This window comes from Apium graveolens, chromosome 8, assembly GCF_009905375.1.
Source record: "Apium graveolens cultivar Ventura chromosome 8, ASM990537v1, whole genome shotgun sequence".
Lineage (NCBI taxonomy): Eukaryota > Viridiplantae > Streptophyta > Magnoliopsida > Apiales > Apiaceae > Apium > Apium graveolens.
In genome coordinates, this window is record NC_133654.1 from 252,232,424 (window position 1) to 252,376,602 (window position 144,179).

General features: G+C 35.5%; 7 protein-coding genes, 1 long non-coding RNA gene and 1 other non-coding gene across 16 annotated transcripts; 4 read left to right on the top strand and 5 right to left on the bottom strand.

Moving 5' to 3' along the window:
• Positions 1-29,377: 29,377 nt before the first annotated feature.
• On the top strand, positions 29,378-35,578 carry LOC141677877 (transcription factor SRM1-like). Of its 3 annotated transcripts, none has more exons than XM_074483989.1 (4): positions 29,378-29,573; positions 30,011-30,058; positions 31,175-31,973; positions 34,622-35,578. In XM_074483989.1, the coding sequence occupies exons 3-4, from the start codon at positions 31,588-31,590 to the stop codon at positions 35,115-35,117; spliced, it is 882 nt and encodes a 293-aa protein (XP_074340090.1). In that variant the 5' UTR covers positions 29,378-29,573; positions 30,011-30,058; positions 31,175-31,587; the 3' UTR covers positions 35,118-35,578. The 3 variants fall into 3 exon arrangements, with proteins under 3 accessions (XP_074340090.1, XP_074340091.1, XP_074340092.1); XM_074483990.1 differs by lacking the exon at positions 29,378-29,573 and adding an exon at positions 29,839-29,898; XM_074483991.1 differs by lacking the exon at positions 29,378-29,573 and having other exon boundaries at positions 29,909-30,058; positions 31,175-31,352; positions 31,584-31,973.
• A 362-nt stretch (positions 35,579-35,940) lies between these two features.
• Positions 35,941-50,518, bottom strand: LOC141677256 (myosin-1-like). The gene is made up of 23 exons (XM_074483101.1): positions 49,384-50,518; positions 48,404-48,505; positions 48,185-48,328; positions 47,943-48,093; positions 47,812-47,839; positions 46,432-46,597; positions 46,233-46,296; positions 46,090-46,103; positions 45,900-45,984; positions 44,863-44,966; positions 44,530-44,668; positions 43,101-43,219; positions 42,819-42,971; positions 42,637-42,726; positions 42,245-42,322; positions 41,622-41,780; positions 40,961-41,167; positions 40,401-40,606; positions 40,169-40,304; positions 39,922-40,051; positions 39,655-39,801; positions 37,066-37,133; positions 35,941-36,865 (listed from the first exon to the last, which is right to left on the bottom strand). Exons 1-23 carry the CDS (start codon positions 49,744-49,746, stop codon positions 36,209-36,211), a joined length of 3,510 nt encoding a protein of 1,169 aa, XP_074339202.1. The 5' UTR covers positions 49,747-50,518; the 3' UTR covers positions 35,941-36,208.
• A 2,683-nt stretch (positions 50,519-53,201) lies between these two features.
• LOC141680650 (uncharacterized) lies at positions 53,202-53,987 on the top strand. Its single transcript, XM_074486820.1, has one exon. The coding sequence runs from the start codon at positions 53,202-53,204 to the stop codon at positions 53,985-53,987; it is 786 nt and encodes a 261-aa protein (XP_074342921.1).
• A 9,439-nt stretch (positions 53,988-63,426) lies between these two features.
• Positions 63,427-65,087, top strand: LOC141676679 (uncharacterized). Of its 3 annotated transcripts, XR_012557113.1 has the most exons (4): positions 63,427-63,570; positions 63,709-63,821; positions 64,058-64,142; positions 64,258-65,087. It is a non-coding gene; the product is annotated as an uncharacterized LOC141676679 (long non-coding RNA). The 3 variants fall into 3 exon arrangements; XR_012557114.1 differs by lacking the exon at positions 63,427-63,570 and having other exon boundaries at positions 63,579-63,862; XR_012557112.1 differs by lacking the exon at positions 63,427-63,570 and having other exon boundaries at positions 63,579-63,821; positions 64,258-65,086.
• A 10,691-nt stretch (positions 65,088-75,778) lies between these two features.
• LOC141677876 (dihydroorotate dehydrogenase (quinone), mitochondrial-like) lies at positions 75,779-85,174 on the bottom strand. Its single transcript, XM_074483988.1, has 11 exons — positions 84,782-85,174; positions 83,839-83,921; positions 83,182-83,505; positions 82,365-82,620; positions 82,045-82,125; positions 81,846-81,953; positions 81,739-81,768; positions 80,323-80,460; positions 76,803-76,840; positions 76,622-76,721; positions 75,779-76,199 (listed from the first exon to the last, which is right to left on the bottom strand). Exons 1-11 carry the CDS (start codon positions 84,920-84,922, stop codon positions 76,125-76,127), a joined length of 1,374 nt encoding a protein of 457 aa, XP_074340089.1. The 5' UTR covers positions 84,923-85,174; the 3' UTR covers positions 75,779-76,124.
• Positions 85,175-104,132: 18,958 nt separating this feature from the next.
• Positions 104,133-105,077, bottom strand: LOC141680651 (uncharacterized). Its single transcript, XM_074486821.1, has 2 exons — positions 104,974-105,077; positions 104,133-104,796 (listed from the first exon to the last, which is right to left on the bottom strand). The coding sequence occupies exons 1-2, from the start codon at positions 105,075-105,077 to the stop codon at positions 104,133-104,135; spliced, it is 768 nt and encodes a 255-aa protein (XP_074342922.1).
• Positions 105,078-121,622: 16,545 nt separating this feature from the next.
• On the top strand, positions 121,623-121,694 carry TRNAT-UGU (transfer RNA threonine (anticodon UGU)). The gene has a single exon. It is a non-coding gene; the product is annotated as a tRNA-Thr (tRNA).
• A 2,023-nt stretch (positions 121,695-123,717) lies between these two features.
• Positions 123,718-125,271, bottom strand: LOC141677243 (transcription factor TCP7-like). The gene has a single exon (XM_074483069.1). The coding sequence runs from the start codon at positions 125,098-125,100 to the stop codon at positions 124,381-124,383; it is 720 nt and encodes a 239-aa protein (XP_074339170.1). The 5' UTR covers positions 125,101-125,271; the 3' UTR covers positions 123,718-124,380.
• A 3,194-nt stretch (positions 125,272-128,465) lies between these two features.
• On the bottom strand, positions 128,466-134,844 carry LOC141676816 (uncharacterized). Of its 4 annotated transcripts, none has more exons than XM_074482534.1 (3): positions 134,732-134,820; positions 130,788-130,953; positions 128,466-128,872 (listed from the first exon to the last, which is right to left on the bottom strand). In XM_074482534.1, exons 1-3 carry the CDS (start codon positions 134,811-134,813, stop codon positions 128,620-128,622), a joined length of 501 nt encoding a protein of 166 aa, XP_074338635.1. In that variant the 5' UTR covers positions 134,814-134,820; the 3' UTR covers positions 128,466-128,619. The 4 variants fall into 4 exon arrangements, with proteins under 4 accessions (XP_074338635.1, XP_074338638.1, XP_074338636.1 ...); XM_074482537.1 differs by lacking the exon at positions 134,732-134,820 and adding an exon at positions 132,885-132,948; XM_074482535.1 differs by lacking the exon at positions 134,732-134,820 and adding an exon at positions 132,864-132,948.
• Positions 134,845-144,179: the final 9,335 nt, after the last annotated feature.

Below are 144,179 nucleotides of genomic sequence, written 5' to 3' on the forward strand. Positions count from 1 at the left end.
ACATGAATAAGTTGGATGTCAGCCTGCCTGAACTCCATAACATGGTGAAGACTGCGGAATCGAATTTTCCCCCTAAGAAGAGTTCTGTTCTTCTAATTGGTGAAGGTTTCAATCCTAAGAAAAGAAAGAGGAACTCTTCCAAGAAGAAGAAAGTAGGTGAGAAAACGCCGGTTCCACCAAAAGCTGAAGACCCCAAGAGCAAAGTTGTTTGCTTTCACTGTAACAAGGTGGGGCACTAGAAGAGGAACTGCAAGGTTTACCTTGCAGAATTGAAGAAGAAGAAGGGTAGTGAGACTACCGCTTCTGATTCAGGTATGTTCATGATAGAAGTGAATTTGTCATTTCTACTTGGGTATTAGATACCGCCTGTGGTTCTCAAATCTGCAATTTGTTGCAGGGACCAAGGAGAAGTAGGACTCTTGAGGAAGAGGAGGTGATTCTACTGATGGAAATGGAGCAAGAGTTGTTGCTGAAGATGTAGAATTATTTCATTTATATAGGCCTACGGGCAAGACTATTGTTTGAAATAATTGTTATTTTGTTCCCTCGATTGTGAGGAATATTATTCCCATGTTAGACTTGGCTGGATTTTCATTTATTATTGAGAATAATGAATGTTCTATTCTTAGAGATAATATTCTTTATGGACGTGGTGCTTTAAATAATGGTTTGTATGTATGTGACATAATTTATTTCAGATTAAACAAACTAATAAAAGAAAAGGGATGATGAAAATCTCACTTTATAGTGGCATTGCAGTCTCCATTTAATAGACATGGAGAGAGGACTGCAAATTTGCTAGGAATGGTATACACAGATGTATGTGGACCAATGTCTACACAAGCCATGGGTGGATTTTCATACTTCATTACTTTCATAGATGATAGATCTGGATTCGGATATGTGTTTGATGAAACACAAGTCTGAGGCCTTTGAAAAGTTCAAAAAATATAAGTATGAAGTGGAGAAACAACCAAACATAGTATAATAACTCTTCGATCAAATCGAGGTGGTGAATACTTTAATGGAGTGTTTCTAGATTATCTCAAAGTAAATGGTATAGTCTCCCAGTGGACTCCTCCAGATTGGTATCTGAAAGGAGAAATCGAACTTTTTTAGACATAGTTCGGTCCATTATGAGCTATGCAAATCTTTCAGTATTCCTATGGGGTTATGCATTGGAAACCTCAGCATATTTACTGAATAAGGTGATTTCCAAAATCTGTTCCTCAAACTTCGTATGAGATATGGAAAGAAAGGAAACCGAGTCTTAAACACGTTAAGATTTGGGGATGTCCAGCTTATGTCAAGAAAGTTGACCCAGATAAGCTGGAATATCGATCCGGAAAATGTAGTTTTGTGGGATATCCTAAAGAGACTTTAGGGCATTACTTTTGCACCGATCATCGGGTGTTTGTCTCCAGACATGCTACCTTCTTGGAAAAGGAGTTTATCCTTGAAGGAAACAGTGGGAGCAAAATTGAACTTGATGAAGTTCAAGAAGCACAAACTACTACGGATCAAGTGGAAACACCTGTTCTGACTGAACAACCTTTTGTGGAACAGCCCATTCATAGGTCAGGGAGAGTGTCTCGTCAACCTGAGAGGTAATATGGCCTTGTCATTGAGAATGACAATGAGTAGTCGATCATTGATGATGACGACCCTGTGACCTATAATGAGGCTAAGAGTAGTGTTGACTCAGAGAAATGGCATAGTGCCATGAAATCCAGAATGGAATCTATGTATACGGTATACAAAAGATAGATTATAGCAGATGGCCAGGTGGAGACCTTTAAGGCCAGGCTTGTGGCAAAAGGATTCAAACAAAGGCAATGGATTGACTTTGATGAAACCTTTTACCTGTAGCCCTGTTAAAATCAGTTCGGATTTTGCTTGCGAATGCTGCTTACTACGACTATGTGATCTGGCAATTAGCCAGATGGTTTTCTTTCCAAGGGAAATGAAAACCTAGTGTGTAAGCTGCTGCGAACCATATGTGGTTTAAAGCAAGCTTCTCGAAAGATGGAACATTCGTTTTGATGAGACAATCAAAGAGTTTGATTTTATCAAAAACGAAGATGAACCATGCGTCTACAAAAGGGTTAGTGGGAGCGCGGTAATATTTCTTGTATTGTATTGAATTAGAGTTGACACACATAACAACATAGCAGACCCACTCACAAAGCTACTTTATGAAAGTCACTTTGATCGTCATAAAGACTAGATGGGTATTAGATACCAGAGTGATTGGCTTTAGTACAAGTGGGAGATTGAAAGGAATATGTCCTAAGTCCAATCATGTATTAGGATTTAGGAATAACTTTTATGAATCTGTTTTGATTTCATTGATATTAAAATAAAGACTTGTTTTGTTTTTATTACAGGCTTTATCTATTTAAGTGTTTAAATAAGATATACCATAGTTTAGAGTAAAGCTTTTTATGGATTATGATGAGATCATAATAGTGAGACCTAAAAAGATGATAACTCTAAACTTAAATAGTTCCTGGTCATAGGATTACTAACTGGTAATTAATAATCCGCAAAGATCGGTACATACTATGCTTGCTTCATTATGAAGGATATCTGTTCTCATAGACATTTGTGTGGTGACACTATAGCTAGTATGTAGGTGCTTATTATGGAATAAGTTCACTGAACATGACTCGTCCAGCTGAACAACTGATGGAGTTCACTCACGTGTCAGCAGTTGTTCGCTTAGTGATAGTTGTACAAGTATCCTTAGACTTGAGGTCATCATAGTCATCTTGTGTACACTGAACTATGCTTTGGTTTAGTTCTTAGTCTCCAGGGATAATTATTAGGGCTCTTATGGGTATAGGAATTTGTACACGAAGATAGTGTATGATCAATAAAGGATCTACCCCTTCCAGTGAAGGAAGCGAATGTTCAAGGCTGATCCACTTATACTAGTTCAGGAATCTCTGGCCAGAGTGAATGAAATTAGAAAGGAGTTTCTAATTTGCATAGAACTACGCATAGTAAATGGTAAGCAAGTGATTGAATTAGATAGGCTTGACACGAGATCCATGTCTTATATTTAATCGGAACATTGTAGGGTAGAAGAAGTTTATTGTACGGTAACTATTCACTGACAGATTCTTGGTATTCTAAGCAGTGAATTCATATTATCCGGATAGTCGCGATATGTTGAGAAGCATCACTCACGATGTAGAATAAATGTGATTAATTAATTAATCATATTTAATAAATTAGAGAATTTATATAAATAATAATAAAATAGTTTTATTATTATTTATTTCTACTACCGGCTTAATATTGAACCTACAGGGTCACACCATAAAAAGAGAATGATTTTATGGTGGAGGAATTAATTAATAATGGCTAATAATTATTTATTTGTGAAATAAATAATTAATTGGCAAATTTAATAATTGATTAAATGAGAATTAATTGATTATAAAATAATTAAGAAAAGTTCTTAATATTATTAATTAAAGGATTTAATTTTTGGAAATTAAATCAAGAGAGAGAATTATTTCTAAAGTGTTTAGAAAAAGGATTAATGATTAAAAGGTGTTTTAATTATTAATGAGAATAATAAATGGGATAATAATAATAATATTTATGGGAAAATTTCAGCTGAAAATTTTGCCTATAAATACACTATTATAGACCCTATTTTATTCCAACCCACATCGAACCCGAAAACCCAAAAAGTTTGGAAAACCCAATTCTCTCCACCTCCTTCCTCCTTAACATCGTTTTCTTGGTGGATACCGGTGGAGTGCTTCACACTTGAGGAGCAACTGCTAAGGATCTCTGATCGTTGTCTCCGAATTATTTTAAAAGGTTAGATTCGATCCCTCGAATTTTTATTCACGATTTATATGCTTTTATTTGGATTTTGTATGTGTAAAAGTGTTTTGCCATGCCCCGCTGCGTTTAAAAATCCAACAGGAGGAACATGGAGTCGTATGTCGACGACATGATTTCCAAGTCGCTCACAATCCCGGATCATATAAAGGACCTCAAGGAGTGTTTCGACAACCTGATGAGGTACAACATGAAGTTGAACCCAGATAAATGTGCGTTCGGGGTACCTTCGGGCAAAATCCTGGGCTTCTTAGTCAGCGAAAGAGGAATAGAAGCAAACCCGGAGAAAATCAACATCATAATAGAAATGAAGATACCTCACACTCAGAAGGACATCCAGAAGTTGGCTGGATGCCTGTCGGCCCTACGCAGGTTCATCCCGAAGCTGGCGGAAAGATATCTCCCATTCTTCGAGTTACTAAAAGGTGCCCAGAACAAGAAGTTAGTGGATTGGACCCCATAATGCCACAAAGATTTTGAAGAAATCAAGAGGCACCTGATGAACCCCCCGGTGCTATCAAAAGCCAAGCCCGGCGAGCCATTATCCCTCTACATCGCCGACGGCCCCAAGGCTGTTTCTTCGGCCCTAATTCTAGAGGGAGGGGGAATGCAAAGCCCCATCTACTATGTCAGCCAAGTCCTCAAGGACACCGAGACTCGGTACCCAAACTTGGAAAAATTTGCCCTGGCCCTCGTACACTCCAGCAGAAAGCTGAGGCAATACTTCCAAGGCTGAGAGATTAGAGTGGTCACAGATCAGCAGCTCAGGAAGATCATCCACAAGCCAGACGCCTCCGGAAGGCTAGTTAACTGGGCCATTGAATTAAGCCAATTTAACATCAAGTTTATGCCACGTACGACGATAAAGGCCCAGGCCTTAGCAGAATTCGTCATGGAATGCACCTTCCCGGAGCAGCAACTACCCTCCTCCCACGAGATAACCCCGGAAGAAACCAACCCGACAACGGAATTCTGGAAGCTCTATGTGGACGGTTCATCTACGACCGAAAGGTTCGGAGTAGGCCTCATTCTAATCAGCCCGGAAGGCTTCACCATTCAACAAGCAATAACTTTTGCCTTCAAGGCAATGAACAATCAGGCTGAGTATGATGCACTCATCTCCAGGCTCAAATTGGCAAAATCTCTTGGTATTTCGAAGATGATCGTCTACAGTGACTCTCAGATTGTGTTTAAGCAAACCAGTGGAGAATATATTGCGAAAGATCCAACATTGGCACAATACCAGGCAATGGTGCGCAGTATCCTGGAAGCCACCCCTGACATCACCATACTTCAGATCAACAGAGAAGAGAACTCCAAAGCTGACGAGCTGTCCAAGCTCGTAACAAATACTTCAGACCTCGCTAGTTCAGTTTACTTCGAAGAACTCGAGGCACCCAGCACAGAGCGATCTGAGATCCTGTGCATCGGGAGCTCAGACAATTGGATGACCCCCTACATAGCTTATTTAAGGGATGGGACGCTCCTGGAAGACCAGAACAAAGCTAGCTACTTAAAGCACAAAGCTGCTCGTTTCTTCCTGGAAGATGGACAACTATATAGGAGAACCTTCTCAGCGCCCACGCTGAAGCATGTAGACCCGGATGAAGCAAACTACTGTCTCTGGGAAGTCCATGAAGGAATCTGCGGAGATTACTTAGCGGCCAAAGCTTTGGCTTACAAAGTTATCAGGCAAGGATATTACTGGCCCACTGTCCACGCCGATTCCATCGCCTACATCAAGAAATGCCCTCAATGCCAGAAGTTCAGCAATGTTCCCAGACAAAGCCCCAGCCTGCCGACATCAGTATTATCTCCAATCCCGTTTGCCGTTTGGGGCATAGATATTATGGGCCCATTTCCTCGGGCAAAAGGTGACCTCCGCTACGTCCTGATAGCCATTGATTACATGACAAAGTGGGCAGAAGCTAAGACCATGAGGATAATCAGTCAACAAGATTCCATCAAGTTTATGGATTTAATCGTCATGAGGTTCGGGATCCCGGTAATTCTTGTCTCCGACAATGGCCCACAGTTCGTCGGATCCGACTTCGAGGCATATTTGAACGAGCTCGGAATCAAGCACAAAAGGGCATCAGTTGCACATCCTCAGGGAAATGGACAGGTCGAAGTAACTAACAGAACCATACTTCGGGGCCTGGAAAAAAGACTAGAAGAGTCCAAGAAAACTTGGCCCGATGAGCTTCCGAAAGTCCTGTGGTCCTACAGAACCACCCCCAGGACGGGAACCAATGAGACCCCCTTCAAGCTTGCATACGGTACCGAAGCCCGCATACCAATCGAAATCAGGTCCCCCTCCCACAGGGTCATCAACTTTGACGAGATCTCAAATATTGAGGGACTTAAGACCAACCTGGAGCTCCTAGACGAGGTAAGAGACAAGGCAGTAAAAAGGATGGAAGGCTACAAAGAAAAGACAAAACTCTACTTCGCGAAGAAGGCAAAAATCAGAGAGTATGAAGCGGGAGACTTGGTACTCCGGCACACCGAGGCCTCGGACCCAACCAATCAAGGAAAACTGCAACCCAACTGGGAGGCCCCTATATGGTTAAAGAAGTGCTCCGACCAGGAACCTACAAGCTAAGCTATCTTGGTGGAACCGAAGTCCCAAACACTTGGCACGGAGCCCGACTAAGGAAATTCTACCAGTAAAGGTAGGGCACACATTACAGGATCTTTACTTTTAGGCTATAACACCTCGATGTAACTTTCAACATTTTCCCCGGAATGTATTTTTACTTTATTATGATTTAAATGAAAACTTTGCTTCGAGCACCCCATAGCTCTGAATAATCTCATTGTCATATGATTACTGTCGCCATATTACAAAATTTTATTCAGCTAAAATTTTAAACCCCATCCCGGGAACCATAACACAAACCATGTGTACTTACAAAATTTTATTCAGTTAAAATTTTAAACCCCATCCTGGGGACTATAACACAAACCATGTGTACTTACAAAATTTTATTCAGTAAAAATTTTAAACCCCATCCCGGGGACCATAACACAAACCATGTGTACTTACAAATTTTATTCAGTTAAAATTTTAAACCCCGCCCCGGGGACCATAACACAAATCATGTGAACTTAAAAAATTTTATTCACTTAAAATTTTAAACCCCATTCCGGGGACCATAACACAAACCATGTGTACTTACAAAATTTTATTCAGTTAAAATTTTAAACCCCACCCCGGGGACCATAACACAAACCATGTGAACTTACAAAATTTTATCTATCCAGTTAAAAATTTTAAACCCCATCCCGGGGATCGTAACACGAACCACGTGTACTTAGAAAAATTTCGACGAATAAAAGCAAAACCAAATATGAAAAGGAAATATATTTACATGCATTCCCGAGGAAAACCAAGCCCCGGGACAAATTCAAACCAAAGTCAAACGAAATCCAAATAACAAAGTCTAAAAGCCACAAGGGCTAAGTCTGAAATAACAGCAAGCTACGAAAAACAAATTACAAGGCACAAAGCCGGGGATTTCATTCCTCAGTTCTCGGGAGGAGGAGGAGTCTTCTCGCGACCCTCTTCAGAAGGCGGCGGCTGGGTTCCGGAAGTACCCGCTTCGGCGGCTTTGGCTTCTTTACAGCGAAGCTCTTCTGCGAGGTACAGCTCTATGAACCCGTCTATGTCACCAACCGGATTCTCAGCCAGATAAGCAGAAGTAATGTCCCAGCAGATGTTGACCTTCTCAAAGATCTTGTTGTTGAGTTCCTCGTAGTAAGATGGGGTACCCCGGAAAGATTCAAGCACCTCCTCTGCTCGGGGCCTGGCAGCAAGCTCTATCTTCAAATTCTCCACCTCCGCCCGGAGGGATCCAACCACCAGCTCAGCAGCCTCCCGAGCCTTCACCGCCTCAGCAACAGTCTTCTTATGCTCATGAGACTCCCTTTCCTTCACCTCCTGGTACTTGGTGAATGTTTCCTTCTCCTTAGACAGCTCCTTCACCGCGGCCTTATTCTTGGCCTCCCTTATGCGGTAATTATGAAGAATGGTGGAACAGCCGCTGATCCGAGCGTTGGCCTGAAAATAAATGACTCAGTACTAATGCAAGGGTAGGAAGGAAAATGATAAGGGAACAGTCTTACCTCCGAAACATCCCGAACAAGATGATCAAGGAAAGTATCCAGATCCTCCTTGGCATAGCAATCTAAGTCATCAGGGGTGGCATAGTTTTCAAACATCTCATTCCGGCGATCATCCAAAGTCATCCGGGCTAAGAGGTTCTTCAACACATCCTCCTCCACCAACATCTGGCTCTCCTCCTCGGTAGGGCCCGAAGCAGAAACCCTCCTATGCTGGGGGGTTCCAGAACCACCAGCAACTTCCTCCACAGCCTTCCTCTTGTGAGGATTCAAAGTTCCAACCTCCTCTTCGTCCAACTCCAGCACCTCAACCTCCTTGGGCTCTGGGAAAATAGGTGTAGTAACCACCGGGGCACTTTGCCTTACACTATTTCCCAAGGAACCAGCATCCCGGGCCTGAGAGCTACTACCCACACTAGCTTTCTTCTTTCCCGAGTCTAACTGCACAGCGCCACCGATCTTCTTGAACCTTCCGGCCAAATCCTTGAATTGTTGCGACATAGCGTGATGGAAAGGGTTAAGGAACAGAAGACCTGCACAAGGAACAACGGTTGTAAAAAAGAAGCACCAAGGCAACGATATACATCAAGAAAAAATATAATTTTTTTTATTACTAAAGTAAAGCACTTACAGCCGACATTAAACAACGTTTGGTTATCTAAAAAGGTGTCCCGGGTCCACTAAGCACCAAGAGCCACCACAAAATCGTACATCTTTACCAAGGCATCTCCACCGAGCCGCTCAGATGGGAACCTGTTATTTTTCAAAATAGTTTTGTACACAAGCATAAACTCCAGGTCCCCACCCCGGACGAAGATGAACTCTTGGTGCCAGCCCCGAAGCGAGTTCAACATAAAGACGGGCGCACTCTTGGCATCAGCAGGAAACCCGCAACCGTCTATGTTGAACGTAAACTCAAAAAGGGGAGGTAGGGTGGACTTCTTAATCTTAAAGAGATAGTGAAAAAGCTTGAAGGTAGGCAGATATTTCTTCACATGGAAATCAAAGAGGAACCAGGACACCCACTTGACAGAGTTCGGGGCCAACTGAGTAAAAGGTATCCCGTAGACATCACGGCATAATGACTTGGTGAATTGGTGAAGGTTGGGCCTCATGCTACGAAGATGCTCTAAGGGAATAGCTACCCAACCACCCACAGGACGGTGATAAACCCTCTCATGAGGCTCGGGCCACCTCTACTCCATCTCATCCCCGAAGTGGAAAATGGCTTTCATCACGTCATCTATTTGCTCAAAGGTATACTTCGAAAGGTTGGGATGACGGGGAGCAGGAACATAACCCATATTGGGAGCGTTATAGAAAAGTTGATCCATGCGAGCCCCATCGTAAGGCTCTATCTCCCCGGGCCTATAAGCATTAGAAAGGTCCCTAAAATAGTAGTCATGTGGGGGACTATTCTCCCGGGTTTGAACAAAGTAGTGATCTATGTCTACCCAAGACCCATCTCTTCTACCTAAAGTCTTCCCGTGGTTTAAAAGGAAAGTAGGTAACTCCTCAGAAGGGTTTTTAGCACATAAACGCAGCGAAAACGTAAATTTAAATTTTAAAAAAAACCGAAACCCTCCGCAGGATCCATGCGAAAAATAATATTTAATTCGTAGTTCAGTATGTTTACCTTAAGAAGCTTTACGTTAATGGAAATATGGAGGTCTTTAATGGCGATCCAAAAATGATGAACGGAGATCCTTAGCAGCTGCTCCTCAAGTGTGAAGCACTTCACCGGTATTCACCAAGAAAACGATGTAATGAAGGAGGAGGAGATGGAGAGAATTAGGGTTTTGTAAATCTTTTTGGTTGAGGCAAAAATAGGGTCTATAATAGTATATTTATAGGCAAAATTTTCAGCTGAAAATTTTTCCATAAAATATTATTATTAACAACCCTTTATTATTCTCACTAATAATTAAAACACCTTTTAATTATTAATTATTTTTCTAAACTCTTTAGAAATAGTTCTCTCACTTGATTTAATTTCCAAAAATTAAATTTTTAATTAATAATGTTAAGAACCTTTTCTTAATTAATTTATAATCAATTAAATCTCATTTAATCAATTATTAAATTTACTAATTAATTATTTATTTCATAAATAAATAATTATCAGCCATTATTAATTAATTCCTCCACCATTAAATCAATCTCTTTTATGGTGTGACCATGTAGGTTCAATATTAAGCCGGTAGTAGAAATAAATAATAATAAAACTATATTATTATTATTTATATAAATTCTCTAATTCATTAAATATAATTAATTAATTAATTAATCATATTTATTCTACATCGTGAGGGATACTTCTCAGCATATCGCGACTATCCGGATAATACGAATTCACTGCTTAGAATACCAAGAACCTATTCAGTGAATAGTTACCGTACAATTAATTCCTTCTACCCTGCAATGTCACGATTAAATATAAGGCATGGAACTTGTGTCAAGCCTATCTTATTTAATCACTTGCTTTCACATTCATTATGCTTAGTTCTATTTAATGTAAATTAGAAACTCCTTTCTAATTTCATTCACTCTGGCCAGAGATTCCTGAACTAACATAAGTGGATCAGCATTGAACATTCTCTTCCTGCACTGGAAGGGATAGATCCTTTATTGATCATACACTATCTTCGTATACAAATTCCTATACCCAGTAGAGCCCTTATAATTGTCCCTTGAGACTAAGAACTAAACCAAAGCATAGTTCAGTGTACACAAGATGACTATGATGACCTCAAGTCTAAGGATACTTGTACAACTATCACTATGTGAACAACTGCTGACACATGAGTGAACTCCATCAGTTGTTCAGCTGTATGAGTCATGTTCGGTGAACTTATTCTATAATAAACACCTACATACTAGCTATAGTGTCACCACATAAATGTCTATGAGAACAGAAATCCTTCATAATGAAGCAAGCATAGTATGTACCGATCTTTGCGGATTATTAATTACCAGTTAGTAATCCTACGACCAGGAACTATTTAAGTTCAGAGTTATCATCTTTTAGGTCTCATTATTATGATCTCATCACAATCCATATAAAGCTTTACTCTAAACTGTGGTATATCTTATTTAAACATTTAAATAGATAGAGCCCGCAATAAAAACAAAACAAGTCTTTTATTAATATCAATGAAATCAAAACAAATTACATAAAAGTTATTCCTAAATCCTCATACATGATTGGACTTAGGACATATCTCTTTCAATCTCTCACTTGTACTAAAGCCAATCACTCTGGTATCTAATACCCATCTTGTCTTTATGATGATCAAAGCGACTCTGAGAAAGTGGCTTTGTGAGTGGGTCTGCTACGTTGTTATGTGTGTCAACTCTCTCGACATTGACATCTCCTCTATTTTCAACTCAGATTCACCACCAAAAACGAAAAAAATGTCATGAGTCCTTCGCAATTACTTAAGGATGTTTTTCACTGCTTTCCAGTGGTCTTCACCTGGATTGGACTGATATCTGCTCGTCACACTAATTGAATAAGCAACATCAGGCCTTGTACACAACATCGCGTACATGATAGATCCTATTGCTGAAGCATAAGGAATCTTACTCATACGCTCTCTTTCCTCAGGTGTCTTAGGAGACATTTTTTCGGAAAGGGACACTCCATGACTCATCGGTATGAGACCTCTTTTGGAGTTTTCCATGCTAAACCTTTTAAGCACTTTCTGGATGTATGTACCCTGGGTAAGACCTATCATTCTTCTAGATCTATCTCTATAGATCTTCATACCGAGAATGTAGGATGCAAAAAATGTTACCGCGCTCCCACTAACCTTCTTGTAGACACATGGTTCATCTATGTTTTTGATAAAACCAAACTCTTTGATTGTCTCATCAAAACGGATGTTCCATCTACGAGAAGCTTGCCTTAAACCATATATGGTTCGCAGCAGCTTACACACTAGGTGTTCATTTCACTTGGAAAGAAAACCCTCTGGCTGTGTCATATACACTTCCTCCTCAAGTACCCCATTGAGGAAGGCCGTTTTCACGTCCATTTTCCAGATCTCATAGTCGTAGTAAGCAACAATCGCAAGCAAAATCCGAATTGATTTTAACAGGGCTACAGGCGAAAAAGTTTCATCAAAGTCAATCCCTTGCCTTTGTTTGAATCCTTTTTCCACGAGCTTGGCCTTATAGGTCTCCACCTGGCCATCTGCTCCAATCTTTCTTTTGTATACCCACTTGCACCCAATAGGCTTAACACCTTCAGGCGCCTCAACCAGAGTCCATACTTGGTTGGTATACATAGATTCCATTTAGGATTTCATGGCACTATGCCATTTCTCTGAGTCAACACTACTCATAGCCTCATTATAGGTCACAGGGTCGTCATCATCAATGATTGACAACTCATTGCCATTCTCAATGATAAGGCCATAATACCTCTCAGGTTGGCGAGACACTCTCCCTGTCCTATGATTAGGCTATTCCACAGAAGGTTGTTCAGTCCTGACAGGTGTTTCCATTTAATTCGTAGTAGTTTATGCTTCTTGAACTTCATCAAGTTCAATTTTGCTCCCACTGTTTCCTTCCAGGATAAACTCCTTTTTCAAGAAGGTAGCATGTCTGGAGACAAACACTCGATGATCGGTGTAAAAGTAATACCCCAAAGTCTCTTTAGGATATCCTACAAAATTACATTTTACGGATCGAGATTCCAGCTTATTTGGGTCAACTTTCTTGATATAAGCTGGACATCCCCAAAACTTAACGTGTTTAAGACTCGGTTTCCTTTCTTTTCATATCTCATATGGTGTTTGAGGAACAGATTTGGAAGACACCTTATTCAGTAAATATGCTGAGGTTTCCAATGCATAACCCCATAGGAATACTGGAAGATTCACATAGCTCATCATGGACCGAACCATGTCTAACAAAGTTTGATTTCTCCTTTCCGATACCCCATTTAACTGCGGAGTATATGGAGGAGTCCACTGAGAGACTATACCATTTTCTTTGAGATAATATAGAAACTCTCCATTCAAGTATTCACCACCTCGATCTGATCGAAGAGTTATAATACTGTGTTTGGTTTGTTTCTCCACTTCATGTTTATATTCTTTGAACTTTTCAAAGGCTTCAGACTTGTGTTTCATCAAATACACATATCCGAATCTAGATCTATCATCTATGAAAGTAATGAAGTACGAAAATCCACCCATGGCTTGCGTAGACATTGGTCCACATACATCTGTGTGTACCAATCCTAGAAAATCTGCAGCCCTCTCTCCATGTCCACTAAATGGAGATTTGGTCATTTTACCCAATAGACAAGACTCGCATGTAGGATATGATTCAAAATCAAAGGGGTCAAGTAACCCTTCCTTATGCAATGTCCGCAGTCTATTTTCACTAATATGACCTAGCCTACAGTGCCATAAATAGGTCAGATTTTCATCATCTCATTTTCTTTTATTAGTTTGTTCAATCTGAAGTAAATCATGCTCTACGTCACATACATACAAACCATTATTTAAAATGCCACGTCCAAAAAGAACATTATCTCTAAGGATAGAACATTCATTATTCTTAATAATAAATGAAAACCATCCACATCCAACATAGGAATAGAAACAATATTCCTCACAATAGAGGGAACGTAATAACAATTATTCAAAATAATAGTCTTGCCCATAGGCATATGTAAACTAAATAATTTTACAGATATGGCTGCAACCCTTGCTCCATTACCCATACTTAGAATCACCTCATTTTTTTCAAGAGTCCTACTTCCCTTTAGTCCTTGCAACGAATTGTAAATATGAGAACCACAGGCGGTATCTAATACCCAAGTAGAAATTTGACCTAGTGACATATTAACTTCGATCATGAACATGCCTGAATCAGAAGCGGTAGTCTCACTACCCTTCTTCTTCAATTCTGCAAGGTAAACCTTGCAGTTCCTCTTCCAGTGCCCCAACTTGTTACAGTGAAAACAAACAGCTAAATTAAGACCAGTCAACTTGTGAGCATCTAGTATGCTCTGGAGTGATAGTGTAGAAGACATGACGAATATAGTAAATCTGTAAATGATAAACACATAACAACACTTAGCAAATATTCAATTTCATTTCAAAACACTATATGAATCGGGTCTTTATTCATAAGTGTCTCCCACTAGTTTATCTAATTTTTTTCAACCCCCTAAGTGAAAATTAAGCATTCATAATGCTAGAGGGAATAGGGATCCTACATTCCATCACACAACCCTCGGCTGTGGCATGAAACGTCATGTGATGTTCAATAGGCAGATAAGTCTTGTCAATTACATCTTATGTTATTCCCTAATATAAGTTTAGCCTCTTGAATAATTGAGTCACGGATGTGGCACGACAAACTCAATATTCTAAGTCAAGTCTAACCCAACATTTCGTACAATTGAATCAGTCTCCAACGGCCCACGGCTGTAGCACGTACCGACCTTTAGATTCTATTTTAATGTACACATCTCTATGTAATAGACAAGTATTTCTTATTTTGAAATCAAAGCCCTCGGCTGTAGCACGAAACGACAATGATTTAAAAATAAGAACCACTTTCTACCATGTTGGAAGGCTATGACCGACACAAGCCCGTTGTGTCATTGGCCAATTACTACTTGATATTATTTAATTTTAGAGGAATTATATTACGTTACAATCATAATCATATTATAAAGAGATTCTTCCTTTTAAATTAAATATTTCAAATCAATAATCGATAATCAGATGATTCCCAGATCGGGCGGAGCATTGTCAAGAGGCGTCACTTAATAACCCTTTCTTACAGATAGAAATCTGTCGTTGACAGAATCATCCTTTCTCTCAATATTGAAAATTCATATTCAATTACGTGTTTCATAAACACAAGAATCTCATGATCGTATTCATAATATTTATTGTTAAGGCAAGAAACGATTCCTATTCTAGATTTTCTAGAGCACGCCTTATATTGATTTAAGTTCACCTAAATCTATCATCGCATGGTAAACATAGGCATATATCTCATATATATAATTAAATAATCAAGTAAATGTAAAGTTCAATAAAGTAAATGTGTTTGGTTATGGCCCCATCCTATGTGATCTTTATCAAGCTCATGATAAAGATCAAGGTCAATCTAATATGGTGATGGAAATAAATACAACTACTTATTACATAAGTCTTCTTCTTTGTTTAGACTTCTTGTATGCCTCGTCTTCTTCTTTGTATCACCTCCATTGGATAGCCTTCTAGTGTCTTCAATTACATTACATGATTGAAAGTAAAACTAATCTAATGAACTTATAAGAATAACTCGAGTTACATTCGAGATTTATGATTACAAAGATTGACGACATGCAAGTCGTATTTAAAACCAAAACCAAAACCATTACACTAAGGTCGAAAAGCCATAACCATCCACCATGCTCATACAACACATAAAAGCATGTTAAAACACATAATCTGATCTTAACATATCATATTATCCATGATCTAATCATAAAAATAAAATATGACAAAAATCAGAAAAATCAGAATCAAATCAGAAAAACAAGAATCACTATTTACGGGCAGTAAACGACGTTAAACGCCTTACAGACGAGTCACTGATAGCTTGTTCAGACGCTCGTTTACCTATGGAATAGGGTATTCGTTTGCGTAAATCGGACACCAGACCCAGATTTCAGCAAATCTGCAGCAGCCAATTCAGAATCTGTATCTAATATGATTCTCATAATTAGAACAAACATAAATCATGTATATATCAGTATATATACAGATTACATAATCATCTTATGATTATACAACTCACATAAATATCATATATTCAAAACCATACATATATAAGCATATTATATCAACATCAAATCATGGCGAATCACGTACATGCTCATATCTCGAAAACAGTTAAACACATAAACGAATTAAAAACTTTTCGCAACTAGCTCTGATGCCATTGAAGGGTTTTTAGCACATAAACGCAGCGAAAATATAAATTTAAATCTTAAAAAAAACCGAAACCCTATGCATGATCCATGCGAAAAATAATATTTAATTCGTAGTTCAGTATGTTTACCTTAAGAAGCTTTACGTTAATGGAAAGATGAAGGTCTTTAATGGAAATCCAAAAACGATGAAGGAAGATCCTTAGCAGCTGCTCCTCAAGTGTGAAGCACTCCACCGGTATCCACCAAGAAAACGATGTAATGAAGGAGGAGGAGATGGAGAGAATTAGGGTTTTGTAAATCTTTTTGGTTGAAGCAAAAATAGGGTCTATAATAGTATATTTATAGGCAAAATTTTCAGCTGAAAATTTTCCCATAAAATATTATTATTATTAACCCTTTATTATTCTCACTAATAATTAAAACACCTTTTAATTATTAATCCTTTTTCTAAACTCTTTAAGAATAATTCTTTCACTTGATTTAATTTCCAAAAATTAAATTCTTAATTAATAATATTAAGAACCTTTTCTTAATTAATTTATAATAAATTAAATCTCATTTAATCAATTATTAAATTTATGAATTAATTATTTATTTCATAAATAAATAATTATCAGCCATTATTAATTAATTCATCCACAATTAAATCATTCTCTTTTATGGTGTGACCCTGTAGGTTCAATATTAAGCCGGTAGTAGAAATAAATAATAATAAAACTATTTTATCATTATTTATAAAATTCTCTAGTTCATTAAATATGATTAATTAATTAATCATATTTATTCTACATCGTGAGGGATACTTCTCAGCATATCGCGACTATCCAGATAATACGAATTCACTACTTAGAATACCAAGAACCTATTCAGTGAGTAGTTACCGTACAATTAATTTCTTCTATCCTGCAATATCACGATTAAATACAAGGCATGAAACTTGTGTCAAGTCTATCTTATTTAATCACTTGCTTTCCCATTCACTATGCTTAGTTCTATTTAATGTAAATTAGAAACTCCATTCTAATTTCATTCACTCTGGCCAGAGATTCCTGAACTAACATAAGTGGATCAACATTGAACATTCTCTTCCTACACTGGAAGGGGTAGATCCTTTATTGATCATACACTATCTTCTTGTACAAATTCCTATACCCAGTAGAGCCCTTATAATTGTCCCTTGAGACTAAGAACTAAACCAAAGCATAGTTCAGTGTACACAAGATGACTATGATGACCTTAAGTCTAAGGATACTTGTACAACTATCACTATGTGAACAACTGCTGACAGGTGAGTGAACTCCATCAGTTGTTCAGCTGTGTGAGTCATGTTCAGTGAACTTATTTTATAATAAGCACCTACATACTAGCTATAGTGTCACCACACAAATGTCTATGAGAACAGAATTCCTTCATAATGAAGCAAGCATAGTATGTACCGATCTTTGCGGATTATTAATTACCAGTTAGTAATCCTACGACCATGAACTATTTAAGTTTAGAGTTATCATCTTTTAGGTCTCATTATTATGATCTCATCACAATCCATAAAAAGCTTTACTATAAACTGTGGTATATCTTATTTAAACATTTAAATAGATAGAGCCCGCAATAAAAACAAAACAAGTCTTTTATTAATATCAATGAAATCAAAACAGATTACATAAAAGTAATTCCTAAATCCTCATACATGATTGGACTTAGGACATATCTCTTTCATCCTCAACTACAGCTTGGCGACGGGGAGGCATATTTTCTGGTTCCGGGGAAGAGTCACTCGAAGAATGTTTGAGAAATCCAAAATGGGGACGGTCAGGTCTACGTTTAATGTTAGCCAATTATTTCCTTCTACCCCTCCTAACCATATAACCCCGGAGTCTATGCCATTTCGGGAAGAAAAGGAAAAAGAAAGAAACACAAAAGCTACTCAGAAACAGTTAACCTTAAAATCAAAACACCAAAGTACATCACACAACCTATACATACATGTATATGCCTACAACACAAGTCATGAACAGTCACAAAAACAAAGAACAAACCCAGTTTTTTTCATAAATTAAACCTCTTATTCGTACACATACAGACACCAAAACACAAACCCAGATTCACTACAAACATCAACTGTTTATATGCAAACAAAAATTACAAATCTAAACAATAAACAACAACCTGTTCGATTCATCAAAACTCGACACAACAAAAGTAAACCGATTCGGATGCTTGGACACGCATGCATTCTGAGAACTCAGACTACAAATATTCGTTACACAATCACGAGAAAGAATAGAACGAAGAAAAGTTCGAAAACTTACAAGAAAGCAGGAGAAATAAGGCGACTTCAAAGAGAAAAGCTCCCAAATTTGCCTTGGAGAAAAGTTGCAGAGAGTTTTCGTGTTTGTAATTGCGTAAAGAAAAAGAAATGGCAAATGAGGAGTATTTATAGGCACACGAGATAATAACCCACTCAACTGCCACACAATTGTGTCCGTCGGATGAGGACACGTGGCACAATCCTGAGCGTCTAGAAAATAACCGCTGCAGTTAATGATTACATCGCTGTAATTATTTAACAGGCGTGGCTTTTAAGGACAAAAGGGGGGAAAACTGCAATGTTTCGTATATATACATATACGCACACATATATTCGTACAAGAAGCTCAACCGCCTCCTGACACTCCGGGAAAAATGCTAAAGTACTACCCACCCGTCGCATCTGCACCGTCACCCAAACACAACCCCGGAGACTTGTATCCAACAACACCCCGGGCTTAGGGGCCACAAATCAAAGCAAAAATTATCAAATTTTTCCCAGTGACAAAAACCAAAATGCCTACCCAAACACAACCTCGGGGACTTGTATCCAACAACACCCCTGGGTTAGGGGCCACAAATCAAAGGAAAAATGATAAAATTTTTCCAAGTGACAAGTACCAAACAGCCTACCCAAACACAACCACGAGGACTTGTATCTAACAACACCCCGGGGTTAGGGGCCACAAATTAAAGGAGAATGATAAAAATTTTCCAAGTGACAAAACCAAAAGGCCTACCCAAACACAACCCCGGGGACTTGTACCCAACATCACCCCGGGGCTAGGGGCCACAAACCAAAGAAAAAATAAAATTTTTTATGAGTCACGTAGCTCAAAACACATGCCCCGAAAAAGAAGACTACTCCCCCATCCGGGAAAACCCGCATAAGGGAGTGGGAGGCAAATGATAGGCCAGAAATAACCAAGCCCAAATAAAGGAACAGAAGCCCAGAAAGATAAATACCCCATACCCAAACTGGGGTGGTCCCCGGCGCCACGTGGCACAGGACAAAAGAGTCAACTGTCTCATGTTACCCAAAATGGAACAATTGCATCCCAGCCGTTCATGTGCAAAGATCCCAAGACAACACTGGTGGAAGAAGAACACCTGACCCCACAGTTCATCCAAACCGTCCAATCAATCACCAACCAGGAATGATCAAGGGCTAGGATGAAGAGGTACAAACCCCAAAAACTCTAAATCTTGGGACCTATAAAAGGCCCCAAAAAGAGGGTTTTAGGGGTTGAAAAACATTTTGACTGCTACACACCTATACACACACACCACTATACATATTTTGAATAGCTCCCTCTTCCCTCTTCTTCTTCTTCTTCTTCTTCTTCTTCTTCTTCTTCTTCTTCTTCTTCTTCTTCTTCTTCTTCTTCTTCTTCTTCTTCTTCTTCTTCTTCTTCTTCTTCTTCTTCTTCTTCTTCTTCTTCTTCTTCTTCTTCTTCTTCTTCTTCTTCTTCTTCTTCTTCTTCTTCTTCTTCTTCTTCTTCTTCTTCTTCTTCTTCTTCTTCTTCTTCTTCTTCTTCTTCTTCTTCTTCTTCTTCTTCTTCTTCTTCTTCTTCTTCTTCTTCTTCTTCTTCTTCTTCTTCTTCTTCTTCTTCTTCTTCTTCTTCTTCTTCTTCTTCTTCTTCTTCTTCTTCTTCTTCTCTTCTTCTTCTTCTTCTTCTTCTTCTTCTTCTTCTTCTTCTTCTTCTTCTTCTTCTTCTTCTTCTTCTTCTTCTTCTTCTTCTTCTTCTTCTTCTTCTTCTTCTTCTTCTTCTTCTTCTTCTTCTTCTTCTTCTTCTTCTTCTTCTTCTTCTTCTTCTTCTTCTTCTTCTTCTTCTTCTCTTCTTCTTCTTCTTCAAGAAACCCCATTTTCTTACTCTCACGCCGGAATTGCCGGGGGAAACAACCGCCCTCCGGTTCTATTTTGCAGAGACCCCTACCTAGCAGGTTAATCTCACTCCAACCGTTACGGAGCTGGGCTCTAGCTCACGTGAGAAAGGAGAAGACCCGGGAAGAAACAGAGTTATCAGTGGTAATACAAGTGACAACATAAATTTGCAGGTGTTGCAACAACAATTGAATACCACCTTATTCTTGAAGTCAATTTTATTTTTTAATTTTATTTGTTTGTGTGAAGAGCTATTTGAATAAATAATCTGCTGCCTCTGTCTCAGGACTTCAAAAATGGGAAAGTTGATTCTGCTTTCATTCTGAAGCATGAAAATGAGTTAGCAGAGGCGAGGAACTGATTTGATCTCGATGCTAAGGTTGTTCCCACATCATTGCTTCTGAATCGATACTGATTCGCCAAGGGTTTTACTCATGAAAGGTGTCAACTAAAGATTTCTTCATTGAAAATACTCTTTTTTCATCTCTTGTAGCCGCTAGGAAACACATACTCTTTTTTCCGTTTGTTTAGGACATAAACTCTGTTTCTGGTTCTTGATAAAGTAGAACCATTCAGAGGGATCAAAATGGTAGCAACATACAATCCTTATGTCTACTCATACTGCAAGTGATCAAGGCATTTGTTGGATACTAAAACCCTGGCAGAAATTAGTTTTTTTGAAGTTTTCCAGAAGAACTAGCTATAACCTCTGTACATGTTCACATATTATAGACACAGACATCTACTACCAACTTTAGTAACACCTTAAATTTACTGATAACAAACAACGTCAAGTCTTGCGTTAGAAATTTTTCTCCCGGCAAAAATACATGCTATATATATTTGCAAAGGAGATGACCATTATTTGTTTCTGTGCATGCAGCCCCAGAAGAAGTCCGGCCAAAGAGCTAGCCAACGCTGCAGCCAAGAAAAAAGGGAGAAAATTTCCTAAAGCTAGGTTGAACATATAGACCTGCAATTTATAATTTACCAGACTTATATCTTCACAATTTATTATTATTATTTTTAAATCTGTGATCTTGGAATAAACTCTTCTTATATCTTCCTCGTGGCTGCCAATCGAGGCGTTATTACACAGACTTTGAATCTACATTTGCTGAAGTAAGCCTAGTCGTAGAAACTAATATTACAGACAAGCCGTTGTTTCTTACCAACTGTAAATGTCAACCATTTAGTTTAATGAAACATGGTTTGCAATCGCAGTAGCCTGCAAGTACATATTCGAAGAAATTCTGACCACCGGTCGGAATGGTTTGTGGGTTCCGAACAATAAATTTACCGCTTTACCAGCAAATCCAAGGGTTCAAGAGATGTTCTGTCATTACTCATGAACAAAGTTGAGAGATTATATAAAACAGTAAAAGTAGTTGAAAGGGAAAATGGTAAAGATTTAACCATTTCAGTATTTCACATACACATTGAACCATTTTAGACTCTCACTCAATTACTTAGTTTTCACTTTCAGTCCACCGACAAGAGGACCACAAACACACACACTGACACACATACATTATATATAGAACTCATGCATATGTCCAGAAGAGGAAACATGCCAAATTCGAACTTAGTGGAAATTTCTTCTAGTAATTAGATAAAATCAAATTTATTCAACACTAAACTTATATGAGTATAATAATTCATGAATTCACTGTCATCCTTTGATTTGCTCTTGCCATAGTCTTTTCTCTTTACTGAATCAGATTCAGATATATGGCTAAAGTTTTGGTTTACATTTATTTACAAAAATTGATAGTGTTTAACCCACCTTTCGCATAGTGTGCTCTGAAATCCTGAGAAGATAACCAAGAATCAACCTTTATGAATGACTTAAATCTCAAAGTAGTCACTGAAGTGAGGGTGACATATCAAAAATACCCTTCTAGTTATCGGGGTCTCGATGACACCACTCTAGTTGAGAGTAATGACTTCCCCGTTAGTCAAGGACATTGACTTGACGGGAAAGTGGACGTGGCAGAGATGGTTTGGACAACATGGATGTAACGGTAAAGTCTGTTGACGTGGCTAAATAGCAATATCTATATGTCGTAGTGCTTATACATATATAAACTAGGGTTCTTAGAGTTGAATGAACACAAATCAAAATCCTGTGATTTTCTCCCCAATTCCTTCAGTATAGTTGCTACTCATATGTCTAAGTATCAAAGCCCCATGGGTAGAAGTGCAGATAGTTCCTCCTCTGTGCAGTCGGTGAAGAAGGAAGAATACAAAATGTGTTTTTGTGGGAGACGAGCTAGAACATGTGTTTCATGGACTTTAAAAAATCCGGGAAGGCGTTTCTATACTTGTGCCATACCAAAGGTAATATTTTGATTCTTTTTTATGTTTTTTTATTGTTGTAAATAATGTTTAAAATTTGTTAATTATAGGAAGGTGAAGGCTGCCATTTTTTTCAATGGTTTGAGGAAGAATTCTGCCCTAGATTAATGGAAGTGATAACTCACTTGAACCACCGGAGAATTTATTTGGAGGAGAAGTTAAAAATTGTTCAAGAAGACTTAGAGGAAAGTGTTGAAAAAAGGAAGATTTTGAAGGAGGAAAGAAAGGTGTTGATTGATGCAAGAAGTTAGTTAGAGGATGAGAAGAAAAAGATGAAAAAACAACTCAAGTTCTGTGTGCTATTTGCTGTGATGGTGGTTGCATTTGTAATGAATATGAATTAGTTGGTTTATGATGGCAGTAAAGATGCATGTGTAATGGTAGTTAGGAGTAGTAAATGTAATGGTTTGAATAGATTGTATGCTTGAATGCATTTGTAATGGTTGTAATCAATGAACAGGTCATGTGGACCACCTTTTGGTATAATTTGGGACAAATTAGATAGTCATTTTCACCATGATAATAACTGAAAAATAATATAACAGATACCAAATTGCAAAATAGAAACCATTCATCATAAATAAGTCTTACAAACACAAGTTACATCAGTCTTAAGAGATACCAAATACTTAAACAAAAGTTGCAACAGTCTTAACAATAACAAGTTCAAGAGAGACTTAATAGAATTGGCTTAAATAAAACTTCCAAAAGTAACACTACTTAAAAATTCATTCCCCTAGATTAATTGGATCTTCTGCAGTATTCTTGAAGCCACTTAACCTTTTTAACTCAGTGCTGAGTCTGAAACCATAACTTCTAGGGGCTGCTGCAGCCCTTGGCCTCTGCTCTGGTTTAGGAGGTGGTGTGTTTGCAGGTGGTGTAGCCCTAGGTGGTCTGAAAGGCACCAAGCCAGGTGTTGGCATGAAAACTGCCTTTGTACCTACAGGGCCTCTAAGCTCATCACTGAACCTCACATAATCCTTGCCACTGTTAGACCACTCATCAGCATTTTGGCCTTTAACCAAAGGCATTTTCTTCCTTGGAATTTTCTTGAATGAGGCCAAGGGCTCATCATCTCCAAGCTCAACCATCTGTGCATCTTCTTGTGCTTCAACTTCTGTCACCAACTTCATCTTTTTCTGACTTCCTTCATTGCCTTGAAAGTAGTCATCCTCAAACAACTTCCAAACCTCCTCTGCAACCCTGTCACTAGCATCACTGTCATCATCCAAACTTCCTTCATCTTCTACCAGTTGCTTACCTTTGCCCTTGTATGTGTCCTTTTTTTCTTTTGGATGTTTAGAGCTTGTTTGTGAACCTTGAGTCTGTGGTTCATTTATTGTGATTCCCTTAGTAGGTCTTCTCACAGCAAGCTTCTGTCTTGCCACCTCCTTGGCCTTCTTCTTCACTGGTGCACCCTGTGTGTCTTTCTTCTTTCTTGTCTCAGTTGCAGCATCTTTCTCTTTTGTTTGTTCAGGTGTGGCATCTGTATTCTTTGTTGGACACTTGGAGACTCTATGCCCTGGCTGTCTACAATTACTACAATGCATCACTCTTCTGTTGCCATACCTCTGTAGGACAATTCCTTGAGATGGTGTAGCCTGACTTCTGGTGCCACCTTCCCACTCCTCCCTCCTTCTCATTTTCTTTGGTCTTCCTCTGAGTTTCTTGGGAATGTCAGGAGGCAGCATTGTTTCTTCTGAGTGAAAGTCCCAGTATTCCTCACCTTTCATTGCCTCAAGAGAGTGTTTGTAGCTTTCAAGATATTTCTCCCTTTTATAGTAGTCAGACACATATTCCTGTGGTTGGTGCCTCCTTGAGTGTATAGCAGCTATGGCATGTTGGCATGGTATGCCTGTTAGGTCATACATCCTACAATCACATGTGCCCCTCTCCAAATCAACTGTAACTGCCTTTGTTCCACATTTGACTTGAAATTTTCTATCTCCATCCCATGCTGCAGACCATTTTCTAGATTCAGTCACAAGAAGATCCAAAGTCTTTTTTATTTTAGGACAAAGGATCAGATCACTATTCAGCATCTCATCTCTTCTTCTTCTTATTCTTGTCAGTAGTTTGAAATGTATCTCTTGGAGCATGGTCAACAAGGGCATGAACCTGTTACATGACAATGTCAAGTAGTTAGGAAATAACATTCAATCATGGTGCATTACATATTATAGAGTGTTACATACTTATTTTACCTTTCATTTATGATCCATGAATTAAAGCTTTCAGACATATTATTGTCTGTGTTATCAACTAGGGAGTGTGTTTGGAAATGGGATTTGCACCACTGTTTAGGATCATGTTTTGACAAGAGAGCATGTGCAGCCTTTGAGTGTCTCTCAAGTTCTTTCATAGCCCTTAAATGTGCAACCTTGTGAGTTGACAATGCAATTCTCCAAGACAAATTCTTCAATATTCCAGTGTTGAACCTGCAAGCACAGTAGCAAACATGAGTCAAAATCAATATACGTGAACATTGCAGAAACTTATCAAGTAGAGAAAGAGCATTACTTTTTCTTGAAATTGGCACAAAGATGCCTTGTGCACAATCTGTGCTCAACATATGAAAGAAGCTCTTTCACAGCATTTTCCAACCCTTTTTGCTGATCACTTATGACTGTTAATCCAGCTCCATCCTCCAGATCTAAGTCATCCTTGAGCAACATAAGAAACCACCTCCAAGAATCCGTATTCTCATATTCAACCACAGCATAACAGATTGGAAACATTTGGTTATTTCCATCTCTACCTACAGCAGATAGGAGCTGACCACCACAAACAGTCTTCAAGAAACATCCATCAAGCCCAATAACTGGTCTACAGCCTGCTTTCCAACCAGCCTTGAGAGCATAATAGCACACATAGATTCTTTTAAACTTTACAGGATCCTCTGGATTCAATCTAGTTGTTGATATCTTCATAGTATTTTTAGGGTTACTTAACAACATCTCTTGGCCAAAATCCCTCACTCTAGCATAATGTTGCCTAAGACTTTCAGCAATTCCTTCAAGTGCCATTTTTCTTAGCCTCAACACTTTAATTCTAGGAACCTCAATTTCCAGTTCATTTTTAATTGTTTCAGCCATCTCCTTACATGACCATTGAGGGTTCTTCCTGATCCTATCCCCAAAAACTTCACAAAAATACTTGACATTTGCCATTTTGTTGTTGTATGGCTTAGTGCACAAGTGTGTGTCAACCAGTGTTTTTAAAGTTACAGTCTCACTATCCTTGTCCCTACTGCACCAAATGTAGAAGGGACAGTTTGCCTCACAAGACACTTGACATCTTCTACCATCATTAGTAATGAATTGGACCCTTCTTCTATCAAGCACACCATATCTCCTAACAGTATCTATGAACTCAGCCATGTTAATAAACTTCTGTCCTACTTCAAACCTAGGTACCCCTTCAGTACTACCTTTTTTTTCAAGATTCTTCTTTTCTTGGGATTAGGTGGACCAACATATCCAATTCTTGCATTCTCATCCTCACTTGAGGATGAGAGAGACCTCAAAACTTGAGAATCATAAGCAGACTCTTCACTAGGGGACTTGTTTGGTATGTTCATAGCATTATACATTTTATCTTTAAATTTCTTAGCATTTTGCCTAATGGTATGCAACTCATCATCACTGTCACATACATTATCAGGGCATACACTATCATCATCATCATCTGATTCCTCACTATCCTTAGCAAGTCTGTACTCAGGGTCATAAGAATCATCTGTATCATCCCCATTATCACTATTATCACTATTATCCCTAACTATTTCTTCTTCCATCATTCTACTCACATTGTTCTCCTCAGGCACAGTTTTAATTTTACATTGTTTAGGGGTTTGCGGAACATCAATTAGGTCATCAAGGTTAAAATGATCTACATATAAATCAATCATACCATACGGCTTAGACAAATCAACTAAATCCCTCACAGAACCATCATCATATATTACCCTGATACCTTCACTAAAACTAAACCCATCACATTTAAAATAAACAAGAGAATTCACATCATAATCATATTTCTGGGCAAAATCTTCTAGGTCACGAAAGGACATCAAATCACTATCAAACTCTGTAATGACCTCGGTTTTACCCCCAACATAAGTAATAGTAGGAGGAGGGGTAAAATCACCATGGTGGTGAAGATATAGAGTAGTAAACATGCTGAAAAAAACAAAAAATAACATATAAATGTATATATGTGCACATATCAACATACTTACAGATACATACAAGTCAATACATCTAGGATTCGTCAATTAAGGGAATCGAACATACCTTCGATTGCAGTATTAGATCTTCAAGTGACGGTATTCGCACTCCCCCCCACAATGTTCTTCCAATTCGCCCCTCAATTACACTCTCTCAGACGAGTTCTTCACTTAGGGTTTTTCCCCCAATTTTCCAATCACACTCTTTTATCTCAAATTTGTTTTTAATCGATTATGACTGTTTATTTTTCTTGTTTTTTTGTTATAAACGTAGCTTTGCTTATTTGGAAGCCACGTAACCTAACAGTTGTTGCCATGTAGGTGCCATCTGGATTTGCCGTTAAGTAAGTAACGTCTCCCGTCAAGTCAACGTCCTTGACTAACGGGGAAGTCATTACTCTCAACTAGAGTGGTGTCATCGAGACCCCGATAACTAGAAGGGTATTTTTGATATGTCACCCTCACTTCAGTGACTACTTTGAGATTTAAGCCCTTTATGAATATGCATTCTTTAAAATAATATCTTCTGGATAAGAATTTAAACAAAAGAAAGTGTAATCAGCACCATTATATACAATGCAGAATCTTGATAAATATATAGTTTTAATAAAGTAATATTTTTTTCAGATCATGCTATTATAAAAATAGTGAATAATGCACGGTATTCAAAAATCTTTTCAGTTTTTTCCAAAATGACATACGATAAATTTTAATTCGTGAACATATTTATACATATTACGATCTGGCAAGTTATCATTATACGTTTAACACACCGGTGTTTTGAGAAAATTTTAAGATATCTGGTTTCAATTTTCAATTAATTAAGTTATCTCGATTAATAAATACTCCCTCCGTCCTGTTATGCCCAAAAATTGGTATAAATAATATTCAGATTAAGACGAATAAAATGAGCAGAATTAAAGGGGAAGCGCCTGAAGTCTAGGGAAAAAATGAGATTGACTTTCCATAAATAGAAGGCGCGCCCAAAGATTGCGCCCCGTTGACTAAGTAGCTGATTAACGGTTGTGATTATCATGTATTAAAGGCGCGCCCACAAACATGTGAAGGAGGCGCGCCCAGTTATCGAGAAGGAGGAGAGAATTTTCTCAATTGAAACCTGTAGTAAGCCTTAGGGCGCGCCTTGGGCAAGGGAGTCTCCTTGGACGGATTGTTAGGACATGATTGCTTTGACAGACTTGCTCATTGGCTTGGACAGAATTGGAGCGAGCCCTAACGATGAATAGTTTAGGGCGCGCCCTATGATATAGAATGATAAAATAAGAGACCAAAGGCTGGTGACACAGGGCGGCGCCAACATACAGAAATGTTAGGGCGCGCCCTCAACTTTTACTTGACATATAAATGCAACTTTTATGTGCTGCTTGGATGGATTCTCTGGAAGACTCAAGGAAGATGGAGAATATTGTTACTAACCTATTTGATGCAGGTATTCTATTGAAGAACTCTTTCCTGTAGCATATCTACAAGAAAGGCGGTGTCCGTGGTCAGAGACCTCCAGGGGTATGCCTGGACTGAAGGCCTCCTCCTATAGTCAATGGGTGTCCTCATTGGGGATGTGGGGTGAAATCTGGTGTGTGCTTTGGGAGCTCTGTCTCTGTAGTCAACGGGTGTCCTCGTTGGGAGACTTTGGAGTATCCTGCACTTTGCACCCAAAAGCTTGGGATCACTTGTCCTGAAATCTGGTAGGGGCTCCTTATCGGGGGACAAGGATGCGTCTAACATTTGGGGTGAACCACGACTATACCTGCGTCCACGGACTAGAGAAACAGCTGGTAGCGGAGGGTTATCCTTGGCCAGGGAGATGCCTCATCCGTGAAGTCTCGAAGCCGCGGACGAGCCTTGGGCCTTTGTGGTTGGGCCTCATCGGCGAACATTCCTAAAGCTAGTAGAAGACGGTTTCCAGTGGGTTTCCCATTGGGCCTCGGGATAAGAAATCTAAGCCCATTAGGTTTCTTGTTCCCCAAGAACTACGTGGGCTTGATCCCCTATAAATAGGGGTACGTAGGCAAATTGTAAGGGGTCAGAAGCGAGAGCGCAAAGGAGCCACCACTAACCCTAAGCAATCTCAGCCCCCAATAATCACCACCACCAAACACTGTTCATCGAATACTATTCATCGAATCCATCGATTACTGTTCACGTTTCCGACAAAGAACCACTGTCACAGATCTTGTTTCCGGCTACGAACCTCAAATTTTGTTGTTACCAAATTCCTCCGTCAACACGTCCCTCCCAATTGTTATCGTTTCTGGGAGAGTGTCCGATACGTATCTTAAGATGAATAAAAAATATAGTTCTATAACTTTTTTAATTTTTTTTTTCTGAATAAAAATAGAATGTTTAAATTTTTATTCAGAAAAATAAAAATTTTAAAAAAAGTTATAGAACTATAATTTTTCTTCATCTTAAAATGTGTGTCGAACACTCTTCCAGAAACGATAACAATTGGGAGGGACGGATGAGTACAATTCTTAAAATCCAAACATATCAAATGGAAAAGAATCTACAAAATTGCATTATTCATTTGACTGATCAGTGATTGAGCCAAAACAACAAATAATAGTAGTAGTATAAAACTTTGTTTTTAGCACCCCTTTATTTTAATATTATAAAAAGTTTTGGCCAAGAATTTTCCAAGTCCTGCAACTTCTGACCTTGTTATCTCAATATCATAATCCTGACATGTTTTTGTCATTCATCCCCACTAAATTGGGTCGAAATCTCTTTTTTGTATGTATAATTATATGTACACTCAATGTCCTACTAATGATGTGTGTAGTGTCAGGATATTAATGGGGTTTTAGCAGCAGATTCCAGATTTCATTAGCAACTTGAAGGTGGGCCTGTCTTTTGCAATCATACTTTTGCCTTTGGTTGTGTCCTAACCTTTACTCATTGCAACTGTTCTTGGCCTACTTGCTCTGTTCTTGGGTCCCAGCCCAACCCATCTCTCTCTCTCCCTCCCTCCCCCTCCTCTCTCTCTCTCGCTCTCTATCTCTCTCCCACTCTCTCTCTCTCACACACACCTTATTGGTTTTGTCCAATCTTGTAATTTTACCTCTTTTGTAAGCTATTTTGGTCATTCCACTTGTCATTTTATTATATTAGGGTTTGGTTTATATAATTAAATAATATTGGGTTTAGCTAATCATAATCATAGTGGTAATCATTTTCTGATTTTTTTTGGTAATTTATATGAACTTTCAAAAATGTTAAAAGTTATGTAGCTTTTCATTTTAAGCTAATTTTTGTGCTTTCTAATGGAGTTCTACAGATGGTATAAGGAAAATAAGGATTCAAGAAGGTTAGTGCCAGAACAAAGGTGTGTTCTTTACTTATCTGCTGATGCAATTTTAGTCATTTCTTAAGGGAATTGAAGCTTTAATTATGTTCTGACAAGTGGGTAAACTGTCAGAATCTTGGTAGTTGTTACATTTGTACTAGGTAATTTTTCATTGTTATGGTGTTTACTCTTTTGTATGGTTATTGAAGTTTGTAATAATTGCTACTTAATGTTGTTATGAATTAAATTAATAAGTTCTATCTTACAATTATTCACTTAAAAAGGTGCGTTCAAGTTGATGCATGATGAACCCTTAAGGAGTTGGGCTAGTGGATGTCAACTGTGAAGTGTATGGTTAAATTCCATGGCCTACAAAAAATATTCTAGGGGGAATGGTAAATGGTTCGGACTGCAAGCACTCATTTACCTGGTGTCGGGTTTAGTTGAGGTCCACGCATTGGGTTTACTCGTAAAAATTTTGTATAAAAAATGTTGATGGATACCGAATCAAACCAAAGATACCTGATGTATGTAGCTCGCACAGCGAGTTATGGTATGGTAGAGTAAAGTGTGAAGGGCCCTCGACAGAAATAAATAAAATCGGAAATGATGGTTCTAAATTTAATACCTTCCCCTCTCCGACTCCTAGATTTATCAAAGCGTTCAAAAGTTTCAAGTTTTAGGTCAGGTCACTACCTTGTTGGCTGTTGCTTACCTTATTGACTGATTGAGATTGGTACTTTTACTGTATGTATTGATCTGAGAATACAAAATAAGCTACAGTATTGATATTATAATCTGTAAAAGGGAAAATTTTGAAATGTAGAATTGTAGGTGTTATATAATGGGCCTTTGCTGTGAGAACTGTTGTTATCAACTAGTAGGTCTTTTGGTTATTATTGTTTTGTTGGGACCAGTAGAAGAATGAATACCTTTAAAAAAATTGTTTTACAGCTCTATGTTTACTTCTTTGTTTGGTTGCATTTTGGTATCTTTAAAATCTCACAACCCAAAACCCTAGTTACCATTGTATTGAATTTACCATCACCATTAATATTACATGTTCTCTCTACCTTCCTCTTATTTGGATGTGTATGTATATTATGTCCTTGTCCTAAACTGCCATTAATCAGCTTAATATTTTATGTCTTCCAGATTTTGCTCGTGCTCCCAATGAACTGCATCTCTTCATCAATAACTCAACATTTTACAAATGTTCTGGGTTTTTTTACAAGAAATTGCAGTTGAGTTTATCAGCTCTTCATTTTCCTGTGGCTCTATGTGATATTAATTAGAGGTGGCCTCGCAGTCTGAACCAGTTGGCAATTATTGGGTCCGTTTGTTTACCTCTGTGTTCTGACAAGTCGACTTCCCATTATATTACATTACTTCAAGTTGTCCCTCATACTTCTTTATGAATTCAGATCCCATTTTTATTTATTGTTAGTCAAAATTCCATAGTTGAGATTGGATACTAGGAAAAGGAAATAGTATATACAGTACATCCGTGTATCTCTTTTACTTTTCTATCTATTTCGGGGTGAGACATATAAATTTAGTGCAGATAGATGAGTAGTGATGAATCTGGTGATAGCTCCACATGGAGCAGGGAGCAGGATATGAAGTTTGAGAAAGCTTTGGCAATTTATTCTGAAGATTTATTAGATCGATGGCAGAAAATTGCAGCCGATGTTCCTGGGAAAACAATAGAAGAGGTGAGACACCACTATGAGCTCCTAGTTGATGATGTTTATCAGATTGAGGCTGGCTGTGTGCCACTTCCTCGCTACAATTCCACTTCAAATGGCTCAATGGGGCAATCTGGCAATGAAGGAACCGGTAAGAAAGGTGGAAACTTGGGGCACATAAACAGTGACTCAAATCATAATGGTAAAGCTTCAAAATCCGAACAGGAGCGCCGCAAAGGGATTGCCTGGACAGAGGAGGAGCACAGGTACATTATCATTATTCAATTCTAAAATTCTTTACTGTAATTCAATAGTAGTTACTGCCCTATTTTCAGAAATGTGGGTCTAATTGTCCTGGTCTACCTAACATAGAGTTTAATGCATCGGTTTGTTGTGCCAAAGAAAATGTGTGAGCTTCTGTGCAGGCTAGTTTAAGCTATTAAAGGACCAAAATTTTTCATATTTATCAGTACTTCAACTAATTATGCTTAATGTGTTCCAAATTAGTGGCTCATCTATTGACTAATGTTGTCAGAAATTCGCTTTGATGCACAAAGTTTGTTTTCTAATCTTGGAGAGTGAGAGCTGTTCCATAACTTTGTTTTAAGGAGTAACTTCTAAAAGCTGTCATTTCTTACTATTGGAGTTTACTTTTTAATATGAGGAAACAGCCTAGAATATTGAGTATGTATATAGTTTGCTACATGTTATATCTATTGCACTTGCTTGTGTACTTTCTGGTGATGCTACTCAGATTGATGCTACTAAAATATATAGTTTGGGTGATCTTACTTTTCATCATGCTTCTGTAGTCATATACAACTATTCTTGCATTTAAATCACGGGGTTGCTAGTCTTTAAAATTTAGAAGAATATTATTTCTTTCTGTTCTATGTACATGTATATTTAAGTGTGGCTTCTTGTTAGAAACTTAGAATTGTAGTATCACATTGCATCCTATATTAATGCACACCGTATCTGATTACTTGCACCACACAAATAGGGTTCTGTTTCACTACTATCTTACCACATTTCATCCTATTTTGATGCACATTATATTTGATTATGTGTATTGCACTAAAAGTGTTCTGTTTACTAATGTCTTACTGGGGGAACTAAACTATGGACTGGGAAATAGAAATTACATCATAAACAATGCTTTTGAGTCTGGCCAATATGTCCTTTTTTTGGATAACTTGCTTCAGGGGTATTATTTTCATTTTATTAAATCCTAAATATTATTTTTAAGTGAAGTGTCTAAGATTCAGTATCCCGTAAAAACGAAATTTAATATAATAGATTTGTTAGAAAAAATAAAATAAATCTCAGTATAAATTAAATGAATATCTATTATAAAATTTATAAATGACCGAGACATTAGGTTCCTTTTTTAGCCTAGGCACTAGATGACTCCCACACCTGGGATTAGTTGTCTTGAGGCCTTTCAGGACTAGCTTAAATACTCCCCCCTCCGGAAAGTAGGAAACTACCTTTTCGTTCATCCAGGTAGCTCATCGTGTAGCTAAATTAAGTCCTCCGTCCACAAGGACAAGCTTTATGGTCCGTAAAAGGAGGGACTTGCTGAGATGGTACCGGGGAGGAGGGGAACTGGTTGGAAGAGCTTTCAGGGTTCTCAAGGATTTCCGCCAGACCACCGGGGCTGGGGGCCTTACATATGATCTGGCTAGGATCCATCCAAGTCAGGGTTCCCAAGATCTGAAATTCTTAGAATACATAACTAATATAGATATTAACAAGATATATTAAAAATCCTTGCGATAATGATTTTTATAAATCAGTTTGTAGTTTAAGGTATTGTCTTCAGAAATTGATAGACCGAAATTTGAATTGTGACACTTCATTTTAAGGTTCTTTTTCCATCAGACCTACCAATACAGTTGCCTGATATTTTTGAATAGTATATGATCCAGTTGGAGAATTGGTTACTTGAGCATATTACTAAGCTTTGAAAAGTTAGCCGCTCCTTCCTTCAACTTTAAACATAGATACGAACCTATAAAATGTACGGCGAACGCCAGGTCTTTATTGTCTTTCAATAGATTATCAGTCTATAAGAAGCGCAGTATGCTTGCAATTACATTTAAATATCAAATTTTGTATATGAAGTCGTTTGCGTCTTATGTGTTGGGTACTTGGCCCATTAAAAACAAGAGGTGCTTCCGAGGGAAAGTTAAAATATTCTAATATGTCTGAAGCATTGATGTATATATATTAAAGACATGCATAAATTGTTTTCGCCGGGCTGTAAGCTCTCTTTCAGTTGACCAAATGTTGCGTGCTTGTGTTACTTAGGTTACCATTGGTTTCAACTGACAAAATGTAAGCCTAATGGAATAACATCTTATAAAATTAAATATTAGTTGACCAAATGTTGCGTGCTTGTGTTACTTAGGTTACCATTGGTTTCAACTGACAAAATGTAAGCCTAATGGAATAACATCTTATAAAATTAAATATTTTGAGAAGGCTAGCGGTGCTTTACAAACGCTAGTTGATATTCAAGTTCTATTATGTTGGAGATGGTAAATAGCCATCCATTCTTGTCATTCTTCATGAATTAAAGAAGGGTATGTATGGATGGAATATTTCAGTTTTACCCCCAGCTGATACAAGTGCCCATTTCCTTACTACTAGAAGCTCCTGCTTCTCTCTGAACTACTTTACATGTTATCAAATCTAGATAGTAGTGTAACTGTACATCCATCCAAGCTCAATCTTCACCATTATAATTACATTTACAAGAAATTTTCTGGCAGTCTTTAAGAATGTTCTGTCCTCCAGTGCTGTCATAGTGCAGAAGAATTTGTTAGCATACATAAGCCACGTTTTACACCTTATGAAAAGTGAACCACTAACTTCAATTCTATTTTTTTTCCTGCTTTATGCCAAGCAGGTTATTTCTTCTGGGTTTGGAGAAATATGGTAAAGGTGACTGGAGAAGTATATCCCGAAACTTCGTTGTAACAAGAACGCCTACGCAAGTTGCAAGCCATGCACAGAAGTACTTTATTCGTTTAAGCTCCATTAACAAAGATAGGAGACGATCAAGCATTCATGATATTACTAATGTCAATAATGGTGAAATGTCAGTTCCCCTAGCACCGATCACTGGTCAAACAAATGGTTCTTCTGCAGGAGGTTCATCTGGAAAGCCGAGCAAACAAACTCCTCACTCTCCATTAGTTCCCTCTGGAGTTGGCATATATGGTGGAACAACTATGGGGCAGCCAGTAGGAGGATCTATCGTCTCAGGGACGCCAGTAAATCTTCCCCAGCCAGCACATATGACATTTGGTATGAGAGCTCCATCAGGACAAGTTGTTCCTGGGGCCCCAGTGAACATGGGTTCCATGGCATATTCGATGCCACAAACTTCAGCTCACAGGTGACTGAATTTTTCTTGAGAAAAAAATGTACAGAAGATGGACAATATAGCTCAGTGCTCAATTTGTAGTAATTGGATTCCTCTCAACTTAAGCAGGACGATATGATGCTTATTTTTTTTATACAGATGAGTGTTTATCGTCTGTTATCTTCAGTTGCATCAAATTTTAGTAAGCCCTAGGCGGCTAAACTGCATGTTGAACAGCGAGCTGCTGGTAATGTGACAGGCAGCATTTAGGGTAGGACTACATTCTAGTTTGTCACTGGTTTCTAAAAATATTTGTGATGGTTATTGGTAATTGTATTTGGTTGGCGCGAGAAGCAGCAGAGAAGAAAAATAAAACATTTCTAGGGTGAACATTGAACACCACAAAAGATTATCGATATTTTTTGCATATTATACATTTGTTAATGTCTTCCGTGGTTACATTTGTTAATGTCTTCCGTGGTATGCTGCGTTCCTTTAGATCTCCTGTGGTATGTCTGTCATATGCAATTAAAAATATGAGCTGCTTTTGAATGTTGATCACTTGAGGTAAAAAGGTGAGAGTTAGAATTGTTCTTTATGATTCAATGTTCATGCCCTGGTGCTACCTTATTCACAAGCACCTAAAATGGTTTTAAACAGCTGAGGCAACAAATGGAAAAACATGTCCTTTTATGAGCTATCTTATATCTGACACCCTTACTTGTGACTTTGTAAAAGCATGGAGTTGCATAACTTGAATAGTATCAATAGTATTACATGCCCATAAAATTTATTTCCAGGTTTCACATCCTTTATTACTCTGATGATGACAACAGCAGTACACAGCAAAAACACATATATACAAATGATATTGAACATTTTTTTGCCAACATATGATCATTAATAAATGGTTCAGGGGTTTCAACCATCTGCTAATACAAACTGCCTTGAACATCTCCAAATTTGACAACAGATCTCAGCCATCTATCTATATGGAAAAGAAATACACTTTACATGCTACATTTCGGTTACTAGCTAGCGTAATATTGCTACTTCGCAAGAGTCCTGCAAATTTACGAGAATATACCCGTGGGCACTTGCCGCGATTTGTATATGTGGATATATAAGTTAAGTAATCTTTGAGCTGTTCAACCTTCCCCACCATTTCTTCTTCATCTTGTCACCAGAACCTTCGTCATTTCCTAGCTTGTTTAAAATTAGCTTTGTTTCTCTTAATCTTTCCCCGTAGTCCTTTTTCCAACCTTCAAAAATTTGTTTTAACCTCCTAAGTTCTCGATCAGGGTCCAGACTACTTGCATCAACCTGACCTGATTTTACCTCAACTAAAAATTTTGCATCATCACTGAAAACTTGGCTCCTCTGATCAAACTCCTCAGCTAATTTACTTATGACACTAAGACCGGTACTCATTGGCCTCACTCCATTGCTATCTCGACTCCTGAAATTACTCCCAGTATCCCAGCTGGAGTCTCTGTCATCATTGACCGATGCGTCCGAATTTCTTGCCGATTCATCAAGGGCCAGACTCTTCTTTGCAATGGAGAGACTAGACTGTAATGATCTCATTTGTTTCTGCCAAACTTCTTCCATTGACTTCATTTTTCCTTCATATTCAGACCAGCGGTTTTCGTACTGTTGCAATCGTTGGTGGAGAATGTCATTTTCTTCTTCCTTTACTCTTAAAGCAGACTCGGCTTTAAGTATTCGTCGTTGTAGCTCTGCAAGGAATGACGACTTCACCAGCACCTCATCGGACTCCTGGCTCTGTTCAGAAAATCAAAATTGTCATTGTAAGTGCAAAGAAAATAAAAAACATGGAGAAAGCATCAAAGATAAGCTAAAATGTTTTACTAATAGACAGCAAGTTTAATTGTTTACCATATATTGTGCCATTTTACTTTTTATTCTAAGAGTGGTCTGCCCATGATGGCTAGAGTCATCAGCAGAGTTAAATTAGAGAGTACCTTTTTAGCATCCAATTGTAGTAATCCTATGTTCCCTGAACATCTTCTGACCAACCAGCCACGAATTCCTGAGAAATAAAAAAGCTTCATTTATCTCGCAAACAACAGCAATTAATGGATGAAAGACATAGGGCTCGTTTGGGGTTTGTTAAAAAATTTAACTTATGACTTAAAATTGAGAAGTGTCATATAAGTGCTATGAACAACATAACTTATAAGTTATATAGGTTATAAATTTCGAAAGAGAAGGAAAATAGCTTAGAGCTGCTATGTTTGTAGAGGAAAGAGATATAGTAGTAGAAATGAAAGAGTTGTGGAACGTACTGAAAACATGAATGTAGGGCGGGACCAACTTTCTAATTTTTGTCATATATGGGTATATATGGTCATTTGCTTAAGTGTCTGCACAAACTTAAAATAAAGGCCCATTTATGATAAAATGAAATGCAGCCAAACAGGCACATAATATCCTCATCCGCTTATCTCATAATTACTAATTGACATTCTTAGAAACCTAAACTTTGGGAAAGTCCAGAGGAGCTGTCAGAATCAGAAGAGTTTCTTTCTACAAAAGTTGAGAGCAAACTAGCTCACATCAACAGTAGTTCATACTGAAGATCATGCACGTACCAGTGGTATATAATGACAATAAAAGTTTATTAATAGAATCCAAGAAGGCTGCTATTTATTAAATTTAACTCCTAATTCAGGTGTGATGAAATATAATGAGATCTAAAGTCCACAAGGAATATGTTAGAATCTAAAGAATTTCTTTAAACTAGGTTGCAGGGTAATTAGCGCAAATCAATCACAGTTCAATTTACGATGATGTAGCTTCTGTTGCATACATTCTTACTAACTTATACTCCAATACACAAGAGTAAAGTGCACTTCGTGTACCTACAATTAAGGTGTCAGACCACTTGCACACTGCAATATTTCACTTAAAAAAGTATCACTTCCTGAGCTTTATTTTTTGTTACACTTTGCAAGATTACGTTGAAACACCTTAACATCATTTGTACATAAAAGTCGGTGGTAAAACAGTCTTTTGCCTATCATTTTCTTCTTCAAACCATATCCAACATTGGTAAAGAAACTTGAAATCTCATTCATTTTTTTAATTAAATCAAATCAATAAAATTGCAACAAGATCGTCTCTTTTTCCTTAACAAAATGATATTAATTTTCATTATCAAAGATTTACATTAGTATTATTGTATTATTATCAAAATATGAACTACAAATAAATTTTTACTAGAAGTTATTATATAGTGTAAAATACATACTTATATCTATATAGAAACATTTAAATGAATCTTAAGCCACCAGAACTCAATTCCCCATTCAAATGGCTTCTCTAATATTATGACAAATCATACAATTTTCACAAATATATGGCATCTCTTGGATCTCCTACCAAGATTTTCACCATACCAACAGACTCTTTCAATACTTATTCAATCGAATCATAACAGTTGTCAAAAATTTCATTAGCATTGGTCATATTGATTGTATTGGGTTTCTTCTCTCTGATTTGGGAGCTCTGATATATGATTCAGGGTTTATAAGAAATTTGAGAAATAGATCGGGGAGAGTTTGTAATGCTAAACAAACCGTTGAAATAATGTATTCCATAATATTATGTGACTTCAAATTGAGTTAACAAAAATAAAAATAGTGTAACAGAAAATGAAATCTAGCATAGCGACTGCTATATATTTTAAAATTGATTATTGCTATTGGTTTCACACCATAAGTGCAGGTATGCGCACGTCATTTAAATCACATAGGGCAAACTGACAAGAAACAATTACACAGGAAGTTGATACCACATGACATTAAATTAATTTGATGAAATACACATATTGTAACAAGAAATGAAATTTAACATAGCAACTGGTATATTTTTAAAATTGAGTATTGCGGGTGGTTTGACACCATAAGTCCAGGAACATGCACTTCTCTCTATATAAACGTACTTCACTATTCTAACGAGGTGCAGAACACAATGAAATCACATAGGACAAAAACAAACTGACAAGAAAAATCATACAGGACGTTGATACGTTCCCCCCCCCCCCCCCAACAGATAGTAAGAAAATTTTTGTAATAAATAGTGACCAGGTGCAGAAGACAATAAAATAATGTAGGAACCCCCACACACCCAAGATAAAGTAAGTATAATTTTGTTCATAAAAAGTGATGATGATCAAAGGCCAATCTAATAATGGACATCGCATTGCAGTTTAAAAAGAATGTTGACCATTAAATACTAAGCACAGCTCACAATCCGCGTAATTTAGGGTCCAGAATAGTATAGCTTCTGGTCTCATTAAATCAAGTAAAAACTTTGTAAAGAAGCACATGAACCATTACTGAATTCTCATGGAATGTGATTCAGAGAACAGAGATGCGCAGTGATTATTCCTATGCAACTTAGTGATATAGGGTTGACAATGGGAATTTGGTCTCTGACGCCTATTTTTAAGAAGCGTACTGTCTTTATCTGATCCACACAGAAAATTTTCGCAAACAGAATAGGGAAAAAATCACAACGGACTAGTAACAATTAATGCTAAATTTTACCTGATTGTAACAAAACGGATGCATAAATGATATCTTTAAAATCCTTCCTACCAGTCCTTCCTTTGAACTTCTTTTGAATAATCACCGCCGCTCGATGTTGTTTTAGTAAGCTAGAAAAGTTGTTTCTAGTTTTCTCACCTCGAACAACTGCAGTAATAATAATTTTTCAGATTATTTTCCTAGCCCTCAAAGATAACAGATATCTCATCAATAGAGCGTGGTGCCTGTGAAATTATAAAAGAATGAAATAAAATCTGAAAAACACACATGACTGCAGATTGGTTACCGCCCTCCTCATCTCCCTAAATTCACGGCGAGCTTGATAACCTTTAAAGCAGCTTTGAACATGTAAGATACCACGGAGAGTACGATTTCTTGTGTCCTCGAGCACCCCAATCTGAATGGATCAAGATATGTGTTTTTTTGGTTTTGAGCAGCCGAAAGCACCGACAAAAATACCATATATTGAACCATATATAAATAAAAGTTTCAAGTACCACAATACTTATTTTACCTGTCCAGTTCTAAAAAACAATTTTGTGTAGCCAACTTGGTACATCTCAGGCGGAATACTAAATTGATGAAGAATAGAAACCGAAACACCAAGTGGATCTTGTGATGCCATGCTGTCTAGTAGGAGGAAACCGTATCTGATCCAAAGAAACGATTAGAAGCGAGAAAAAACATATAAAAACATGAGTAATTGTTCAAAAAGCATACAGGGAATGGAACTAGAATGCCTCTACCTTCGGGCAAATTTCTGATGAGTTATTCTAGTGGGAAATCCAGATCTTGATATCCGAACAACTTCTAGGACCCCACAACATCTTAATTGTTGCAAAACAAGTCCTTGCTCATATAATCCAGGAGACTGAAAGTTGTTAGGCTTGATACAACGTATAAAATGTGGTGTTGTATTCTCCAAACGTTGCATAAGTTGAAAGAGTTGGCCCTAATACCCAAAAGAATTTAAAAGTCAGGTGCAGACAAATGAAACACAAATTTCAGAAAAAAGGTACAACATTTCATGCCCAGTGGAATACACTGGGATATAAAACATCTGGTAGAAACAATTATTTAACTTTGACTTGAATTACAGGTGACCATAATTAATTGCATATGATGCCACCTAACCGAGAATTGTCAGTCTTGATAATTCATCTTGCAATGCGATAACCCGGATTACATTGATATGCTTATTAAGTATTTTTGAAAAAGGTAAGATCAAGACAAAAGCATAATATCATCAATAATTCCTACCTCACATATCATATTCGGAACATTACATCATTCAAAATTTAGGTACCTTAAATTTTGACACAACACTCAGCTTTTGGAAATCTGCTCCACCTGATTTATACAATGGACCAACTACAGGCTTCTCATATTGAGTGCACAAATTGGAAGCAAATGTCTTAGGTAGATGGCATGAACAAGAGGACAGAAGTTGGATAGAGTCCAAGTGCAGTAGATCTCTATTTTTCTCTAGGAACCCTGTTGTATCATACATGACCTAGATAACCAAGCAGAAACAATGAACTATCAGGAGAAAGAACAAAAAAGGATAATGGGTTTATCCACCGATTTCCAGTCGAGTGAAGTCCAGGAAATTTGACCGGAAACAATATAAAATGTGACTAATGGTACATAAGGATCAACGAATGGGCCACAGTACTACAGTTGTACAACTTTAATCTCCAGTTTGTAGGATACACCAATATATTAAAAAAATAAAACGCAAAATACTTAATTATGTGGGTACTATTGTTTGGTGCAGCTTCAGTTAATACAACTTCTATACGACAGTGGAGGCATTGTGTCAGTGCAAATTTCAATTCCTTTAAATAAACATATTTTTTATAAAAAATGAACTCAGTATACTTGGGAAGAATTGTGGGAAACGATAAAAGCTGTAGTACATATGTCAGAAAAAAGAGAGCAGGGAATCTCAGTATTGATGTACATACTTCGCCTGCATAGTGGCCTACAGTAAAGGCATTTTCTCGTTCTCCTTTGAAACAAGAATTAGGATTCAGGTGCTGCTTAAGCTTATTAGCAAATGACAGATCTGTACCATTCGGAAAGGTGGACTCCTCATCTAATAGAGACAATAACCCCAATGGTTTCTGCAGGAAAGAGAAAAAAAATATTGTAGAATTCAGTTAGACAAAGTCTGTAGAAAGCAGCAGGTGAAGACATAGCCAGTTTTCTTCGCAATAATTACCCACTTACTAAAGCGGAGATGAGTTGGACCAAAATCATTTTGCGGTGAAAATAGTAATAACTAACAGTGCAGGCAGTAGACGTGCTTCAATCATTATAACGTACATAAAAAATCCTCGCGTTGTAATGTAAGAGAAGCTGTCATCAATCTTTGACAGAGTTTAATGAGTCATCCAAGAACTTATGAGCCTATCGCCCCAGTATTAATTAAGTTTGGAAAACCAGGAACATTTAACAGGGTTCTAGAGTAGTCATCTTGTGTTACATTAAAATTGCAGAAGTATCTCGTAGTCATTTTCCTACTCATGCAGATATTTACAACTAAGAGATGGATATGTAACATTAAGAAGAATTAATCAGCGTGCACCTTCTCGAAAAGATTTAGACAATCTTGGTTGTCTTCAAAATCCACATTGGCCCAGTCAATACCATCTTGAATATACTCCTGAAACATAATTTCATATTTTCCTTTCAATTCAGGTTCATGCAATTGTAAAGGTCCGATGAATTTAATCACCGTGCAGACCAGTATCATCCATAACATAAAGTGGCAATCTAGCAAAAGATATTAAGCACTGCTAATATATGATAAATTGATTGCAAATAAAATATGATGCATCAATTTGATCTTCACTGTCAGAAATATATAATGAGTTTTTACAGTTGCTGCAAGGGTAATAATGATTAACTAGTAAAAAAAGAGAGGTTAATAATCTGAAACATAAAATGTTTATAAGATACTGAGAAAAGGATAGTCACCTCCTGCTCCAACTTAAATAAATGACGATTGAAGTGTTGCTGCAGCCTCTCATTAGCGTAATTAATGCAAAACTGTTCAAAACTATTTCTCTGGGGAAAAAGGAAAACAGTTTACCCTAGAATATTCAACGTAAAATAAGAAAAGAAATATACAGATAACAAAATAAATTAAAAGAGCATACCTCAAATGATTCAAAGCCATAAATATCAAGGATGCTGATAGATCTTCCAGTGCAATGCTTGCCTACTGCGAGTGACTTGTTTATTTGTTCTACTAGCCAGTCAAACAGACAAGAATACACCGATTTTGCCAGTGCATCTCGTGTATCAATGGCCTGAAATGTGCAAAAAATTTAGCATAAAGATTAGTACCTTGTTAGATTTATATCTACATGAACAGAGATGATCTTTAATAATCATTGCCTACAAGACCAAATTATATACAGTTACTCTTCCATTCTTACCTGAGAAAGAGTCAATTTCTGAACAATATTATCATTTCGTACTTTCATATGCCGAGTCGATAAAGCTAGCTTTAGGTCCACAATATTACACTCCATCAGTTTAGCAACATTCAGTAGACCTATAAATTCAACATGTAAACCGTAATAAACATCCAAGAGACCTAAAATTCAATATTCAACCTTGAATAATACCAAAAAAGTTCAAATATAACGTTAACTGAAGCGTCAAAAGTAAGTATAAAGTATAACTAAGCCCAGACAAAACACTAGATAAACCTATTACTGTGTCGCTGAAGTGTAACAGAACAATGATGGATATGCTTTAAAACTGTCAGGTAGCCCGGGCCTTTATATTTCCAGTTACTACTCCATCTTTTGTGTTGGACATTGAAAACCGACTCAGAATTAAAAATAATAATTACCATAGGAACTAATGCATTAACCTTACTTTTTGGCATGATTGCTGTAACTGGTATTACCTGCAATACAAATAACCGTGAAAACTGAAAAACTAGTAATAGCGTGGATAACTTTCCTGGTTGTTAATTTAGACTTCCTGGAATTCGCCAAAGTAAAAACTACTTAACAGTGTTAATATTGCTTAGTTACTATGAGTTATTTGCTTTGCAGATTTATGTTCACCTAAGAAACCAAAGGGCTAAAACGCTTTACCTAGTCCACTATATAAACAAGTCATAGGATATAATTCTACAACATTACTCTCTAGATATTATAGTAGACTCCCGCCATCACGTATTATAGCATAAAACTTCCAAGGTGGTAGAATTCGTTGACCTATGATGATTATTGAATTTAATAGGCCTCAATATACAGATAGAAAAATTGTTTTACTAGAGTAGGAAACAACGTAAAATATTGCCTCTCGTTTTTTAGTTGAATAACTTGTGCAGTTGAACCACTCAGCTCAAACACATGGACTCAGTATGAACTATGAAGTTAAATGCCCTTTTGACATTAAAATTTTATTATAATCTTTCTGTAGGACATTTAATTGAGGAGATTAATATCCTTGACCTCATTCTTTTAATGTCAATATAGAGTTGCCGGATAGACTTGTTTTACCGAATGAATAGAATTCCTCTTAATATTGGGGAACTTGCATCTCTAAATTAGCAATTCAGATATAATATGCTAATCTGTCTATGCCTCTAAGTTACTGACCTGCTATTCTAATGTAACTAATAGGGTATCGTTTGTGCTGACAAAACCACATAATTTTTTAATAATAGGATCTAATATGGCGTATATTTAATTTGATAATGGAAAAGCCAAGTCATATAAATCCTGTGAGCAGCTCATTATAGGATAGGCAAAAGAAATATCTAGCAAAATATGATTTGAAATCGAAGAAGCAAAATTTGTAAAACAAAATGTATAATGTCAAATAGTTCTTCCAGAATAATGTTACCTTCATCAGATATGGGTTCAACATGGTTTTCATTATCAACAGCAGTAAATGACACATTCCCTAGCCATAGCACCGCAGTAAGCATCGCAAAGACTCTCTCTTGGTCCTCTTTGCTGACATGAACAACATCAAGAGCTTCCTGAAAAATTGAAACATCTTTGTAACTTTCACACAATAATACTGCAATTTGATGAATTCGCTTAAATATAATCAGTTATAAAGCTGCTCCTGGAGCTCACACAACTTCACTTGCACGCGGTTGCCATAGAAAAAGTCTATATTATAGTTCTTCAAAATGTAGAAATCATAAAACAAGAATGAATTCTGCAGTACCACTACAACACGAAATTCTTCTGCATCATCCACCCCGTAAATCGAATAGCAGTTACTTTGGTTCAAATATTTATACTCGTTTGCACTCTTGAGATTCAACTTTTCTGCATTAGAAAACAACAGGCAGAATTATATAAATAAATTAGTTGCATTTGGACATACAAAAACACGTTGAACTATTTGAAATTCTGAATTAAACGGCTAAATTGAGGTCAACGTAATCCATTTCTCTGGTAAAACTCTTTACAAACAATTTTTGGTACCTCTATTTTGACAGTTATAATGGCAACATAGTTTTGCAATTAAAATATTTTCCATCACACTTGCAAAGATGAAACTTATTCGGTAGTAGATACTAACACCAATTTCAGGATATGCAAAAAATGATTATGCTTATGGTTTACTGTAATTAAGGACAACTATGATGAATTTTATGTATGAGCTCTGCTCCTTCAATCAATGAGTTAGTATCTATCTTACAGAGAAAGACATCAAAGTCATTTAGCAGAACATCATTACAAGCTATAGAGACTATGCATGTCTACGGCTTCCCTTAGCTGGGTAATTAATTTTTGAATAACCACCCTCTTATTTTGGTTCATAAGTCCCCACAACCACTTGCAAATGGCTTCCACCAACAGTGAAATATTAAAGACTGCCTCTCGTGCATATAAACATAAAAGCTAGCAACTGGTCTAGCTTCTGAATTGCATAAGCTTATTAGAACATAAACTTTCCGAGGATATTATTTTGGAACATTAAATATTGAGCTTAAATGTAAAATATGAACTAACCTAAATTTCAGGGACAGGGATACTCATTCTTATCACTTCATTTGGTTAATTGATGATAAAATAGAGTGATGATGAACAATCATTTTCAAAAGTAAAGTTAAGAGGACCACAGGATACAGTATTCTACTACAAAATTTTATTCATAAGCATTGAATAGGAGGCGAGTGCCCTCAGTTGGCAAAGTCTATAAGCTTTTAATAGGTAACAGAAAGATCAAAACACTGAACTTGAGGCAAGATATACCTCTAAGAGCAGGTGGGGCCCCGGCACAGAGCTGATAAAATGAGTGATATGACCTTTCTCCTTCAGTGCATTGAACCACCCTAGACTGTTTAATAAACAGGTAGAAGGAAAAATGAAATGTGTTTTGTATATATATTTTAGTAAGGAAAATTGATGGACCAATATACCATGCATGAGATATAAGAAATACCTTCTCGAGTAAAACTGTAACCAGTCATAAGGACATTGATTGAGAAAAAGACAAAATAAAATTATTGGTCAGCCTCGGATTAGGATAACAGGTAGAAGGATCAGAAAATTCATTGTAGGATAGCACTGAATATGCAAGCTTACAGGTCTGAATCTTGGCACCCGATATTTTACCGCTTCCACTGAAGTGAATTTCAATCAGTTTTCCCTGAGACAAGTTTACTTTAAAATAAGTACCCGCAAGGCATAAATTCACTTCTAACATTCAGTGGGCAATTTCAGTTTCAAGTACCCAATATCACATCCAAAAAAAACTATGCTACCTGTGTAAGATGTTACTTACAAAACGACTTGAATTATCATTCCTAGACGTCTTCGCGTTACCAAAGGCCTCCAAAATTGGGTTACTTTTCAATATTTCGTATTCTATTCCACTACCACCTCCAAGTGCAGCCAAATATTGCATCGCTATCTTTGCTGTTTCAGTTTTTCCTGCTCCACTTTCTCCACTGAATGCAGAGAAACAAAATTTAGTCAACCAGTGTCCATTTTTGTAACATCATGAGCTTCATTGGATATATCTTAACTATAGGTGCTTCTGATCAGAGATTTAATTCAAAAACAAAATCATCCAGCGAACAAATTGATGTCATTGCATGTACTAGTGAGGTGTCAACCTTGTGATATGCAATAACCTACCAATTAAGGTCAAATTTCCAGTACTCATTCTACTACTTAGTTGAAGGTTTAATTATGTGACATGCACCTCATTGAAAAAAATTACTGCGATGTCAGAGGATTATGGCAGCGGATTTCCTGTAAGGATTAGGAGCCACGGCATTTAGAGGGGTTTAGGGCTGGGTGAAATTAGAGTGAAGGAACTATCATTTCTTAGGGCAATGTGCATTTCGTGGGTTTAGTACTTTTTGCCAACCTACTTTTTTGTATGGTATCTTTTAGGAGAGTATCTTCTATTTATTACACAGATAAATTGCCTCTCTACTATCGGGGGTAGGAAGATCTGCATACATCTTACCCTCCCCAAACCCTTCTTTTGAATGAAAAATACTGAGTAGATTTAATTTGGATTAATAGTAAAGTTAGTGGAGTGTTTTCCACGGATGAAAGCTGGATTGATTAATTTAGGATAATAGCTTACACATATATCATTGTTCCTGAATCCTGACTACTAAAATATAACTATCGGAAACAACAAAATTGGCTAGACAGGAAACAACAAAATTGGCTAGACATGCTGCCACAGGTGACAGGTGATTGAACAAAAAGAAACACAGTGCAGTAGATCCACGGTAGTAAATCATGCTTCAAGTTAAATTTTGATACCCCATTGCCGCCGAAGATATGAAACCTATTACACGAATGCCGCATCCCTATATCAAATTAAGTATTTCTTGATTTGAATGTTGTCCCTATAATGTGGTATTTCTTTAGATTGAAAAGTCATCAAGCATGTTGGTGATTTCATTTTAGTTCTATGACTACTATATATTTCATGCAATTAAATGAAAAGACATTATGCCTATGAACACAAATATATGGTCAAACTCTGCATAAACAGTGCTGAAAAAATGATATTTGAACACAACAGAATTAAAAGAAACAAAAACAACCTTTTAACAGAAACCTTAAGTCACTGGACAATTACATACATACCTGACCCCACATGTTAAAATATTGAACAATTAAGAATTGTGCAACTAACCTTATAACAATAGATTGATTGACTTCATCTGGAGGATAACACATAATTAGAATGGTATTTTAATTTTTAGTTTTAAGAATAGTTATAGATAGTGAAATGTATATATGAAGCTGCATTCAAAATAAACATACCTCGTATCATTTCACGTATGGCAGTATCCGTAATGGCATAGACATGTGGGGTATCATTGGATTTAGACCTATATGCTTCAATGTAATCATTTCCATACAAAGGGACCTTCTTAAAGGGATTAACGGCAACCAACACTGGACCTGCTTTCGTCTAGAAACACAGCAAATCCATAGGATTTTAAATAAACTACAACATCTCAGGAATACATAATACATATAGTGAGCATGAAAGTAGAGCTTACATAAATCATATCTCGACCATATCGATATTGGAGATTATATAAAACAGCCGGTTCATTCAAATAACTTAGTTGCAACAGATCATCTACGCCATCAAGGATATCAGGATTTGCAGAAGTCAGACTATCAGAATTCACCTTTAAGACCTATTTGATTGAAAACAGAAATTAACTGGAGTGCAGCAGAAGTATATTTCCCAAGAGCGTCAGAATTGTGCTTACTTTTTCATCTGACAATGATATAACTGATTCTCTCCCTGAACTTGACAGGATCCTTGCCAGTTCCCACTTCCCATCAGGAAGTTGAAACCATGACTGAAGCTTCTGGAAGAATGAATTTAACAGATCATAAGATCGTAATTAATGACTGATGATCCCTAAGTGAGCCACTAATCAATTCAAGTAACCTTATCCTATATATATCATATTATTTTAGGTATACGTTAATGATGTATACAGTATACTCTTTTTAGCATGATAAAATGAAGACTGACCGCCGAAATACTTGCAAAATAGTACCGGGAAAGGAAATACTTCCCCAAGAAAAAACAGTTCCTAATGAATTAGCTTAGAAAGAATAACAAATGGCCGCCACTAATTAATATTTTGATCATTTTTTTTCTAATCCTTTCTGATCTAACATCCTTTAGTTAGATACTTGTATTTCTTATGAATTATTTTTTGACAATATAATCAGTGTTTATATTGCAACAATGACAAACAAAATGGTACTATTTAAAGAGAAAATTAGATGGAGAACACAACAACTTACAGCGAAAACCTTAAGGCTGGAAATAACACTACTTTCCTAAATTACTTTTTAGAGGTTAGCTTTATATTAGCCCTTTCACATGACACAGATCTAAAATAACCCGATTACAATATGTAACCGGAAAATTCAAACACAAAAAACTTGTACCAGATGCACATGTCTTCGTCCAGTCTATATCAGACAAGTGCCACATATAAAGTCCAAGAAATAATGATCATATATATATTAACCCCTTGATAATAATTATATCTAGGTTTACATGTACACTATTGAGAGTGATTTACATTTATATGTAAACCATGATTCTTGCTTAAAATTTTAGAAAAAATATAATAGGAACAAATTACAACTAATTTCGGATTTCAGAAGTTAAGAGAGCAAGAGTTTCTACATGTATTTCAGTAGAAACCTACACAAAGCTACTAATTACCTTCTTTCCGACATAATAGGTGGTGTCATTCCATTTTGATTCATTCCGGGATGGTATCAATGAACGTACATGAGCAGCTACAGAATTCGAGCTTTGATCACAGGCAGAAGCTTCTTCTTCAAGTAACATGTTCACACTACTATAAGGTGACTCATCATCGTTCAGAGAAATCTTGTCACCAATATTGCAACCGCCTAACTCACCATTCTCGGGAATAAGGTCAGAGATCATTTCTGTTTTTCCAATATTTACACCCTCAACCTTCCCCCAAGAATGAAGTTCTGGTGAACCCACTAACCTAAAATCGACAGGCAGAGATTTGACTGATTGCAAATATGGCATAACATAAGGTTTCTGCGACATTATCTCCAAAGGGTTGCTCAATCTTGTATCTTGCAACAAACCAAGATAGGTTTATCCTAAAATGCAAAAAGCTAACTTTTTGTCCCCGAAAAAGCAAATATCAAACTTTAACAAGGCCCATGACTGAACTCCCTAACTTTAATTGAGGGGACCATGATACACAATAATCTACCTTAGTGCTGGTCACTAATACATCAACATTGTCGACGCAAGATGTCTACGTGCAAATACCACCAATTACACCTAAATATACACTAACAACTTCCTTACACAATACCAATCTTCCAAAAAATCTCGAAAAGGAAAAGAACTTTATACCAAACACATTACACAAACAGATCAAATAGGTTCAAGAACCCAACCTGCCAATGTGAATTCACCAAAAAGATCCTAACTTTCGAGAAAACAGCTTATATAATCTCCAAGAAATCACCTCATTTAGCATTCAACTTAAATCTTCTTGAAACAGCAATTGCATTCATCAAACAGATCTCAATCTCAAATCAAACAAAAACCCATGAATTATACATACATATAATGATGTATAGAGTTGATAGTTAACACAATGTAAGTTGAAAATGAGAATGAACAAGAGCTGAAGAAAACAAGAACCCTAAAAAAATATAATAAGAAAGTGAAATGAAAGAGGAATATAAAGATTAATGAAGTTGAAACTGAAGCAGCTTTAGCTTTGTTTTTACTCTCTCTTTGTCTGTCTGAAACACAAAAGCATTATGCTGTTCTGTCACACTCTATACAATCTCTTCAAATGTATCTATCTTCACTTTCCTTTTTAAATTTGAATTCATTTCATTCCTATGTTTCTCCCAGACATCTTTACCCTTATATAAAACTTAAATCTGGATAAATTAACCTGACAAAAAAATAAAAAAATCTAGATAAGTTAATAAACTTGAAATCATAAAATTTATTCGCTTAAGAAAATTAATCATTTATTTAAGATATGTTTTTATTATGTTATAGACCAAAAAATTATTTATTTTAACGAAATTATTCATTTACGAAGGTTATAATTTGATATAAAAAATAAAATTTTCTTATTAAGGTACTAGGAATTTATTTAATTGAGTGCTAAACATCATTTTATTTTTCCACACTATTATAGTTGGGGCTATGCATAAAGATGGTAAATTATTGGTTATTGTAAACACGTTTTTTAATTTTGAAAATAATAATTAAATTTATAAGAGAAAATACATATAACTAAGTATTTAGCTGAGTTATTTGAGTATGTAATGTATTTTTTATGTTGAGTTAATGTTTTTTTTCTAAGTATATATAATGTATTTTTAATCTGGAACATCAAACTCATTTTATAATTGCATTAAAAACTGATGTAATTTTAACACCAAAAATTACTCCTTAACATTAAAATAAAGAGTAATGTTAGAGATACAAAAATTTGATACAAAATGAAGCAGTCATGGTATAATATAAAATAATTTTATTGGTGTTTTTATTTAAATACAAAGGGAATCCATTTTCATATAGTCAATAAAACCTCTACACTTACTATTTTGAAAATTTTTTTAGAATCAACTTAATAGCCTAGCATTTTCCTAAAATATAAGGAAAAACTTTTAGAAAGTAAATGAACATAAAGATCCTCATATTTGTGTCAATTTCAGATGTATTTTCATTTTCCCATCTGTAGCTTACAAGTTTGGCAACACCATCTTCTGATTGTCAGCTTTTTTTACACATAAAGGGTGTATTCATTTCAGATTTTAAAGAATTGTTAATAATTTATGAATTTTAAAAGATTTTCGTTGATTTCAATTTTTCATGGATTTTGATTTAGTTGATCCAAAATTGCAGATTTTGTGAAATTTTTTAGAAATCCATCAAAATCTCGTGTATTTTGAATAGATTTCAACATATTAAAAATGTACTAGCAAATCCATCAAAATCCACAACTTTTTTAAATAAAAGAAAATACATGGACTTTTGAATACCATCAGATTTTGATGGATTTTTTAAAATTAAAATTGAATATCACCAAATTTTGATTGACTTTTTAAAATCTAAATTGAATACACTCAGATTTTAAAAGACTTTTTACAATCTTTGTTGAATACCTTTAGATTTTAAAGGATTATTTAAAATCCAAATTGAATACCCGTGATTTCTAAAATCCATGAAAATTCTTCAAAATCTCAATTGAATACACCCCTAAAATTGGCAAAAAATGGGATATTTAAAAAACTTATGCACAAAAAAGGGGAGGAGACAGTAATCCACACCAAATATAGACTCATGTGAGCTATCTTGAACCTCACTTGTGCTGTATACTCAGATGATGATGTTAACTCATGAGAGCATGCATGTGATTCTCTTTTCAAAACAATGTTGTACCCTAATCTTAAACTAGGCTCCATTTGGATTGTCATGTTCATTTTACATTATTCATCATCACAGATGCAATCTTGTTTGGCTTCCCTCAATATTTCATTACACATTCCATGTTTACATATACAAAGTCAATAGACTGTCCAATTTAAATATTGATTTTGTGTGTTTAACCTTAAAGTACACCGCACAATCTGATCAACTGGAAACATGTTATTGTAAAGTTTTAAAAAGTGTATTCGAAAGTAGTATGGGTTGTGGGTCGTCTCCACCAACGAGCACATGCATCAGAAAGCTAATTCTCCATATACAGCCCCATTCGTAATGACTTTGAGATAGTTGATGTACAAAAAAGACTACAATAATGGGTTGGAGGTGGACTTGGGCCACGCCCATCGGCCATAACCCCAATAATATGGTATTGCGGAGAAGTTGAAGTCAATATCTTGCCACATTGTGTTTGCTAGATTTACGTAGTTTTATTCATGCAAAACCGCTTCTAGCTAGTACTCGAAAATGTCTAGAATTCGATTACCTCAAAGCCGCTTCTAGTCCTAAAAGACTTCTACAATTGGATTTTCTCATTTCTCTATCTCTTAATACACAACTCTATTTAATGTTGGAATAATCTTAAATTTAGTTATTAATTATTTGTTTTTTATTTTAGTTCGGTATTTATGTTTTAAATTTGAATAACTCAGTTGTCATCCTATGTAAACAACAAAGACTTAGTCGTAGAAGTATTTTCAGTATTTGCAGGATCGTGGAGGTAGTGTAGTGCTGTTTGGTAAGTAGTTGCTGGTTTTTAGGAGTCCATATCTCCTAGTTATCTTATATATATGTGTAATCTTATTAAGTAAAATATAGCAGTACAAATTCTCTGCAAAATGTAGGTGTCTTCTTTTTTCTATGAGTTTTTTTTCAACATTGGCATCAGAGCCATATGATCCAGGGCTTATAAAACTCTTATAAAAATACACATATACATATATATATTATCCTTAATATTTTCCATGGCATCAAACAATTTCTCCGTCTCAATTCCATTATTCAAATGAGATCATTATAATTCATGGGCTATCAAAATGAAATCATATTTGAAAGCTATGAGTTTGTGGGAAGCAATCGAGAGTGATGTTGAGCCAACCCTTCTTCCACAAAATCCAACAGTAGCCCAAATCAAAAAACGTGATGAAGAAGTGGCTAGAGAAGCAAAGGCACTTTCATGTCTACATTCGGCTGTGTCGGAAGAGATCTTTACAACTATTATGGGTTGTGATACTCCTAAAGAAGCATGGACAAAAATTAAGGAAGAATTTGAAGGCAATCAACAAACCAAACTGATGCAAATTCTGAACCTCAAGAGAGAGTTTGAGATGATGAGAATGAAAAATAATGAAGGCGTCAAGGAATATGGGAGTAGGTTGATGTCCATTGTTAACCAAATCAAACTACTTGGTGGAGATTTCTCAAGTCAAAGAGTTGTGGACAAACTTTTAGTAACTCTTCCTGAGAGGTATGAAACTAAAATTTCCTCACTTGAAGATACTAAAGATCTTTCGAAATTAACTATTTCAGAATTGATCAATTCACTTCACGTCGTGGACCAAAGGAGATCAATGAGGGAGGAAGAAATTGGAGGAAAAAATGAGGGACTGCTATTAGCTAAAGCTTCATCCTCAAAAGGCACAGGTAACAAAGTTCAATGCAACCATTGTCATAAGATGGGACATGAAGAAAAAGACTGCTGGTACAAAGGAAAGCCACAATGCTACAAATGCAAAAAATATGGGCATCTGGCAAAGAATTGTAGATTTCAGAATGATGAAGAAAGGATGGCACAATTGATCGAGGGAGAACCACTCCTTTAGAGTTGTGGAGAGAAAGTACTCCAAAGTGTTTTTGATGAGAAAGTGCATCAAAATTGATGGTGGTGAGAAGTGCATCACAGGCAAAGAGAAAGTGCTTCGTAAATTTAAGATTATGGGGGTGAATGTTGGAATAATCTTAAATTTAGTTATTAATTATTTGTTTTTTATTTTAGTTCAGTATTTATGTTTTAAATTTGAATAACTTAGTTGTCATCCCATGTAAACAGCAAAGACTTAGTCGTAGAAGTAGTTTCAGTATTTGCAGGATCGTGGAGGTAGTGTAGTGCTGTTTGGTAAGTAGTTGCTGGTTTTTAGGAGTCCATATCTCCTAGTTACCTTATTTATATGTGTGTAATCTTATTAAGTAAAATATAGCAGTACAAGTTCTCTGCAAAATATAGGTGTCTTCTTTTTTCTCTAAGTTTTTTTCAACATTTACTACCCCTCCATCCCACTAGATTCACACGTATTTTAAAACTACTATAAAATATAGTTCTATAATTTATTTTTAAAATTTCTTTTTTTGTATAAAAATTTAAACATTATATTTTTATTTAAAAGAAAAAATATTTAAAATTATTTAGGAAACCATATTTTACGAGAGTCTTAAAATGCGTGTCGATCTCCTGTCTCTCGGTATAAATAATCTAGTGGGACGGAGGGAATAATAATATTAGCTATTGTTACCTTTTAATACTTAAACAAGCATGAAGAAGCATTTAATACTTAAACAAGCATGAAGAAAAGAGCAGCTCAAGAAATGTTATAGATTTGGAAAACAAAGTTGCAAAATGCTAAGAATGAAAGTATGTCTCGGCCTCGTTATATCAGTACAATGACACTACTACTGCGTATTTCTAACAAACTACTATATAAAATTATCACACTATCCCTAAACTTGATGAGTACACTATTGGCTGTAGGTGGTCCAGACTAGCAACAGAGGAATGTTGAAAACTAGTAAGGGAACCACAGTATTACACACATGTGCTAGAATGCACTGAAACATACGTGACATCTCACTTTATTGTGCAAAATTAATAACAGGATAGAATTGGTTGTTGCTCTTTGATTAGGTGCATCATTATTCCACCATAAGCGGCAAGTCAGGTGGAGTAGAGGTGTAAAGCTTGCCTATAAGATAGTTGTGTTGTTTGACTATCAAAGGCTTGGTCAAAATGTCTGTCAACTGAGCATAGAACGGGACATGTTGAGTTACTATGGAGCCTGACTTGATTTTGTGCTGAATAAAGTGACAATCCACTTCAATATGCTTAGTACATTCGTGAAGTACTGGATTTGCAGCAATGGAGAGTGCAACTTGGTTATCACATTTCAAAACAGTAGGAGGGAGGTGATGCAAACCAAGATTATTAAGGAGAGTAGAGAGCCAAGTTATTTCACATGTTGTGATAGCCATAGCACGGTATTCTGCTTCTGCTGTGGAACAAGCTACTATTCACTGCTTTTTAGATTTCCATAAAATTGGTGACTCTCCTAAGAGAATACAGAAGTCAGAAGTCGATTTCCTGGAAGCAGCACAACTTGCCCGGTCACTGTCACAGTAGGCAGTGACTTGAGCTACAGAAGAAGATGCCAATAGAATGCCTTGATTGAGATTGTCTGCATGATACCGCAGAACACGTTTGGCAGCTAGCATATGTACTGAGGTAGAAGACTGCAAAGTTTGAGCAAGTACATGTACTGAAAAAGTGATATCAGGCCTTGTAGTAGTAAGGTAGATGAGTCTTCTTCATAACCTCTGATAAGGCTGAGGATTCACAAGGGGTGTGCCTTTTTTAGGTGCAAGTCAAGAGGAAGTTTGAGGGGCTTAATGTTGAGAAGGTTGTAGTCATTGAGCAAGTCTATAGTATACTTTCTTTGCGAGACAAAGAAACCAGATGTTGATCTGCTGATTTCCAACCCCAAAAAATAAGTCACATCCCCAAATCTTTCATATGGAACACTTGAGAAAGTATGGCTTTAAGAGAGATTATAGAATTGTTGTAGTTGCCAGAGATTAGTAAATCATCGACATAAACCAGTATAAGAGTAACATAATGATCTTTAGTGTGAATAAACAAACTGTAATCTGCTCTAGACTGGATGAAATTCATGGAGATGAGAGTGACAAATAACTTACTAAACTAATTCTTGGGGGCTTGTTTCAAGCCGTACATGGATTTTTTCAATTTGCATACCAGTGTGCTTTCTGATGATTTGACAGAACTGGAACCAACAGTAATTCGGCAACCAATCTCTGTATAGCCTTGGGGAATGCACATATAAATTGTTCCACCCAAATTTCCATAAAGAAACGCATTGCTAACGTCCATTTGCACTGCAGTCCAGTTTTTGATAGCAGCAACAACAAGGAGAGCCCTAATGGTAGTCATTTTTGCCACAAGGATTTCTCCGTCATCGATGCCATTAATTTGTCTGCAGCCTAGGATCACCAATCTTGATTTATATTTTTCCATTGTGCCATCAAATAAGTACTTCATTTTAAACAACCATTTAGACCCAGTGGCCCGTTTTCCTGGTGGTAGAGGCACCACTTCCCAAGTCTGATTTTGTTTTAAGGCATCCAATTCACAATTCATTGCATTAAACCAGTGTTGGCGAGGTACAACTTGCTTGATGGACAAAGGATTAGAGTTCATGACAAGCTGGGACAGAAAGCAGTTGAATTTTAGTGTGATGAATTGGGTTGTGACTTGATTTACTGAAGGCACATAATCCTGAAGATACTATGGTTTTTGAATTTGTCGTGTAGATCTCCTAGGGGGTATAATGGATGAGGTAGTGTTTATGGGAATGGTGGTGTGAATATTTTCAAATTCAGGTGTAAAGGAGGCTTCAAACTCATCATCACAATAAGGATTATTAGAGGCAAATGGCAATGAAATAGAAAGTGGTTGCATATACGATTTTGCAGTGTTTGGATTCAAAGGTATAATGTGTTCAAGAAATTTAACATGTTGAGACACAAAGCTTTCATTGGTGATAAGATTTAAAAGTTTGAAACCTTTTTGGGAAGGAGGGTAACCCAAGAAAGCACAAGGAACACCTTTTGGCTTGAACTTGTCTTTCATATGCTCATTATTTGAGGCAAAGGCCCACCCGAAGACTTTGAGATGATCATATGTATGAGGATCACTGAACAACATTTCATCTGGTGTTTTATTTCCAATAGCCGAGCTAGGTATTCTGTTGAGAAGATGTGCTGCTGTGAGCACACAATCACCCCATTGCTTAAGATCAAGACCAGAATGAAAACGCAGAACACGAGCAATTTCAAGGACAGTCCTATGTTTTCTCTCAACTCTAGCATTTTGCTGGAGCGTATATGGGCATAAGTTTGGTGATTATACCGGTAGCAACAAAGAAAGACTTGCTCGCTGTATCACATAGCTCTAATGCATTATCTGATCGAATGATCTCTACAGACTTCTGAAACTTGTTATTGACATAGTTACAAAAAAATTTCAAACTGTCTAAGGCATCACTCTTATGTTACAATAGATATATCCAAGTCATACATGAATAATCATCGATTATTATCGTAAAGTACTTATACTTGTCCTTGGTATAGACCTTGTAAGGTCCCCGAATATCAATATGTATGAGTTGAAATACATAAGAGGCATGTGAAGTACTTACATGGAATGGTTTCTTGGTGAATTTAGCCAAAGGATAGGTGACACATATGCTCTTTGATTCATCAATACACTACTTTAATTCAGGGATGTATTTAAGCTTTGAGCCTGGAGAATGTCTCATTTCGTGATGCCACAAGGTGTATAAATCTGAGGAGGTGGCAGAAGCATTTGAAGATCCTACACCATGACATTGAGAAAATGAGTTGATGTTATTATCCAGATAGTATAGCCCACTTGGGCATAGCCAACGGCCTTTGTCTCAAATGACTTTGAGTCTGAGATGATGCATGTAGCAGGATGAAATTGAACTGAGAATTGATTATCCTTCACTAGATTCTAGATTGACAACAAGTTATGCTAAAACTTTGGAACAAGCAAAATACTTGTCAAGGTAAGTCCTTTCAAGACAGCATCTCATATGTGAGAGATTGTTACAATAGCTCCAGTTGGAAGATGAATGGTATAATTTGGAGGTGCCACTTTCACATTCTGCAGATTTTTCAATGAATTTGTCACATGATCCGTGGCTCTAGAGTCCAGGATCCAATCTTTTTTCTTGGCATTGATCAAGCAACAAGTAACCATTCCAGAAAAACAATCCTCAAGCTCATCATCTGTGTCTTCCCCTCTTGCAGATTGTAATATGCTACTAGCATCTTGAGTGTTTGGTATCAATTTCAAGAGATGCTCTAGATGTTGAGAAGTGAATGTGACTGGGTTTGATTTAGTTCTATCAGTGCTACCCTGAGCCACATTGACATGTCTTACAGCTCCTTGTTTATTCCATTTTGTAGGCTGATTCCCTTTCCGAGCATTGGGTTTATACTTTGGGTTCCATCGAGGAAACCCAATAACACTCCAACACCTATCACTAGTGTGATATTTTCCCCCACAAACAGTACATGAGAGATTTTTAGCCGTATTGGTTTTGACAACCATAGAAGAGGCCTCAAAACCAAGAACATCAGGTGTATTCAAGACATCCACTGTGATTCTTCTTGTTAAATCATGGAGCAAGCCATTTCAATAGTAGGAAGCAGACATAACATTAACAATTGGCTTCTTTGAGCACCATATTTCTCATCCAATCCATTGAGAAATTAAAACAATTTACCCTCCTCTTTAAAGGTAGGAGTAATTATAACATGTAAATAATTCATAGAATCTAGCTCTTCCCAAAGACTACTCAACTTAATGTAATACTCTGCTACAGATGATTTAATTTATTTCATAACATACAGATCTCTACTTAGCTTATATTTACAAGACACATTAGTTAAAGAGAAACATTTCTCTAACTGAGACCAGATTTCACTAGCAATGTTTATAAACAAGATGGAATTTTTAATGTTTTCAGATACATTATTGTGCAACCAGGAGATTACTAGGTTGTTGCATTGATCCCATGAAGAGCATTGATATCATCTATGGTGCTCTGAGGAATAGATTCATCTACAAAGCCCAATTTTCTTATCGAGGAGAGTTGTATTTCAAACGATCTTTTCCAAGACCTGTAGTTTGGTGCACTTTCCAACTTTGGCACACTCACAGAAAGATGACTATTAGAGGGATGCAAAATAACGGATTCTGCATGTCCTCAAAAGTAAACCGAGCTCCAGTAGCCATAAAAACTAGCCTAAACAACAATATTAAAAGCCTGCAAATAAAACACAAGCAATAAACGAGCAAGTTGTAATACCAGAAAACAGCTACTCTTGTTCAAGAAAGGAAAACAGCATCATGCAGCTCTGATACCATGTTACCTTTTAATATTTAAACAAGCATGAAGAAAAGAGCAAAAAGCATCTCAAGAAATGTTATAGATCTGGAAAATAAAGTTACAAAATGCTAAGAATGAAAGTGTGTCTCAGGCCCCTTATATCAGTACAATGACACTGCATATTTATAACAAACTACCTTCTGAAATTACCACACTATCCCTAAACTTGATGAGCCCACTATTAGCTGTAGGTGGTCATTAACAAGAGAGGAATGTTGAGAAATAGTAAGGGGACCACAGTATCACACACATGTGCGAGAATACACTGAAACATATGTGACACATCACTTTATTGTGCAAAATAAATAATAGGATATGATTGGCTGCTGCTCTTCGATTAGGTGAATCATTAGCTATCAAAAAAATTTCTTCAGAGTAAATACTACTATACTAGTAGCAGTAGTGACGAGGGTGTTCTAGTAGTTATTCACAGTTACACTAGTATTGGGATCAACTCACTGTTTAGAAGTATAATTCCATAGAATAGGACTTTTTTACCATTCATCTAAGATCAGAGTACAAATTACTATACTATAGTATTTTATTGAAGCAACATAATTCATTTGAATACTAGATTGTAAACCAAATTCATACATTTAACTTTTGGTTTTCTGCCAAAGCAGTGGTGTGGTCCAGACTCCAGCACTCGTGTACGCGGAACACGGATAATGAAATCTTCTGGGCACCGGATTTAGAAGAATAAAATCTTCTGGACATCTATTTTTCAGAATGAAAACTAATTGCACTAACAAAGAGGGGGGGTCTAACTATCGCGATAAAAAAAGAGAACATAATACAGCCTAAAGACATATATACACAGACAATCAACAGTGTCATCACGACAATCCGGATGCCAAATATGTAATATATAACCATAATAGTAGTAACCCGCGTTTCTAGAAAATACTTATATATATAGAAAAACAACCTTAACCAACAAAAATATTTCTTCATCTTGTGTCATTTCTTTTTTCTCATTACTATCATTATACAAAGGTTTTAGGTATAGTTAGAATATAATCCTATAAAAATTAGACTAACTCTAAGCGCTTTTACATTTTGGTGGCCGAAATTTTAAATTTACAGTATGGTGTTCAAATGTTGCTTTAAGGGTTCTAAAAGTTGGCTAAGAGCCACTTATTAAATAACAAACAGTGATTTTTTTCAAAAAAATGGCACATAGCCAACTCTTTTTGAAATATAAAATTAATATTTGGCTGCTATTTTTTAAATTTAAAATTTTGGCTCCAAAAGTACAAAAGTGGGAAAAGTTCAGCAACAACTCAATAGTTTACTCAAAATTTAGTTGGACATTTATTTAAAAAATTCATCAGAGCTTTTGTATAAGCTGATTATTTAATGTGGTATCAAAAGTACGTGTAAATTCTCTTGATACGACATTTCTTTAGCCGTGTAAATTCTTACTGGAATTTGTCTTCCGTTTTATGTCATTCATCTTTCGTTTTATGTTCGATACTTTAATGTAAGTAACAATTTATGGATGGACCTCAAGTCAACATCTTTTTAATATTTAAGGGTTGAATTTTCTCCATTATGGTTTTAGAAATATCAAAACAAATCAACAGTTTTTAATATTTGAAATTTAACAGTGCGCCATTTGGGTTTTATAAATATAATAAAAAAGAATTAAATACATGGAGATATAAGATTTAGGGTCAAGGTCCTAAAACCCAGAATCTAAACACTTATTTTAGTGTGAACCCTAATTTAGTATAACACTTTTAGGTTGAACCCTGTTTGGGTTTTCGTAATATTTAAAAAATGAGTAAAAGATACAAAGATTTAGGGTTTAGCGCAAACATAATATAACTTGGACTCTAATTCAATATTTTTTAATATTTTTTACTTTAAAGTATTTTAATTTTTTATTAATAGTTTATGATTAATACATACTAATATAATGTCACAATCAGTTGATCAACTCGACATTTCGCTTAGTGTGTCCAACAAATACGATGTACGTTTACTTCACTTGGAGTAACGCATAATGCCTAATGTTGCACCCAAAATGGTGTATCAATTGGGTATTTACGGACATATTTTGGAGTGAAATATTTTATACATTAGTCTTTGAAATGAGTTATGTACTTTCAGCCATTATCCAATATAAACTAATTACTCAACCATTTGACCTCAGTATTTTGAGATTAGACATGTCTTGCCATCTTAAATTTTTATTCAAGTTTGAGCGAATATCTTCTTAAATTTTAAAATATTTGGAAAGGGGTTGAGGAGATTATTAGAGCCCAATTTTAACACTTTAAAAAAGATCTACGAACTTGTAAGGTCGCGTTCAGAGTTCCTTTAAGAGATAATATTTTTTATACACTATTTTCATTTAATTTTTTGTATGCATTAATGTGTTAAAATTCATGTGTATAAAGTGGTTGAAATATTAACTTAGCGAAAAAAAGAGTGACAAAATATACAGTTTTTTAGTTATTTAAGAGGATGAAAAATATGTGATATATAACCAAAATTAAAGAAGGCCGATTTTTAAGAAAATACCTATATATAATGAAGAACAACCTTAACCATCAAATTTGAAACAAAAATAATCACTTCTTCTTGTATCTTTTTTTTTCTCATTATACAAGCTTTTAGGTATAGTTAGAATATAATACTATAATAATTAGACTAAATAAAAAGGGGATGAAATTTATCCAGTTTTACATTCCGGTGGCCGAAATTTCAAATTTCTAACATAATGGCCAAATATTGCTTTACCTTCTAAAAGGTGGGTAAGAGCAACTTTTTTAAAGAACAAACTATAATTTTTTTCTCAAAAAATGGCCCATAACCACCTTTTTTTATTATAAAAGTAAAGTTTGACACTATATTGCAAATTTGTAATTTTGACTACCAAAATACAAAAATGGGTAAATTTTAGTCACACCTATGTAATTTAGTCTAACTATTGAGCTGGACCTTTATCAAAAAAATTAATTATAAGATTTTTTATGAGCCAACTATTTAATGTGGTATCAAATGCATGTCCATGATCCAGCTTTTGACCTAAAATTGAGTTTTCAAGCGAATGAGTGTGTTGAATAAAAATATATAAACTCTTCGTGTCCTTTATTTAACATATTAAGGTTTTAAACAACTCCAAAAATGCTCCATTACAAGGTATCTGGCCGAGTACCGCATTCCAGATTTAAGGCCCGCCCTACCCCTAGATACGATATTTCGTTAGCTGTGTACATCCACAAGTTACTAGAATTTGTCTTCTGTTTTATGTAAGTAATAATTTATGGGTAAATCTGAAGTCAACAACTTTTTGATATTTAAGGGTTGAATCTTCCCAATTGGGATTTTAGAAATATCAAAAGAAATTCAACAATTTTATATATTTTAGGCTTCAACAATCGTCATTTGGGTTTTTTTTAAAATTTAATAAAAGGTATAACAATTTAAGATTAGGACCTAGGTAGTAAAAAACGGAATCTAAACAGTAGTTTAAGTGTGGACCCTATTTTAATACTTTTTAAAAATTTTGGGTTGAACAACCCTATTTGGGTTTCTAAAATATTTTAAAAAACGAGTGAAAGGAATAAAAATTTAGGGTTGAATGCAAAACCCTAATTTAACTTGGATTCTCATTCGACGATGTTAAATATTTTAAAAAATTCATTTTAGAACATATCAATTTATAATAATCATTTTATTATTAATATATATTTAAATAGTGTCACAATCCGTCGACCAACTCGACATTCGTTTAGTGTGTTAGGCCAACTCGACATTTTGTTTAGTGTGTCCGGCATATGCAGTGTCATACACCATTTTCGTGGTATCACTACTAGAAATACCGGATACGACATTGGTGTTTTAACATCGATTTTAAATAGCCCCAATGTTAAAAATATTTTTAACAACGATTATTTTTAAAGCTATGATAAACTATTTTTTGACATCGGTTTGTAACCTAATTGTCGCCTATGCTCATATTTTAAAACTAGAAAATGACCGGGTACACTCTCCCCCGTTCTTTGTACAAATATTTTTCACTTTAAACAAAATTTTCATTTCCCACCTAACAAAATATCCTTTCCCCCTTAAATTGGTCAAACCCCATATTTGTCTTCTTCGATTCGTTTGAGTTTAATTTGATGTTCTTGTATGTTTGCTATATATCCCCCCTCTCAATCTTTCTCTCATCCTCTCTCTGTCTTTCTATCTCTATCACCCTCTCCCTCCTTCTATTTATCTATGTTTCTCTCCATCTCTCACTCCACCTCTTGGTTTTACTTTACAGCTTTTCCTCTCCGTATTATAAATGGTGGTTATTGATAAGCTGTTACATGGATCTCTCTTCATCCATCTGGAAATGAAAAGCTGTATTAAGCTGGCAAGGATAAGTCTATGCGGGTCAGATATGTTTTCTTTTTATGTAAATTGGATATTAAGAGGTACATATGCATGATTTATTCCAATTGATATTCATAAAATATAAAAGGTTGTATGTTCCTTTTGATAGTTTGTGCATCTCGATTATTTTGCTTATTTGATAGCTTATGTTGGTTACATAATATATATTTTTCATCGATGCTTTTGCTACATCGGTTTAATGGGTTGAATCTCTCCAATGGGAGTTTGACACATAGGTAGAAGCCGCTGAAGATGGAGGAGAACTTGGAATTGTCGATGATAAATAGTTTGCGTGTTTCCCGAAAATCCTTCTAAATAAAAGTAGTGCATTTTATCGGAGTTTTATATGTGTTACCCTTTTTCGTTACATTAAACTTGTATATTGTTTTATGACTTATGAAAGATGTATTGATGTCAAATTTTTTTTCCTTTGCAGCGCTTGTTGCAGGGATCCCACTGATCTCTTAATTGGATTGAAACATGAGGGTGATTATTGTTCCCGTTAGGTTCTCATTTTTTTTTAATATATGTGCAGTCTAATTATTTGCTCTTTTATTTTTCAATAGTATTATGTATCCCTGTCATCATTGATATATTGTTTCCCTTCTCAGTTGATCTTTAAAGTTCATCTTATTATAATTATAGGGTTTTCTTTATTGTGTTTTCTTCTGGTTGTCCTTTTATTGTGAAAGGAAGAAAAACTACCGTATCCTACAAAGATCCTAAACTTCAAGCACTTGATAGTGAGGTAGCTTAATGGATGTTTGCTAGAAATTATCTTGGAGTTGATTTGGAGGAAGTATGAAGGATGAAAAAGGAGTTTAACTTGCTCAAATCTCAATCAGCAAACACTAAAGCTATATGTATGATTGTTGATGCTCTGAAGAAGAAGAAGAGAACTCAAAGGCTGTTAGGAAATGAATAACACACAGAGGGGGGTGAATGTGTTTTACTATTTTTGGGCTTTTCTTGAATGTTTATGGTTGAACAAAGTAAATTAAGTCTTGTAGTAAAATGTGTTCATGCAGAAATTAAGCTTGCAGAAAATAAAGAACACAAATCTTCAAAACTTAATTTTATATTAAAATTAAGAATGTTTTGCTACAAAATTTCTAGGCTCTTTGTTGATAAAGAGTTTAGCTTCTCCTTGAGAGTGTTACAAGAAATTTGATCTAAATTGTTACTTCTGACTGAAGGACCAGTGTTAATTTTATAATAAAGTTAACTGCTGGTTTATACAATGTGCAATAAGACATGCTATTAGTTTTTCTAAACTGTCACTTGTCATTTCTATTTATAGAAAAGTAGATCTTCCATTTCTGGCTTAGCATATCTTTAGCATCGTGTGATAATTTTAATCTTCCTCTATCAGTTAATCTTCACCATTGATCTTGCACATTCTTCAAGCTGCTTTTTGTAGACTTGTCAATCCAGCTGTTTGGATTGTTTGTTGATTGTTGATCTTAAATATTGAACTGGTCTGTGATTTTGTACTTTAAGAATTTTACTCGAGATCTCCAATTAGACATATAGAGATCTTGACATCTCAATAAGTATAATGACTTATCGAGATCTCTAATGCTCTAGTGAATTTGAATTATAGAGGTCTCTGAGTTCTCGAATGAAACTTTAGCTTGTCGAGATCTCTCAGCATCATGTCTTCACTTTGTCATTGTCGACAACTTAGAGTTCTCTAGTGAATTTTGACTTATCGATATCTCTGAGTTCTCTAGTGGACTTTGACTTATCGATAATTCAGAGTTCTCTAATGAATGTAGACTTGTCGATAACTCTGAGTTCTCTAGTGCAGAAATGACTTGTCGATATCTCCAACCTTCATGTCTTCTTGACTTGTCGATATCTCTCTGAGTTCTCTAGTAGCTTTCCTGACTTCTCGAATGACTTCTCTATAACACTAAATCTGTGACTTGTAGAGATCTTGACTTAGAGTATTTTTATCCAAACAGATTTATTCAACTCCAAGCTTCTTCAAAATTCTTCTGAGGTATGATCTTCTTCCAGATAGAATCCTTAGGCTTGATACTATTTCAGGAAAAAGACTCCAGTTTGCTCCTTTGCATTTTTACAGACTTTAAAGTGTTACAAGTACACATACAAACTAAGATAACAATACAACTTACTTAGGGTTGACAAATTATCTTAGTCTTGTTAAAGTACAAGCATGTCTTATACAACAATCTTCCCCAATTTGTGAGAAGATTGTTTAACACAAATTCATGCCTGTTAACAAGATTAACCCCAAGTTTAAAATGATGGAAAATAACATTTATTCACAAAGCTTGATGAAATTACAACTTTTGTTCAACATAAGATTTACAAGATTCAGTGGTTACAAGTATCAGGTAAAGACAGTTTTTGTGTTTGCTTCTTCTCTAAGTTGATCCTTTAAGTGGTCAAGAAGTTCAAGTTCTTCTATAATAGGTTTTCCACTTAGAGCTTCCATAAGTTTTTGTCTTGCTGCTTTAGGATAACCACTGTCTAGAAATTCTATGCAGAATCTTGAGAATCCACCAGTTTTGATGTTTAAAAATCTTCCATCTTTGGAGATTCTGCTCATTCCTTTTGCGCCTTTCAACTCTTCAGATCTTTTTATGTGCATCTCAATCTCTTCATCATACCTTCTTCTTCTTTCTTCAGCTTCAGCCTCATTTTTTTTCTTTGTTTCCTCCCTTTCAATCAACCATTCAGCTAGAACTGATCTCCATGCCCTTATAGCAGTATCCTTGTCCTTCAACAAACTTATCACTCTCTTAATTTCTGTTGGAGATAAAGAATCCATTAAGCCATTGCCAAGAAAATTTAAGGTCCCATCTTCAAAATAAATTTAACTTCTCTCAGGGATACAACCCAGACTCTAACAATTTCCTCATCCAGAAGTTGGGAATAGTCTTCATCTGAGGAGCACCAATTTAGAGGTAGAAAGTCAGACTCTTTAAAGCAATTCCAGATGGCCCTTTCAGTGACTTCTTCTTTCTTTGTAGACTTCGCTTTCTTAGGTTTTCTCCCAACAGATTTGTGCTTGAATTTTAGTGAAGGTTTGGCTAAAGGTAGGGTTGTCATTTTCTTGAGATTAGTTTGGCTTGAGGTGATTGGAATTTTTAGGAAGGAGTTGGTTGTTTGTTTGTACAGAAACTTTAGCTTTGAGGTGGTTTGATGTTTGAGATAGTTGATGTTTTAGGTTGAGTTGAGGTTTGAGCTAGTTGTGTTTGGATTTTTAGGGTTTGATGTGGTTCTGAGCCATCATGAAGCTTTTTGCTTCTCCTCTCACTTATTTTCTTCTTTTCTTCATCTTTCTTGTCATCATCCTTCTTCTTCTCTCCACTCTTGCTGCCAGATGGCTTACTGGATTGACTTGGATTTGAGCTAGAAGGATTTTGATCATCTTTCTTCTGCTCATCATCATCCAAATCATCCTTGTTGATCTGTGTTTTGGGCAAGTTGGCTTCTGCATTATCCGGATATCTCCTCAGTAGCTTTATCATTTCCATATCATCATTGTTCTTGTTCTTCTTGGTTTTTAAACCAGTTCCCAGGATCATGATAAGCTTCTTGTTACTCATGACACATTTTTTGGGGATATTAAAATGTTTGAATTGTTTGGTATTTGGACAGATGTATGCTATACCCTTACTTGGCTGTAGATATACTTCAGGAAAGGCAGCCACTTGAGCATCTCTCAAATCAGTTAATAGCATGGTATCTTCACGAGTTATAACTTTAACTTTGCTGATGAAGATATCTAACTCAGATGCCCTCCTTGAGACAAGGTAATTGAGGGACACCTGCATACATCTGTCTTTCTCTGAGTCATTTACATTGATCACTATTCTCTTGTGCAAAATTTGTCCTGATTGATCATGATCACTCTTATGAATTTAATTATCTTGTCCAGGGCCTTTTTGTATGTGAAGTGATTGTTGTTGAGAGAAGCTTTTAAGGCTTTGGATAGTTCATCAAACTCCTGCTTATACTAGGTCCTTCAGCAACCCTAATAAGTCTTTCCATGTCAATATCAACTTCTTTAAACAATTTCTTTTCAGCACCCTGGACTTGTTGTTGAGATGACCTTGATTGTGCCAATCTAGCCTCTATCTCCCCCTTAGTCTTGTTGACAGGCATGAGGAGGGGAGTAGGAATTCCAGGCCTTACTTGTTCAGGTAGAGAATGTAGTGGTATGTTGAGTTTGGCCATGATGGCTTCCAAAGCTATAGAATTTTGCATTTGAAGATGATTATGAGAGTCCACCAGGGTTTGGATATCTGTTTATTGGCTCTTAACAAGAGATGTCAAAGCCTGAACTTGTGCAGTGAGAGAAGAGTTAGAGACTTGCAATGCAGTGACTTGACCTTGTAGAGAATGAATCTGTAGATTTATTGATGTAGATGCAGGTTGATGGGAGATTGATGTAGAGACAGCAGTAGAGAACCCAAATGTAGCTTGCACAAATTTCTGAATTTCATCCATGACAAGGGAGAAGGAGTGTATCTTGCAGTGTGCATCTGATCTAGCTTCAACCTTGTGTCATTAGAGTTCATGATATAATTTTGAACTTGCTTGTGCAAGGTAACAAAGGAGTCCTTGAGTTGTGTCATGCTTGTATCTACCCCACTGAGATCATATCTGGACATTTGGTCTGAGAAGTGTTTGAATTGATTCTTGATCTCAGTTTGAGAGGGAATGATTTCATCCATCTTTTTCCTTACCATCTTCCTGATCCCGTCTTCATGACCAGTCAATTTGACTTCAAGAGCTTTACCAAAGAGGTAAAAAGCCTTGAGTTGAGCTTTGTGCACTTCTGTGACTGCATCATACACTTCTTGTGGAGTCAAGGCCTTTACATTGCTTCCAAGGATAGTAACATATTCTTTCCTGAATCTGGACAAGACTTGATCCATTTCCAACACAAAGTCATCAGATAGCCATGCATTCACATTTCCATCTTGCTCTGCATCATTTATAATTTTCTCTTTCTGCTTCTCAACTTCTTCATTGTATGTAAGCATTAGAGCTTGATAATCTTGATTGCTCATGTTGGAAGTCAGAAGATGCTGAGAGATGTTGGCCAGTCCAGAAATCTGCTCCACTATTAGATCATTTACAGAAGTTGGTTGAGAGCCAGATTCTTGCATCCACTGAGAGAGAATGTGAGGTTGTGAGGAGGATGGTTCAGAAACACCTGTGACTGAAGTCACAGTTTGACTCACAGGTTGCTCTGTGGTTTTAACAGTGTGTTGTCCTCCACTTGTAGTGGGAACCTCCAATTGAATTGGAGGGAATTTGACTGGGTTGCTGTCATGTACACCAGCCTCAAACCCTTGTGTGTCTTGCAACACACTGGTACTTGAATGTGCTATACTTGCCTTTCCTATGACATGATCATGGGCAATTGTACTCCTAGTTTCAACTGCCAAGGCAATTTCTGCTAGAGTTGTGAGGGGAGTTGTCCCTTCATGAGGAACCTCCAATTGAATTGGAGAGGATTTAGATAGATCCCCCTCAGGAGTACTACCCTCAAACCTTTCAGTCTGTGAAGACTGTTTTGTATTTTATACATCCCTCTTCATCTTTCTATCCGATAAAATACAAGATGAATCAATTGAATAAAAATGTAGAATAAGGATAAGTCTTAAACCTTTCAAGTGATAACTTGAGACTTAAATTCTAGTGTCCTGATACGTGCTATTATGTATCATTCAGGTCTGAAGGCATACATTGGAGCAAACCCCGCAAAAAATAGCAACACTTTGTAAAAATAGTAGAATGCTAGTACAAGACTGATGCATCATTTCGTAGTCGGATATTTATGATTTTTAAATGTAGTAGTTCTCACATTTGTACTAGTAATAAGGTGTTTAACGAACATTTTATGTTAGATGAATGTTTGTTATATGTTTTATTGATGTAACAGTTGTTTGATATTGATGAAACTGAAAAAACATGTATCTTATTTTTGGAAACTATGGAAATAAATCAAATAGGTTCCTATCAATTTTTGATTATAAAAGTGTTGCCGGGGGACCCACCAGTGGGTCATTGCATATGGGACCCCCCAGTGGGGCCCACACTATTTCCACAATATTCTACTAATTGTCAAACACCTATTGTAACACCGGTCTAACAACTATTGCAACCACAGTGACGTTACAGTAGCATATAAGCGGGGGTTGCAATAGGCTATGCCGGGGTTGTAATAAAATTATTTCCCAACGGTTAAAATTGCAACCCCAAAAAGTGTTGTGATAGCGTTTTTTCACCTGTAGCAACGGTTTTTTCACCTTTAGTAACGGCTTCTTGGGGTTGCAGAATCCAATTTATGGCGTAGTGATATTTGCTAGTAATCATTTGCTAGCCTTGAATAGGATCTGAAAGAACATAAGCATCCCTTGACGAGCTAGAGAATGAACTCATCTCAATGCTCCTCCTCTTCGGATCATCCTCAACTGAATGTGCAGTCTGAATAGTATCTTTTAAAAATAAACATTTACTATCAGCTACCTTACCTGAAATATCAATATACAAGCCTCGACGATACATAGATATAAGGACATCTTCATCCCAAGAAAATTGAGCAGCCAAACTATAAAACTATCGAGTGTAATTTGCAACAGGCTTACCTCCCCAGCTCCGTAAACTGAAGTGAAGCACGTTGTTTATAGTGTGCAGACTTAAATTGACGCACCAAAGCAGCTCTCATGTTTTCCTATCTTGCCACTTTTATAATAAATCTAAAGATTGTATTATATGTCGATGATGCAGTTACGAAACAATACGATATTCATAGGTAATTATTGAGTGATTTCCTCAGTTCGGTGCAACTATTGCAATCAAAATAGAAATTTTTATACAGTTAACAATTCTTCTGACACTTTTTTCCCCTTTATTTCCTCCATTTAGCTTCGTTCTTGGCGCACACTTTGTAAATATACCAGAAAAATAAGAACAGATGAAAATAAGTGTACTTGTTTTCTCAATGATAAAACTGAACTGAAAGCATACAAAATAATTTTAAATGAAAATAGAACTACTGCTTCTAAAAACTAGCTTCATTACTATAACTCCACTACATCTATCCATTCAAAACCCTCCTACAATAACCGAAACAAAACAACCAGTGATTCATATGATGTGGATAGAAATGCATGCATGTCCTGCAATAATAAACTAAAGTTTAGATTATACTCCAGCAACATTAAGCATGTCCCTAATAACCAAAATAAGTTTTTGTAATAAATATGCATGTTGAAATTTATTGTAATAAGAAATATGTTTATTTTAATATTTACATATTTAAAAATATTAATTGAAATAATATTTAAGAAAATTATTAAATTTCCCAATCTAATTAATGTAGTGCAAAAATTCAATGATTCTTTATGGTAATATTTAATATTTATTTGAATATTTGAGTGATAAATTCAGGTATTTACTCTCACATGTAACAATTACACATTATTTTAAATATATTTCATACATTTGAAATGTATATATTGATATAATTTATAATTTATGCATAATCCATTGATGTTAGTAAACTCATTGATAATTCAAAAAACTTATCTATTACTATTATATAAAAGAAGAAGCATTGAAAGTTTTGGTACGGTACCTATGTTTTGGTACACGCTCAATTTACTAAATTATCATTCTTTTATTTAAAAATTTTATTAGCCTTATTAATCGAATTATAATAGAAAAAGAAATATAAATCGTTTTCAACTATAACACGTTACCTTTTTTATTTCTCTCAATTATGACAACTTCTCTAAATATCACGGATAAACTTATTTAATAAAATAGATTAAAAATATTATAACCACTAATAATTAATAAATTACCTTTTTCAGCTACTTAATTGTTTATTTTATTTAATTATTATTTTACTTAAAGATTTTGTTAAGTTATCTAAAAGGGTAATCTATTAGAGAAGGTGTATGCCGTAAATTTAATCTATTATAAAGGACAATCTATTTATGGTGCACACATGTATGCCATAAATTACCCATAAATCTATTTTACAATTATTCAACGATAAAATAAAATTAAAATTAAAAAAATATTTAGACCAACTAAAATCTATTACTATTATACAAAAGATGAAACATTAAAAATTTTGGTACGATACCTGTTTTTTGGTACACGCTGAATTTACTAAATTACCCTTATTTTACTTAAAAGTTTTACTAGCCTTAATAATCGAATTATAATAGAAAAAGAAATAACAATCGTTTTCAATTATAACACGTTACCTTTTTATTTCTCTCAATTATAACAACTTCTCTAAATATCACGGATAAACTTATTTAATAAAATAGAATAAAAATATTATAACCACTAATAACTAATAAATTACCTTTTTCAGCTACCTAATTATTTATTTTAATTTAATTATTTTTTTACTTAAAGATTTTGTTAAGTTATCTGAAAGGCAATCTATTAGAGATGGTGTATACCGTAAATTTAATCTATTATAAAGGGCAACCTATTTATGGTGCACACATGTATGCCATAAGTTACCCATACATTTATTTTACAATTATTCAACGATAAAATAAAATTAAAATCAAAAAATATTTAGATCAACTAAAATCTATTACTATTATATAAAAGACGAAACATTAAAAATTTTGGTACGGTACCTGTTTTCTGGTACACGCTGAATTTACTAAATTACCCTTCTTTTACTTAAAAGTTTTATTAGCCTTAGTAATCGAATTATAATAGAAAAAAAAATAAAAATCGTTTTCAATTATAACAAGTTATCTTTTTTTATTTCTCTCAATTATAACAACTTATGTAGATATCACGGACAAGCTTATTTAATAAAATAGAATAATAATATTATAAGCACTAATAACTAATAAATTACCTTTTACAGCTACTTAATTATTTTTTTATTTTATTATTGTTTTACTTAAAGATTTTGTAAGTTATCCGAAAGGGCAATTTATTAAAGATGGTGTATGCCGTAAATTTAATATATTATCAAGGGAAATCTATTTATGATGTACACATGTATGCCATAAATTACCCATAAATTTATTTTACAATTATTCAACGATAAAATCAAATTAAAATTAAAAAATATTTAGAACAACTAAAGCTAAATAATTTATACTTTTTCGGGCTAAAAGAAATTATGACATATATTCGAGTTCAAAAAAATAATTAGTTTGTTTGGTCAGTATAATTGGTCTTAAACTAAATAATAATTAGTTTGATTTATACATAACGCATAATATATATCGAAATAAGTTATTATAATATAATAACGAAATATATCCAGTTATACTTATTCAGACATATTTATTCTTTTAAAAAATATATATAAAAAAATATTATAAAAAAAATTATAAAATAATATTTTTTTTAAAATAACCGCGTATCGCACGTAGGCTATTACTCTTAAGTTATGGAATATGTAAAAAGTGGTTTAAATGTAGGTTTAAAAAGGACAAAAATATCCAATTTTTAGTACGTCGGGAGGATGGAAAATGTAAAATATATTAACAAAAGGCGGGTATATATATAAAGAATAATAAACCCAGCCAGGGTAATATTTGAAACAAAAATAATCACCTAGGGCAGACTCTTTTCTTTCTTGATCTTCGTCTTGTATCCTTTCTCTCTCCTATCACATTATACACACAGCTAGGTTAGGTAGTACGAGGAAAAGCAATGATGATCGAATGCCCTGGCTTTGGCTTTAGGTTCGCTCCTTCTGATGAGATTTTGTTAAAGTATTATCTGTTCGCTAAAGTTCGCGGTGAAAAGCTCCCGTGCAACATGGTCCAGGAGAAGGAAATTTATGGTCCTCACGCCAACCCATGGCATCTCTTCGATTCTTCTTCGACGTCGTGGACAGATTTTGTTAAGTGTGAAAAAACTGTTTATATATTCACTCGTTTAACAAAGAAGGCAGCATCGCCTACGGATAAGAAGACAACAGAGCATTACGTTAGAAAAGCTGGATGTGGGACTTGGCACGATGAGACAGGTCGGAAGCAGATCATGGTTCGTGACGGTGAGAACGTCATTAGGGGGAATAAGAAGTTGTTGGTCTACCAGATCAATGATACTAGTGGTCTAGGTGATGGGATTAAGAATTCAGATGATGTTGGTTATTGGAAGATGCATGAGTATTGTTTGAATGGGTTCGAGGATTATGTGCTTTGTGCGATTACGTGGGATACATCCAAGAAGGCCAAGGTTGTCAGTTCCAAGATGAAGGCCAAGGTTGTCTGTTCCAAGAAGACTGAAGTTAGTTTGTGTACCAATACTCTTTCAAGAAGCCAAAGTGACCCTCCTTTTACCAGTAATGATGATAGTGCTAAAGTCGGGAACGTTGATCCAAGATTATTATCAGAAAAGAATAGCCGGTTTCCAGATTTAGGGTTGCTTCAAGATAATTACGTTGTTCAAGATGGAAGCGTGAATTGGATGGATCATACAGATTGCACTCCGCTGGCATCAACAAGCTGTTCCAATAATGTTTCTAGTGATGATATCTTCCGGGACTTGGATCAATTTTTATCAGATTTTTCCCAGGAAGAGTTGGAGATTTTGGACTTGTTACCAGATTTATCAGTTGAAGAATTTTTATCTGCAGTGCCATCTTCTACTCCTAATGACAACAACAACGAGCAGCATCCCTTGCAAAAATGCAGCAGTCAAGTGTTGGGAAAAAGGAAATTAACTGAAGCTGAACATTCGGGTAAAAAGTTATGCATCTGAGTTTGTGGCTGTGGATCAACCTGAATATTGAAGCAGTGATGGATTTCAGAAGCCAGCTGGAGCATGCTTTGGCCAAATCTCGTTAGATTTTTTGTTTGTTCCTGAGGGGTTTCGTATCCCCTAGTTGTAAAAACATTTGATGTATTGTATATACATAAACTTAAGGCGTGGGGATGAGCCTCCTAGCATTGCACTTGGCTAGGTTCCAAACCCCTTAAAAGCTTCAATTTTTTTACGCTTTCAATTGTACAGAATCATTAAACGGTAAGGAAGCAGACTGTCTTGACATTTCCCCTGTTGTGGGAATTTCGAGGATATCTCTGCCACTCCACAAAGTTTTCACCATCTTCCTGGGACAGAACGAGCTTTCACTTCAAAATATGAAGGCATAAAAATCTATATATATGAAGTGCATGGGTCAAGGAATGACCAAGATTAAATGATTTGGCCAAGATACTTATGTGAATCAAGTTTTACTTCTGGAAGTTCACCATCTCTGATGATTTAGGACATATTTGTAAGCATTTTGTGCGTGTTATTTTCTTAGATTATATGGTGCTGGTCACTGTTAACTTGATGAATGTGGATACATCATTTGGATTATAAGAATTCTCCTCTTGATAACACCAGTAACATGGAACTTCACATGGGTGTCTTGCACCGTCTCCTCTGATGGTTTAGGACAAATTTTAAATAGAAATTCAACATTGTACTTTGCACAGCTTCATTAGTGCTCTTTCGTCGGTCTCAAGAGTTTGTTTTCAAGAACCCGAAATTAAATAACGGTTCATAATAACTGGAAAGTTGACAAAAATAACGGATAATAAAGTAATGACCTTCAATTGTTATTAATAAAAAAACGAACCACTTAAAACCTACAAATGTTACTTTTCGGAATAAGAAAATAGAAATGGCTTTAATAATCATAGCATAAATTAAAATGAAACCGCGTAAAGTAAAAGTAGTTAAAGGCGCATGTGTCTGAGAAAATAGTTCAAATGCTACATTTCACTTACATTGCTGGAAATCACAGAAGAATGTGTAATAGAGGGTTTCTAAAATTCTACTTTTGTGTAATTAAAAAAAAAGGTCAAAAGCTCCTCCTGGTTCTCTGGCTAGTTTGATATTGGTAAAGCTTTTAGGTTACATATATATATGAAACAAGATTACAAAGCTGCATGTACATACTCCAATTACTAACTATAAAACACCAGAAGTGAAATCTTTTCCATTACACTGTTTTCATTACCGCTTACAAGTTACAATATATGTCTTGCTCATCAAGAAGTTGTCGACAAATGATAAAAGAAAAAACAAAAACCATCTATAATATTGCAAAGAAATCTAAGTAGCACCCCCACTAGGCACTTGTACCTATTCTAGTTTCTTTTGGATAAAACTTATCTTCTATAGTACATTTATCGCAAACTCCAGAGCAAAATAACACATCGATAAGGCAAAGATCAGCATATAAGCTATCGTAAGGGAGTATGTGCGGCCGTTCCTTTGTGTTTGAACTTGTCAAATACCAAAACTATCTGCAATCTGCAACTATCTGCAATCTGCACCTACTGCTTCATAAATTGACTTGAAGCCGTCCTTTTCTAAGCACTCAGCAAGCTCTGCCTAAAATTGGTTAAAAATATAATCATTTTAAAAAACAAATTTCACAAAACAAAATGAACTTATCAAAGAAAACCTCTACATAAAGTATATAATGACTTGTACATCCAATTCTAAAATCTGACATTCATGAATTAAATCCAGTCACGTTTAGATCTGCTGGCCTACTGCACTAATTGGATGCACGTATGCATGTGATTCCTCAGATAACACATTATACAATAAATCCCGACTATGGAACCTACAAGCCGATTATTATTTGCTCAAGTAGAACGTGGATACAATGGAAAACTACAAACTGTAACTGGAAGGGATCTTTTTTCAAAATTTTATAGCACGAGAGAAACAAATACATTCAAAAGACGCGGAAATGGACAGGGAGAGATTATGTCGAACAATTTTCAGTGTCATTATTTAGTAAATACCTTTATCTGAGGTATAAGAGCAGGTCCTCCATATGCAAATGCAGTATAAAGCTGAACAAGACTTGCACCTGCTCTTATCTTCTTGTATGCATCCGCACCACTGGACAATGCAAAATTTCACCAGGATATTAGTTCTTCATTGAATTAAAGAATCTACACTTAAATTCCGTTGAAAAATTACCTGCTAATTCCTCCGCAACCTATCAAAGGAACCCTTCCCTGAAAAAAACATAGCCACAATCTCAGGCCTCATATGTAGTAGTTATACAGAAGGTTAGAGAGAGTATAGTGGCTACAAAATAAAAACAATCATAAAATTATAGGTGAAACTGCAAAATGAAATTTTTTAGAAAATGGCATGTAAGAATGACGGTCTTATTTCTACATTGCATATTATGTTATATACTATATACTATATACTATATCCCAAATATAATAAGCATAAGAGGGATCTTGAATCGATGATGTACTACCAAAAACTCCATAGGTCTACTACTTATAAATGGTCCACAATTCCACATGCCCATGGGTTAGAACTTAGAAACTTGCAGGATTAAGATTTGCAGCAGGACTAATATATAGATGCGCACAGGCGAAATTCCTCGTACACAAAAAGTATCATTGATGTATACCATATTTATCACTTAATTTCTTCTCACTTTTTTCTCCGCGCGAGAGAAAACCATTAAAAAGGGGTAATGATCACATGTAAACACGAACTTGGATTTGGGAGTAAAGTCATTAGACCCACAAATCCTGGTCGAAATTATACACTAAACCATACATAATTAAACATATAAACAATTGTGGGCTATTTTTGATAGGAAGTCCCGGAAGCTTTTTCTATTGATTGAGTTTGCAGGATCGTGGAAAATTGTGGTTCATACATGGAATGAATTCATCTGTTGGGGATGTTGTCAACATCACATTATTTCAATTCAAGTGGCTCCTCCTTTTAATGCGGTGAAATAGACATGGATGCATCTTTATGTAAAGATGGGTGGGTTGGTCTCAGGATGGCACTAAACTCAAGCAATAGTGATATGCTCTTCGCAGGTGTTCATCGTGTCCAAGCTAGGACCTCCCCTTCTGCCAGAGTAGAACGCCCTATATGGATTGAAGAAGGCTAGGGAACAGGCATGTAATAAGGTGATCATCGACTCAGCGTGTCACTCTCATAAAAAATTATCAAAGGTGATTTTATGCTTGCAGAGGTTGATTCTAAGTTTATTTTAAAAAAAAACTCTGATTTTAAACCAAGAAAGAGTACATTTACAAATCCAATACGAGATGCAAAACTGAAACTCCCGTATGTTTTACTTGCATGAAATTAACGGCGTACTTAAATCATCCAGAGCCGAAATTTGCGTCAAAGAAATCATTGGAGAATAATAGTCTTGAAAAGTATGGTTGTCATGGTGAGATGGTGTTGGTAAAGAGCAGTTTTATTGAAAGCAAGATGCGCATCAATGCGCAGTTGTCACGCTTCATAGAAGCGAGCGCTTTCGGCGCATAAGCTCAGTGCACGAAGCGAGGCAGAACCGCGCTTTTAAATCAGCCTATGACTAGCTGTTTGACCAGTCTTTTTAAATGAAACATGTTTCATAAAACCCCATATGCTAAAATCAGCCGTCAAAACAGATATATACACACCAATACATATACAGGATCGATACATACAGGAACAACTACAGAGTGGGGCATCAAATGCCGTGTTTCTTATCTTCTCACCGGTAGTTTCTCATACTCTCATCTTCTTATAAATCGTACATGTAAATCTTATATAAAATAAAATAAGTTGTTCAAAAAAGTACCTTCTACCAAATTATGACTTAGCTAAGGCTGGAAAATTCCGGTTTCAAGTTCAAGTCGGGTTGACAGACTCGAGTCAAAATTTTGACCCAACCCAACTGATCCAAACTTTAATTATCCATGGGTAACCCAACCGACCCAAATTATCCATGGGTAACCCAAATCCGACCAGAAATAATAATTAACTAATAGTTTGGATCAACCTGAAACTGACCCATATTCATACTTTTCAGGTCCAACCTGTGCGGGGTTGTAAGGGGTTTGATTTTGCCACCCCTACATTAAGCTGTTTTTTCAACTTAAGGTTTCTTTTTAACTTATTACTCAAACACACATTTTTTAACTTAGGCTCCGTCTGAGATTGCTGTTTAAAACTGTTCTGTTGTGAGAAAGAGTGTGGTTATGAAAATCAGATTATTCATTGGTAATAATTTTGATATATGCATGTTTTGAGGTATATTATAAAAAAATATTGTTTTTGGTGGGGTTTAATACTGAAATCTACAACTGCTTCTCACAAAAACTGGAAAAAAGATGAACATAGACCAAATAATACAATGCAAGCAAAAGTTCCTAGATTCATGGAGATATAGAACAGCATATAAGTTATCATGATCTATGTTACTCAGACTCGGGTACGGAGAGTCGGACACGACACATATCCGAGTGTCGGACTCGATTTTCTGAAAATCTTAGGACACGGGGACACCGTCCGAATTTTGGACACGGATACGGGGATACGGCATTTTTAATTCAAATTAATATTATATATATATATATGTTATTATTAAGTTATTTTTCGCAAACATATATTAGTATTAAGTAAAATATTCGAAGTATCGTAATTGTCAAAATTAGTTTCAACAGTTGTATAAATAATTTTTTATGAATTTAATAAAATTAAATATCCCTTATTTATGAAAATATTGCATGGCGGACATATCTTACTGTGTGTATTATTGCTTTTAAGATATGTGTGCATTCCAGCTGGTCTACTACTACTTTTAAAAAGTATGTTAAATGAACCTAGAAGATGGACGGTCGAGATTCATTCCACAAATATAATATATTATATCTCTACATATGTGCATCTGTATCCACAAACAAGACGTGTTGACTTCATCTCCCTGAACAACTCTCTTCCCCTTCATCTACACCCACCCACCCCATCTTTTTCGGTTCCATTTTCATCAAATCTCATAAAATTGATTCGTGTAGATTACAACTATTGACCTTCCAACAAGTTTATAGTTAACTTCATTTCATTGATAAGCAAGCAATTTCTCCGGCAACATGCAAAAATTTTCCGGTCGCTTGCAAAAAATTTCCGGCCAGCGGAAAAAAATTTGTGGCGAGTCCGATTTTCCACACACGAATCCGGCATGTATCCCGTGTCGTGTCGTGTCGACACGGGTACGGTCGCCTATTCCGGCGAGTCGGAGTAACATAGATCATGCTTGCGCATCCATCATTTGAGTCTCCAACAATTATTCCAATAATTACATATCCGATTTGACCTATGAAAGAATAAGCGAGCATACGTTTCATGCTTGTTTGAGTCAGCAAAGAGATTCCCCAATTGAGGTTTAATACTGAAATCTACAACTGTTTTTCACAAAAGCTGGAAAAAAGATTGTTTCAGCTTTTTCTAAAAGGTATGGGAGGCCAACTTTCTCTAAAAACGGTTTTTAGACCAAAAGCACTTTTCAGAAAAATTATTTTTAAGTTATATCAAACAGGCCCTAAATGTCAAAAATCGCTTCAGGTCCACGAGACAAACGGGATCTACACTACTACTCTTACTAGTGTGAATTTTATATGTAAGCATCTAGAAATATGAGATTATAAAAGTATATCAAAGACATACAGGTGGAATTTAGGCAACAAACCTTGGTTAGAGTATATGTTTCCTTCAAGATATCAGTGGAAAGATTGAAGAGCGGCTTCCCACTTAAGCCACCAGATTCGCTGGCTAAAGGGTCTTTAATTACAAAATCTGGTCTTGATATAGTTGTATTTGATATGATCTATAAGCATCAACAAAATACAAGGACATGAAACCAGTAAATGTACATTATAGAGAGAACAGAGAAACTTATCTACCAAATTTTGTCTATGGTAACGTTAATATCGGATCACATATATATGGATTTTATTTTGAATTTAATATCAAAACAGCATTTTACAGCTGAGCCAACAATCAGGATACAAAAATTCAGCTTCCTTCATCTGGCATAAACAAAGCATACTTGAAGTTACCTTATCTTGTAAGGCCGCGACATAAAAAAAGAATTTGTACACATTCTTGAATATAGATATATCATCATTTGTTTATATATATAACATAATATAATACTAGCCTAAAACCCGTGCGATGCACTGTTGTTTTTAATAATTGTTATTTAATTATTTTTATTTTAATATTTTAATAATTATATTTTTTGAAAGAGTAATTATGTCTAAATAAATATAGCCGAATATTTCTTACATTATATTATATTAGTTATGTTTAATAATTACGTTTTAGAATAAATAAGCTCATAAACTGACCCAGTAGATATGTTCTAGTTTGAAAACATAGGTGTTCTAGTTGGAAAAATATGAAATTTATAATTTGTTTTTTAGTTAAAAATGGTCTTTGTTTTTTAAAGTAAATAGGTGTTACAAAAATATTTAGTAAAAATAACATAAATAATTAGTAAATACTCGGAGTTCAAACTTAAGCGTGCAGGAGCTATTCAATGTCAAATTGTATAAGTCGTCGATTGTTTAAATTAACTGCAAAGGGTTTAGGCTGATCGGAGAAGACGGTAAATTGTAATGGTGTATTGAGATTGTGTATGTGTGTATTAAGATTGATAGTCAGTATAAATTAGAAGTAAGACTTTATATAATTTAACTTAAATTAAAATATAATTTAAACTAAGGGCAACATACATTCTACCAAACTTTCAATGTTTTGTCTATTATAGTATAGTATAGATTTACCCAAGATAAAATTCTCAGAAAATATTTTGTTAGAAAATTGGCAATCCTTGAGAACACAAAGGACAAGTCTTTCTAGTAAAAAATTTCATACTAATATTGTCATTTCATAATTGCGATTGGTTTGATAACGTAAATTTATTAGAATACTAGAGTGATGAACTAATCTATCAGTTACTTATCACACCACAAACAATATTTTTGGGACTTGGTGACGTAAACTAATTTTGGTATGGTACGAGCATAGATGCTTTAAGTTTAGGCAATGAATACTTAATAAAAACAAGTTTATTTCTTAAAATTAGAGTTAGATTGCTAACCAGTCCATCCAAGCGAAGAGCAAGAGCAACCTACAACCAGGAAGAAGAAACATTAAAAACATCAACTGGGAAAGGGCGAAAATCATGCAAACAAAATACATCCATACAGCTGCAATATCTTCCAAGTCCTGCTTCGACAAGTCGGGCGCAATTTTTACAAGTAATGGAGGTGGCCCCTCCTCACCCCATTGCATTTCATCACGAGCTGCTTGAACCTTCACAAGAAATAAAAGTAAGGAATTACTAGCAAGTTATCATTTAATTTCTACAAAACCTATAGCCATATTCTAACATATATTTTAACACCTTCTTCACGAGGTCCTTCAGCTGCTTTCTTCCTTGAAGCTGCCGCAATCCAGGAGTATTTGGTGAAGAAACATTAATTACCTATAACGGTTTGATGTATACAAAACAACATTAGTGAACTTTTCAGACTTGCAAAAAACATAAAGATCTAGAAAAGAGCAGATTTCACAGTATATGAAGCAAGTGGTTCAATTAATAAGCAGTCCACTCATTATTACTTGCATGCAATTACTTAACATTTAGTCCTTGCAAAGGCTTTTAAAAAGGTACTTTGGACAAACACAGCAAGAAAAGAAATCTATGCATAACCGGAAAGCTACCAAGTAGTCAGCATACTGCGACAATGTATGAACCCCTTGTACGTAATCTGCATCCGGATCTTCGCTAGTTTTGTTCTTTCCAAGATTAACTCCAAGAATTCCAGGTCCAGCTTTTCCTCCCTGTTTGACTTCGTCACTAGAAGAAGATGAAGTATTTGATGTTTCGTCTAACTTCCTCTTGCCATGCTGAGCACCCAATCGTTTTGCTACAGCAACAATTCCTTCACTGTTGAAACCACACCTGTTTATAATGGCACTGTAGATAGACATAGAAAAGGAATACTTATCGATTAGAATATAATACAGAACTCTCCACATATCTGACCAACTTTGTAAAAGAGTAAAGCGCAAAATAACTTACAGAACATAGATATGGTATTGTCAAATGAAACAATTTCACCGCAAAAGGTAAGAGAAGCTCTCTTCCTTTTTAATAAACAACAGATAGTTGGCTATTTAAGCATGTTATATACTATATTTAAGGATCAATTTCGTGATCAAAAAACCATTTCCATTTGAAAACAGAATAATATCTATGGAAATGAATGATATGCACATTCACATTACAAGATCATCTAATGAGTAATTATCAGATTAGTGGTCTCATAATAGAATTAGAATTAGTTGATTTGGGTACCATATTCATTCCATCACAGAAAGGGCAAACTCAGAAGTTGCTTTAATTTAATTTTTTTGCAAAATAGTGCATCTTCAGCTTTCTCTGATAATGCCAATAGCACCAGGATATCCCATATTCCTAGGAATTTGGCACAGCATGAATGCAAGTGAAGTTACTTGGGAAGAAGAAAATCCTTACCCTTCACCTTTTAATCTGAAGATACGAGGTTTTGGATTACCATCCTGTGGTACAGGGGTTACTGACCCAACCTCCACAAAGCCAAAACCTATCCCAAGCAAGCCGTCAACAGCTTCTGCATTTTTATCAAAACCAGCAGAAAGACCTATAGGGTTGGAGAACCTCCTTCCCCAAACTTCTAGTCCTAATATTGATGGATCTGGTCTCTTCTCCCTTGGAACCCAACCACGAGATGCAGCTGACACGGCTAACCGATGAGCAACTTCTGGATCTAGCAAAGCAAAGAATGGATTGACAACTTTTGTTGCCGAGAATAGCCATCCACTGCCAAAAAGATGCAAAATAAGTCTTTACACCAAATTTAATGATGCAAATATGTAGTTTCATCTTTGCAAACTTTTAATTTTCATTCAGTTCTGTAGATATAACTCTTAGGATGTATTCAAGTATAATTTACTTGAAACATTGATAATCTGGAAGAATTCTATTTATGTGATGCAATTAATCATGTAGCCCACACAGACATCACCCACAACATTTTAGCAAGTTTTTATAGACTAAATATATAGGGTGGAGAAATCTATATATTTTGCTAAATATATGGAGCATATATTAATGTACAATCAATTCAAAAGCAAATGCTTCAAAAAGACACACCAAAATGTAGCTTCATCAACCGTACTCGCATAAGCTCCCCCACCTATAAGCAAGCTAATAGTAGCTCCTGTCAACAATCTTCCCTGCAATCAAGTATTACCAGCTACTTCAAGTCATACAAACAATTAAATATTTATCAGATCCTCTTAACCTAGAGTTCTTTGACTTCTTTCGGTTAACATAGTTTAAAGGCACATTTAAGGCCTTTAATAATGCAATAATTATCATATGAAAACACAAAAAAACACTGAGCCACGCATACACTACATTGTCTTATTTTGTGTTTAACATCTGAATACTTATTTTAGAGAGGTTATAGCCCATTCTCGTATAAAATGTAAGAGTACAACAATAGAAAAGTGTATCCCAAAAAAACCTTGTGGGTATCATGCATGCTCAAAGAGACTCGGAATTCACCTAGTTGAGGCCAACTTCTCGATAACCGACAGGTTACGGGCGCGGGGGACACTAATAGAACGCAGGTCAATGGCCCTCACATTACCTTAGTGGCACGTGTAAGAAGCACCAATGTGTTATTCTACAATTCTAATATCTAGACGAGCTATCCCCACATCTCCTTCATGCAAAAACACATTATTACTTTTCACTCGTTTAACTATATTTTCCTCCCTACTCTTAGTAGGCAATCAATCATTCTCAAGTCATGTTACTTTTTTTCTCAATATTCTCGGGTTTTCCTGTTGTTACCAAATTCTTCCGTCAATGTACTATATAAAACAAAAATCCAAACTTTACCATTCTAAAAATGTCAAAAAAAATGTTTCTTCTCATTTTCAGCAAATACATCATCATTTCCAAAAATCTTCGATCTTTCTCAGAATACCCTTATAATTCTCAATGCCATTAACTAATTAACATCACTGATAACCATAAAAACATCAATAGACATACAAAAAAATACACATAATCACAAAAAAGGTACCTTTTTCGAAGACTGAGGAAGCTTAGGCCTACCAACAGGATTAACAACTGAAGAACTAGCAGAATTATAAAATCTTGAAACTAAATTTATCTTTTTTAAGACATTTTGTCTCATAAATTGGGACCCAACTCTTGCCCACATCTTAAAAATCCAAACTTTTCACCCTTAAAAACCCAAACTTTATGAAATCAAGAAGGGTGAAAAATCAAATAATTAAAAACCCAGGTTCAAGAAGATGAAAAGAAGATATAGATACAGAAGATTGGTGTGTATAGGAAAGAGTTGGGTATGGCGGTAAAGAGGGGTATGAAAGAATCAAGAAAAGGAGAGGTTTTGGTTGAATTGAAAGGTTTATAAATAGAGAGGATGGGAGGGGTTTTAGCTATTTTTCATTTTATATTTTTAATTTTTTGAATATGTGATTTTAATAAAATATTTAGGGCTTCTAATTGTTTCCAACTTTTCTTTCTTGATTTCTTTTTCTCCAAGTTTCTTTATTATTAAAAGTCTAAGCTTTTTTCTGGAAAAAAAAAGTCTAAGCTTTTTCTTTCAGACCTGAGTTCGATTTTTTCCCAATCTGAAAATTTACTAGATTGTAACAGTGTAAGTCATATTTCAATAAAAAAATGTTCTTGATTTAGGGGTTTTATTTTTTTTGAGTTAAAAGTATATCATCTATCATCTTAGGTCTTGTATTCAATTCTCGTTAATTTCAAGAATTTAATGTGAATAGATATTTTTTTATAAGTTTTTAAGTTATATTTGTCAAATAAAAAAGTTTTAACTTAAAATTTTTGATTGTCTATGTGAGTATTTTGATTCAAACGGTTTTAATTATTTGATTTTAAAAATTCAACGATTGTGATAAAGATAAATAACTGAAAATAGAGATTAATCAAAACAAAAATTTATGTTCGATTATTATAACTTATTATTATAGATATTGATTATTTGATTCTTGAAAAAAATTATCATGTATTTTTTATTTTATTAATTAATAGGAATTGACTTGTCTATAAAGTTTTAATATGTTTGAGTTTGGCTTTGAGGATAAACTGTGAATATTCTCTTCCTTCTTAGGAATTAAAAATTCGTACTCAAAAATTTGTGTTGAAGATTTTATAAGTAATAGTTGATTAATAATTTATATATTTTGTATAAACATACAAGAAGGCAATTTAGCATATATTATTTTGTGCAATATATAGATTGATCTGAATTGATTTTTCAGTTAAAAATGACAAATTTACACTTATACAAAGAATAATTTTACTACTTGAAAATGACATAAGTGAGAAAAAGTGGAAAAGAAAGACCTATGCATTTTAGAGCTGGGCCTCGGTGTATTGACGGCAATGCATCAACCATCGTTGGCCCAATAGAAAAGAGCTATTTATGAGAAAATTTATAACACAGTTATGAAGAGTCCAAGCCTATAGTTTTGCCAATTGCCAAGAGGTTATGTTCTGGGCCTAACTTTTGGGGAATTAGAAATATCGGAAATTTTTTTGAAAAAAATAATTTTGATATTAGAAAATAAATTATAACTTGTTAATGGAGGAATTTGGTAGTAATAAAATTCGAGATTCGTAACCGGAAATAGATCTATGACGGTGGTTTTTTGTCGGAAAACATGAACAGTGTTCGATGGTTGTGGTTATTGGTGGCTGAGATTGCTTAGGCATAATGGTGGCTCCTTTGCGCTATCGCTTCTGACCCCTTGCAATTTGTCTACGTATCCCTATTTACAGAGAATCAAACCAACGTAGTTCTTGGAAAATAAGAAACCTAATGGGCTTAGATCTCTTGCTCTGAGGTCCAGCAGGAAACCTCCTGGAAACCGTCTTATACTAGCTTTGGGAATGTCCGCCGATGAGGTCTAAACACAAAGGCCCAAGGCTCGTCCGCGGCTTCGAGACTTCACAGATAAGGCATCTCCTTGATCAAGGATAACCCTCTGTGATCAGCTGTTTCTCTAATCTGTGGACACAGGTATAGCCGAGGTTCACCCCAAATGTTGGACGCATCCTTTTCCCCCAGATAAGGAGCCTCTACCAGATTACAGCACAAGTGATCTCAAGCTTTGGGATGCAAAGTGCAGGATACTCCAAAGTCTTCCAACAAGGACACTCGTTGACTACAGAGACAGAGCTCTCAAAGTATACACCAAAGATTACCCCACATCCCCAATGAGTACACTCATTGACTACAGGAGGAGGCCTCCCGTCCAGGAAAAACCCTGGATGTCTTTGACCCCGGACATCGCCTTTCTGTGATTGCATTACAGAAAAGGAGTTCTTCAATAAAATACCTGCAAAATATAGGTTAGTGATAATAATCTCCTCCTTCCTTGAATCATCCAAATAATTTATCCAAGTAACCATGTTGAAGTCTCATCCAAGTCATCTTTCCTACTTAGGGCGCGCCCTAACACCTTCCACAGGTGAGGGGCTAGCTCAGAGAATTATTCAAATTTCACAGCAGAAAGGACTTGTTTTATCTTTTTCTTAATTTTACGCATAAATGTCCCAATTTTTCCCAATTGACCCGATTTTGACTCGAACATTCCTTGTACCAAATTTAGGGCATAACAACTATCACCCGAATTCTATATGCTATTGAAAATGGGATTATAATTTTTAACTTCTATCAATACTTATAAAATTTGTGCAGAAAAGCAAAGCACAGGGCGCGCCTTTTATCGGTAGTAATGGGGACATGATTGACGTGACATGACAGCTGTCCCACATCATTTTCACCTATAAATACAACTTTTCACTTTCTTTTTCACTTTACTCTTTTACTTTTTCTCTTTCTAGAAATTATCTCTGGCGGCAATTAAGAGCTTTATTTTCTCGGAAACAGCCAGTCCTTCATCACTTTCAACCTTCTCTCCGGTTAATCTTCTCACCGGTTAAAAAGGTACACAAAACTTTTCGCATTTTTTAAGTTTCGTCAAGTAAATTATAGTGCATATTATATTGATTGTTAATCTTTTTTTTCCTGCTCTATGTGTTCTTCACAGTTAATGTATGTATATGCGTATATATCATGTGTATGTCAATTTAAATCCATAATTTTAGGATTTCAAATTCAAATTCGTGTTTGTGGAATTGCAACCGTTATCATAGAGTAATTAGCGCATGATTAAACATAGAGCGCGTCCTAAAGGGGTTCAATGGGGGGATGAGATTTTATCCTTGCGAAATCGTAGATAATAATATCTAGGGCGCACCATTTTTCATAGGGCGCGCCATTTTTGTTATAATATCTTTGAGAAATCGATTTCCATAGGACCTCTTTTAGCCTAGGTCGAGTACATATGATTCTTTGCCTTAAATAAATCATGCCATCTCATTTAGACGCGCCATCTGACCACGTTTCTCTTTATTTTTGACCTTTACTATGCTGATTAGGACGCGTCTTTACTTTGTATGGCGCGCCTTTATCACCTGTTTCCTGTTATTTGCTCTTTCTTATTTTTCCCTTTGGACGCGCCCTCAACAAATTTTTCCTTTTATTTTGACAGCTGGAATACGAGGGCGCGTCTTCTCCTTTTCACCCATTCAAAAAATTTCTTACTAAGCTTGGGATATATTCTCCTCCGAATATCTACTTCAACCTATTATTCACAGACGCCCATCATACTCCCGAATTATTAAAATAAGTGGCGTGCCTTCTTCAAGAATCCAAAGAAGGCAAACTTATGGCAGGATCTCCAAGTGACTCTTTAGGAAAATCTCCCTTTAGCTCAAAGAAAGGGAAAGCAAAAATTAATTCGAAAGGAAATGTCACTAGCTCCTATGGATACATACCTAGATGATTGCCTTGAAGAATTGAACGCAGGTAGGTACAGAGGCACCGAGATAAGAGTCAACGTAGGCGCAGGACCATCAAAAGTTTCTTACAAGTCAATTTCCCCAAGTCTATCTCCCCAACACTCTTAGGACGTGCCTACGTCCCCTAATTCTGAGGGCGTGCCTGATGAAGAATCTTTTATCCTTGGAGAAGAAATTAACTTTTTTTACAATGACACCTATCAATTTTCAAACTCTCCTGAACCCTCACATGTTCCATTCGTTCAATGGGAGGTTTTCGATAGCGAATTTTACTTTGATGGAGCAAGTATGAGAAGTGCACTGAAGCTGTGAAAAAGCGCTTTAGGAAAGAGTAGGGAAAGTTTTTTTGTATAGGGCTTTCATCCAGCTGCTAAGATGAACAGTTAGAGTGGTTAATAGAGTTCTATGACATGGAGGGAATTTGGGCGCGCCCATTAAGCATGATGCATCCTCGCCTATTTAATTATGGCGGAAACTTTAGGATTCCCAGGATGGTAACAAGTCCAAAATTGATTTCTCTGGGAGTGGGTGCGCCCTTACATCCCATCCTTAGGGATATAATCGAATTATATGACCTGGCGCCCCTATAGTTATCTCTAAACAACTACAAATTTGTTCTGGATTTGTATATCTTATACATGGATTTGGGGAAGTTAGTCATGAGAAGGGCTGAAAAGAGAATTTTTTCTACTTGTATGATGTGAAAGGAATATATCCTAAGTCCAATCATGTATTAGGATTTAGGAATAACTTTTTTGTAATCTGTTTTGATTTCATTGATATTAATAAAAGACTTGTTTTGTTTTTATTACGGGCTCTATCTATTTAAGTGTTTAAATAAGATATACCATAGTTTAGAGTAAAGCTTTTTATGGATTATGATGAGATCATAATAGTGAGACCTAAAAAGATGACAACTCTAAACTTAAATAGTTCCTGGTCATAGGATTACTAACTGGTAATTAATAATCCGCAAAGATCGGTAAATACTATGCTTGCTTCATTATGAAGGATGTCTGTTCTCATAGACATTTGTGTGGTGACACTATAGCTAGTACGTAGGTGCTTATTATAGAATAAGTTCACTGAACATGACTCGCACAGCTAAACAACTGATCGAGTTCACTCACGTGTCAGCAGTTGTTCACATAGTGATAGTTGTACAAGTATCCTTAGACTTGAGGTCATCATAGTCATCTTGTGTACACTGAACTATGCTTTGGTTTAGTTCTTAGTCTCCGGGGATAATTATTAGGGCTCTTCTGGGTATAGGAATTTGTACACGAAGATAGTGTATGATCAATAAAGGATCTACCCCTTCCAGTGAAGGAAGCGAATGTTCAAGGCTGATCCACTTATGCTAGTTCAGGAATCTCTGGCCAGAGTAAATGAAATTAGAAAGGAGTTTCTAATTTGCATAGAACTATGCATAGTAAATGGTAAGCAAGTGATTAAATTAGATAGGCTTGACACGAGATCCATGCCTTGTATTTAATCGGGACATTGTAGGGTAGAAGGAGTTTATTGTACGGTAACTATTCACTGAATAGGTTCTTGGTATTCTAAGCAGTGAATTCATATTATCCGGATAGTCGCGATATGCTGAGAAGTATCCCTCACGATGTAGAATAAATGTGATTAATTAATTAATCATATTTAATAAATTAGAGAATTTATATAAATAATGATAAAATAGTTTTATTATTATTTATTTCTACTACCGGCTTAATATTGAACCTACAGGGTCACACCATAAAAAGAGAATGATTTAATGGTGGAGGAATTAATTAATAATGGCTAATAATTATTTATTTATGAAATAAATAATTAATTGGCAAATTTAATAATTGATTAAATGAGATTTAATTGATTATAAATTAATTAAGAAAAGTTCTTAATATTATTAATTAAAGGATTTAATTTTTGGAAATTAAATCAAGAGAGAGAATTATTTCTAAAGTGTTTAGAAAAATGATTAATGATTAAAAGGTGTATTAATTATTAATGAGAATAATAAATGGGATAATAATAATAATATTTATGGGAAAATTTCAGCTGAAAATTTTGCCTATAAATACACTATTATAGACCCTATTTTATTCCAACCCACATCAAACCTGAAAACCCAAAAAAGTTTGGAAAACCCAATTCTCTCCACCTCCTTCCTCCTCCTTAACATCGTTTTCTTGGTGGATACCGGTGGAGTGCTTCACACTTGAGGAGCAACTGCTAAGGATCTCTGATCGTTGTCTCCAAATTATTTTTAAAGGTTAGATTCGATCCCTCGAATTTTTATTCATGATCTGTATGCTTTTATTTGGATTTTATATGTGTAAAAGTGTTTTGTCATGCCCCTGCTGCGTTTAAAATCCAACATTGGTATCAGAGTATAGGTTGTATGCATATAGATCTGTGGTAAAAATTTCAGAATTTTATGTGCTTGTATGAATTAATTATGATTTTTACAAGTTATATTATGGATTAATTTTGTCTGATGAGAAATCGTTTCTCAGAATAATTTTGAATGTTGATCTGGTATCTACAAGTGTTGTAGATCGTCTGGGTATTTTTTTCATAATTTTATGATGTATAGATTTTTTATTATGAATTTTTGAAGTTGTTTCAATTAAAATTCGTATTAAATAATCATATATATATATAATTGTAAGTATGTATATATATCTGTACTCCATCTGCTGTGTCTGTGTTGTCTGCTGTTGATGCTGCACGGAGAAGGACAGAGAATGTCAGGCGGCTCGTTTTCCGAGAAGAAAAAGCGGCGGCTGCTGAAAGAAAAAAAATAGGGGTGTAACGCATTCCGGGAATGCGGTGAATGCTTACACCCTTTAATGGCTTAAAAGGGGTGTAACGCATCACCGGAATGCGTTACAGGGCTTGTAACGCGTTCCTGTAATGCGTTACAGCCCGTCTGTTGATTTTAAAATTGATTTTCTGGGAGTTTCGTAACTCCGTTTTGGGCATGCAATATACCGTTGGATTCGTTTTTCCGAGACGGATCTAATGGAGTGATAAATTTTAGTTTAAATAAAAGTTTTGAACTGTTTATATTCCATGAAGTGTTTTAAAGCTGTTTTTGATCGTTTGAATTGATTTTAAATGCTTCTTGTGATACATAGAGATGTATATTGCTTGTTCTAATGTACTAGATGATGTAACATGCCTACCTTGATGTTTATTCATGTTGATATATGTGATATATGCTTAGTTTATCATGCGATGATAGATTTAGGTGAACTTAAATGAACATAAGGCGTTTGTTAGACAACCTAGTATAGTGAAATTGTTTCATAACCTTAATAATAATATTATGAATACAATCATGAGATTCTTGTGTTTATGAAACACATAATTGAATATGAATTTTCGATATGAGAGAAAGGATGATTCTGTCAACAACAGATTTCTATCTGTTAGAAAGGGTTATTAAGTGACGCCCCTTGACAATGCTCCACCCGATCTGGGAATCATCTGATTATTGATTATTGATTTGAAATATTTAATTTAAAAGGAAGAATCTCTTTATAATATGATTATGATTGTAACGAAATATAATCCCTCTAAAATTAAATAATATCAAGTAGTAATTGGCCAATGACACAACGGGCTTGTGTCGGTCATAGCCTTCTAACATGGTAGAAAGTAGTTCTTATTTTTGAATCATTGTCGTTTCGTGCCACAGCCGAGGGCTTTGATTTCAAAATAAGAAATACTTGTCTATTACATAGAGATGTGTACATTGAATAAGAATCTAAAGGTCGTTACGTCCCACAGCCGTGGGCCTTTGGGGACTGATTCAATTGTATGGAATGTTGGGTTAGACTTGACTTAGAATATTGAGTTTGTCGTGCCACAGCCGTGACTCAATTATTCAAGAGGCTAAAGTTTGATTAGGGAATAACATAAGATGTAATTGACAAGAGTTGTCTGCCTATTGAACATTACATGGCGTTTCGTGCCACAGCCGGGGTTGTGTAATGGAATGTAGGATCCCTATTCCCACTAGCATTATGAATGCTTAATTTTTCACGTAGGGGGTTGAATAAATTAGATAAACTAGTGGGAGCCACTTATGAATAAAGACCCGATTCATATAGTGTTTTAAAATGAAATCGAACATTTGCTAAGTGTTGTTATGTGTTTATCATTTACAGATTTACTTTGTACGTTATGTCTTCTGCACTATCACTCAGGAGCATACTGGATGCTCACAAATTGACTGGTCCTAATTATGCTGACTAGCTTCGAAACTTGAGAATTGTTCTCAGGATTGAGAAGCTGGAATACGTGATTGACTCACCTAAGCCTACTGAACCTGCTAGTGATGCACATAATGATGAACATGTTGTGTATCGTAAGTGGATAGATGATGCAAATGTTGCTTAATGCATCATGCTAGCTTCCATGAACATTAAGCTACAGAAGCAACATGAGCATATGGATGCTCACACTATCCTCATGCATCTACAAGAGTTGTATGATGTGGCAGGGAGGACAGCTCGATATGAGATATCGAAGGAGCTGTTCGGTTGTAGGATGTCTGAGGGATCATCTGTGAATGACCATGTACTTAAGATGATCAATTTGATTGAACGTCTTGGACAACTTGGTTTTGCCATGGATGGGGAGCTGAGCCAAGACTTGGTCTTGCAATCGCTTCCGAGTTCGTTCTCGCAGTTTGTTGTGAACTTTCACATGAATAAGTTGGATGTCAGCCTGCCTGAACTCCACAACATGTTGAAGACTGCGGAATCGAATTTCCCCCCTAAGAAGAGTTCTGTTCTTCTAATTGGTGAAGGTTCCAATCCTAAGAAAAGAAAGAGGAACTCTTCCAAGAAGAAGAAAGTAGGTGAATAAAAGCCGGTTCCACCAAAAGCTGAAGACCCCAAGAGCAAAGTTGTTTGCTTTCACTGTAACAAGGTGGGGCACTGGAAGAGGAACTGCAAGGTTTACCTTGTAGAAATGAAGAAGAAGAAGGGTAGTGAGACTACCGCTTCTGATTCAGGTATGTTCATGAAAAAAGTGAATATGTCATTAAATCAAATTTCTACTTGGGTATTAGATACCGCCTGTGGTTCTCAAATCTGCAATTTGTTGCAGGGACCAAGGAGAAGTAGGACTCTTGAGGAAGAGGAGGTGATTCTACTGATGGAAATGGAGCAAGAGTTGCTGCTGAAAATGTAGAATCATTTCATTTACATATGCCTATGGGCAAGACTATTGTTTTAAATAATTGTTATTTTGTTCCCTCGATTGTGAGGAATATTATTCCCATGTTAGACTTGGCTGGATTTTCATTTATTATTGAGAATAATGAATGTTCTATTCTTAGAGATAATATTCTTTACGGACGTGGTGCTTTAAATAATGGTCTGTATATATGTGACATAATTTACTTCAGATTGAACAAACTAATAAAAGAAAAGGGATGATGAAAATCTCACTTCATAGTGGCACTGCAGTCTCCATTTAGTGGACATGGAGAGAGGGCTGCAGATTTGCTAGGAATGGTACACACAGTTGTATGTGGACCAATGTTTATGCAAGCCATGGGTGGATTTTCATACTTCATTACTTTCATAGATGATAGATCTGGATTCGGATATGTGTTTGATGAAACACAAGTCTGAGGCCTTTGAAAAGTTCAAAGAATATAAGTATGAAGTGGAGAAACAACAAACATAGTATTATAACTCTTCGATCAGATCGAGGTGGTGAATACTTTAATGGAGTGTTTCTAGATTATCTTTAAGTAAATGGTATAGTCTCCTACTGGACTCCTCCAGATTGGTATCTGAAAGGAGAAATCGAACTTTGTTAGACATAGTTCGGTCCATGATGAGCTATGCAAATCTTCCAGTATTCCTATGGGGTTATGCATTGGAAACCTCAGCATATTTACTGAATAAGGTGCCTTCCAAATCTGTTCCTCAAACTCCGTATGAGATATGGAAAGTAATGAAACTGAGTCTTAAACACGTTAAGATTTGGGGATGTCCAGCTTATGTCAAGTAAGTTGACCCAGATAAGCTGGAATATCGATCCGTAAAATGTAGTTTTGTGGGATATCCTAAAGAGACTTTAGGGTATTACTATTACACCGATCATCGGGTGTTTGTCTCCAGACATGCTACCTTCTTGGAAAAGGAGTTTATCCTTGAAGGAAACAGTGGGAGCAAAATTGAACTTGATGAAGTTCAAGAAGCACAAACTACTACGGATCAAGTGGAAACACCTGTTCTGACTGAACAACCTTTTATGGAACAGCCCATTCATAGGTCAGGGAGAGTGTCTCGCCAACCTGAGAGGTAATATGGCTTTGTCATTGAGAATGACAATGAGTTTTCGATCATTAATGATGACGACCCTGTGACCTATAATGAGGCTATGAGTAGTGTTGACTCAGAGAAATGGTATAGTGCCATGAAATCCAGAATGGAATCTATGTATACGGTATACAAAAGATAGATTATAGCAGATGGCCAGGTGGAGACCTTTAAGGCCAGGCTTTTGGGAAAAGGATTCAAACAAAGGCAATGGATTGACTTTGATGAAACCTTTTACCTGTAGCCCTGTTAAAATCAGTTCGGATTTTGCTTGCGAATGCTGCTTACTACGACTATGTGATCTGGCAAATAGCCAGATGGTTTTCTTTCCAAGGGAAATGAAAACCTAGTGTGTAAGCTGTTGCGAACCATAAGTGGTTTAAAGCAAGCTTCTCGAAAGATGGAACATTCGTTTTGATGAGACAATCAAAGAGTTTGATTTTATCAAAAAAATGTAGATGAACCATGCCTCTACAAAAGGGTTAGTGGGAGCGCGGTAACATTTCTTGTATTATATTGAATTAGAGTTGACACACATAACAACATAGCAGACCCACTCACAAAGCTACTTTATGAAAGTCACTTTGATCGTCATGAAGACAAGATGGGTATTAGATACCAGAGTGATTGGCTTTAGTACAAGTTGGAGATTGAAAGGAATATATCCTAAGTCCAATCATGTATTAGGATTTAGGAATAACTTTTGTGTAATCTGTTTTGATTTCATTGATATTAATAAAAGACTTGTTTTGTTTTTATTACGGGCTCTATCTATTTAAGTGTTTAAATAAGATATACCATAGTTTAGAGTAAAGCTTTTTATGGATTATGCTGAGATCATAATAGTGAGACCTAAAAAGATGACAACTCTAAACTTAAATAGTTCCTGGTCATAGGATTACTAACTGGTAATTAATAATCCGCAAAGATCGGTACATATTATGCTTGCTTCATTATGAAGGATGTCTGTTCTCATAGACATTTGTGTGGTGACACTATAGCTAGTACGTAGGTGCTTATTATAGAATAAGTTCACTAAACATGACTCGCACAGCTGAACAACTGATCGAGTTCACTCATGTGTCAGCAGTTGTTCACATAGTGATAGTTGTACAAGTATCCTTAGACTTGAGGTCATCATAGTCATCTTGTATACACGGAACTATGCTTTGGTTTAGTTCTTAGTCTCCGGGGATAATTATTAGGGTTCTTTTGGGTATAGGAATTTGTACACGAAGATAGTGTATGATCAATAAAGGATCTACCCCTTCCAGTGAAGGAAGCGAATGTTCAAGGCTGATCCACTTATGCTAGTTCAGGAATCTCTGGCCAGAGTAAATGAAATTAGAAAGGAGTTTCTAATTTGCATAGAACTACGCATAGTAAATGGTAAGCAAGTGATTAAATTAGATAGGCTTGACACGAGATCCATGCCTTGTATTTAATCGGGACATTGTAGGGTAGAAGGAGTTTATTGTACGGTAACTATTCACTGAATAGGTTCTTGGTATTCTAAGCAGTGAATTCATATTATCCGGATAGTCGCGATATGCTGAGAAGTATCCCTCACGATGTAGAATAAATGTGATTAATTAATTAATCATATTTAATAAATTAGAGAATTTATATAAATAATGATAAAATAGTTTTATTATTATTTATTTCTACTACCGGCTTAATATTGAACCTACAGGGTCACACCATAAAAAGAGAATGATTTAATGGTGGAGGAATTAATTAATAATGGCTAATAATTATTTATTTATGAAATAAATAATTAATTGGAAAATTTAATAATTGATTAAATGAGATTTAATTGATTATAAATTAATTAAGAAAAGTTCTTAATATTATTAATTAAAGGATTTAATTTTTGGAAATTAAATCAAGAGAGAGAATTATTTCTAAAGTGTTTAGAAAAAGGATTAATGATTAAAAGGTGTTTTAATTATTAATGAGAATAATAAATGGGATAATAATAATAATATTTATGGGAAAATTTCAGCTGAAAATTTTGCCTATAAATACACTATTATAGACCCTATTTTATTCCAACCCATATCAAACCCGAAAACCCAAAAAAGTTTGGAAAACCCAATTCTCTCCACCTCCTTCCTCCTCCTTAACATCGTTTTCTTGGTGGATACCGGTGGAGAGCTTCACATTTGAGGAGCAACTGCTAAGAATCTCTGATCGTTGTCTCCGAATTATTTTTAAAGGTTAAATTCGATCCCTCGAATTTTTATTCATGATCTGTATGCTTTTATTTGGATTTTATATGTGTAAAAGTGTTTTGCCATGCCCCCGCTGCGTTTAAAATCCAACATGATGTCCCAAGGATAAGAATTAGATTCAACACTTCTCCAAGTAAGGGCGCACCTTATATAACTCTTTCCCCTTCTTTTTTCTATTCTTTGCATACATTCTTATTTTGCATATCTGTATTTTGTTAGACAAACCAATAGTAAAAGAGCTTGAGGGCGCGCCCAAATCTCGAGCTGAAGCCATTCTTAGGATTGCAGCCGAAAGATGGAACTTGAAAACACTGGTCACAAGGTCCAATCTGATACGAGTGGGAATCCTATCTGATTTGGCGGGACCAAGCGTTCTTATGTGAAATTTAGGAAGGGTAATCTTGTTTCTTGTGTCATTGATGTAGATAGTGACGAAGAGGTTTTAGAAGAAGATGAATAAGAAGATGAAGAGTTGGAAGATAGTGCTCTTCAAGGCGAAACTCCCACAGGTTTAATTTAGTGTAATTAATTGGGCGCGTCCTCTTTATTTTTATTCCTTAACATAATATAGTTATGTCCGGTATTCTCGAATACTTTCAGGCAAAGTATTTTTATTACGGCGCGCCTCCTTGTTTGGATGCGCCTTTCAACTATTCATGAGTTGTAATGTTTTTCCTTCATTTGCATATATATCATCTCATATTTAAAATTATATCAAGTTATCTTTGTAGATTATGCAACGAGGGCGCGCTTTATCAAGGCATCCCTTTGTTTTTTACTATACTAATAATTTTTCTTGATTTTTTGCACAGTTATGGCTCCACCAAGGATTCCCAAGTCATTTGGGATGCGTCCTAGCGACAAGCCCAAGTCGCGGGTGCAGAAAAAAGATGCTTCAAAGACATAAACCCCCACTCAAACCCCCATTCCAGTACCTGAACCAGTCCCTATCCCAAAAAGATCCATTGTGGATCTAATAAAGGGACAAGGCGTGCCAAAGAGGGTCAGGAAGGATGGCGCACCTTCTAGCTCAGAATCTCTTGCACTTAACCATCTTGGTCCAATGGATTCTCTCTATGTGACAGATGAGAAAGTCAAAGAGTGTTAAGCAATGAGTTTAGAGGAATCTGTTAAAGCTTCAGTCAAAGCATCTTGCCAACTGTTCTATCACTCCACCCAATCTGTGAATAGGCAGCTTGAGAAGAGGACACGCCTGGAACGCCTTCAGGGAGATAACAACATTTTACAAAACAACCTTAAAGACAAAGATCTTCTCCACTCAAAAGATATAAAAAAAGACTCTCAAATCTCCTTCCTCAAAGGTGAGTTGGAAAATCAGGGCTCACAACTCAAGATTGTTACTGAAACAGTGGATAATCTTCACAATGAAGTTGAAGTTAAGGGTGGAATATCTTGAAGAGCAACAGAAGAATGGCTGGTTGGAGGAAAAAAGTGAAGTAATAGATGATGCCTTTGCTCGCAATTTCCACTTCTATAGAGTTGGGTTCATGGCAAACGACCTAGATTACTCCTTCGAGAAATTTGGGGAAGAAACTTTCACGGAGATGGCAGAATTCAAAAAAAAAATGCTACAGAGTTAAAGGAAATGAGGATAGAGCTTGGGCTGGAAGAAGAAGCTCAATGCGCGCCCACAGATGAAAATGCTCAAGGCGTGCCAGAAGCGGATCCTTTAGTTCCCATTCAGGTCATTCCTCCTGGCGACCATACTCAAGACGCTCCCTGAATGTGCTCTTTTCTTAATTTTATCCAGTCAACTTATCTTAATATTCGAGGCGCCAGCCCTCTTTTGATGTTGTAAAAAGTTGTAAGACTAATCTTTTGCTGCTACTTTCATTTCCTTTAATTTTCATGACAATTATTTTCCCCCAGTTTCTTCTTATCTTATAAAATTTCTAAGTCAAATATGTCAGGCACTTCTGTTTTTAGGGCGCGCAAAAAACGTGGGGCGCCATTGATTCTTCTATTTTTTCTGTAAGTAGAATTTTCTAAGTTATAATTAGATAGGGCGCTTCCACCATCAGGGCATGCCTTATGGTTTGATATCTTATTTATGAAAGATGAATTATAGGTAAACATAAAATTTAGAACATATCAGTTATTTTTAGTTGTCTTTGCATAAAATTTCAGCAGAAATTTAAAGTACTCCCTTGATTGGGGGGTGCCCTAATATATGATTATGAGGTTTTACCATCATGCTAGAACTTCATAATATTTTCTAAGGTAGTTTTTGCAGGGTGCACCTTTAAAAGTAAATGCCCTCTTAAAATACTAAAATTTTTGAAGATGGAAATATTTTCCAAGTCGTAATGTTGAAGACGTGCATGTTGATCCATGATATATCTAAGGACTTTTGCTTTGTTCGAACCCAAATGCTTCGTTTGGTTTTTTTGTCACGGATTTAGAACATGTCTCTTAATTTATATATGAATCATTTTTTAAACTTTATAAGTTAAGCACTATCTGGGCATTCTTTGTCACAGGGCGTGCCCTTAAAACCTTAATTTATGAGCTTGCTGTATGAATTTGCTCAAATAAATCTTACAAGTAAATTTTGTTGAGGTGCTTTCTCCCTTAGGGCGCGCCTAATTTATCATTTCAATATAATGCTCTTTTGGGCTCACAATAAGCTCAGGACGCGTTATGAAAAACATGTAATTGAATACTTTTTTTCCTTTTATTGATAATGCGCTCTAGTGCAAATATTACACCAGTCCCATGGCTACTATGCTTTATGGGGAAATTATTTGAAAATTTTATCCTTCAACTAATTCTAAGATTCGTAGTCATACATACTACCTCTAGACGAGGAGGAATTTATTTGCTACTAGTTTATTACATAAAATCGATCATAGAAATGAGGGGGTCATAGTCGCACCCTACTAATAATACTTTCGCAAGTGTTCCGCATTTCAAGTCTGAGGAATGAGTTTTCCATCCAAATCCTCCAATCGATAAGTCCCTTTTCAAAGTATAGCTTTGACTCTGTATGGTCCTTCCCAGTTAGCTCCAAGCATACCATGCTGATCTATTTTGGTATTTGGCATGACCTTTCATACAACGATATCTCCCACCTTATAAGACACATACTTCACCTTCTTGTTGAAAAATCTCGCAATCCTCTACTGATCTGCAGCAAGCTTTAACTGAGAATTCATTCTGGCTTCATCCAACAAATCTAAGTGGAGCCTCTGATTAACCTCCACATCTTCTTCCACAAACAAGTCTCTTTGTAATGACCCAACCCCCACTTCCACGAGAATCATAGCCTCATACACATAAGCTAGCATGAAAAGGGATTCACCAGTAGTTGACCTTGGAGTTGTGTTATAAGACCAAAGAACCATTGGCAGCTGCTCTAGGCAATCTCCTTTCTTTTCTTCCAACTTGGCCTTTAGAGTATGCTTAATGATCTTGTTTATGGCTTCAGTCTAGCCATTACTTTGTGGATGATAAACTGCAGCGAAGTCCTTCTTGATGTGCAAATCGTCGTAAAGCTTCTTTAATTCTTTGCTGTCAAATTATTTCATATTGTCATATATGAGCTTATACGGAATGCCAAATCTGCAGACTATGAAATTGAAAACGAAATCTTTGATTTTCTTAGTGGTGATCGTGGTCAATGGCATAGCTTCCACCCACTTTATAAAGTAATCAACAACTACCACAACATATTTCACACTCCCCTTGGCCTTGGGAAGTTCCCCAATAAGGTCAATTCTCCACATAGAGAAAGGCCAGGGGACTTTCCAACAAAGTTAGTTGTTGGGGCGTTCGAATAATTAGCAAATCGTTGGCAACGATCACACGCCCTAACAAACTTGAAAGCATCTTCTTTTCTGGTTGACCAATAGTATCCCTGTCTAAGGACTTTTAATACCAACGAACCACCCCCTGAGTGATTTTCACAGATACCTTCATGTACCTCCCTGAGAATATAATGTCCTTCTTCTAGATCTACACATCGTAAAAGCGGTTGATTAAACCCTCTCTTATATAATGCCCTGTCATACTCAACATATTTTGCAGCCTGATAGCGAAGGCGTCGAGCCTGTAGCTTGTCTTTCGGCAAAGTTTCCGTGCGAATATAGTTGTGAATTGGGGTCATCCAAGCCTCCTGCAGGATCTCTTGTGTCTGAAACACGCTTATCTCTGGAATAATTGGAATATCCTGGATCCCCAAGGGAATTTGTCCTAGAAACACGTTGTCCATCTGCGAGTCCATTTTTGCCAAGGCATCTGCATTGCCATTATCCTCTCTTGGCACACCCTCCAGCCTGGCGCTACCAAATTTTTGGAGCAAGCGCTGCACACACCTCATGTACAGTTCAGTTCGAGGGCCTCGGGCTTGGAACCCTCCATTAACTTGATTTACCACCAACTACGGATCGCTCCAAGCTATCAAATTCATAACTCCCACTTCAAAGCTATTTTTAAACCATTAATTAGGGCTTCATATGCAACATCATTGTTTGTGACATAAAACTCAAAGTGAGTGGCACTCATCAGATGTTGCCCCTCTAGGGTAATCAGAACAATCCCTGCTCCCGCTCCATTATTATTTACAGCCCCATCAACGTGTAGAATCCACCAAGGGTGTGGGAACTCTTCTCTCACTTTTCCAGGGTTATTCCACTGTGAGGAAGGTTCTGCCAACACTATATCCTTCTCATCTATCTCAGAATCAAACTCAAGTATGAAGTCAGCCAATATTTGTCCCTTAATTTCCGTGCGGGGGCAATATTCCAGATCAAACTGTCCAACTCGACTTCCCATTTCAGCATTCTGTCTTACGACTCTGGCTTGTGCAAAATATATCTCAGAGGATAAGCAGTGCGAACCTATATGATGAGCTTGGAAGTATGGCCTCAACTTTCGTGCCGCAAGGAAAAGGGCATATACTAACTTTTCCATGCTGGTGTATCTAGTCTCTGCATCCAACAATCTCTTATTTACGTAGTACACCAGTGACTAGCGGCCTTCTTCCTCTCTTACCAACGTCGCACTGATGGAATGCTCTGAAACCGCCAAATAGATAATCAACATTTTCCCATTCTCTGGCTTTGCCAACATAGGAGGATTTCTGAAATGTTATTTTGATCTTTTAAAAAGCTTCCTCACTGTCTGAGGTCCATATGAAATTGTTTCCTATCCCTTTAATAGCCTTAAATAATTCATTGCATCTGTCTGTATATTTTGAAATAAATCAATTCAGTGCTGCAATCTTTCCCATTAAACTTTGTACCTACTTAACGCTGTTGAGAGATTTCATATCTAGCTGAGCTTTGATTTTTGCGGGATTTGCCTCGATGCCTCGGTGGTTTACCATGAATCCCAGGAACTTCCCTGTTCTACGCAAAATACACATTTTTGAGGATTCAACTTCATTCTAAACCTTCTTAGAATGTGGAACATCTCAACCAGGTCTGTTATATAATCTTCAGCCTCCTTAGATTTCACCAACATATCGTCCACATATACCTCCATCATCTTCCCAATATGGTTCTTAAACATCTTGTTCACCAGCCTTTGATAAGTTACCCCAACATTGATTAGACCAAACGACATCTGTATATAACAATAGAGACCTCTGTTTGTGATGATTGATGTTTGCTCTTGGTCAGGCTCATACATGGGGATTTGATTGTAACCAGAGTATGCATCTATAAAACTCAGCAAAGCATGCCCCGCCGTATCATCAACCAACTGATCCATTCTTGGCAAAGGGATGCTATCCTTTGGGCAGACTTTATTTAGATATGTGAAGTTCACACAAGCTCTCCACTTCCCATTGGGTTTTTTTCACTAACACCAGATTTGCCAACCATTTCGGGTAAAAAGATTCTTTGATCAATCCAACATCCAAGAGTCTATCCACTTCTTTTGCCAAGGCTACAACCCTTTCTCCACTCATGGCCCTGCACTTTTTGTCGAACCCTTTTATGTTTGGGATCGTTATTCAATCTATGAAACATGATTTTCGGATCGATCCCGACCATATCAGAGTGGCTTCATGCAAATACATCAAGATTTGCCAAGAGAAATTTTGAAAGTCTTTCTTTTAGCCTTAGATTTAACTGAGAACCAATCTTCAGAACTTTGTTTGGATTCTTCTCGTCGATTCGAATTTCAATCGTATCCTCAGCTAGCCACATTTTCTCCATGGGCATCGGAATCCATGGATCCAAATCAAACTGATTGTGATCTTCGTTACTTTGTTTAGAGGCGTGTCCTCTAGAGGTGGAGCATCAACTTCTTTTCTGAAAGAAGGCGCGCCCTTCGTGACAGGGGCGTCAACTTCTTTAGAGTCCTTAATGAGAGAAGGCGCGTCCTGTGATAGGGGCATCAACTTCTTCTAAAAATTTTGGTGATAGCTCTCAGGAGGAGGGGCGTCCACCTTATTCACAACCTGTTCAAGATTTTAGAAAACATCAGCTCTTCCTTCGAGTCGTTCTCCATTGAAGTTTCCTTGGATTATGTTGTTGTTTGGGGGCTCTTCATCTTCTAACATTTCGATACTGAGAGTATCTTTGAAAAACAACGTTCCTGAAGACAACTTAGCGGAGTATTCATTCTCTTGCTCAATATAATAATGGACACAAATCTCCTTGATTGGTTGCTCGATTGTTCCTTCTGGTTCGTCATTAGATACATCTCCGAGTTGGATATCCTTTCTTCGAAAGCCCCTCTTAGCTCATCATTAACATTCCCGGGAGTCATATTGGGAACCCTTTATACCGTCAACCCCATTTGGGGTGGGGAACTTGATTGTCAGGAGGTGAATTGAAGTGTTGACCCTCATTTCCCTGATAAAATATTATCCTAGCAACACATTGTGTGATGATTCCTGATTTAGGACTTTAAACACGAGCATCTTCATTACAAAAAGGGGGCTTTCACCTAGAATACATGGCAATCAAATTGAACCCATGACCCTAACTCCTTCGCCATAAAAGCCATATACCCAAGAATCCTCTCCTGAAATATCCCGATCAGGCAAACCCATTTTTTTATAAGTATTGTAGTAAAGGATATTAGCCGAGCTTCCATTATCCACGAAGGCTCTGTAGACATTCTTAGTACATATTTGGAGAGAAATGACCAGAGCGTCATTGTGAGGGTGATGTACCCACCTAGCATCTTCCTCTCTGAAGGTAATATCCATTGATTCTCCCTTGCATACTTTAGGTGGCCGAGTCTCCACACTATGGATATCAGTCAATGTCCGAAACCGAGCTTCTCTTGCGTATCTTGCCAAGGCTCGATTAGTGCATTCCATTCTGGGATCTCCTCCGTATATTGCTCGGATGCTTCCATCCCTGGTAAATTTATTTTCCTTCAAAATTTCAATATTGGATCCTCGAGGAGCACGACCCCCTTCCTCTTTTGCTTTATCAGAATCATTTTTGTGCCTCCTTACTTCCTTTACCACCCATGCGCCAAGATAACCTTCTTTGATCAGAGCCTCAATTTCATCTTTTAGCTTTCGACATTCATGAGTGTTGTGTCCGGACGATTCATGAAATTCGCAATATTTCTTTTTGGCTTTACTTTGCAAAGACGACAAAGCCTCTGGCTTCCTGAAAAATCCTTTATTCTTATTTACTTCAAAGATATGCTCAATCGAAGCGGCCAGAGGGGTATATCCCCTGGTTCTGCTGTCATAACTTGAGGGATGACTTCATTCCCTTTCCACGGTTGCCGTATTCACCCGATTTGGGCTTCGACTATCTCTTCGATATCTAGGGCTCGGGGACCTGTCCCTTTTTCTTGCTCTTCCCCTCTCGCTTGTTTGCGAGGTCGGGCGAACCTCCGCCAAAGATTGTTCTACAGCCTTAAACGATTCTGCTAAGGCAAACATATCTGCCAGATTAGCCGGATCCTTCCCTTACAAGTGTTTTCAGGAATCTGAACTAACTCTTAATCCTGCTATCAAAAAACTTTTCAGAGCTTCGTCTGAAGCCCCTCTTACAATGGTAGACTTGGTGTTGAACCTTTTGAAGTAAGATGTCGGACTTTCATTCTCCCTCTGTTTGACATTAGCCAGAGTAGTGACCGACGTAGCATACCTCACAGTTGCTTGTAACTTAGTCAAGAATAAGGTTTTCATCTGATCCCAGGAAATGATTACCCCTGGTCCAAGCTTTGGAAACCACTGTTGAGTGTTTTCCTTGAAAGTTGTTGCCAAGAGTCTACATATGGCCAAGTCTGGAACTTGGTATACATCTATCTCTATGTTGAATCATCACATAAATTCCACAGGATCTGAACATCTATGGAACCGGAGATCACTAGTTGTGTTATGATATTCGTCCGACAGCTGAGCCTCTCTTACAGCAGCAGAGAATGGCGACGGAATCTCAGCTGTTGTTGTTACCCTTCCTTCCAGGTGATTGAGCAACTTCTTCAAATCATCCACATTAAAGGTCTCCACGCCGGGGATAGTCTGCATATTGGGTTGTGGATCCTGAGGTTGAGGTGGCACTACCTGATTTTCACCAGGATGAGCCGATTGTTGATTAGTATTTTGAGCATTGGTTTTTCCTCCTCTTGGTATCACCAGTATCTCTTGATTTCACCCTTAATTTCCTTCCAGATTTTGTCCTTGCCCTCGCTGAAAAATCTCACGATCATATGTCTGAATATCCCTGCGACCGTCATCTTCAACATAATTATCTCTTTCAGCTCGATCATACATGCGAGTATCCCTATAGCCACGATAGTTGTTGCGGTGATTATCGTCCAAGTATCTACCTCGGCCTCCGCCTCTTCCGCTCCACTGAGGTCTTCTCCAGCAATCACTTTCATAGTCATGACCATACCTATCCATCGATCCACGTAGAGGAGTTCTCTCATGGTCGCGATGCCGCTCCTGATTCTCAGTAGGATTCATGGGCACACACATTGAACCACGAGGCGTCGCATCTTCTTGGTCGGCATCTCTCTGTCATTTCAAAAGCAACATCCTTAGATCATCATCTCCCAAACGAATCCCCAAACGAACTTTTAGGGCAGGAAAACCTCTTTGCTCATTCATCGTCATAGATTCCGCTTGCCTCCGTTCCTTCAGAACCCGCCTAGATCGGTGCGGGTGAGTAATTACTCGGTTATCATCCCGTGACACCTCTCGCCCATCAGTATCTTCATCGACAAGCTCAACGATCGGGGATGTTTCGTTGGAGTAATTCAAACGTCGCGCGTTATTGCCATACGCTTGCCTCTGGACTGGCCGCGGCCAATCGAAGCATCCTTCTCAGCCATGGGAGCCTTTCTAGATGCATAAGCAGAGCGATTATGACGAACGTCTCTCCTTGTTTTACGTCGCTCCACCGTGCTTAGCCATGAGTCGAAACTGTTCAAGGCATCACCCATGTGAGAAATTTGTTCCAACAAATCCGCGTTACTAATCAGGACTGGGGGTTGGACCCCGACATTCGGGGTAGGACGATCCACCAGAGTAGGAACGTAGGGTTCATCATAGCCCTGCTCAGAGCCTTCTTCACAACTTTCTCTATCATAAGAACTTCCATCATGATATTGATGAAGGGTTTCGAGCACATAAACGCAACGGAAACAATAATTAAAAATGTGAAAAACCTGAATTTTTGAAACCCACCGCAGGATCCATGCGAAAAAACAGATATTTAATTCGTAGATCAGATTGTTTACCTTAAGAAGCTTTACAAATTGGTTGAATAATGGAGATCCAAAGATTGTTCAATCACCACGCATCCCGCTCACGCGATCTACGCTCTATCGGTATCCACATGAATGCTTGAACTCAAGGATTGGATGTGTACTAGCACAAACTCGTTTCTTCTTGCTCTCTCAATCTTCTCTCTTGGTGGCTAGGGTTTTAGTAAAAGTCTTGCCCCCAAAATCAGTCACACAAGAGATATTATATAGAGAGAAAAAAAAATTATAACTCTTAACTAATTAGGAGTTATTATTAATTTGAAATTCCTATTTGTATAATAATTACATCACACTTAATTATTTAACAACTAAATTTCATAATTGATATTAATAAATTTGAATATCATTATTTATCTAATTAATCAAGTCATACTTAATTAATATTATAAATAATTTGAATTACTTTAATTTAATTTAAATCCAATTTAAATTAAATAATCCTTCAAGCATTCTTTGTATCTGACCCTATAGGTTATTATTACGTTGGCAACGAATTTTAAATCTAATCTAAAATCGTAAACAATGAGCGGCATCTAGTAATACATCATTGCTACCCAAGTAATAATAATTGAATCGGTGATCGATTAAACCTTTCGTGAATAATGTACAATATAATATAATCCCTTTAACCAAATATTATAAATTAAACTAGAGGCATGTAATGTGTCATCATCATCATAGTGTAATTCAAGTTTCCTTGATCAATGAGTAGACTAACATATCAAATCAATATTTGAGCGTGACCACACATTTCATAGTCTAGCTCACACAAGATGCCAATAATATCACTCCTAAAATTAGGAGGGTTAAATCCTTTCTAGATCATTCATACTTCTCATACGATTCATAATATACCCAAAATACACTTTTATCATTACTCGGTCAAAGGTAACTTTAATGTAATCAAAGTACATTAATTTTTGTATAAAAATATAATGATTTCAAGTCTAAGGACCATTACATCATTATCACAGTGAGAATTACTAATGACACAACATACATGTAGAATCTCAAATCGGGTCTGTCTAGCACCATGTACATATACATCTGCCTATGTTTTTGACTTCAGTATCACTATACCTATGATCAATGAGATGTGATCATCAGTCAACAAACACACCAGTCTTAATGCATTATTATTTTCCTTAATAATAATAATTGACTAGGGACCTTTAAGAATATTGATATCATTCTCATAATCTCATTTCTAAGTCACATACTTGAAGGTATAGAATTCATATCATATTTAAAGGACATTTATTAATATAACATTTATATCGCAGTAAGTTAAGAATTAATAAATTATAAAAAGAATAATAGATAGAACATAAATATTTATAATTCAAACGTCTTAAACTAAAACATCACAGTGTTGTCTCTAGGGCACAAACACTAACAATCTCCCACTTGCACTAGAGCTAATCACCCATGTATCTAATACTCATGGAACTAGTATGAGCATCGTGCTTCTGCTGCGACAAAGCCTTAGTCAGTGGGTATGCAACATTATCATTACTATGAACTTTACATTTATATCTCCTTGATCATTAATCTCATTAATAAGGTGATATCGCCTAAGGACATGCCTAAACAGTCTCCTTGGCTGTTTCAAAAATATCAATATATTCGGATTCCATTATAGAATTGTCAATGTTATTGATGTGAACTATTCCAGCTAACATCACTTATATTTAGACAAAACATAAAACAGACATAAACACGTAATCATCCTTATCTGTCCAAAAATTAGGTTCAGAAACTAGCATCAGTGTAACCATTTACAACTAGTTCCCTATCTTCTCCATACACCAAAAATAAATCTTTAGTCCGCTTTAAGTACTTAAGAATATTTTTGAAAATTATCCAGTGACCCTTACCTGGATTAGACTGGTATCTTCTTGTCATGCTCAAAGTATACGAAACAGCAGGATAAATACATATCATTGTACATATTATAGAACCAATTGCTGACGCAACTAGAACTTTCTCAAACGGCCCTTATTATCTAATGATTTAAAGGGCAATTATCTTTTGAGATCACCATCCCATGAGACATCGAAACATATCCATTCTTTATCTCTTGCATCATAAAATGATGCAATATTTTAACAATGTATGTACTCCGACTAGGTCAATTAATCTCTTCAATCTATCTCTATAGATCTTGATCCCTAATATATAGGTAGCATCGCCTAAGTCTTTCATCGAGAAACTAATTCTCAACCAAGTATTAACAGCCTGTAGAGAAGGTATGGCATTCCATATCTGTTAAATGTCATCTACATATAATACTAGGAATGTCACGTGGCTCCCAATAACCTTCTTGAAAACACATGGTTCATCTTTGTTTTGAATAAAGCCAAACTCTTTGACCATTTTATCAAAATGAATATTCATTCTCCTTGAGGATTGCTTCAATCTATAAATAGATAGAAGCAACTTACAAACTATCTTAGCAAACTTTGGATCGACAAAACCCTTAGGTTGTATTATATATACATCCTCTTCAAGGCTCCCATATAAGAAAGCAGTTTTGACATCCATTTGCCAAATCTCATAGTCAAAGTAAGCAACTATTGCTAACAAAATCCTGATGGACTTGACCATAGCAACTAGTGAAAAAGTCTCATCATAGTCCATACCATGAATTTGTTTGAAACCTTTTGCCACTAGTCGCACCTTATAGGTCTGTACTTTACCATCCATGTTACTTTTCTTCTTGAAAACCCAATTTCACCCTATAGGTTTTACCCCTTCGAGTGGATTAACTAAATTCAACACTTTATTTTGATACATGGATTCCATCTCGGATTTCATGGCCTCCAGCCATCTCTCGGAGTCTAGACTGTTCATAGCATCTTGGTAGGTGAGAGGCTTTATCATTATCCGTAAGCATCACATCACCATTTTGAGTCAAAAGAAATCCATAATTTCTCACGGACTCATGGTGAATCCTACTAGATCTACAAATAACCTGTGTTTCCTGAACATGATTACTTTCAACATTTTGATGTACATCCTGATCTTATTCCAACTCTGGTTCACTGTTATCATGTGGTTCTCGATCTTAATCGAGATGTATTATCCTTCCACTGATTTTCTTAGAAAGTAGTTCTCCCTCAAGAAATATAGCGGACCGAGCAACAAACACTTTATTCTCGGAAGGATTATAAAAACTATACCCTAGTTTCACTTGGATATCCCACAAAATAGCATCTATTTAATTTTGGTCCAAGCTTGTCAGAGGCTAAACGTTTTACAAACGCTTCACGTCCCCAAATTTTCATAAATGACATGCGATGACATTTATCACTCTATATCTCATGTAGAGTATTTTTGAACCGCTTTATTCAGAACTTGGTTAAGTGTATATGCAGCTAGAGCATAACCCCAGAAACTGAATGGAAGATCCTGTTGACTCATTATCGATCACTCTATGTCCAACAAGGTGCAATTTCTCCTCTCAGAATCTCTTTTCCATTGAGGTGATCCAGAAGGAGTAAGTTATGATACACTATCACACTCCTTCAAGAAACTTTTGAAATTGAGGCTTAAGTATTCTCCTCCACGATCTGATCGTAGAACTTTTATACTTTCCTCTGTTTGCTTTTCTACTTCAGCCTTATATTCTTTGAACATTTCAAGAGAATCAGATTTGTTCTTCATAAGATATACATTTCCATACCTACTGAAGTCAACAGTAAATGTTATGAAGTAGTAAAAGCCCCTTGTCATCATACGCATTCGACCACATACATCATTATGTATAAGTCCTAATGGTGCGGTGGCCCTTTCACCTGATCAGGTAAAAGAAGCTTTAGTCATTTTGCCAATGAGACAAAGTTCGCATCTTCCGTATGATTCAAAATCAAACTTATCAAAGTATTCATCTATATATAACTCAGAAATGTGTTTCTCATTAATATGGCTTAACGACAATGTTAGAGGTAATGTTTGACTTGAGTCATCTTAGAACATATAAATTGTTAACTAATTGTGCAACATTATAAGCCTTATCATTAAAATAGAATGAAACAACTATTATTTATTTAATTAAAATGAAAACCTTTCTTGTCCTGACAATAAATTGATTTAATGTATCCACTAAAGGCAGGCATGTAATAACAATTTATCAAGTTCTCAATCTCGCCTTATGGGTAAAATTCGGTATCGAGTTCCTTCAACTAGAGCAACAACTTTTGCTCTAATTCTAACCCTATACCTGAAGCTTGACCATTGCTGGTCTTCTTCTTTAGATCTTCCAAACAAGCTCGACAATTTAAATTCCAATCATCCAGTTATTTCCACAGAAGTGGTAATCATCTCATTTAGCAACACCATTATCAGGCTTCAAAAGCCCTTTGAGATTGGACTTTGGTTTAGCACCGAATAAGATCAAATCTTCACCTTGCATGTCCACTTTCCTTTCCCATTTGAATACTGTGTGTAACGCCCTCCAGACTCGGGGTATAAGTCTGGGGGTTACTAGCTAATCACCAAACCTGTACTATCTGATTAACAATTAATAAAGAAATAAAATTAAACCCCTTTAATACTAACCAGGATCTTTTTTTTAGGTTGAAGTATGAAAACAAGAACCACTATCTATTTTACTACAAACCATTTTCAAATTCTCACAAACTCCCTTTATTACAAACCATTGTCTATTTCATTTTAAACTAAGTTCAACTTTTATTCAAACACACACACTAACTATCAACACTCCACCTGCTCGGGAAACTCAAAGCTTTCTTCCTGGATTGGGATCAACACCTTGGGTATGAGAGGATCCCGGTGCTTGACCCGCTTCTTTACCACTCGAGTCCTGATGGGTTTCATATTCCTTCTTAACTGAAAACAATAAGGTGAATAACAATAAAAAGGGTGAGCCAAAAATTGCACAACAAGTCCACAAAATATTAGCGGTGTTAAAGCATTTTAATTGAACCCGTAATCCCGGGTATATCTACAAAGTTATAACCCCACGAGAATAAAAAGAAGGCCATTACTGGCGAGTACAAATGAACTAAACTGGACACAAGTTCGCATATATATTCTGCTGATCAGTCAGAATATAATGTAGATCTATATCTCACTATATAGATCCGGTCGGGTACCCAGACACTACGGCCCGTGTCGAGGCACCAGTCAAATCCCGGTCCTCAGGATTAAGACACACTCAATCCCAAAAATATCATTATCCAGTCCATCGCTTAGCAACCGGAACAATCGGTATGCTTTGATATATTCTAAACACCAGAACATATCAATCTCAATGCATCATCAACGGGATATGAATCAGAAATCCAAAGAAACGGAGAAATCAAGGATCGATATGAAATATGAACAAAGAAATAGCAAATGTATATCAGTGATTAAGAACAAGAATCAAAAGAGTGCAAAGGTAATAAGCATTTGAATAAATATCACTATTCTAAAAGTAGAATAGGGGAAAAACTTGCCTTCTGCGCGACTCACTGCAATTAGATCACTTTCGTCTATCACCTTAGACTAATATCGACTCAACTTGCCTGGCTGGCTTAGCTTCTGTTAGCAAAATAGACTGATTAAGTCATTTCGTACTTCAATTGCATCTTGAATCGATTTCACACCGTTCCTAACATCTACCCATGCGCTTATGACTGACTCATGTATTATTTATTAGCAAATAAGACTCAATTAACCATGTAATACACATAAGCACATAAGCACATAACCATTTTTTTATAGTTAAAATAATTTTTAAAACCAAAATCGACTCGCTGATCGCTCAACTGATCGTTATCTGACTCGTTTCCCATTTTCCATTTTTCCGGAATTTTTCGGACTCGTCTCGGCACGCATTTCGATTGATAATCAAACAAGTAACAAAATCAACTAATTTCTAGAAGAAATTAAGCTTTGATATTATTTTTAATGAAAAAAAATTCATTTTTCTGAGTCAACAGGCTTTCGTTTCACTCGAATCGGACTAACGGCTGAATTATTATAAATTAAACACTGATAATTCCAATTTTTATTCACTATAAATAATTATTACTAATTTTTAAAACTCAAAAATAATTTTTAAATCATTATTTAAGAAAAATAAGAATTAAAAATGATTTTTCTATAATTTTTGGAATTAAAATGAATTTATTATGATTTATTGAAAATTATTTGATTAATTATCAAAATAATTAATCATTTTTAAATAATTAATAAATAGTTAATAAATAATAAATAAATAATAAATAATTAAGAAAATAATTCAATCTGATTTTTAGAAAATAATTCAGAATTATTTATAATATAAATCAATTAATTAAATAATTAATTAATCATTTTATAAAATAAATAAATCTGATTTTCAAAATAAAAATAAAATAAAAAAATAAAAATTCAGAAACATATGTCAGAAAACAATCCCCGACAAAATCAGATCAAACCCGAGTTGCAAATCGGGTTGCAACTGGTTCACCAAGAACATCCCAGGTCGGGGATGAACTCACCGGAAAATTTCCAGATTCCGGTGGGTTTCCCGGACTCCGGCGTCTCAATTCCTGGCCAAACGGACACCGTTTGGTACCGTTTTTTATCCCAAAACATTCCAAATTACTCCCCCAATCTGTTTCAGGCCAAAATCGACCAGAAACATCCCTGCAACAATTTCTCCGATCAAAACCGACTTCAATTCCGGCCAAAAACCCATCTTTTGATTATGTAAACCAAACTCAACGTTCTATAGTGGAAATTAAAGCTATGAACACACACAATCAAAGCCCTAAACTTTCAGGAACCAAAAATTCACAGAAATCATCGAGTTGTGTTTTGAAAATCTGACATAAACCCTAGAAATCGTGAATCACTATATAGACATCGTTCGTTCGATTAAACACCATGAATCAACTGTAAATCATCTAACAAAGCTATATCAATCATCAAAATAACCCTAGAATCAAAAAGTCCTAATTTGAGCATAAACCCTAGAAATCGAAAATCAAAATCAAGGCATTAAAACATGAAATTGATGCAAGAAACAGAAAGAACGGATCAAAACCTTCGATTTGAGTACTTGAATCACACGATTTGATGCAGAAATCAGCTGGAAATCAAGGTTTGATTCTCGACCCGATTCTGGAAATCCCGACCCGGTTTCAAAGAAATTTCTGATTTTTAATTTTTAATTATGATTAATTAAATAAAAATTAGGCTATTTATAGTAGTAAAATTAATACTCCTAATTAAAATTAAGGCCCTAATTCTACACTTTTTTAAATTAATAAGCCCCTATTTTGTAATTTTTGGGTATTAAAATTTAATTTATAAATATTTTATATATACAATATATATGCCAAAATTTCCCAAAAATTGTGAATATTACAAAAATGCAAAGAAATAATATAAATGAAAGTCCTATAATTTTATAAAAATAAAAATGTGATTTTTGTGGGGTTTTTAACACCCAATGGGACCCGAAAAAATCATTTTTCGTAAAATGAGAAAATTTATAAAATATCGAGATGTTCAGAATATTGCTATTGTAAAAGCCGTTTGATGAAAAAGAAGGCCCATTATTTTATTTGAAATACTTGCTTTAAAATCATTGTTTGGATCGTAAAACGTTTGAAATGAAAGCGATGAATGCAAAATAAAACATCTGAAAAATACCTTAAAAATACAGAAATGACACGAAATGCACGTAATAAGTAACAATTAGATTTCAACAGATAATCACACGTAATGACATATTAATACACATATTTTATTATCAATATGATATAATACAACGTAAATTTCCCGGTCGTTACACTGTGTGTACACCATCAATATGGTCATAATTCATGCCTTTACCGTGTTATTTTCAGCAGTTCTAAACATGCCCAACAACTCAGTAAGTGTTCTATCTATCTCATTCCTTTTATTTTTAACAAACTGAGAGTAGAAGTTGTTCAAATATTGTTTGATCAAATCAAGATGAGTCTCTAGAATATTCTTGAAATCCAAAATATCAAGGTACATATACCTATTATCTTTAGAACATGTGGTCCAACCGGATATCATTCTCCCATTAATGCAAAAGTATGGTGCCTTATTATTGTCAAATCTTTTTGACGAGTCTATCCTTCAAACATCCTTTGAAGGTGATCAATCATATCATGAGCATCATTATGCTCTTCTAAAGCTCAGCACTCATAATTACAAGCATGAGAGATGAGACATCAGTTGCATAATCAATTTGCTTCTGGTAAGCATTTTGTTCAGCACATGTTTCATTCTCAGCTAGAAGAAATAAGGGAGGAGTTTGAGTGACATCCTTGAACCCGAGGACAATCCTCAAGTTCGCATGTCAATTGAGGAAATTATTTCATGTCAGTTTGTCCTTCTCAAGAACTATTACATAGAGAAGTTGTTTGTGTTATTTGTCATTTGATATCTACAATATTAAAGTGCATAAAATGACTTAGTCTACAGATGATCATTAAATTATGTTCAAGTGATTATTCATATATATATATTCATAATATATATCTCCCACTATTTTTATCAAATCAATAGCCCTAACTCTTTTTCGAAAAGAATATCTTCTATATCCTTTCTAGTGAGCCAAGATCCATATTTCACCATGCGTTAGGTCAGCTTTGGCTTTTCTCCTAAAACGTGATTATTTAGGTAGACAACATTTATCAATTATATCAACTATATAACTCTTGGATAGCTTGGTGGAACAATATTTGTTCATATTTATCTAATAAATCTCGCCAAACTCTATGCCTCTAAGTTCACAATCCTATTGTGGTAACTTAGTTAAGTCAAACCCAATAGTCAAAAAGTATCAATATACTTCAACACATCTCCCACGATAGATGGGAGTACTTCACTTTGACGAACCCACTCTTTATCGATTTAGGGGTTAACACATTGGACTCATTGGAAGACATCTAATCAACTTAATATTTTAATTTTAAAAATGATCATGATCCCATCATAAAGAGATTCCCAATTTTTTCTTGAATAAAATACTTCAAACTAATATTCTTCAATGGTTTGATTTCCAGGTAGTGAGGGAGTCACAACGGTCTCGCTTAAAACCCACAACCTTACAAGTTCAATGAACTCGCTTTTGACAAAATCATCCCATGTCAGAAATAAAGAAAATTTATATTTTATTCCGTGCTTCATAAATACGAGAATCTCATAATCGTTTGTTCATTTTAAAATCTTGAGTCATTACAGATTTTATCTTGTTTAGCAAGCATGACATGGGTGTCATATCTAATACATACATCCTTAATCCAATTAAACATGCATATTTATAAACTACTCTACACATACATTCATCATATGAGCATATATATGCAAAGTGCGATAAATTAAATGTGGTTGGTTATGGCTTCATCCTATATGATCTTTATCAAGCTAATGACAAAGATCTAGGTCAATCTAAGGTGGAAAATAAATACAGGCTAACTATTACATGTTTTCTTTCTTGTATTGTTTCCTTGGATGGCCTCCATGTGGGATTACCCTTCATTGATCTTCAAATCTTCATGTCTTCGTGTACATTATGAGAATGAAATATAAAAACTAATCTAATGTACTTACAAGAAGAACTCGAGTTACATTCGAGATTTAATAATTACAAGATCAAACGACATGCAAGTCGTATTTAAAAAACCAAAACCATTAACTTAAGTTCATAAGCCATAACCATCCACCATGCTCAATTAACACATAAGAACATGTTAGAACACATTTTCTTATCTTAACATATCATACCCATCATGATCTAATCATAAAAACCAAATATGGAAAAAATCAGAAAATTTGAAATTAAATCTGATAACATTAAATCACAGATTACAGGGTCTAAACAACGTCAAACGCCTTATAGATCAGTTGTTGATAGCTAAAGCTATCAGTTTCGTTCATACGCTCTATTCCATATGAAATAGCATATTCGTTTGTCAAAATCGAACACCAGACACAGATTTTAGCAAATCTGTTGCATCCGATTCAGAATCGTATCAAATACGATTCTTATAATAAGAACAAACACAAAATATGTATATATCAGTATATATACAGATTATATAATCATCATATGATTATACAACTCTTATGAATATCATATATTCAAAACATATACATACATACGCATATATAAACATAACAACATGTAAAACATACAAAATCGCATACATAACAATAACAGTCATGAAATATTGTATACATGTTATCATCATAAAACTAGTAAACACATAAACGAATTAAACACTTTTCGCAAGTAGCTATGATGTCATTGAATGGTTTCGAGCACATAAACGCAACGGAAATAGTAATTAAAAATGTGAAAAATCAGAATTTTTGAAACCCACCGCAGGATTCATGCGAAAATAAGATATTTAATTCATAGATCAGATTATTTACCTTAAGAAACTTTACAAATTGGTTGAATAATGAAGATCCAAAGATTGTTCAATCACCACGCATCCCGCTCTCGCGATCTACGCTCTATCGGTATCCACACGAATGCTTGAACTCAAGGATTGGATGTGTACTAGCACAAACTTGTTTTTTTTGCTCTCTCCATCTACTTTCTTGGTGGCTAGGGTTTTAGTAAAAGTTTTGCCCCCAAAATCAGTCACACAAGAGATATTATATGGAGAGAAAAAGAATTATAACTCTTAACTAATTAGTAGTTATTATTAATTCGAAATTCCAATTTGTATAATAATTAAGTCACACTTAATTATTTAACAACTGAATTTCATAATTGATATTAGTAAATTCGAATAATATTATTTATCTAATTAATTAAGTCATACTTAATTAATATTATAAATTATTCGAACTACTTTAATTTAATTTAAATCCAATTTAAATTAAATAATCCTTCAAGCATTTTTTGTGTGTGACCCTATAGGTTATTATTACGTTGGCAACGAATTTTAAATCTAATATAAAATCGTAAAAAATGAGCGGCATCTAGTAATACATCCTTGTCTCTCGAATAAAGAGTCCCTGCCAGATTACAAGACAAGTGATCCCAAGTTTTTGGGTGCAAAGTGCAGGATACTCTAAAGTCTCCCAACGAGGACACCCGTTGACTACAGAGACAGAGCTCCCAAAGCACACACCAAAGTTTACTCCACATCCCCAATAAGGACACTCATTGACTGCAATAGGAGACCTTCCATCTAGGCATACCCTTGGAGGTTTCTGACCACGGACCCCGCCTTTCTGTGGTTGCATTACAGAAAAATAGTTCTTCAATAAAATACCTGTAAAAAATAGGTTAGTGATAATAATCCCCTCTTTCCTTGAATCATCCAAAGAATCCGTCCAAGTAACCATGTTGAAGTCCCATCCAAGCCATTTTTCCTACTTAGTACGCGCCCTAACACCTTCCACATGTGAGGGGCGGGCTCAGAGAATTATTCAAATTCCCTTCTTCATATAACAATAGGGCGCCTCCTGCATTCATGAGGGTGCGCCTTGATTCTTTAAACTTTCTTTTCTTTCCATTAATTTGAGGATTCTTTTTCCTTACGAAGGCATTATCTGGGCACACGCCCGCAGGTCTTGGGGTCTTCCCTGCTCATACCATCGTGAGGGCGTGCCTACCATCTTCACAAGAGAAAGTATTTACCTTATCTTATCCTTAATTTTAGGCATAAATATCCCAATTTTGCCTGATTGACCCGAATATTTATTGTACCAAATTTTAGATATAACATAATTTTTTTCCGGGATTTGATAATTTTTCTAAACTATCTTAAACAAATGATGTTGCGTGGTGTGTTTAAGTTCCGAAGCTCCTTTAAGGGGACAAAAACTCAACCTATGCACCAAGTCTTTATTGTCGATTTTGAATGTAAATCTTTGAACTGGTGTATAATCTTTGGTTTGTAGATTCTGTCCTACAAGGACAGGGGCACACGAGAAACACCTTGTAGTGGTCAACTTAATACAACCAAGGCATTATACTTTCGCACCATTCTCCGCAGCTGGCTAAGTCGGGTATTTGCAGGTAGCATCTTCATTATATTCCTCCTAGTCATCCTAGTCATGTATACTTGAATCTGATATAAAATGAATTCATGTACTTTCGTATTTTGGTGTGGTGAACCATTTGATGCATGTACCAAAATATCATTAAGGCAGCAATAGACAGACGGGACAACATATCAATAGTGAAGATCAACAGTGAATATATTAAATAGTAGCATTACTGGTACAAAGAGAAAGAGGAGAAGAATAAATTGCAGAAGTATGAAGCAGAGAGACTAGTCCAAAATTAAAACAAGAGAGAAAATGACTACACGAATGTAATTGCTCCCCTGCCTTAAAATTCATATGTTAATCAGCGGGTTCTTCGCTCGAGGTCGGACATAATCTCATAAGTCTCTGCTGCATGTGTAATTTGTGAATTTATTTCACCCATGCACACTCACTCACCTAAATTTATTATACGGAATTTTAGCTGTTCAAGGCGGTAATTTCTATTCATTTCAACACAAGCAGACCCCTTGAGGCCAACCTACCTAACATCGTCTGTGTACCTCTTTTTGTCATCCTCCGATATGATATTCGACTTTCATATTTTTCAATATTCTGGCTTTCTAATTAATTATACACCCACAAATTATGGGTCGAATTCTTGACCTCCTGCAAGGGGGATAAGAGCTCAACCACGACATCAACCTTTTGTTGGTTAACTTCAACTTTTGATTGGTGAAATATTCGCAAGCATTCTCGTTGATAACGAAGCGGTGTTCAAATATTAGACTATTTTATTTGCCCGTGTTGTAAAGCTTCGAATGAGACTTCATATCCGAAACGCAGGAACGATTGTTTCTTAATCATAATTATTCATCAATTTACAAAATTAGCAAATGTAAACACTTATTATTCAAAAGAATCTAGGAAAAACATGGGGTTGCAGAATATGATATTGATTGACTGAAGATGATAGTAAAGCATGCAAGCTCCTTTTTAATCCTCAACAAAGCTGCATTTGCTGCTGTGTGCTGTGACTAACAAGTACTTCTGCACAAAAATACACTTTATTCACCAAAATGTACATTTCTTCATCTTGTACAAATCTCTCCATTTGACCTTTTCCCACTTTCACTTTTATCAATAGTTTAATACCATCCTCTACATCTTTATTAAATTATCACTATTACAAAAAAAACTGCAGAACTACTCTATTTAACACCTTTCATTCCTTTCATTCTCTTTCACACTCAGTGTACAAGTATATAATTTTTATCTTTCTTGTAAGATGGAGGTTGTAATTGGAGTGTATTGTGAGCCATATGTTCTGATAAGGTATGGTAAAAAGAAGCTAAGGAGCCTGTTTTGGAGAGCTAGAGGTCATGTTCAGAGGCAAATGATGTGGAAGAAGAAGGAGAAGCAAAGATTCAGCTTCCATTATGATTATTTCAGTTACTCTCTCAACTTTGACAATGGTGATTTTGGTTTTCTCTGCTAGTACTTGTTTAGTGCCCTACTCATTGTATCTTGCAGTCCAAATGAAATGTAGTGAAGATTATGATAAATATGTAAACTTTTCCTTGGTTCTACTGTTTATGTGTGATATTATTATTATTATTATGAGTCTTGCCTAGTTCCTAAACATGCATATAGCTTGCAATTGTTATATAAGCATTTAGGATTACTTGTGTAACTCTCCTTTAAAAATAAAATTAAAAAAGGGAGGGGGGGGGATGGAAATACTAGACATAACATTGTTTAGGGTGAAAGAAGCAAAGAAGTAAAATTCAGACTAAGTAGAGGACATGGAATGTAAAATCAGAAATCTCGAAACAAGCTCATATGACTGCATGTTATATTCTCAACTCCTATACTGTAAATTTACAAGAAATGGCATTGCCTGGAATCTCCTACTGCAGTTGAACATTCGAGCTCAATCCTAGCATGATTTACAGTTTTTCATTCAGTTTAGCTAGTGATAGCATTAATCTATCTTTATTTGATTTACATTTCTTCATAGCAGCCACCTGCATTTAATTTCACAATTTGTCATGATAACAAACCATTAATCTAGTGGAGAAAGTATCCATATGGCTTGTGCAAGATCATAAATTCTGCTTTACAATAAGAGAAATAATAGATTGATTCTCGGAATTTTGACACACTTGTATATAAACATATCGAATGCTCTAAGATACCGGACTGTAAATCCAACACTATGTATAATAGAGCAAAGAGAGTATTTTCAAGCTAAGATCATTATTCTCAGATATAGTGCAGAGGTGAAATATGCAAGTCATCTTCATTTGTTATGGAGGTGAAACTCTGCCACTGAAAGGAATGGGCTGTGAGACCTTATACCAGCTGTGAATTCGACATGCAAATTTCAAATTTATGACCAAACAACATCCACCCTCACAATAAGCTTATCATAAGCTTTCCACGCTTGACACAAACTAGTTGTCCCTATGAACTGTAACAGGGTCAGTCATGCTAGACCTTCAACTGAATTGGTAACTGACTTTCGAAACGATAAAAATGTAAGATTTGTAAAAATATTCATGCATGCTTCCCCATTCTTAAGCAATAGCAAGTAATTATTTAGGAAAAAAGAACTGATCCAAGTCAGTGTAATGAAATCATGTAAAGGAATGCTGGAGAACTGATCAGTGGTAGAAAAACTAATATGGATAATTTTAAATTTTTGTTTTGAAAATTTGTAGCAGTTGCCCTTATAGCTCAGTGGTAGAGCGCCAGTCTTGTAAACTGGAGGTCCGTAGTTCGATCCTGCGTGAGGGCACTTTTCTTTGTTGTTAATTATATTTTTCTTTTTAGTTTATTTTAATAAATTTTTAGGAAAGGAGAAAAAAAAAATTGTAGTCCTATTCTGTTTGATATAATAATAAACCCCATTTTTCATCTGGTTTCGAAATATAATATATTTTTGTTATGTTGAATTAATTTAATCGTGTAAAAGGTTATCTTATCGTATCTTGTTTAAGATTATTGTTAGGGTAAAACATGAAACAGCTCCGTCTAAAAACTGTATGTTTCGGTCTCACCGGTCTCATTTAACACCATGCTTCCTCCAAAGATTCAAAATTAAACCCACGGGAACAACCAGTAAAAAAAGGGTATTGGGGAAAAAAATTGTCATCTATGAGCCAAACTATGTTTCAAATTATAATATCTTTTGAAACTGACACGTGCACACCCTAATTTATAAATACACACCCAATTATAACATAAAAGTAGATTTAAGTTAAATACAAACGAATTTTATAAGGGTAGGATATGTTGTTCTTAATATTAATAAAGGGTGTGCACATGTAGCTCTCTCTCTTTTTTATTATGTTTGACAATACAGGGCGGAATGTGTAAATCGAATTTTGTACCTCTTCTAATACCCCTAACTAATTTTGTCATTGTTTCGGCATTGGTTGATTTCTTGATTTTTGTTGAAGATATTATAATTCGTAACATTGTTTTGCATGACAAATGATTAACTACTGCAATTTCTGTTCGTACATTTGAATTGGCTTATTCGAGAAATAGGAAACTATCTCCTGGAAACGGAAAAAAATAACACCTTCCCCAAAAATCAACTAATCCGAACACTACACCTACATAAGAAAGTGGTTCAAGGACACTGGTACATTATTTATGTATTATTTTAAGCAATTTTTTATAAGACCTAAAAAAAATTAATTTAATTATGCTATATATTAGTATGGAAAATATGAGATATCTGCTGACTTCTGAAAAAATCTACCCCGAAGAATGAATGTAGAATTGAGGAAGAGGTGAGGAACATAGATCATAAATCTGCAAGTGGCCAAATTCTTAACAACCACAACAACTCATGTTATACTTTTGGGAAACCTGGTGGGTCAGTCGCTTTAATAATTTTATGCCTTTAATTTCCACACTACAGTTGTATATTCCCAGCTGATAAGATAACTAATTTCTCCTGTTGTGAGCAACCAGATTATACTTGCCTAATAGTTCACATGTTTCTTCAACTACTACAAAACCAAATCCTTCTTCTCATTGCCAGCATTGTTAACATGGAAAATGCAAAGCTAAGTAGACCCATGATCATGTACTTGTGTATTTGCAATGATATGGAATTGTAAATGATTGGCAAATCCAGCCAAACTCACCCAATATGCCCTACTCCGAAGGAGAGTAAGTACACATATTTTTCCGCACAAAAAAAAAACCTTTTGAATTAAGGCGTGGAGAGTGTAAAAGATGGATCCAAGAACTTTCGGGAAAGTACATTTTTTGACAATGATGAAAAACGTACCAAGGTGTGAAGACCTCATGAAACCAAGACGCCTGAAGTGTAAGCAATGGATCCAAAAACTTAGGAAAGGTAACTACTATTGACAAGGATGAAAAATGTACCAGGAGTGAAGGGCTCCTTTGGTTACATCCTGTAACTTGCTACCAATGTAGCCTTACAAAAGATACAAAGGAAGGCTGCAACGGATAAAAATGTTGAAATAAGTAGGAAGTGAAATTCTTGCAAGATAATCTTGAAATCTACAAGCTTACTAACCAAATACAGGGTTTATAGAATACGAATAGCAATTTATCATCATCACTTCACAAGCATTTAACTAAATGTATGTTTGAAGTAATGCAAATAAAAATCAAGCTCATTTGTATCGAAATTAATAGTACTGAAGCATTAAATTAGGGATTAGCAAAAGGGCGATGAGAAATGAAGGAAACAAATGGGCGTTTTTATTCACACCATAGGCACCTCCCAAAAACAATCCACAAGCACAAGAGACTACATTATTGCACACGGATAATTCTAAGAAATGGGTAGAATTAACTTCAAAAGAGAACTTATACATCAGAACCATTGCTTTTCCATAATAACAATGGTGCATCAGAGGTCAATTTAATCGACATACAAAGTAAATATGGAGGAAAAGAGCAAGAAACAACCTGCCAATGCTAGAATCCATGCCATTGCACCCAATAAGACTGCAGCAAAATTATATAGAACAAAACATAACACAGGCCAAATCTCCCTAAATAAGCAACACCGAGTTACCATGGCCGCAGCAGTCCTCATTAACCAACATATAAAGCTACCATGACAGCAACATTCTTCAATAACCATATAATCATCTTCCAGGAAATGTTCCAAACATTCCAAAAAACCGAATTCCACCGGAAACCTCCATCGCTTCCGTATACATATATGGTAAACAGAACTTCTAATGTCCATTTCCCACAAAAACATTAGACTTAGCTACGATCCTATATTATCACAAACAACCATAATTTTACCTCAATCTCGATGCTTAGGCTAAAACTACAGCGAGAAATTCAACAAATTGTGCACAGTCTCATTACCTCCATTTTAGAAAACACTCACTAAAACCTAAAACCCTAAATTACTTATCTCACACAACTTCATAAATAACAAATTCATATACATAAACATCAATCAAATTATCGAAAATTCACCGAGAATCATCATCCCTCCTGCCACCGGATAACGAAGCAAGCAAATTCAAATGCCCTTGAGAAATCGGAAGATAATTCCCAACCCTAGCAGCCGAAGCTTCTCCAACCGCCTGTTGTTGCATAAACCTCGACGCCATCGCATTAGCCGAACCCATACTCATACTCACTTGCGAAGGCACAACCATCTCATGAGGCGGTGCAGCAAAGCTCCACACCTGCCCAAAATCGGGTCGGGTCGGTAACGCCCAAAACCCGCCTCCACCGGGTCGGGTCGGGTCATGCCCGATATTTTCGCTCTTCTCGCCGTTCTCATCGTCTTCTTCACGCGCACGTTTACCGAGGAGAAACGCCGTCGGATACGCCGCCGGTTTCTGGTCAAGCGCCGCCGATAACGACGGCGTAGTATTGGAGTTCCGTACGGAGACGGAGAGAGTGGAGAAGCTCGCCGGAGTTGTGCCGGTGCCGGTGGCGGCGATAATCGACGGCTCAGCTTGCCGGAGAAGCCACTCAATAGTCTGGCCGTCGGACTTGTGACCTAGCTCGCGCGTGAGCTGAAACACACGCGCCGCGCAGATGATCGGCATGCGAATGCGCCGGCCACGGCCGTCGACCTTGCTGTGGCGGTCCTTCGCCGGCGGTTTCTTCACCGGCGCAACGACGACGGCTCGCTGTTGTGTGTCGATAATTGCGCCTGTGAATCCATCGGAGTTTGACATGGTGAGTTAGTTTTAGAGAGAGAGGGTGGGGGTTTCACAGAGAGAGGTGGGAGAGAAATGAGAGAGAGAGAGAGGAGAGATGTAATGATTGAGGAGAGTGGTGGAGACAGGAGAGGGAGAGCACATGGTTAAGTGGGGTACATTTTATGACACTCACTCACTCACTTTGGAGTTACAGTTGTTGAACACAGCTCATGAGGATGTGAAGGTTAAGTTTTATGTACTGTTTGGGTATGGTTTTGACTAGTTCAAGGGTGATGTTTGCATGAGTTGGTGTAAAAGGTGTTTATCATCTCCCGTTTTTTCAAACTCATCAAACTTACCGTGCTCTGTTCCTGTATTTTAAAAATCGGTCTATTCGCACAAGCACTTTTCATGGTGTTCGGAAATTAGTAGTTAATTGATTCGAAATCGGAAATAGATTGATTCAAATTTAAGCGAGTAACAGGTAAAGTTTACGGAAATTAAAAATAGGTACTCGGAACAAAATTAATTGATTCCTTGAATTTTCAAAACATAATTAAGTAATCCGATTTTCAAGTTTTACAAGCTTGAGTACAATTATAAAATTATCGATTCTGCTCCGTTGGATTATAATAATCTATTCATGATAAAAGTTTACGTATTTACGCGGAAAATGATGTCAAATTAAGCACTTTTCAGATTTGTTTTGAAATATTTGCACTTCTCGTTTGTGATTATTTTTTCGATCAAAAATCGAATAATAATAGAATAGTGTTACAGATATCAAAATAACTTATAAAAGACTCATGACATTTGATTAAAAAAAAGACTCTTGACATTTTTAAATTAGTGGAATTTATATTAACACACGTGAGATCATTTACGTTTGTAAAAGTATAAGTATGGTTTCCAAAACTGTTATCAAATAATTACGTATAAGTATGATATATATTTAATAATTATTTTAATAATAAAATCTGACCTCACATACATACATATATGTATATAAATACATATGTGAGTATATAAATTAAATCATGTCAAATATTATGCCACATTATCCGAAAAATATTTTGAAAATAGATCCGGAATATCTACACTACTATTTATAGAAAAGAACCGATCCAAAATCGACACTTCATGTTATAGAAAACTTTTGAAATTTTTTTATGTATCTAGAAATAATAATAATAATAATAATAAATAATAATAATAATAATAATAATAATAATAATAATAATAATAATAAGCAGCCTAGAGAAAAGGCCATACGGAGTATTATTAAACGTGTTACACGCCCAATGGAACAAATGTGGTCTAGAATTGATTCACTACCCAAACCAACACAAAAATTACAAGTTTACAACCTTCATAGCAAGTCAAGTAATACATCCAAACAGATAAGAGTAGCGCGTAAAAATAATGGCTTTCTACTTTGGGGACTATTAAATGCTCATGTCAGAAAATTGGACCCAATTCAATCCGTACTACACTACAACAGCAGTAGAAAGTGAAACTGGGATGTACCTACTCTTGGCTTACTCAAATACTTACTGCAACTCCAGCTGGGCTCCCTGCTTGTCTGGCCCACTAATTTTCTTGCTTTACTCACTCTCTCACTTTATGTAATGTAGTAAGTCCCACTTTTTTACAGTCTCTGTGAGTTTTTCTTACCTAAAGGGGTGGCAAAAAGGTTGTGATTGAATAATTAATATATAACTGTTTAAATTTATTTATTACTACTTGAGTTGAAATAATATAAAATGTACCATATAGAGAAAAGTCAAAAAAGTGGAGCCAGAGGAGACTAATATTTCAACTTGCAAGAGCTAACGATAGAGACGTCATTTGCAAAAATAATTGTATACCTCAAGTGCCAACTTGGTTTCTGCTGCAGCAAACCATTACATAGTACATTATATTTGTCTTCTAAAACTCGATTAACTCAGATGATTGATTACTCAAAAATCGGATCCGAGATCAATCAATTCGTATCTAAACAACTATTGGGATTCTGAAAATAAGTATTCACGTAATCGATCAATTACTCATATTTTGAAGATGCAACGGAGGAGTAGAAACGACTTTTGAGTTTTATAATATTGCATGATACATTTAATCGACAATCCTTCCTCCCATCCCTATTTATTTCTTGCATGCTAAATTCAAAATTCTACTTGTACTAAGAATTACGAAAATTACGTAATATAACTATATAAGTGTTCTGATGAATTTTATTTATTTATTTATGTCCATTGAAAAGGTTCTAGATGAACGGAAGGAATATGCGAGCTTCAATCTTTCAAAAGTACCAGCAACTTAAAAACAAGAAAAAATAAAAAGATATGCTTAGCAATACACTCCTACAATGACAATATTCAATCGAGACCTGATTGCTATGTTATGCTTAATGACACACATACTAATTAGTTTACTAATTATAACTTGACCCCTTAACCCTTATGCTTAACAACATCTTTAATCATTAGGAAACAGCAAATGTTTCCCTATAACGCGGTGTATACCTATATAAAAATCTTATCTTTAAAGACACGAGGATGTGTTAATTATTCTAATTACATGATTTATGGCGGCTCTAAACATCTTATTCATAGATTAAAGGGCATAATTATATCACATCCTTTCATCTTTTCCTCTAACCACTACTAGAATTCACTAATGGAAACAAGAAGTTGAATTATTTGACAAAGAAAATCTTGAGCACCTCATCATATCTTTTAATCTTTTGCAGTTTAGTGATGAGACTGTCACCTATAGCTTTCTATATTAAAGTACTAATCCTTACTTCACTTATATATACCCCAAATAGTGAAACAGAATTATTGGGGCTCACTAATGGCCCCAAATGGATTTCTTTGGTCACACATTCCTCCATTGCTGGGGGGGGGGGGTGTTTGTTTATGGACCTTTCAAGTTTATACTTTTCTGGGTCCATTATCCAAAACACACTTTTTATAAGCATGCTCCTATTCTTAATATATACTGCAAGTGTGAGAGATGAGTACCGAACACGCCGTCAGAGTAAAACCGGGGACGGGGACACTATTTACCAAGAACACACAAAATAAACAGAATCGTCGACATCGAGAGCCGACTAATAGCTCTAGTATTTAAGTAGCGAGTGACGAGAACAATTTAGCAAAAAGTATCATTTTACACTTGTCGGTAGAGTGAAGGTATAACATGGAATCATGGATGGCTAAATCAACTCTAGTGATAATATCGGTAGTATTCAGTAATTTGGCTCCGCCACTAACGAGGAACCATAACTGTCCCGATAATGGCAGACTAGAATATCCCATAAATAGCTTAAATGAAAGTGGAGAATTCTAAGTGCTTGTGTCAAATTATTGGCACAGTGGGGCATATAAACATTTGTACAAGTAGAAAACAAACGTGCTTGGAATCTGAAAAATTATATCTATAATTAAGAAGTAAGAACATTAAGAATTATGATTCATATTAATATGTTTTGAAAAGCATCAGACAAGATTTAAAGATCTAAAATATTGAACATTGTATGTACTCGAGTGTTCAAGACTCACTTGGAAGAACATTAAAGAAATGATACACCTCTTCTTCATCAATCACTCCGACCTCAGTGGAACAAGTTGAGCAACAAACTGGCTTAAATGTCTCTCCAGTAATAGAACCTGCATCAGTCTCTAAACCACCTTTTCCTCTTTTACCTCTTTTCCTCTTGATACCCGGTTGGGAAACTTGGTCATTTTTTATCTTACAGTTGTTAACAAACACTGCTCTGTACTGTGTCACATATTTTTCATGTCTGCGAGATCCAGAGCAACAGTCAGCTTTCTAAAGATACGCAAATCTGAGAAAAAAAAGCAGAACACTTGAAGCAGCAATGTAGCTGGCATTGAAAAGATTCATGAGATTAAGTATAAACCTCTATCAGGCATTAAATTGTAAAAGATATGAAACTTATTAATGTTACCATGATGGCATGCAGATAAGAAAAGCAGGATGCAATATTTTAAAAACCTCCTCCATCTGAGATAGTTCTTTAAATACCAAAAAGTGGTATACTGTATATACTATTTCCTGGGAACTATAGAAAGACATTGCAACTGTTTATACAAAAGATAGAAGCCGGGGAGTACAAAAGATAATTCATTCATAATGACCCCTCAAACCCTACTTCTCTCTCCCCTCACGCACACCTGTTACGCTGCTAAACAGACTAGAGATATAATTTTCTCTTTCAAACGTCTAACTAAATATTTTCATAAAACGTGGAGCTTAAAGCCAGACATAGCAGCTACCAGCTTGATAAAAGGTAAAAAGGATGCCATGAAAACACGACAAAATCATTTCAACCATCCTCCCAATCCCAGGACAGAGAAATAACAATGGGTATTAGATAGTGCTAAACAAAATTGGAAGGACAAAATCCAGCTACAATTAACTCTTATTACAAAATCTGACCCATATCTAACACCCATCTCCACTTAAAAGCAGATATAATAAGCAGAGCTCTTCTTGATCCCCTTCTGTAAACATTTGGGAGACCTGTTCATACTTTGTGCAATTGATTTCTTATTAATAAACAAGTTCAATAACATAGTGGTAAATCCTACTAAGAACCATGTTAAGGCTTCGGGCCATATGCGAGGAGAAAACGTTGGAACCCTAAGAACAAAATATGGAAGAACATATTTATGACTCCTATTGTTTTTCAGGACCAAAGAGAGTCTGTTTTCTAATGATCAGCTGAGTACCAAAATCGACACAGGGAGTCACTGTGTCAATGTAGCACACCTGTGAAGGTGCAGAAAAAATAGATTTCTGAATTTAAATATAAACACATGCACAAAATAGATATAACAATAATAATAATATAAAAAACAGATGCACACCCATATATCATCTATTATGCATTTATTGTCATAATATATCACATCTACATTTATAACAATAATAATACATAAAACAGATGCAGATACCCATGTCACATGTGTAGATGCATTTATTGCATACAATAAATCCCATACATTTATATTTGTTATTCTGAACATTGGCACAAGTAATATAATATTATATGGTATCAAAATATGTCAATGTATTGTAGATGTCCACCAATTAGAAATCCCAGCATTTTAAAAAAGATAGGGAAAAGGTTTAATGTATCATACTATGCAGCTATCATTCTTCTTTTGTTTGTCTACTGTTCATAAATTTACCCAGAAGTTCCAAAATTCTAAATATGGGCAACTGATTGTGCGAGTATTATCTAGAAACTAGATGACAGTTCATCTAAAATGATAAAATGGATAGTCTAGACACAGAATTTCATAATTTTCAACTAAAATACAAAATTTTGGAAAAGGATAGTGAAAGTTAGGTTATGTAAGTATGAAGGAAAATATTTAAATCCAGTAAATTAACTTTCTACCAAGTCCTTGACCCCATGACTACTAAACATCATATGTAATAATAATGATGATCAACTTCCCTTTACTCTTCTAAGCCTAATTATCTCTTACTCCGTATTACGCGTCACAAGATACAGTTATGTAAACTCGGCCTAACTATTATCATCCCAAATTTCCAAATATATTTACATTAAGTACATTTACTTAATACAATAACAAGTTATAGAAAGTTGCAAGGCACCCCATTGACAAATAACATGAAATATTATGTATTACGTTCTAGCTAACATATGGAACTAATACACATACCTTTGACACTCTAAGCAAAGGGTGCTAAAACAGGCTGGACAGCTAAGCACAGCATCAGAGAATTGACCTTTCCTTCTCTTCTGAACCCATAGTTGATCTTTGTCGTCGAGCTCAGGATCATAAAATTCAGGTTTGATAGAATAGTCTATTTCGTCATCAGAAGAAACTGATAGTAGATCAGAAAAGAATCTCGTTAACATTCTAATCTAGTAAAGGTAGATGTAGAAATATAATTCCAGCTCATAAGAGATCAAAATTACTAAACCATATCTTCATGAATGTAAATCCCAAAAGTTCAGACCTATACATATAAGACAAAATAAAAAACATGCGCTTATTGCAATGCCAAAATATGATATGCATTAGTGCACGAATCTTAATATAGTTAGTACTTGGATAATGTTTTATTTATAACACTTCAGAATTATGGCTATAAGTACCAATACTTTTCTATATAGTTTATTACAAAAGATCTATTCAAGAGTTTCTAAATATATGAGTTCTGAATTATTAGAACGTATATAGATATCGAATAGATGAGATTTGAAGGTGAAAGCATGAGAACTTGAAAAAATTAAAATTCATGATACAATAATCTTGATAAATATACGTACAAAGAAAAGAAAGCAGCGGGAATCCTCAAATTTTTAAATTCAAAGTTCAAAATCTCTAAATCATAAGACAACACACAATCACAAACATGTGCTATGGGAAGGTACAAGTAAATGAATTAAGTGCATATGAACATCAAATATATAAGCAAAAGATAAGAAGCGCTACGTATATGCGACTAACCCATTGGTCCACAGGCTGCGCAAAAGACACAAGTATAATGATAGGAATATTTTTCTGCATCTTTCCACTTCCAAACACTAAAACTATTTCACACATTTTTGTAGATATTCATGGCTATGAAATAAATATAAAAAAAATATCAGAAAGGCCTCAGGTGTCCATGGCCTTTCTATTTCTGATAATACAAAATACAGTACTTCGATTGCTTTCTCATCCAAATAAAAAGGACTGAATAGCCAAAAAAATATATGTGTATTCAAACATTTAAATGTTTTATAAGAGCTAGCTATATAATGACCCAAAAAGGAACACGAACTTGATAATATACTCAACCAAATTTCAGTTGAGTCCTAGTTATTAATGTTGACACAGAATCATATAGAGTGTAGTTCAACTTACGATCCCCATCCCCTTAAAAATATTGTAGTCTGCACTACATCTAAGTGTGACAAATAACGTGAGCAACGGCCTAAGGCACTAAGTGCATCAAGTTTGCAACCAAGGATAAGAGATAGTAGATTCTAGATACGGTAAACTCGTCCTTAGCCTGAACATATCATATGCTTAAACACCATTCCTCTCAAACCTAATCATTGATACTTAATTCATCAACCAAAATCCAAAACATTAATCATCATATCAACATATTGATGTTACAAATAATAACAACTTATTAGAATCAAAACTTGATATTAACTTTCCAAGCTGCGATAAACACTTGGTTATATACATTGGCCGTATTTGGAAGTTAGAGGTTTGAAAAAAAAATAGCGAAGTGAACAAATCAAAGGTTTTACCATATAAATCCTCTAATATTGGTGTGTGGTAATTCGCAGATTGAAAAAGCAGTTTAGCCCAAATCCACTAATTCTGAATAAAAAAGCTACTACTGACATGTGTCTACTTATAAGTTATAATACAAGCAGCTAATACAAACATTTAAATTCAATCCGTTAGCCAAAACAGCTTACTCAACCTATAAATCAAAACAACTAATTCAATCCGCTAATGGTTACAACTAACCGCTAATTGCCAAACACGGCCATTGATTCATTATACGATTTTACGTTCCAATACAACGAAACCCCACATCATAAAAAAGTAAACCCTGAACTGGGTTGCTTAATCATAAGTAGCCCACATGATTTTTCATTCATATCTATTAAAATTTAATTTAGTGATTCAATAAAATAAACAAGCCCTTAACATAAATAAACATTAACACCAAGCACAAAAACAAATATTCAAGATATGCATACATATACACACATGTATACATACAAAGGGGAAGATGAAGATTACTAGTTTTCTGTGAATCAGTCGGTGACTCCACGTTTTCTTGTTGGTTTTTCTCAGTGTTCATGTTTAGCTCTCTTTGTTTTTTTAATTTCCCTTTTATTTTTAAATTAACCCTTTTTTTATATTTGTTTTGGCCCAAAAGGGACAAAATAAAAAAACATGTGCTTATAGCAATGCCAAATTATGATATGCTTAGTGCACGAATCTTAATATAGTTAGTACTTGGTAAATGTTTTAGTTATAATACTTCAGAATTATGGCTATAAGTACCAATACTTTTCTATATAGTTTATTACAAAAGATCTATTCAAGAGTTTCTAAATATATGAGTTATAAATTATTAGAATGTATATAGATATCGAATAGATAAGATTTGAAGGTGAAAGCATGAGAACTTGAAAAAATTAAAATTCATGATACAATAATCTTGATAAATATACTACAAAGAAAAGAAAGCAGCGGGAATCCTCAAATTTTTAAATTCAAAGTTCAAAATCTCTAAATCATAAGAAAACACATAATCACAAACATGTGTTGTGGGAAGGTACAAGTAAATGAATTAATTACATATGAACGTCAAATATATAAACAAAAGATAAGAAGCGCTACGTATATGCGACTAAGCCATTGGTCCACAGGCTGCGCAAAAGACATAAGTATAATGATAAGAATATTTTTCTGCATCTTTCCACTTCCAAACACTAAAACTATTTCACACATTTTTGTAAATATTCAGGGCTATGAAATAATTATAAAAAAAAATTCAGAAAGGCCACAGGTATTTGATTGCTCTCTCATCCAAATAAGGACTGAATAGCCAAACAACATATATGTGTATTCAAACATTTAAATGTTTTATAAGAGCTAGCTATATAATGACCCAAAAAGGAACACGAACTTGATAATATTCTCAACCAAATTTCAGTTGAGTCCTAGTTATTAATGTTGACGCAAAATCATATAGAATGTAGTGTAACTTACGATCCCTGCCCCCTAAAAAATATTGCAGTCTGCACTACATCTATGTGTGACAAATAACGTGAGCAAAGGCCTAAGGCACTAAGTGCATCAAGTTTGCAACCGAGGATAAGATATAGTAGATTCTAGATACGGTAAACTCGTCCTTAACCTAAACATATCATATGCTTAAACACCATTCCTCTCAAACCTAATTATTGATACTTAATTCATCAACCAAAATCCAAAACATTAATCAGCATATCAACATATTGTATTGATGTTACAAATAATAACAACTTACTAGAATCAAAACTTAATATTAACTTTCCAAGCTGCGATAATATTGGCCGTATGTGGAAGTTAGAGGTTTGTGAAAAATTTAGCGAAGTGAACAAATCAAAGGTTTTACCATATGAATCCTCTAATATTGGTGTGTGGTAATTCGCAGATTGAAAACGCAGTTTGGCCCCAATCCACTAATTCTGAATAAAAAAGCTACTACAGACATGTGTCTACTTATAATACAAGCAGCTAATACAAACATTTAAATTCAACCCGTTAGCCAAAACAGCTTACTCAACCCGCTAAACAAAACAACTAATTCAATCCGCTACAGCTTACAACTAACCGCTAATTGCCAAACACGGCCATTGATTCATTACACAATTTTATGTTCCAATACAACAAAACCCCACATTAAAAAAAAAAAGTAAACCCTGAACTGGGTTGCTTAATCATAAGTAGCCCACATGATTTTTCATTACTATCCATTAAAATTCAATTTAGTGATTCAATAAAACAAACAAGCCCTTAACATTAATAAACATGAACACCAAAGCACAAAAACAAATATTCAACATATGCATACATATACACACATGTATACATACAAAGGGGAAGATGAAGATTACTAGTTTTCTGTGAATTCGTTGGGGACTCCACGTTTTCTTCTTGGTTTTTCTCAGTGTTCATGTTTAGCTCCCTTTGTTTTTTTTAATTTCCCTTTTATTTTTAAATTAACCCTTTTTATATATTTTTTTTGGCCCAAAAGGGCAAAAAAGTGAAGTTAAACTGGGCCTCAAAACAAATGGATTGGATAATGTGTTTAGAATGGATCGAGAATTTTTGAAGTATGTCCATTAACAGACTATTTCTAGCTTCACATTAAGCGTAATTTTTTTAATTTAGAGATTGTGAATCAATATTAAAAAACGTATTACAATTATAATCAATGTACTGCCAATTTCGTATGGACCGTTAGATCTTTTGCAAATATATATACATATGTATAATTATTAGCAAATTATATCGTATAAAAAATTTTGAATAAACAAATTCCGCTTCTTAAAAATTGAAATTCAATTTATTTTTACTAAAAATTTATATAATATAAAAAAATCCGTGCATCGCACGGGTTCTAAACTAATAAAAAAAACTAACAAGTTTTGTTTAATTGTATTTCATCCATATCTTGAGTTCCATAAATCAGATTTTGATAATTTTATAGATGCGAACCTCACGAAGTAACGTTTAATTCATGGATGGTTTAAATTTTTTGTCCAACAAATATTATCCAGAAATTGAAGAAAAAAAACAATTATGAATTTTATATTATTATTTTATTCAGTTTAGGATGCCTACTTTTTTGGTTTAAATCATTGAAAAGGTACGATATTCTATTCAATTTAGAATACCTACTTATTGTTGGTTATAGAATATTCTTTTGTTTTAGATCCAAGAACTATAATCAATTTATTTAAAGATCTAACAATCATTATTAATTGGATAATACAAGAACCATAACTACCAAAATTTTAGATAAGATTCGCTTATGCATCTATACTATTGTATAATAGACGAAATATTAAAAGTTTGGTTGGTACGGTTCTTTATTAATTTACTTATTATTCTTATCTAAAATTTTCATTAATTTACTTAATTAAATTATAAACCTTTATAAACCAAATATTACGGGCATATCTTATTTAAGTTTACATGGTTCTAATTTATCGATTTCATAAATTAAACCATACCTAACAAAATTGTTCGAACTCAGCATACCTGAATCACGTCCCATAAAAATTATATTAGAATATCATCGTCGTCGTCATCATCATCATCATCCTCATCATCATGATGCATCATCATCACCATTATCTAATTATAATCATCTAGTCATCATTCAAACTAAATATAAGAAACCTATTCAAACGAGAATAAATATAAGTTTAATCAATAGTTCTATACCATGTTATAATAGGCGAAATATTGAAATTTTGGAAGTTTGGTCTTCGTTACCTATTCAGTACCTATTCTTTGGTACACGCTGATTTTATCAAATTATCCTTAATTTATTTAAAAACATTATTAGCCTTACTAATATAATTATAACAGGCAAAGAAATCAAAATCCTTTTCCACTAAAACACGTTATCTTTTCTCTTTCTCGCAAATAAACAACTCCCCTATATATAACCGGCAAAAATTATTTTCAACTAAAATATGTTAACTTTTTTTTTCTCCAAAATAAACAAATCCTCCAAATATCATGGGCAAAAATCTTCTATAACTAAAACACGTTACCATTTCTATTTCTCCCAAATTAACATTTTTTCTAAATATCAGGGGCAGTTTGTTTAATAAAGTAGAAAATTATTATTATAACTACTACTAATCAATAAATTCTTTTTTCATTTAAAACACATTTTATTTTCTTTTTTGTTGTGCAAGACATACCTATATAATAACAAGACTAAGTTGTATTGACAATCCTAAGATTAAGTTGTATGATAATCAATATTTGTATTATATAATTGTATTCCTTGAGTTTGTAAAAATGTTTAGTAGATTAGACTGAGGGATTTTTCTGTGAACAGTTTCAACCTAAGGAATAAACTCTGAAAGAAGATCAAGTCATGATCATGCCTCAGAGAAAATATGTAGATGCTTGGAGTTGAATAATGTTGTTTTATGAAAAATATTTTAAGTCAAGATATCGACAAGTCACAGATCAAGATATATCGAGAAGTCATTCGAGAAGTCCAAACTAACTTGTAGAGAAGTCAAAAATGACTTATAGAGAAGTCTCAGAGATATCGACAAGTCAAATGAAGATGTAGAAAACTGGAGATATCGACAAATCATTTCTGCATGTAGAGATCTTAGAGATATCAACAAGTCAAATGAAGATGTAGAGAACTGAAGATATCGACAAGTCAATTTCTCATTAAAAGATCTGAGAGATATCGATAAGTCAAATGGTGTATATAGATAACTCAGAGATATTGACAAGTCACTTCTTGTAGAGATCTCAGTGATATCGACAAGTCATTTCACATATAGAAAATGGGAGACCTCGACAAGTCCAATATGCCTATAGAGAACTCAAGATATTGATAAGTCATTATACTTATCGATATGTCACTTCTCTATAGAACAATTGGAAATCTCGACATACTATCTCAAATTTAGAATACAGACAAGTTCAAGATTCAAGATTATCAGTCAACAAACAATCCATTCACTAAATTGGAAAGACTACAAAAGCAGTTTGAAGAATACAAGATGAAGGGCCAAGATTTACTGGACAAAGGATGGTCTCTGACCTACAAGATTCTGCACAGATTTGCAAATACGGGAAATGGAAATAGACAAGATAACTTTAAAAATTGCGTTACTACATTTTAACGCAAGTTTTGTAAACCCGTGTTGTTGGTCTATAAAGCATGCACGGGTCCTTAGTTTAGGAGTAACAAAAGATCTAGATTTTCTTGTATTCTCTCAAGATAGAAGCTGAATTCTTAATTTTCAAGAATACAGATTTTTAGAAAGACAAACTTAATTAATACAATTAAGTGAGTTTTTGATATTGTGTGCTTTGTGTGATTCTGTGAAACATAATATATTTACATATCTTATCTGCTTTGTTCAACCATAATCCAACTAGTTTAAAAATAAATAAAAATCCAAGAAACACATTCAACCCCCCCCCTTTGTGTTACATTTCAGAGCATTTAATATCTAACAAGTGGTACCAGAGCAAAATCTGAAAGTAAACAAATAAATATATTGGAAGAATGAGTGTTCAAAAGATAAGCAGTATCAAGATATCATCCTTTGACAAAACCAACTACACACTATGGAAGAAGAAGATGATGATGTTCATAAAAATGGCCAACCCTATGTACATTCAGATTTTGAAGAATGGACCTTTCATTTCTATGGAAAGGGTTCCTGAGTCTACTGATGGATATATGGTCATACTAACTCATTTTTCCCCTAAAGACCCTGCAATATATACAGAGCCTAAAAAGGAAAAGGTTTCACTGGATAATGGCTTGCAGTTAATACTGATTGAGTCACTTGACAATGTAATATACAACAACATTGTCAACTGTGACACAGTCAAACAGATTTGAGAGAAAATTGAAATTATATGTGAGGGTACAGAGGAAGTCAAATCAAAGGAGGATACTGGTGTCTCAGTATGAGGGTTTCATGGCTAGACCTAAAAAGTAATTACTGAAGTTTTTGAAAGATTTAACAAATTGATTAATGACTTGCAACTTTATGATAAATATAATATGAAGTTGGGGAGGTTAACCTAAAATATTTGCTTGCCCTTCCTCACCATCTTGAACATAAAATATCTGCTATTAGAGAAGGAAGAGACTTAAGCAGAATGATATTGGAGGTCTTATATGGGATGTTGAAAATATATGAGCTTGAGATCTTGCAAAGAAAGTCATTGAAGGAAAACCAATGACATGTAGTTGATGGATCTAGTGCCTTGATGGTCAATGACAGTATAATGCTTGAAGATGAACAAGAAGCTCAAACTCCAGTCACTCATGCAGTTGAGCAAAGAACAAGGAGCCCCGGGAATAAGTCATATTGGAGCTAGAAGATGATGAATATTACACCCTTGGTGAACTAGATGAAATGGATCAATCAATGGCTTATCTTTCTAGAAAAACTCAGTGCAACTCAGGTGGCAAAGGTGGCTACAAAACTGAATTTGTTGACAGATCAAAAATTAGGTGCTACAACTGTGATGAGTTATGCCACTTTGCAACTGAGTGTAGGAAGCCAAAGAAAGTGAAAAAGAACAAAGCCTACTTGGAGTTGGAAGCAAGGTAAGAAGCTCTCATGAGAAAACAACAGGAAAAGACTTACATAGCTGAAGGCAAGAGTTGAGATGGCAGTGATGAAGATGATGATAATGAAGAATTTGGAAATTATTCACTCATGGCTTTAGAGCAAGGAGAATCATCCATATCAAAATTAGAGGTAGCAACTCTAACAAAAATTGATTTAAATACAAGCCAATATAAAGAAATTGTTAAAATGATGAGTGTAGAGATGTTTCGCATCCACACAAGCATGGTAGCAGCTACTGAGGAAGTTACTAGACTGTCAAAAATCAATGAGAAGCTTAAGATTGAAAAACAAAGTTGGAGCTGCAGCTTGTTGAGCTTGAAACAGTCAAGCAAGTTAATGAATATTTGAAAAACAAGCTCAAATGTGCAAGTAAAATTCAAGCAGTGCTGAGAAAAAAAAAGGAAAAGAATGAAGTAAAATTGAAGTCCTTTAAAAATGCATCTCAGTTGGTTGGACATTACCATGAGAAAAATAAACCATGTGCTAATATAGATATTGGTTTGGACTATGATGCCCTCAACAGAAACAAGAAAAATGAATGTGACAAAGAAAAAGAAATTGTAGATTAAAATGTCCCAATTGTGCTGATAAAAGTAAATACAACCTTTTTGAAGGCATGTGAGGTTATTTTCAGTGAGGTTGAGTTGGTCATCAAACAAGAACTTATAGATGAAGACAGTGAAAAGAAGGATGCATAAACCACTCCCACAAATGAAACTGAAAAGAAACTAGTAGTCACTCAAGTTATCAAGACACCAACCAAGGAGGTAAAGACTGAGAATGCTAGGAAAAAGAAAAAGAACAAGAATGGGAAAATAGGTGTGAACAAGAGCAACAACTATGTTTTTGTTGCAGATGCTCCCATGAAGCAGTGTAAAAAATATGGCTCAACAAGTCACCTAACTCACCTTTGTAAAAAGCCTGTTAGTGAGCCAAAGTTGGGAGCTTGCAAATACAATGAGGCATTGACATAAGATTCCTATTCATTCTGTGACAGATTTGATTTCATTCCTTGGAATATGAAAGTAATGACAAGCTATCATAAATCGAGAGTAGATCTCAAAGAAGTTAATCTTGGATCTACAACTAAAAAGGAAAATGCAAATATATTAATAAAAACTGTTATTTTTGAATCATCAAATTTTACTTCTGCAACTTCTGTGAAAAGGAAGAAAGTACCCACACTACTTGGGTAGCTAAACACACTTAATCCTTATTGTTTGCAGGGAAAGATGAAGAGAGTCATGTGAATCATTGATAGTGGATGCTCTGGACATATGACATGTGATAAGGCCCTTCTATCACAATTTGAGGAGATGGCTGGCCCATTGGTAACTTTTGGAGACAACAATAAAGGTATCACAATGGGGCTATTTATTCTGGAAGAACTCAACACTAGGATCACAATACCATTAGCAAACAGAGTTAAGGATTTTTTTTCTAGGTTTATTATGTCTACTTTAAATTATAAAGTTGCATACATACATTTACTTGATGGTATTAATAGAACTAAAATAGGCAATTGTAAACAAATGTCCAAAATCTTATTTTGGTCACTAATTACAAAGAACCACGTGAAGGTAGCCCTAAATGTCACTAACTTTATATTGGAGATATTTAGGAGCTACTCTTATCCTATGCCTGACATGAGGTCTAGTGCCATATCTAGTACAGTTATGGCTCATGTACCTGTGGAAGTACAAACACAGGATAACCAATATGGGCCTTCCACAACTGAGACCACTTCTCCATTACCATTAGAAGCTAGGAAAACAACCACTTCATCCTCTCAAAATGGTGGAGTGAGTAAAAAGAAGAGAAAGAATGCACCCTTGACCATAATATCTGAGAGTGGTGAGAAACAAACACAACTAGAGTCTAACCTGGTCATAAATCTAAAGTAGACAAAGAAAGTTGAGTTGACCACTCAAGTAACCACCTCTGCATCTTCCTAAAAAGATGCAGTTGTAATAGAGGAAAATAAACAGACTCTAGAGACATCTTCTCAACAAGGTGTCTCTATTAAATCAAGCATTCTCCCAATTGTAATCTGTAAAGAACCTACACCCCAACCTTAGCACTCTCAAGTTGGTGATAGAAGAAATTTAGTTGGCACACACCAAGAGAGCCCATCATTTGAAACTCCCTCATTTACTCAGGGGGAGTTACCAACACTCAATTCTAATCTCACAAATCTCATTTCATAATTTTTTTCTTCTTATAATGAAAAACTTGAATCCTCATCTCAAGTTTTGCCAAAATCAAGTGACATAGTTCAAGAAACTGTGATCACCACCTAGAAACTACATTCAGCTGGTAAGAAGCTACATGTCGGGGTAGACCTTGATGACACCAACACAAACAAATGGGTTTCATCAGTTTTAACTAAAGACCGTGTGCAAAATTCTCTAGCACCTTCATGTGCCCAACAATCTTCACAGATTAAGAGGTTTGAGGGTGGTCCTCTTGAGGCGGAGCCACCTAAATCATCTCCAATTTAATTGGAGGTTCCTCTAGCAGGGACAACTCCCCTCACAACCCTGGCTGATATTGCTCGGACAATTGAAGCTGGGAGTAAAATTGCCAATAATCCAGTTATTGGGGAGGCATGTATAGCATATTTAAGTGCCAGTTCCTTGCAAGAGGAACAAGGGTTTGAAGCTATGGTACATGGTAGTAACCTAGTCAACTCCCCTCTAATTCAAATGGAGGTTCTCACTAGTGGTGAACAACATACTATCACAACCACGGCTCATGTTTTGAGTCAAACTGTGACTCATGTCACAGGTACTGTTACCATCTCAATCCCCAACACCACAACAGACCAACCATCAACCTCAAACACTACACCTCAACCATATCATCTCATATCTCAATGACTACAGGATGCTCAAACTCAGCCAATCACAATAAATGACCTTCTTGTAGACCAACTGGCTGGACTTGCAAACATTACCCAACAGTTACTTACAACTGAGATGTCCAATAAGGATTATCAAGCTATCTTGTTGTCATACAAAGAACATGTGGAGAAAAGCAAAATAAATTATTGGTGAAGCTAAGCAGGATGGGAATTGAGATGATTGGTTATCTAAGGATTTCAGTTTGGATATGAATAAGGCCTTGACTAGATTCACAGAAGCGTATGTCACCATCTTAGGGAGCAATGCCAAGGTTCTCAGTCCACAAGAGGTATATGATGTTATCACAGAGGTGTACAAAGCACAGCTAAAGGATTTCCACTTCATTGGTAAAGCATTGGAAAGACACTGGATAGTCATGAAGAAAAGGTCAAGAAATTGCTGACAAACAGAATTGATTAACTTGTGCCATCTTAGATTGAGATCAAAAATAAGTTCAACAACTTTGCTGAGAAGATGGCCACGTTTGATTTGACTAGTGTAGAGATCAACATCAAGAATCTAAAGCAATTATTTTTAGCTCTTCATGAAGTTGTCCAACAGCAAATAACAAGCAACAATGACACCAAGGTCAAGTTGGAGCAGCTTCACAAATCCATATATGAACCTTTAGCCTTATTGATGGAAGGCATTAAAGACTCAATTCAAGCTACTTTTGGTGTTCCTCTCTCAACCAGCTCTCAACCTTTAACCTCTATATCCACCTCAACCAATCTTCAGATACAGAATCTTCAGACTCAAGTCACAGAACTTAAGCATCCAATATCTCTCTATCAGCTCAAGTGTCTCAATTATCCTCCCTGGTTTAAAGTCAGCAACAGGATATTAAGTCATTTGTAGATCACCATAAGCATCTCCAAATGCAAAACTCAGTTTTCTTATGAGCTATCATGGGAGCTTTAAATGTACCTCTGTCAGAAACAGCTAACTCTGTAAGATCCCAGATCCCTCTACATTCAATCTCTATGCCTGCTAACCAGACTAAGGGGGAGATGGTGACCAATCCAAAATCCACAATCCAAACCACTCAAGATACACATGATGTTGGTAAAGACAGACTTCAGTTGGCTGCAGAATGACCTTGCCTTGAATAGGAGTTCGATGAACTGCTTAAAACACTGTGAGTTTCTCTAAATAACAACTACATCACATACAAATGGGTCTTGGTTAAAAATATAAACTTTCTGAGAATGGTGTTAGTGATCAATGGAAATTTCCGAGAAAAGAGGATTGTTGCCAATGTCAATGACTGTGGTGTAGACATGTGTATACAAGTGTCTCTATCAAATCTTCAATCCAAGAGAGCATCTGAGCTGGATGTCATCATTGAGAAAGTCAACAGGGTGATTTCAGATGATACTTAACTACTTAGAGAGATTAAAAAGGCACAAATTGCTGCATTTCCTAAAGCCTATCTTCAACCAAGTAAGGAGGTGGCCTACATCTGCTCTACAACCAGAAAATGCAAACAGTTCATGATTTGTAAATATCATGTTATGCGCAACTTAAGATTGATCATGACATTGGAGATTGGCCTGAAGAAAAAGAAGATGAAGACTGTTTAAGATGAGTAAATTATCAAGATTCTGAGTAGATATCTAAGAAATGCTGAAACTATATTGCCGAGAACTCAAATCAATACAAAGGATGACTTGAATGATGACGAGCAGAAGAAAGATGAGAAAAAAACTTCTGGCTCAAATCCAAGTCAATCTAGCAAAGCAACTGGCAGCAAGGGGGATGATAAGAAGAAGGGGAAAGAAGAAAAGAAGGGGAAGGATGACAGTAAAGGGAGGAGAAAAGATGAAGAAGGGATAACAACTTAACAAGATGTACAAGGAATCCAAATATCACAAACTCTAACTCAAACTCTCAAACCTAGCCAATCAAACACTCAACAAACTCCAACCTCAAAACACAAATACCTTTACAAACAAACTGCAAATTTTTTACTAAAAATACCAATCACAACCAGGCATGTCTCTTTAAAGAAAATCTCAAATCTACCTTCATTCAAGCCTCCAATCAAGACTCACTTCAAAAATGTTGGGAGAAAACCAAAGAAAATTCAAGATAATACTGGTGTTATCTGCAACTGCTTCAATCAAGCTGATTTTTTTACCTATAATTGGGAGCATAACAGATAATCACCAACAACTAGCTGAGGAGATAGTCGAAATTTGGGTTGTCTCTCTGAGAGAAGTCAGAATCTACTACTTGGATGGCTCTTTCATTTTGCTAAATAGAGAAGTAATGAA

What these genes read in the sequence shown, in the direction of transcription:
- LOC141677877 (XM_074483989.1), top strand. Translation starts at nt 31,588, where the DNA reads ATGAGTAGTGATGAATCTGGTGATAGCTCCACATGGAGCAGGGAGCAG. An exon ending in TGGACAGAGGAGGAGCACAG is followed by an intron (nt 31,974 to 34,621) that starts GTACATTATCAT and finishes TATGCCAAGCAG; the next exon opens with GTTATTTCTTCTGGGTTTGG.
- LOC141677256 (XM_074483101.1), bottom strand. Translation starts at nt 49,746, where the DNA reads ATGTCGCAGAAACCTTATGTTATGCCATATTTGCAATCAGTCAAATCT. An exon ending in TAGGCCACTATGCAGGCGAA is followed by an intron (nt 41,168 to 41,621) that starts GTATGTACATCA and finishes TTGGTTATCTAG; the next exon opens with GTCATGTATGATACAACAGG. An exon ending in CATCAGAAATTTGCCCGAAG is followed by an intron (nt 40,305 to 40,400) that starts GTAGAGGCATTC and finishes TCTTTGGATCAG; the next exon opens with ATACGGTTTCCTCCTACTAG.
- LOC141680650 (XM_074486820.1), top strand. Translation starts at nt 53,202, where the DNA reads ATGAAATCATATTTGAAAGCTATGAGTTTGTGGGAAGCAATCGAGAGT.
- LOC141677876 (XM_074483988.1), bottom strand. Translation starts at nt 84,922, where the DNA reads ATGTGGGCAAGAGTTGGGTCCCAATTTATGAGACAAAATGTCTTAAAA. An exon ending in GTTGATGAAGCTACATTTTG is followed by an intron (nt 83,506 to 83,838) that starts GTGTGTCTTTTT and finishes TCTTTTTGGCAG; the next exon opens with TGGATGGCTATTCTCGGCAA. An exon ending in ACTTGGAAGATATTGCAGCT is followed by an intron (nt 81,769 to 81,845) that starts GTATGGATGTAT and finishes TCCTGGTTGTAG; the next exon opens with GTTGCTCTTGCTCTTCGCTT.
- LOC141680651 (XM_074486821.1), bottom strand. Translation starts at nt 105,077, where the DNA reads ATGTTTGCCTTAGCAGAATCGTTTAAGGCTGTAGAACAATCTTTGGCG. An exon ending in AGAGCAAGAAAAAGGGACAG is followed by an intron (nt 104,797 to 104,973) that starts GTCCCCGAGCCC and finishes AGGATTTTTCAG; the next exon opens with GAAGCCAGAGGCTTTGTCGT.
- LOC141677243 (XM_074483069.1), bottom strand. Translation starts at nt 125,100, where the DNA reads ATGTCAAACTCCGATGGATTCACAGGCGCAATTATCGACACACAACAG.
- LOC141676816 (XM_074482534.1), bottom strand. Translation starts at nt 134,813, where the DNA reads ATGAACACTGAGAAAAACCAAGAAGAAAACGTGGAGTCCCCAACGAAT. An exon ending in TAATCTTCATCTTCCCCTTT is followed by an intron (nt 130,954 to 134,731) that starts GTATGTATACAT and finishes ATCTACTATCAG; the next exon opens with TTTCTTCTGATGACGAAATA. An exon ending in CTTTGCTTAGAGTGTCAAAG is followed by an intron (nt 128,873 to 130,787) that starts GTATGTGTATTA and finishes TGGATCTCGCAG; the next exon opens with ACATGAAAAATATGTGACAC.